The 144,179-nt window shown below is 40.3% G+C and overlaps 1 protein-coding gene across 9 annotated transcripts; it reads right to left on the bottom strand.

Moving 5' to 3' along the window:
• Positions 1–32,046: 32,046 nt before the first annotated feature.
• Positions 32,047–135,309, bottom strand: SVIL (supervillin). Of its 9 annotated transcripts, none has more exons than XM_027687015.1 (41): positions 135,246–135,309; positions 98,528–98,594; positions 93,315–93,406; positions 89,174–89,231; positions 88,904–89,055; positions 87,800–88,469; positions 83,358–83,441; positions 80,462–81,349; positions 79,965–80,129; positions 79,308–79,342; positions 78,185–78,246; positions 77,679–77,818; positions 76,830–76,925; positions 75,328–75,580; positions 73,812–73,835; positions 72,209–72,779; positions 70,518–70,737; positions 65,137–65,266; positions 60,999–61,076; positions 60,352–60,420; positions 54,589–54,739; positions 51,877–51,954; positions 51,708–51,794; positions 50,475–50,652; positions 50,069–50,241; positions 48,648–48,803; positions 47,757–47,893; positions 47,117–47,264; positions 46,855–47,000; positions 45,841–46,016; positions 45,596–45,740; positions 44,935–45,211; positions 43,131–43,282; positions 41,851–41,956; positions 40,905–41,112; positions 39,964–40,097; positions 39,131–39,286; positions 38,591–38,734; positions 34,421–34,542; positions 33,438–33,593; positions 32,047–33,319 (listed from the first exon to the last, which is right to left on the bottom strand). In XM_027687015.1, exons 1-41 carry the CDS (start codon positions 135,307–135,309, stop codon positions 33,233–33,235), a joined length of 7,035 nt encoding a protein of 2,344 aa, XP_027542816.1. In that variant the 3' UTR covers positions 32,047–33,232. The 9 variants fall into 9 exon arrangements, with proteins under 9 accessions (XP_027542816.1, XP_027542819.1, XP_027542817.1 ...); XM_027687018.1 differs by lacking the exon at positions 135,246–135,309 and adding an exon at positions 132,041–132,620; XM_027687016.1 differs by lacking the exon at positions 135,246–135,309 and adding an exon at positions 101,518–101,635 and having other exon boundaries at positions 72,293–72,779.
• Between the last annotated feature and the right edge of the window lie 8,870 nt (positions 135,310–144,179).

The raw sequence follows: 144,179 nt of genomic DNA, 5'->3' as shown, positions 1-144,179 counted from the left end.
CTAGTATGGGTTGGTAGTGATTGAGAATGGTTCCTATAAGTTTAATGTCTTTTTGTGGTTTATGCAATGCGAGCGGGTGGTCTCATGCTGCGTCCCAGGGGATGTGTGCCTGCAGCATGAAAACCCCCCAATAACTTGCCTCAATTGGTGCTAATTGGAAACCTCCCTGGTAATTTCAGCAGGGACCCTGCATGGGCATATACACCAAACAAGCTGCCACAGACCACGGCTGCAGCAAAGGCTGCTCATAGACACTCTGGCTTCCCAGCAAGGTTTGGAAGTTCTGAATTTTTAATTAAAGCAGCTTTGCCCATCTTTAGTACTGAGCACCTCCTCTAGCTTTAGTCCCTTCACTCTCTTCCCCACATTCCCCAAGTCCTCCCAAGGGTGTTCCCTAACGCCTCATTTTTCACCTCACAGGTCAGACCAGACCCACATGTGTGGGTCTCACTGGACAAAGTCTGGGGACAAGGTCTGGCCCTGTGAGATCAGGGTCTGCTCTCTTCAGCTAATGTAATTTAGGGTGGAGGTGACTTTTACCCTATAGTCATTGGCAAGTAATGTGGCTGGAGCAACCCATCCACCTCCCCATTGTGCCCCTTGCCCACTCCCCCAAACCAAACTTCACTTAAGTGTATACATGAAGTGAGAATTGCAAACAAGAATTTGCCATAAGGTAATAGGCACATAGTTTAGGAATGGTGTTCCCCAATTTAGTTCTCCCACTAAAAAGACTGAGAGCCACTCTCCTCCCCCCCTCCAATGGGAGGCACAAAAGGCAGAGATCATGGTTTGAGAAGTAGTTGGAAACAGCAATGAGATAAGAAAACAAACCATAACAGCAACAATAGAAATAACAAAAGTCTACAAAAGAGAGGGCGATTCACATGCAAAAATGCTCACTGGGGACTTGAACAATGGTGGACAATGCCACACATTTTAATGATGGAAGCCATGCCCTTCTTCTTAGAAGCCAGAGAGAGTCCCTTTCACCTGCCCCTGGCAATGATGTGAGGTGGTATTGAACAACATTAGGGTCCTGGCTGAAACTATAATGATAATAATATAATGGCCCATCTTCGCGAACGAAGATTTGGGGAAAGGTCTTTTACCTTTCAAGCCTGCGCAATGGATTTTTTAGGTGAGACACAGCCTGCGCTGAACTGAGCCCACCCTTTAATCCTAAGGTTCATCTGCCGGGGCCAAGCAAGCTTGGACAATGGCAGTGAGGTCCTCAGGACGTAGGTTTGTTTAGAGTGTCCTTCTCATAGATGGATGGCCTCAGAGGGCTAACGGGTTCCATCTGCCCGGGAGGGACTGGGAATTGAACCTGGGTTGCAGCGGTGAGAGTCCTGCATGCTAACCACTAGGCCACCAGGGGTCCCTTGGCTGAAACTAGGACATACAGTATGGCCCAGGAGCATGGAGGTCTGGCCCAATGACGTGGACTCAGAAGCACAAGGTTCAACACACTCCATAAGGTTCACCATGATGACTAAGACAACATTAGCACAACCCCAGGATGTCCAGGTTCCCTGTATGCCTTCAAATCTTGTACCAATGGTAAACATTTGTCACATGAACAAACACGCTCGTTTTCTGTGGCAAATCCTTAGCCCGGTCTAACAACTTACTCCCCTTCTGCTTCTGTGGTATTTTTCAGCTAGAAAACATTATCAGGAGCTGTCCATGTGTATTTCTTGGGTGAGAGATAAAGCAATCAGCACTCATGTTTTTTTCTTTCTTGGGTAAATAGTTCTTGTTAAACCAAACTAAGTAAGGTGATTTGCAGTATGGATTTTTCCCATCTAAGTTATTAGAATAAGTTCAGTCAGCACATTCAACCCTAGTCTCTAGTGGTACATAAATTTAATGCAACACTCAACTCTCCTTCAGTATTTTTGGTGTATACTTGAGTTTTTCTTGGCACAGAGAGAAGTGGCAGGTGGAGTGATCAGAGACCTTTTTCCATCGAAGTGAGATTAAGGTTTTTTTAGGTTCCTTTGTTCTGTAAAAGCCCTGGTCTAATTCACTACAAGCTATATAGGACTGAGAATGCCATTTCTTTATTAATTTATGTGTTCGGTTTAAAGCTGTACATTGATCTCAGTGGAGTTTCTCTATTTTTAGTATCCTGCTAAGAATTTTTAACCAAGGGGTTTTATGCACAAGAAGGGCAGATTTTGCTGGGATTTCCTTATTTTTTCATTACACTATCAAAGGCAAACAGTTCCCTCTTTCTTTGCCCTAATAACTTATCTCAGCAAGAGAAAGTGGGACACCCAGGATAGCTCGAGGCAATGGAAACCCACCAGCATCTGCTCAGGACAGCTGAACTAGGTATGTAAAAGTTAAAATCCCCAGAGCGTGTGAGCAAGTGTGCTTGGGAAGCAGAAATAGGAGAAGGAGAAAGAGGATTTGCAATGAGCTGTCTTCTCCAGGAATACACTAAATAGAGTTCACCTGGCAAAGAAAATCAGAGAACGCATGCAGCTTTCTTGGCAGGTGCAGAGGCGGCCTGTGACATGATTTAATGATATTTTAAAAGGCAAGCACTAGAAACAAATAGGAGTGCACTGGGATGAATTAGATGGATTAAGATTCAATGCGATAACCTAACAACCTCAGGAATAACTAATGACCTACCCTAACAGAAATGTCTGCTGGGTAGGGAACAAGGCAAAGCTCTTCACTTTAATGATTTTGCTGGCACTGAAGCCTCTCATTTGGGACATTCAGCAAGAACAGCTTATAAAAAGTGTTGGCTGAAGTCCTCAATTTGTGCAAATTGTTTTGGTGCCTTTGGCATTGGATATGTGACCCTCTGCCCTGCTGGAGCATCTGCCTCATTCTGGTAACAAGACAGAAATCAATGCAGGCCTAAATATTGATGTTTGCTGAGATACTCTTGTTTATAAAAATGCTTTCATAATACCAGGAACAGGACAGCTAGAATTTAACACCCAGAGGCGCTAGGGACTGCCACTCTCTGTGAGGAAGTGACAGCAAAAGTTAAAACATCTGAAATGGTGACTGGGGTACAGGCACTGGTCTGGCACCCAGCAAGACTCCCTTCCACAGTAAAAGTGATGCTTTGCTCCTGTGACATTTGAAATCAGAAATGAGTGACAGTGTATCCAAGAACTGTCCTTAAAATTAGTATTTTACCTCAACTTCCTTTCAGTATGATAAGTATTCAGTGCATCAGTTGAAAAGGAAAATTATGATCTTGGCTGAACAAACTAAAAAATCCTCTATCATATCAATTAAGAGATTGTGCAGTACATTGCAATTAATTTATTTAATCGAAGTCCCTATTTCTTAGCAATGCCAGGCTGATTTAGTGCCTTGAAGGACGCAGACACTGCAGAAATGAAGAGAATGTGCTGGTCGAAGGAATGGAATTCCCCTTTCTTCAATCGTTTGTGAGATGAGAACACTGGGACAAGTACCCATAAATCTCAGTTTGGCCACTTGTCAGCAAATGAGAGCTACAGAGAGTCCACCTGAAGGTAGCAGGCTGTTAACTATGTGGTGTGCTTGTCTCAGCTATGAGGGGTTGTGGGTGCTTTCTGTCAACAGACCTCTGGGGAAAACATGGAGATCTCCTGCACATTCACACTGCATGGTGCATATCACAATAGCATGATGACATGGTGTAAATCTAAGCTTTCTGTGGGATTAGAGCAGCACTCAGGCTCTAAGAAGCAGTAGACAGCATCACTCCCAAAGGACCACGCATATATTCCAAATTCAGGTGGGATGGGATGACATCAGTTCGTCTCTTTTCTTATGTCATATATATACTTTGTACCAGCATCAGCTCATACTCCCTTGCACAACTCTTTCCTTATTGCAAAAAATGTTACTGAGCAATAAAGAACTGCAGCACCAAGCCCTTGATGGTGAATCAGCACGACCATGTGCAGGCGTGGGTGTGTGGCCAGCCAACTGCAAACTGTTACTGTGTACAGCACACACATGGTACAGTTGAAAGTTCAGTTCACAATGGCTATGTGAAAATGCTTCCCTTGATCAACCTCAGCTCATGATTTCATCTGTGGCACCTCTGGGGCGATGCCCTGGGCGTGGAAGATGTCTCTGTCCTGCTGAGAGGCCCTGGGTGACATTGTGCTCAACAGCTGTTATCAGCTCCTTTAATGACTAACAGGTATGTTAGAAAGCATCCAAATTGTAATCAGACTGAAATAGAGTTGCAACGATATCTGATCTGGGAATTTAGTCCAAAGCTTTCCTTTTCCATGATGGTTTTCATTTCCTGTAATTTAGAGCTGGAAGCTTTTATGGAATATCACATGGTTTAAGTTTACACAGGAAATCAGCTGCAGTTGCGGGAAGATACTGACTTAGGGGTTTTAGGGTTTGTTTTTTGGTTTTTTTTTTAAGAAACAAAGATTGCTTCAGATAAAAACATTGCAGACTTCTACCTCTGCTGTTTGAAGCCTGCCTTCTGCAGAGTGATATATGATTATATAGGAACAAGAAGTTTATTCTGTTACATGATAATCACTTAATGTGAATGAAGCAATAAATGCCTTTTCTTTTTAAAGTGAAGAGATAAACCAAATGCAAGACAAGATGTGGAGGAGGGTGAGGGGAAGGGATGCTAGGCAGCTGCAGCAAGAAAAACCTCTGAAGCAGGAAGTATCAAATAGAATGTGCTTGAAAAGCCTGAGATGACCAAAAGAGATTAAGGTGGAAAGAGGTGGTTATGTTCCGTGAGTCACAGCCTGCCAGTTTGATCACTCTCTATGTGACTCCTGGGGAGGAGCTAACGGTCTGCACCACCCAGACCATGCCACCAAAACCTTGTCCATTTGCAGGGGTGAGAAGTTGGTTCTCCCAACGGTGCCAGACCCGTTTCTCTTTTGGGTTCAGGTGCAAATGCTGAATTTTCAGTCTTGGAAGGGGAAAAGCCCTTTTGAACTGCATTCCCATTGGTAGCACTTCTTCTTAATAAACTACTCCTCTGAAAGTGCCAGCAGAGCAGTGCAGTATGCTCTGGCTAGAAGACCAGGACAGGGTGGGCTGACATCCCTCAAGAGGCAGGCTGTGAAATGCCAGTTGGGAGATATCACAGAGCAAGAAAAGCAGCAGGAAGGGGGGTGGAAGCCAGCAAAGTGCAATAAAAATTCATCTCTTCCAGGCAGCCCTGTCCACTCCATGGGTCTCTTTGGTGCCAGAGCAGAGAGAGATGGTAAACTGTGAGAAGAAAGAGATGGACCGTGTAAGTCAATAGTGACTAATGAACCATGTTGGAAACACTGTCACAGGCAAAGGGCTGGATTTGCAGGATGGTGAGAGCAGAGGAGTGCTGGCTGCTTGCTTTTTACACACAGAGGTACATTATGATTTTAAATGAATCCAGAACAGCTGAGGCATTTGTGGACTAAAAGCCAACATAACCATGACCATCTTAATCATCCCCTTGTAAAACGAGCAGCCATATGCGTGAAATCAGCCCATACATTTTATGGAATATCTGTTGTATGCTGGACGAGTACTTGGACTGAGGTTTATTTTCTCAGGACTTCAACTCCTGAAATATATACCACATAACCTTTCTCCTCATAAAAGCAGAATTTAGAGAGGGGAGGGGGAATTCTCCCAAGCTTTGCACTGCGTGGCATTGCCTCACATGTTGCTGCACTTGACAAATCTAGTGTTATTGTGGACACTATAAACAAGTATTCCTTTACCATCCTGCATGAACAGCCCTTGTCATGACAGGGAAGAGCATTTAAACAAAGGTGACATGGCTTATAATATTTGTTAGCAAGACATCAAAACATTTACGTGCACAGTATTTCTTTGCTATACTTCTCAAAAGGCTGAGGTTAATCAAAAGGAGCCTGTTCCTTGTCTTAAGCAAAATCTTATCCCAAGATGTCTGCTCCTTAATCCACAGAAAGCAATATCGTATTTCCTTACTGGTTGCTTCTCAGCTAATTCAATCTCAGAGGCAATGTTATGCTGCATTAAGACTTCTCAGGGCAGGAAAGTTCCTCCTTGACCATACCTCTCCCAGGCTCTGGCTTTGCAAGGTTTTGTGCATGTGTTCAACCATCTGCTCCAGAGTAATTCCTCAGGTCTCAGCAGAACTGTTTATGTGCATAGTTTTGCATATACATGGATCTTTGCAGGACTATGGTCTGATTGTATTTTATGTTGCACCATATCCTGAATATATCACGTTGTCCCTGGCTTACATGTCACAAGTTCCTTCAGCTCCTGGAGCAAACTGTTGCAAGCAGGATGCTTCAGGATGGCCAGAGAGCATTATTCATGCTCATGATCTCATTTTGGACTTTTCCACTTGTTCCACTTGAATCTTGCTCTATTCTGGTTCTTCAGTATTTCTGAAGGCTTCTGGCTCATTTTGCTCTCTTTTCTCCTCTCTGAGATCCACATAAAAACAGCAGGGAAAATTCCATAGCCTGTCCCATATTGTCCCAGTTGCTACATTTATACTATCTGCCATCATCACGACAGCCCCAAAGGTCCGCACCAGATGGAGGTGAGGATGGTGCAGGGTGGGGTCATAGTGAGGTAGGGTCAGTCTCTTCTCCTAGGTAATGAGTGACAGGATGAGAAGAAATGGCCTCAAGTTGTCCCAGGGGAGGTTTAGATTACATATTAGGATTTTTTTTTCACGGGAAGTGTTGTAATGCATTGGAACAGACTGCCCAGGAAAGTGGTGGAGTCATTATCCATGACAGTGTTCAAAAAATGTGTGGATATGGAACTTCAGGACACGGTTCAATATTGAACATGGTTGGTGGCACCAGATTGATGGTTGGACTTGATGATCTCAAAGGTCTTTTCCAGCCTTAACAATTCTATGATCCAATGTGTCAAATGTGGTCAGAAGAGAGAAAGAAGGAAAATCAGTCTTTATGAACCATTTTCTTTATGGTTTTTGGCTTAAAACCCAGAAGACTCCCCAGTTCTCCAATTTTTCTAGTTGTCTTCTGGAGCACATAAAAATCTTTGCTTCCAGCTGTATGGGGCCATAGGCTATTTTCCCATGGCTGCGAAGGATGAATTAGGATAGGTTGGGGTTTTCTGGCCACTTCCCTGGCCTGCCTGCTGAGTGGTGTAAAAGCATGCACAGCCCAGAGCTGGGAGAAGCAGGATTCTCTCACTGTGTGAGGGAAGGTCAGACCGGCAAGCAGGGTCCTGAGAGAGGAATGAGGCAACAAAAGCAGCCTACACCATCCCATGAATTATGCTGGAAGGGAAAGGTTGCCAGAGGAGAGATCACAATGTCTGCATGGGATAAGAATATGGGATTCAGCATCAGTCATTTGGAGGAAAGGTTGTTTTCGTCAGGAAGATGTAAACAACTGTCTACATGGCAAAAGGTCTTGGGGAGCAAACTGATTTAGGAGAACAGGTACTGACTTTGGAATTTAGGAGAGGAATGATTTTGAACTCGTGGATAGTCAAGGGAGGCAGCCAGGAGGGTAATGGACCCCCCTGCCCCTTCCAGAGAAGGGGAGTCAGCAAAAAAATCCTGCTGAAATAAGGATTTACTTTTGGACAACAAGCAGAAAATTATTTAAACAAGAGAGAGGAGCTGATCCATAAAATATCACGTAACTTAACCACTGGGGGATTTTTGAGAAGATGCTGGGGCCTTCAGAGCATCCGTCCCAGAACTCACGTGCTGGATATGGGCTTGCAGCAGCAGTTGCCTGTGGCACTGGGTGTTCCTGCCTTGCAACAGCCCAGTGAAGAGCCAGGGGACAGAGTCTCCTGCCCAGGCATGAGCAGTGTATTCTGGGGAATAGGACATGGACCTGGGATGAAGATCAATATTGTTTTGCTGTTGATCTCAGTTTCAGTTTTTCTTCATCTAAGGGAGATCTCCTGGATGCTGCAAGTGAGATAGTCTTGTGGGGAAGTTTAATCACAACTTCTAAAAACATGAATTAGCCCTCGCCTTGCTCCTCCCTTCCCCTTCTCTTGGAATCAACCTGAAAGCTGGACCTGGGACTTCAGACAGGACCCCTGCGCTGCCTCTTTTTCCAGGTCCTGTCGAAGCGCCTTATCTTTAAATAATCTGCATGCAAACAGTTTCTGTTGGAACATGATGAATTTGTGAGATGTATTTACCATCCTGAACTAAATTTTAAACAAATTGACATTTTAATATGCATTTATTCCTGTTGCATTAAAAACCTCTGCTGGTATTACGCTAGAATGTGATATATAATGATGCTGTTTAGAGGCAACTCTGTCATTTGGTGTTGTTGACAGTAAAATAAATTAACATAATAAACATAATTTGTTCAAAAACAGCTAAGTAAAAACAGATGGTTAAAATATTTTGGCAGGACCTGTTAGCCCAGGTTTACGTATGTGTTTAGACATTAGTTCTGTTTGCAACATATGTTACATATTTTCTTGATCTCATTTAATATGCAAATACACACCCTCTTCCACAGTTGTATAAACAGGTCCTTTTTACAGCGTGAGTGATGGGAAGGGTGGAGGGAATGGGAGTCTCTTCTTGGTTTTCAGTGTCAGGACCAATTTTCAGCTACGTAAATGGGAGAGGAAAGTAGCCATAGTACTGTAAGAAACAAACAGGGCAGAAGGTGGAGCATAACAACATATTTGTGTGCTGACACAATGGATCTATTACTGGCCCCTGATACCTCCTTGTGTAAGGCACTGGTTCGTTGCTTGTGCTCCTGACCCTGCCCCAGTGTGCTGTCCCCACTGGGCTCTGCAGCCTCCCGCTTACCTAATTCTCACTGCACTAACCTGAGCCCCAGCAGGATTAATGCTCACATCTAGTCTCATCCTTCCCTTCCTCTTGTTTGTGAGGGCTAATATGAAAAAAAAGAAAAAAAAGTAAAAAAAGAAGAGGGAGAAAGTAAGCTACTCCTTTAAAGAGAACCTGACGTTGGAATGGGATTAAGTTCATTTTTTTAAACTATTTCTAAACTGATATAGGAATGTGAATACTATGAAATTCTTGTTAATTTTAGAGATTATATATCTGTTGGTCATTTTCAAGGTATAGAGACTTAGCAGTCCACTTAGTGGTGGACTTAGCAGTGCTGGATTAACAGTTGGACTCAGTGATCTTAGAGGTCTTTTCCAACCTAAATGATTCTATGATTCTATAGAAATGAAAGTAATCTTCATGCTGCAAGAGAAACTAAGGGCCTCATACCCGGGCATAACTTTAACAACCTGTATATTTTATATAAATTGTATTTACATGTGCATATGTACTTTATATGCACCTTTTAAACCACAGCTCCAGAAGAGAAGAACCATGGACACATGAGCAAAACATGGGCCATCGGTGCCTCTCAAAGCACAGCTGCTTCTGGAGCTTTGAGCCAGAAGGCAAAGGTGACCTTGAGTGCCCTTCTGAGAAAGCTCAAGACTGCACCAGCCACACAGGGTGAGTTTTGTTAACATGTGGACTAGGGAAAAAGATGGTAGGGTGGGGAGTGCCAGTGGTGTGAGCTCTTTCCTTGAAGTCAGTAATAAACTGTGCACACTAAGTGGCCTCAGGCTGTCCCTCTACCCAATTTTGTAACACTCTTTCTCACTCACTGTACATTTCCAGAGGGAGAATGGTTGTTTATATCCCCTTCTCCATTCATCCTCCCCAAAATCTTCTGCCCCCCCACTTGGAGTTCTTCCTCTACCCATCCCCTCCGAACTCCAGCAAATGACACTGCCTGTTTATCTCTCCCCACACTGGCAGCTCTCCCCTCCTGCCCCATGTCCCTACCTGCCACAGAACCTCACAGAACCCTGGAGGGCAACACTTGGAAAGGGACTGGGACACCTTTCTGCCTCTGGAGCAGAAGGGGACGAGGGAGAGTGGGAATAATGCCGTTACCTCACATATGATCCATGCTGTGCCTTAAAGCTGTGACTTACAGCGTCCACATCATGAGCGCCCAGGGCCTCATCCTGCAGGGAGGGCTCTAGATGTCCAAGAAGCATGGGGTTGCTCTCCAGGGAGGTATGCAGTCTGTAAGTGCAGAAATATGTGGCACAAGGGAGCATTTCCAGAAGCTCCTCAAAATGTCACTGTCCCTTCCTTGCCTGGCTCTACAACATATCTAATATAAAATATTATTTGTGAAACTTCCTTTTAATTGCTGTTTAATGGCTCCTAATATATTTCAAACAGGCATCTGCAAGTTCATTTTGACATTTATTAGAAGCCATTAGATACCAATTTAATGGTGATTTTATGACAAATGTCTGACGTAGTTAAAAATGTGATGGTTGATAAATTATAATATGATGTGCTTTTGAGCATCGGGGAACTGGACTGTTTCTAAATGTGCCTGGTTTTGATGTTGTAAATTAAATTTTATTTCTAATTGATTTATTTTTGTGGGCTCTGAATTGAAGGGAATCAGAAGTTGAAGAGGTAAAGGGGAAGGAGATTCTGATGAGAGAAAACGTGGTCAGTCAAACCAGTGCAAGTTCTGGTGACTTGATTTGGGTGAAGGAACATGGTGTTTGGAATAACTTGCCTTTTAGAGGAGTTGCTTGACCTTTTCTACCAGTGTTCTAGTAAGCACTTTCCCCAGCATTAGTCTGATTATTTGTTTATCACTTTTATTATTGTCTCACAGAGCATCATTCATTCTAGACCATCACCTCCTTGTGCCAAAGAAAGGACAAGTGTTTGTCTTGTCCAGGCAGTTTACAACACAGGCAGGCCCAGGTCTGAGGGAACAGGGATACAGAACTAGCATTGTAAACAACAAACACTGGTTTTCAGAAAGCTTTTCCTAGACATCATGACAGAAGAGATTTTATAGACAATTGGCAAATGTTTATAGGAGTCTTGTCACAAGGATGATAGTGTAAATGGGTGAGGAGAGAGCAGTGCAATCTAAAAATGGGTGATAGAGGCTGCCAAGAGATCCCTAAGCTACAGGGTTAAGGCAGATCATGGAAGTGGTTACCAAAGAAAATCTCCATCTCAAGTTGCATGGAAATCCCACATTAACATGTGCACAAAGCAGTGGAACAGAACCCTAAGTATATCTCAGGTTTCAAAGTGAGTACAAAACCTGCAGATGTGGGAAGAGGTGCTTTCTCACAGACGGCCTCTGGCTTTAAGGAGAAAAAATTGCTAAGACCACTGTGCATGCCCAGATGGAAAACAGGACTTCTTGGAGACAAAGGCATAAGTCAAAGGGCTCCGGTGTCAGGTAAGGTCACCTGGGCCTCCAGAGGCAATGAAGAATCTGGATGTGGTGGAGGAGAGGATGTCTTTGGAATTTGTGGTGTTTGGGATGAAAGAGCTGAAGCAGTCCTGGGCTCTGATGCATCTCTGGGCTCTTCTGTCCTCCCCCACCTCCAAATGTAGAGTCAGGTGCTGACAATTCCTGAACTGCCCTGCTGCTGGAGGGCTGAACCATCTTTTTCTGATGGCCTTATGCCTAAGGCACTCATCCCGTCCATTGTCTAGTGACTGTCCCCATTGTCAACTTCATTTGATCCTAATGGAGTAGCACAGGTGCAATGAAGACCTGCCTAGAAAAAGTACCTGGGAACTGATGGATTACATTTCATGGTCTGTATTTGGGAGGAATGAGGAATGCCCTGAAAAGGCACTCATTTCCTAAGTTTTGCCCACCACAGTCCAAGAGCTCGACAGTGTGGTAGGACTGCCAGGCATGCCTGAGCGATCAAAAATGCTGATGGTGTGACAGCATCTGGTTTGGCATCTGTGTTTGCAGCTACCTGGGGATGCTGGGTATGATCCTGCATAGCTTCACCTTGTTGATGGCCACAGCACATCTTCAGCAGTGCCTGTTTCTGTGCCTGCTAGATGAAGGCTGGCTTTTTACAATGTCACCATCACACCATGGTCTGTCTGACAGCTCTGCACAGAGCATGCCATGGCCTCCACTGGGATGTCAGGCATGGCTTCTTCATTTAATTCCTCATGTGTGGCTGAAGGCAGTGGTCACAACACTTTGCAAGGCAGGCAGGAAGAAGAGCAGGGTGTCACACACACTGTTCATGAATCAGTTGTGGCATGGACTGTATGCTGCCTGCTCCTCCACAGGCTCACTGCTGGCCAGAGGATACAGCCCTGCAGCCAGTTTGGGCAAGGGGCTCTGCAGGTCCTCCCCTGCACTATGGAGGCAGTCGCCCTCCAAGCCTGGGATGTGAGCCTTGCTCAGATACCTTACAGCACAGTGCAGTGTGCTTGCTTTTAGTGATTCTTAGACGGGCCTGGAATAAAAAAATAATGTCCTCAGTAAAACCATGCATTTTCCCAACTCTAATATTGACCCAAGTGGCTTTCTAAAGACCAAGATTTTTGCTAAACAAGATGCCCTTTTCTGTAAGTTGCAAGCATGAACTGAAAGAACTCCATGATGTATTTATACAGGTTCAAAAGCTCTGTTAATTTAATTCAAATCTTCCTGGGCGGTGTTTCCCTAACACACTGAATGGGTCTATTTTTTTATTTATTTTTCAAGTCTTTGAAGTTTTCTAATTGTTTCTGTGAGTAAATGTCATTTTACCATTGCATAGTTAAGGCCCAGGGTACTTGATACAGATCATGCCTCTATAAAGGCCTGAAAAAAGAATACTTTGCATTTCTACCACCATGCTGCCTGTGAGGGTCTTCAGGTTTGATGAAGCTGAGCTTTGCTCTTCTTGCCTAAGGGCTTACATCTGCCAGGACCATTTTATACACTACTAAGGTGGGACTTCACAGCATATTCATCATGACGCATATGAATGAAAAGCCGGACATGAGCCCAGAAAGTCAAACCTGGGTTGCATCAAAAGAAGCATGGCCAAAAGGTCAACGGAAGTGATTCCCCCCCTCTACTCTGCCCTTGTGTACTTGAAGGTACTGGAGTACCTGGAATACTGCAACCAGGTCAGGGGTCCCCAACAAAAGAAAGCCATGGACTATTTAAGCGGGTCCAGAGGAGGGCCATGAAGATGACCAGAGGGCTGGAGCACCTCTCCTATGAAGACAGGTTGAGAAAGCTGGGGCTGTTCAGACTGAAGAAGGGAAGGCTTTGGGGAGACCTTATATCAACTGCCAGTACCTAAAGAGGGCTTATGAAAAGGAGAGAGAAGGACTTTTTATATGGGCAGATAGTGCCAGGACAAGGGGCAATGGTTTTAAACTGAAAGAGGGGAGGTTTAGACTAGATGTTAGGAAGAAATTCTTTACTGGGAGGTTGGGGAAGCACTGGAACAGGTTGCCCAGAGAGGTTGTGTATGCCCCATCCCTGAAAGTGTTTCAAGTCCCATTGGATGGGGCCCTGAGCAACCTGATAATGGTGAGTGGCACCTCTGCCAGTGGCAGGGGGTTGGAGCTAGATGATATCTAAGATCCCTTCCAACCCAAACCACTCCATGATGCTATATACCCATGACACTGTGCACAAACTTCCTGTTTTGTGAGAGGTCTAAAAGCACATTTGGGAGCATTAATTCACAAGCACAGTGATCTGTCTTGCACTTGGACTGACATGAGGAGTTAGCTCAAGATAGTTGGCACATGTTAAACTTGCACTTTAAAACACCCTGCCAAAGTTCCCCCCTATCCGGTAGACAAGCCTTAAAGCGTTAAATGGTTCATTGCAGAACAGAGAGAAATTAGAAGCAGTCCCAGGCTGAGCTCAAACTCCCTGTTGCCAAGCCCTCATACCCTGCAGTTGGGTGAAGCCCAGCCCTGTGCTGCCAGCTTGCTGGTGTGCCTGTTGCTCTGCCAGACACAGAGCACCTCACGTTCCTCTGCAGGCTCCTGTGCCTCTTCTTTGCCTTGTATGGAGGTCCTCTGCACAATGGAACTTGTCTTGGTTGTGCTTCTCTGTCCTTTTTCTCCCTCTCTCCATCTGACTTTGCAGAGAGAGAGGTGCTGGCCAAAGCTGAACACACCATTCCAGGAGAGGAAATACCATTATACTGGCATCATGAGTAAGAGGGATTCTAGTGCTGTATTAAAATGAAGCATGAGCCTGGGTACATCTGGGTTCTGTTCTCAGTCATGCTCAAGATTTTCTCTGAAGTTTGCCCTACTTACTCAGAGGCTCTATGCTGCAGACTTTCTCTGTGAAAAAAGCTGTAATATTTTCTCTAAATCTTAAAATTATTGGGGTTGTGAAAGACTTGGATCCTTGAGCCCAGATGTAATTAAAAATGCAAGATAGGGTGGATTAATTATACCCCAGGACTCTGGTAACAGAAGCCAAATGTCTTGTTCCGTGGTTTTATAAGGAAGAAATATGTGTTTGGACCATGATGTGTCATCGGGCTCTGCTCCCCAGTGCTGATATATGGGGACTGAAGCTGGGAAAGCTGTGCTGGGGAGAGCAGGGACAGGAGCTCCCCCCAGACCTGAACTGGGGTTGCCAGTGCTGCTGCTGCTGTGATTTAGTTAAACAGGAGGGCCTGATTCAACAGGTTGCATCTGTAGTTGCTGAGTGAGCAGGGCACTTACACCAAACAGCCCTGTTTTGGTGCATGGGGCAGGTTTGTGTTTATTTTGTTATGTAGCCATGCACAGCCATCATGCTCTCTCCATGTATGTATGAGTGTGCATGACTGAAAAACACATGCCCTTCTTGCTCGTGGTGAAAGATGAACCTTGTGGTGAAAGATGAACCCAGCCAAAGATTCAGCGTGCTGGGGTTAACCTCCAACTCACTGGCAGCCGACGCAGCTCCAGCCCTCTTTCTTGTTTTGAGTAAAGGGAAAAAAACCCAACCCTGTTTGATTTGTTCCTGTAAGAGCAGCTGATCTGGGTTGGATTTCATCCAAGTCTTCATGTGATTATATGGCCAAATCCCCACAGTGTGTACACAAAGCTATTAAAAAAAGATGAGACACTTTAAAATACTGTAAAAAGGCCTGCTTAAATGGTAAGAAATACTGAACTTCTGCCACAGATTTTGGTATTTGAGCAAAATTTCAAATCCCATTACAAGATTTGTTACATTATTGAGCAATTAGAAGTATCCTTAGTTAAATAAAGGAAAAAACCAAACTGGTCTGATAGTGAGTTGTCAAGCAAAACTAAAAAAAATATGCCAATGTATGAACAGTGAAGCAGAGTTTCTGCAGGAGGGAAAAGCCCACAACCACATTGATGGCCGTGGTGCATTTCTCTCTTGTAGAAATATGACAATGTAGAGAAAAGAGAGGATAGGGGAGCTCACTTGTGGTGTGCATAAGAATTTGTTGAGCAGCAAAGCCCTTATTTTCTCTGGATAATTTTTTCCTAAGTGAGCAAATGCCTGCTATAGAAATGTCAAACATTTTCCAAGCAAGGTTCCAGGTAGAGAGTGTTGACTTGCATATCTGAGAAATCACTTAAACTTCAAACTTCATGAACAGATGTCAGTGTTTTGAAGCTCTTTGACATTATTAAAGATGCAGGTGGCACATTGGCACTACTGACTTAGCTCTGGGCAGCAATGGACATTGCCTGGGAGGCACAACATCTCATCACTCTTCCCAAAGCTCTGGTCATGCTCAATGAGGAAAGCCAGGCTAAGATGAACTATAAATTGCAAAATATGTATTTTTAGTAAAAATTATGTGTGAAGTCCAATTTAAAAAAAATTATAATAACATTGATGTTACTGGTGTGTATGCCATTTTTCAAGTGTAACAGGAAACACACCAGATCTTTCATGTCATCTTAGGCCAAACCTAGTAGACTGTGAAACTCTAGAAAAGAAAAGGATTTAAAAATTTCAGTTTTGTCTCCAATCTCCTGTTTACTTGCTGCTCTCAGATTTCCCCAGGTGCCTTCTCATTTCATCAGCTTCCAGCCACCAGGACCTTGACATCTAATATGTTTTTAGAGTGCATTCATTCCAAATGACCAGTCCTCAATGATCAAAACATGCCTGGTCAAGATTGCCTTGCCCAGTCTTGTCTGTATGCCTGGCCCAATCCTGCAATGTGCCCAGCATTCTCAGCTCCCCCCTCACTGGCACTCAGCTGCACGTGTCTCTTTGAATCACAGCATGGTTTGGGTTGAAAGGACCTCTGAAGATCAGCTACTCCCACTCTCCTGCCATGGGCAAGGACATCTTTCACTAAATCATGTTGCTCAAAGCCTCACGAACCTGACCTTGAACACTTCCAGGGATGGGGCATCTAGAACTTCTCTAAGCAGCCTGTTCCTGTTCTCATCACCCTCATCGTCAAAAGTTTCACCCTTATGTCCAGTCTATGTTTAAAACTGTTGCCCCTTGTTCAGTCACTACAGGCCTCTCTTCTCTGCTGGCAGCAGCTTTGCTTTTGGCTGCCCCTCCATAACACTGGGAAAGAGAGCATGGCAGAACGTAACGCCCAAAGAAGCATTAATTCCCTTCCCATGGGCCTCCAGAACACCTACCAACGAGGCTGGCCTCCTGCTCCCCTGAGCAATGATGCTCTGACCAGAGCAGGGCTCGGGGAGGAGCTCTTTGAAATTCCTACACCTGTGGTTTGGATGTCAGTGCTAGTCCATACATTTAAAACAACTCCTAGTGTCTCTAAAACCAGACTTGGTGGAGTGATGGGTTTGTTTAGCTTTTTTTTTTGTTGGCTTTCTTGTTTTTTTTTTTTAAAGTGTGAGCTCTTTACGTCCCAGGTACAAACGTTTGCAGGGCAGCAGAGGCTGCAGTGGGACCGTGCCTGTTTACAGCCAATGTCAGGTGAGATACCTGCTTGCCTCCTGCTGCCTCTGCAGGATACTGCTTGTGCAGGACACTGCCTGTGCAGGACACTGCCACTTGGCCCTCGAGTGAGGATGGCCCAAATGGGAGAAATACATGTGTATGTGCTTGGCCAGCTTTGCACCAGGTGACAGCTAAAGGGCTGGAACTGAGGCATTTTCCTTAAATTTTTTTGTGTCTGGTCCTCGGGCCAATGGAACTGGAAGGGATTGCTAGAGGAAGAATGCCAGGAGAAGGCTCTGGAAAGCACAGTCTGGTCCCATAGGTTTAATACGAACCTTCTCAAATCGTGTGAATTTGGCAGGTTGAGTTTCCAAGTTCATCTGGCTGAGACACCGAGGAATCAAAGAGAGAAATCTCCTTTTCACTTGGTTCCAGGTAAAGCAAGATAACTTGTTCTGGCAGCCTTTCAGTGTCCCAGAAATCTGCAATGATGTCTGCTGAAGTGTGTGCCCCTACCCTCCAGGGCAGAGTTCAGCATCTGCAATAAACTCGTATAGTCCAAACCATGCCCAGAACAAGAAGATGCTTTTCAAAAGAAGCAGTGAGTTCTCACTATTGCCTTCAGCAGTTGCAGTTCAGCCAGCTGATTTAATAAAGGATTTCAATGTATGTTCTGCTTCCAAAAAAACCAGATTTCTCTTTACTGTTCAAAAGGCAACAATCAACATATGAAGAAAAAAAAGTTTGCAAATATGATTGTTTCCTTCAAACTGTGTGTTATGCTGCTTTCCTGCTCAGCTGGCACTGTTTTGAAAAATATATGTGAGTATTTAACATGCTAATTAAATGCCTTGTGCCACACTGCCTCCTTTTAGCACTTCCTTGAGAATTCTCCAAGGAGTTGGTGCCCGTGTCTGCACCACTGCAGCACTGCTGCCCATGTGGACCCTGTCGCCACCAGGTCCCCTCGGCTTCCCTAACAAATATCTGGTGCAGCAGAAATGAGAACTGAAGCAGAAACTTTAACACTTTGCTTTTCTTTGGGGAAAACACAGTATAAAAACAATGCCTTGGTGGTATCCTTGAAAAGTAGTTAATGTATGGGATACTTAAAAATGCTGAACAGCTCTTTCACATGTGATTAAATATTATGATGATTTATGACATGAGAAACCTTTAGATTATATTTAATGAGCTTCCATTATATTGGTTTATTAGAGGAGAGACAGTCCTCATTAAAATAATTTCCAGAATTAAACTAGAAACATTTTTGGACATATTTGGGGATATAAAAGTCTCATCCATGGGCAAGGCATGTATTTGCCAAATGTGAAAGTACAAGGATCCTTTTAAATGTGAGGACAGTGACAGACAATAATAGTACAGTTTTCCAAACTGTAATTTTAGCTCTGATCAAAGCTTTTTTTCAGGTTGCACATTATTTCTATGAGCAGTCTTGTTTTTCCCATTAAAAAATATATTAGGGTTTGGAAAAAAGTATGTGAAGAACAACTGAGTTTGTAGTAGTTGCTAACTCAAGTCTGCAATCTGAAAACAAGGGAAAGAAGAGTTTTGTCCCATAGAAGCTGAATGACAGCTTTGTGCTTGGCTTTCAGATCACTTTGGGCTTCTCTTAGAATGATTTATTTTCCACTTTACTGTGTGTTTATTAAATGGTTTGGGTGATGCATTATAAAACCTGGAAACACAGCAGCAAAATCCGTTTTCCTCATGCTCTGCCGATCTCCAGTGACATGAAAGCCTTGGCACAGCCTGTCAGCGGAGCACGGGTGAGTGTCAGACACACGTTTCTTTCCCAAGTCTCACAACAAGGCAAAACTTGTTGAAATGTTTGCGTGCTTGTGTTGGACCGGACAGCGTGACAACTCTGCTTAATGACGAGAGGAATTTAGCAGAATTTAAAGCTACTCTGATCACTAGTCTCATCATAAAGAAGTTTGGGGGCTTTTTCTACTTCCCAGCTCCCACTGACTACATTGTCCATTGATGTCAATAGGAATGAGCATCCTGGGTGTGCAGTGCTGAGTCTGACATTTTAATGAGACACAGTACAGAGTACGAGCAGCACTGAATACGTCAGCCTCTTTAGATTACACAGATTTAGGGGAGTGAGAGAGGAAGAGAGAGACAGAGTGGGAAAAAAAGAGCCCTTTTCTGCCTAGCTTTACACTGACTGAAATAGTGAGAGCAATTGGCAGGTGATAGGATTGCATCCGAGACCAGATTTTTTCCTTTAAAATGCCTGTACAAGCCAGAGCCTGCAAAGAGTCAGAATAAACATGAGGTAAAAAATTGTGCCTTACTTTTACTGTGAAGAGAAATTAGCAGTGGAACAGGAGTGCCCCTTCCCTGGTTTGATTGTTGCTGCAATCCCAGGAATTAATTATAGCTTGGCCACTGGATACCTGGTCAACAAACGCTCCCATGACAACAATATGTTGTATGGAAAATTTATTTCTAGATTTATTTGACTGTCTCAAAATGTCTTTTCCTAACAAAAGTACTTTTAATGCAAATCACAGAGTGTCTGACCATTGGCTTTATTTGGAAAGTAAATAAATACTGTGGAAGTTTGTACAATATCTGTTAGACAGATGCGTTGCAGTACAGCTCAGGGCATGTGAAATTGAGCACCTGAGTTGTCTTTGTGGCCACAGGACCACACATGATACCCAAAGGGTAACCTAGGACATCCAAGACAGGTGTTGAAAGGCGGAATACGTGACTTCACATTCTGTATCAATTCAAATGGGAGGTGAAGGGATGCTCCCTTGTGCTCCTCTCGTAAGTGCCTTCACTGTTTCTAAGATTAATAAGTTTTCCCTGAAATGTTTTTCTTTCTTTTTATTTTTACTCTTTCTGTTCACTGTGCTGTCTAGAGGGGCCTGCAGTGCCGAAACATCCTACATCTGACAGCAGAGTCCAAGGTGGGCTGAGAGCCATGTAGACTGGACCTGTCAATAGAGTGATATCAGTATCTCCTGCTTCTATAAAATGGCCTGGCTATACTGGGAAAAGCCTCATTATCAGGATCTCTTTTCCTCCAAGGATGGGAAGGGGTCTAACCAGACCTTTCTTTCTGCAGGAACAAGACTGCAAACTCAATTTTTATGCCACTGACCACAGTATGGAAATTTGTTTTGGAAATGTGCAAAGCCTATTCACCTAATTTCCCAGAGGGTAATCAACTGCCATGGGATAGGAGAAACATTTTGTCACTTATTCTCGGACTTAGCTTGAAATTAATTTCCAGGAAGAAGGCAGTGTGAGATGAAGTCACCTCACCACTGCCGGCATGCTGCCAGTGACACAGGTGATAGCTGGCTGCAGCCAACTATCCGTTTTCATGTCCTCTGGACCATCCTCAACAAAACCTACACAGAGCAGAACATCGCACCTCCTTCATTGCACAAGCAGGGAAAGTTCCAGGCTATGATAAGCAACGTTCTTCACCGCTGTGGAAAAAGAGTCTTGTTGTCTAATTTTGTTCTCAGTTTGATTCTGGTGGGGGTTTTAAGCAAGGCGATAAGTGTGGTAGTTTAGTCTAGGCTTTCCTTGGTGACTAGTTTGTAACCAAGGAAGGGCCCATATTTCCCAGTATTCCCTACAATTCTTACGTAAGCCAGGGGTATAAGAAGAAAGGAGGAGAGGCCTTCTCTCTCTTTCCTTCCAGGTGGCTCCAGAGGTGCGGGTTCCCTGCTGTCGGTTCTGCTGTGTTGGGGAGTGAGGCCTGGTAAGGCCTTGTTGACCTTGGGAGGTGGAGGTTGCCGACAGTCATTCCAGGATGATTTCTGTTGTCCCAAGGAGAGTGGTAATATATTTCTTTGCTAATTCTTTAGTTGCTAGATCTTGGGTTATTGATCGTGTATATTGGATTTTGGTTTTGTTCCTTTCCCCTTCCCCCTTCCTTTTCCCTTCTCCTTTCAAAATTGTATATAGTATTTAATCTGTAATATACATAAATACATTTATTTTCATATAAGTTTGGCTAGTTGGATCTTTCGTGGTTAATTTTTTGTCTTAGCACTGTGCTGGAGGTTTTTTGGTGTTGGGTCAGGGACTTTGTGGGGAGCCAAGTAAAACTTAGACAATAAGTTTTTCTTTTCCATGGAACAGCAAGCCTCACAGCAAAAGACCTGCCTTATCTACTTCTCCTTTGCTGGACTGCTTCAATAGCACATGGCCTTGTTTTCTTCTCTTACCTGGAGCAGTTTTAACAATTGGACTTCCACCCCTAGTTTGGGAAACTCTACCACCTTCTGTTACTTTGTACCTGTGTCCTCGCATAAAACATATTTTTACTGCCCATGAATTTATCCTGTTACATCTAATCTTATCCCACATGAGCAACCCTTGGGGTTTATAGCCTTCAAATACTTACAGAGGGTCATCATATCCTCCTCCTTTAGTCATCATTTGGAAAAGTTGTTTATGCTGAATTCTTTCAGGCTTTCCTCATCCAGCTGTTCCCTCCCACCTCTCATCTGTGGTGCTGCTCTCTGAAAGCCTCCAGCCTGTCTGCATCACCCCTGGCCTGGGGTGCACAGGAATGATCGCAACAGCCCTGCTGCAGCCCCAGCACACCCCACTCTGCGATGTGGTACCTCAGTGGACAGCCCCAAATCACATGGGCTTGTCCTGGCCCACCATGCAGCAGTGGCTGCTAACTGATGTGCCTGCTTTCCAGGTTTCTCTGTCCTATTAACCAGTAGTTTCTCAATTTCCCCCAAATGTATTAACTTCGGTTTTCCCAAGCACAGTCTAATTTTGTTGTTTCCTGCTCATATTTTCAACCTCTCAGCTTCCCCCATATTATTGCTACATCCTCCCTCATTTGCTTTTGACTGCTTGGGCCAAATTGCAGAGAAAGCAGATATGAACCAGGATGTGTACCCAGGCTTTCTGTCAGCCATTTTGCAAAGAAATCACTCGGGCCACAGGATTCCACCTCTCACAAGTAGTAGTGACAAACTGTGAATTAGCAAATGGCTTTCGTTTTTCCAGCCTACCTGATTATATGGGCAGGATCAGTTGCAGTCTCCAGCTGACCCACATAGTCACAGGACCATCTCCTAAAGTGACTTGCAAAGTTCCCTTGGGTTCTCAGGGGAGATAATCAGGTATTATGTCCAAGCAGTTATTTGAGGTTAGACACAAAAATGGACGTGTTCTGATTTTCAGATGCCAAATGCTTATAGTTTCCATCAGGGATTTTGGCCACTGTGCTACCCTTAAGAATGGAGCTCTGGGCATGATCTGATCCAGAGTGGAAAGGTTCATCACCTTTGAATTTCACCTTTGAAATTGCTTTTGGGTAGCTGAATGAATTTTAGCAATGTGGGAATTGTTTGCATGTGTGTGCGTGTGTATTTTAGTTTTGGAGGCAGAGAATAGGTAGAGGAATATTATTACTCCCTGAGAGCACAGGGACTGAAGGAGTGATGACAAGGGTCAATGGAAGTCTGTGGCCTAACTTGGGAGTGGGGTGGCCTGTGCTTTAGGCAGCAAAGTGTTGCATATTTTCCCTCTTCAGAAATAGCCTGAATCATCACACACCTACATAAGCTGCTTTCCAGGATGTGACTTGCTTTCCTGAATCCAGCCAATTAATCAAACCAGGCTTTATTTCTGTTTCAGTGCTTTATGTTAAGTTACTCGTGGTTCATGAACACTTTCAGCAGCTGTTCATGGCCTTTCATCATTGCACCTTTCAATTCCTCAGGGCTTTTTCCTGCTCAATGACTGAGGCATCACGTCTGCTGATGTGAGTGTTCCTAACTTCACTCACCCAGCTTTTTGAAAAAAGGCTCTTTAGCAGGAAACGGCTTAGGTTTCACTAGACTGCACACAATTCTGCAAACTGTATTTACTAAGTCAGACTCAACCCATGCAGCATTCGTGGTACCCAGCTGCCTGATACCCGGGCAAGCAGGGCCAGCTCCATGGAGAGGCCGATGTTATGTGACCTCTATAATCTCAATACCCAGCACTGAAGTGCCTGGTAGATGACACAGTAGTCATCTGCCCAACTTCCCCCTCTGCTCTCCCCTGCCCCTGCAGACTGACATCAGATGATCAGGAAGATGATCTGGAAGGTAAGGACTCTGTAGCCCCTCAGGCCAGATACCAACCCCAAGTCTCTCCATAGTTCCAATTACAGTGTTATGGGGCAAATACAAGCTCGTGCTGCCTTTGCCAGCCTAATCACAGCCAGGTGTCATGTGTCTTGTGCAGAGACCCCTCTGCCTTGGGGTCCCTCAGGGAGGGGAGGAGGACCCTGTGCTCCTGCACAGCTCTTGGCAGGAATCTGAGGAGTCCTGATGCAATGGCAAGGGTTCAGGGCAGACATGCTGTGTAGAGCCCTGGGTTACAGGGAAAACATAAATGTTTCTAGATTCCAACGGTGAGATTCCTCTCTCCTCACTGGATAGTGCAGCCATACACCCTGGGCTACTTTACAGTCAGTGGGGTGAGGGAAAAACCTTTTGGATACAATCCACTTGATATGCCTGCCTCCTTTTGAATGAGGTGACTTTCATCATGGAATCCAGCAGCTGAAACAAGTAGAGCTCTGCTGACTATAGATCTGAGTGGTTGTGATTGCTTCCCCAAACCTCACCTTAGCCCCTATGTGGAGTCATGAAGTAGATTCAGGTGCAAGATGCTCTGCAGTCTGATGGCTGAGTATGGATAAAAGGAAGAGTGGGCAGGCAGGGCACTGCAGTGGTCACAGCGACAAAGCCATTTATAGCTGCTTCCATGCCCTCCCTTATTTTGTCTATTCCTGGCCATCTCCTCTTGAGATGGAGGCAGGAGCAAAGGCTGAGGATCTACAAGGGCTTCAGTTTTAGTAAGTGCTACAGAAAGTGAGAAAGGGAGACTTTGAATGACGTAGCTCCTGGCTTTCAAATTGCCTATGCTTACCCAGCACCAGAATCAGGGAAAACAGCCCAGAGGCATCCCAGTTGGTGGGCTGGGAACCAGTGCAGGTACCCTGATGTCAGTGCAATGCTGTGCCCAAGCTAACAAATCCAGAGCTTATTAGCTCAGGTGCAGTGGCTGAGTGAACTGCCAGGTGAACACATCAGTACTGCTGTCAGACCCACTGCTACGTCTGTGGGACACCAGACTGCACCTCGTGTTGTTACCAACTCCCTGTGCATGGGCAGCCCTGGTTTGGGGTGTACAGGGCTCATAACCAGTACTTCGCTTCAGGGAAAATGTGCTAGACCCACCTCCCTCTCCTTTCTATATATAAAGTAATAAACCCCATGAAAAAGTCATAGCAAGCGAGAGAAGAAAATCCAAGCTGGTTTTGGTCATCCATTTGGATCTGTGCTTTGGAAGTGAGCAAACCGCCCGCAACACTCCATCACCCTCATTCTGTTAGTTCCCATGCCCTGGAAAAATGTCCTTCAGTTCTCACTTGATGTTAGAGACTGTCTGTCTCCTCCTGGGCATTCAAATGTGTCTTACAGGTTGAAATTGTGTGGTACCAAAATGCTTTCAAGAGACATGATGTATGAAGGTGACAACACATATTGTCACTGTGTAAAGGGGCAAGAAGACTGCTGTTGGTTAGTCCTTTCAGCCCGTCCAAACAGTGTTCCCGTTGCAAGATAAAAAACACTTTAGTATTCAGCACATAAAGTGATTTAAAAAATTAGTTGTGGGGGAGGGTTGAGGGGGTGGAAGAGGTGGTTTCTCAGCAAACTGCCGCACTGTGACCTGGCTGAATATTTCAGCAGCAGAATAAAGTCCCTCTCCAGCTCTTCTGCCCCCAAGCACACAAATAAGGGTGTATGCATTCAGCCCAAGCACTTCTTTAAACCCAAGCTCCAAACACGAGCAGGTGCTTCTCCTCTCTTTTCATCATCTGAGCATGGCTGATGTCTCCTGCCAATTTCAAAGGCAAGTGAACACAATGGTAGTGGGGGTGAAGCAGCTGGGGGGGCGGCAGGGAGGGGGCACGAAGAGGGCCCTGCTTGGCAAGGTGAGCAGTGCCCGCCGAGTTGGCGAGTGGCCCTGCCAGCTCTTTGTGTGGCTCTGGGAAGAAAGGGGGGAAGGAAGAGGCGACAGCAAGCAAGCGAATTCAAAGTGAAGCGGCTGGCGCCAGCGAGCCGCGGCTGATTCGTGCCAGCTGCGAGCCACTTCTCTAGTCAATGTGCCAATTACTTTGGTGGAGCAGGGAAGAAAGAGCCACTAGACGTGTGTGTGCTGATGGGGCTGGAGGAGGGCGGTGTAGATATACCTTACCCATACCCGCTGACACGCAGCCATCACAAATTCCTGCTCCGTGCACAACTGCAGCCAAGCTGGCCCAAACTACTGGGTCCTAAGGGAGAGGGAAAAGGTGGCCCCACACTTATTCTAGAGCAGGGAATGTGAAAAACCCCTGTGTCTGCCAGGAAGTCATTCCCAGAGCTGCCACGTGAAACAGGACCTCAGCACTCAGGCTTGCTTAGACAGGCTACCAGATACTCAGCTGTCAGTGAAAATGTTCAGCCCCAAAACTGCCCCTGCTGAAGTGCCAGCATCAGCAGGGAGTCAGTCCTCTCCTTCTCCTCTGTGCCCTGGGCCATGGTCCCCAAGGGACCACTTCAGTTCTCATGGCCAAAGTAGTTTTTCCCTTTCCATGTGCTTCTGGGTGGAGGACTGTGGTTCATTTCAATCACAGCTCCTGCTCCTGGGCTGGGATCACTGCTGCCTGCACAGGGAGAGATTTGGGTCAGGACAGGCCTGAAACCCCGGTGGGATGTCGGGGGGAAAATGCGGCTGCTAAAGGCAGCCTCGCCAAAAAGTGAGGGGGCTTGTGCAGAGGGGCAATGGCCCTTCATGGTGGAGCGCCAGGGGCACAGGGCGGCCAGTGGCGGGCTGTGGGACTCCTCTGTAACCCCGCCGGACTGGGGTGAGCCAGGCACGGAGCCCAGTGCCCGCAGCCATGAGCTGGGATGGGAGGAGGATCCTTTGTAAAGGCAGTGGCAGCGCCGGTAACACCTTCTGGGCGCTCTCTTACCGCCTTGTGAGGAGAGGCACAACAAGCTCATCCCAGCCCGTGGGGTGAACGGAGCCGGCTTTCCCCGGGCAGGCGGAGCGAGGCCTGCCCAGCCCCGCCTCGGGCCGCGCTCCGCGGGCGGCGGCGCGGCGGCCCCTGCCGGCCGCGGGGCGCCATGGCGCGTGCCCACAGTGCGGCCGCGGGAGGGAAGGGGGAATGGAGCGGGCGCCGAGGTGGGGCTGAGGAGCTGCCGAGAGGTCCCGGAGGCTCCCCCAGCCGGCGGGCATAGGCAGCCTGGCCCGAGGCGCCGGGCAGCGGCAGCGAACTCGGCACAGACATGAGGACTTGGAGGCGCTGCGAGGGTCCGGCTGGGCAGCCGCGCTCCCCGCCCCCCACCCGGCCCGCGGGTGCGTTCTCCTGTAGCCGTGTCTTTTCCCAATTTAATCCCGCTGTGCCGGCGTTCTTCCAGTGGTTTTTCCTCGTCTCTTCCCTCTCAAGAAGGCTCAGTCACCACCCCATCTACCCAGGACCGTTTTCTTACTAGCACACATTCTCAGCCAGCCTCTCCTGGGCTCTGCCTGCCTTCCCATGCGCGGCTCAGTCCCCTTCTTTGGAAAATGCTGCTTTAAGGGTTTTCTAACTCGATGAGTTTGTCTAAAATAGGGGACGTTTGGTATAGGGTTAGAGTTAGATCCCTCAGGTGACAGAACGAGGAGGCTGCACACGTGTGTGCTTCCAGAAGCTCCACTTCCACACTCGGTTGTGTTTGATAAGGACCATCTCATTCTAGAGGTAAAACTAAAACCTCTAAGCAAATATATGTCTACCAGGCTCTCACAGACCGCTGCCTGTTCTGGTTCATCAGAAATGAGGCAGATGTGGTAAGATCCTCAAAATACAAAAACACATACTCTTCTAGCACTTGGTTTTATGGTGTATGAACATCAACAAGTGAGGTGTGTTGGGGCAGGTGGTATCTTATTTGTCCAACCAATATGGGCTTCTCCTAAATCTCACCTTATGGAGTCTCTACACATATTTTAGGTACAAACTGTGGATCTTCTACTGTGGTGTCTGTCCAAACTGGTACCAAGACCAGTGGTGATTCCAGAGGATCTTGTTTTCACAGGTCATTCCTGAGGGGCTCCAACTTGTCCATCTGTTGCTCAGACCCAGGGTTCTCAAAATTAATTCGTGTTGATGCTCTCTGTAATTTTGGTCAGTCCTTCTATGCTTCATGTTACTTCCAGCCCTCAGTTACTGCAGAGTCTGTCTTGCAAGTCTGCTCATCCAGCAGTCATGTGGTGGCAGAATGCATGGCTGTATCTAAAACAAAAAGCATTGCAAAAATTAAGTCTGTTTTGCTGGAAATTTTGATACTAAGTAAGCCAGAGGCTTCTGGATAAAGTCAAAACCTCAGACTGTTTCTGGTAGTTTTCTTTTTGTGAAATGTTCAACCTTTCTTAGTATTTATTCCACTGGTGTGGTGTGGTATTGTGCAGCACGGTTCTGCTTCTGGTTTGCAGCCAAATTCTGAAAATCTTTTTTGAAATAGAAAATCATATTTCCCAGGTCACTAATAAACCACTTGGAAAGAACGGGAGGTGGGGTGGAGAATGTGGTGTGTAAGGGAATACACCCTCTACAACGGTGCAGCAAGGCACCATCAATCATATTCTTCAAATACAAAAGTTAGAATTGTTTAAAAAAACACCCACATATTTAAGTTGTAAGACTTCAGTGAAATGAGGGTAGCAGTCAGAGTTGGAAAAAAAACATTAGATCTAGCAGAGATTTTACTCAGAAACTACTTACATAAATGACTGAAGTTCAAAAACAACTTTAGAAGTGAAATGATAAAATATTGCCTGGACCACTGTAGATAAACCAAGCCAAATCAATTACTTTTCTGTCTATAAGTCATGAGCACTTTATAAAGTATCGAGTGAACTAACAGAGGCACTAATAATAAAGTGTTACCACTTCAACAACATTATTATATACAGCATCCAATTTTGGGAGCTAGGAAGCAGGTGCCTTTCTTCGCAGCCAGTCACCATGACCAAGAGTAGCGATCATATTGAGGCTATGATATGTTTACTGGCTGCATAAAGAAAATTAAAAGCCACACATGCAAACAGTTACGAGTTTATACAGCACATTTCTGAATTAAAGGAATTAAATGTCAGTGTTCTGTTACCAAGCACAAGTGGCTCAGCAATTTCCACTGAAAAATGAATGTAGGGGTTAGCACAGCCTGGAACACACAGAGGGGAATAGAGGAGTGTAAAATTGAAGCTAAACAGGTATCAGCTAGTAGAATAGCAAATGGTGACACTAAAGGTTGTTTTCTCCTGCCTCCCCTTGCTCTTTCAGCAGTGCATGTAAGCTAGGATTTTCCTGTGGTTCAGTAACTTGGTGAGTAATTCTACGGACAGATCCCTTCAGAGGAGTCAGCAGAAGTTTGGGGTGGTTTAGGTAACATTTTTAGCAGTCCCTCAAGGCCCCTTTCAGCTGGTTGGATTGGTAGAGACAAACATGTAGAAACACACGACTGCAAGGGTTTGCCAGCACAGGGCCTGGACTGTGTGTGTGCAGACAGGTGTAGCAGAGCCAGGGATCCCAGGTTCACCATCAGTAGCTTTTACCATGAATCTCCACAACTGACTTTATATTGAATAGATAACGGAAAGCTTTCTTCACATACTCCAGTTCCTTACTGCAATGAGACAGCAGAAAATGAAGCTGTTTCTTTTACATAAATATATCTTTTAGCAACAGAATGTAAGAAATTTGCCCAGAGTCTGGTCTTGCTGTGAGAATATATTCTGTGCTAGTTCAAGGGGCTACACTGAGCAGGAGTGATTTACAAAGCTTTATAAAAGTGGCACTCTATTGCCAAGAGAACAACTGTCAGTGGATCAGGACTGTATGTGGACCTTGTCATGGGGCTGCCCCTATAACTATGGCTGCAGAAATAGAATAGACCCATCTTTGTCCCTTGGGTTGTACATCCTTGTGGAGAGCACAAGATTTGACGTGGAAATGCAAAGATGCAGTCCCTGCTGCAGATCTCATGGCCTGCTGTCTTGGCTTCCGGGCACATTGCACCAATTCCCTAAAGAATAAAGGGCAGGGAGCATTCAAAGGCAAAGTAGCCCAGCTTCAGGAAAGATGATGGTGTGCACAGCATATGGCACTCCCTCTTTTTCATCATTCCTCTGAACTATGCTACACTTCAGGAGAAGCACAATCGCAAATGATGATTTACTAAGCTTCATCTCCAGAGCATGCAGTGTTACAGGGTGGTTGGGGTTGCTTCTTCAGTGGCTCTCCAGTTTTTGGAATAGTTTCCACATGACTGGCTCCCAGCCTACACTGCTCTTGGTAACCTCAGAGCACAGAGAAACATGGAAGAGGCCTGTTCTCCCCATGAGAGAGGGCTGCCAGCTGCATGGCTGGTGAAATACTCCCATATGGCTGTGTATTCCCCACATCTACCGCTGAGTCTCACAAACCGGAAAATCCCACATAAAATATTCTTGATACAGACCAGATCTTGGGGCTGCCAAACAGAGAGTTTAAGACCACCTGTGAGTCACAGAGCAAGTGACTGCCTTGCAGCCAGCATCTTTGTTAAACAGAGATGCTGTTTTTGAAGAGGAGAAGTTATCACACCCTTTGGACAGGTACCATGTTCGTGAGCAGCCCATTCTCTCACAGGTAGGGCTGCAGCTGACCAGCATGGTCCTTGGGATTGCCCTCCTGCCTGCTGGCAGGAAGAGCTGCTGCTTCATCCTTTTCATCCAGGGATTGGTCATACTTACCACTCGGGTATTTGGACCATGTCTCTGTCTGTAGGGAGGTTTTGCATTTGTTCACCTCCAAATTCAGAAGTCAGAGCCCAGAAAAATACTGCAAGCAAGACACCAGTACAGCACACATGCTAAGGCTTAACATGAAGGGAAAAATATCATTATTTTAGATGGCTTTTTTTTGTATTATTATTATAGGACCAGGATAGTTGTTTAAACAGAGGAAAGCTAACACTGTGACAGCACTACCTCAGAGTCACAAGTTTCAACAAAACTTACCCACAGAGCCAGTGTGAGTGAGGAAACTGCACTGACTCTTTAGGCTGTTCTTTGGGCTGTTTTAGCTACTCTCTCACCTGAACAGCAGCAGGTATTACTGTTAGCTGTGAGTTACTCACAATTAGCTATTCTTCCAGGTGCTCCTCTTACTCTATGATCAAATTGCATGAAAACAACACAGAATCAGCTTTAATCCTACAGGGCATATAAATATGAAAGCAGAGGAGGGAGAACAAACCTGGCCTTTCAAACACTGCACCCCAAACTCCTTCATCACCACTGGAGATCAATTTACAAATCCAATCTCAGGAGGAAGGTTAAAAGTGTTCTTTCAGTGGCAGCACGTTATGCTTGTATGATTAACCCCATGATTCTCCCTGTGAGAAGCAAAGGGGACCCAGAGCCAGTACTGCCTGGCTGAGCATGATCCTCACCCGGTGCCCAAAAGAAAATTCCCTGCAGCATCAGCTGTTGGCTGCCAGCATCATACTGGGAGAGCGCATCAGGTCAACTGGGGCCTCAGTGGAAAGCAGGCACTTTGGAGTATCTCATTACTTGAGCTATTTCTCCTCATCTACTACTTGATCCAAAATAGAAACAAAGACTGGGAGTTAGTAGCAGAGACTGGTCAAATTGTTCTTGCTGCCACTGCAGTCAAGCAGGGTTAATGCTCTACGCCAGTGGGCCGTGAAACACTTGGACTCACTGCACCAACCCGCCACTGCCCTATCGATGAAAGCACCAAGCCTGACAGAGTTCAAGAAGCGTTTGGACAATGCTGTCAGGCACATGGTGTGACTCTTGGGGATAGTCCTGTGCAGGGCCAGGAGTTGGACTCCATGATCCTTGTGGGTCCCTTCCAACTCGGCATATTCTGTGATTCTAATTTCCAACCATAAATGGCATCCCCATAAATGGCATCCCCAAAGGTAGCAGGAAATTAGTTCTGTCTGAGTCCTTACACTGACTTGCTTTCTGTTGCCAGCTTCACATTTCAGAAAAGCATTTTGATAAGTAACAAGTATATTATGGATAATAAAATATTTTCTGCAAAACTTTAAAGCTTCCCTGGGCAAAGTTATGAGCAAAGCACCTGAGTAGAAAGTTGGGTTTTGTGTAGTGGTTCCTGGAACTGGGACATTAGATACCAAATTGTGTAAAATTTACAGGAACTGACAACAGTGAATTGTTTCACTGCCTGTGGGTCCCATGCTGGCTCATCTTGCCTTTTAGCTGAGATTCTAAAGGCTTTAAAGGTGGGTGAATGTTGCCCTTCAGCAGCACTTGAAGGACTGATAGTGTTTTCAAAACACAAAAGCAAATGATACTACCCTGCCAGAGGGAAAAACAAGGTCAATCATGCTATGCAAATCAGCTGTTGTCTGTTGAATAGAAAAATCAAAACAGAGAAACCTTCTACCCCCATGGAACAGACTGAACATGAATAATCAAAACCTAATTCCTGCTTGATTTTATCACCAGAGAAGGTGAAAGAGGAAAATATATGGGTGCAAAAATACTTAGATGAATACAGCAGTGACTTTGGAAACCTCTCAGTGCTTGGAAAATAAACTTGTCACTATAAAGACCTGCATTTTCAAACTAATAGTGTATCCCATGCAGAAGGCAGGTAAGGACCTCTGAGGAACTGGCATCTAAACAGCTTTTTGCTGGAGGCTGTATAAGAAGCATCCTGGCTCTGAATACTGTTGCTGTGATTTTCTTGGGTTATTTCATTTCAGTTCTTGACAGAAACCATGTACATGAAAGGAAATACTCCAGTGCTGAAAATTCACCTGTAATATCTCAGGTCAGGTGAATTATACTTGTGTATTTCTAAGTTTTTAATTAATTTACTTATAAGGCTTGCTTACAACTTATTAACCCATCTGTCAAAGCAAGATTAACTGAGGAGCAATACTTCCTGCAGATCTTGAGGAAATCCAGACCTCACACATTCAAAGATCTTACTTCAATTCCCTGGGCCTAGGAGAATGATAAGAGCAGCAACAGCACCTCTGCAGGCCAGGAGCAGCTCTGAACATCTGTGGGGCAGAAGGAAACTTATGCTGGCAAGAATGAAAATGTGAAACCCAGTAATCTACCAGAGGGGAACCACACAACTTGTTATAGAAATTTCAAATGCCTAAAAAACCATTTCAAACAATAGCAAATATTTACCTGATGATTCTGTTCAGTGTCGTAATTAGCTGAATGAAAATGATTTTGACTTCAGTGCTTATTGAAAGAATGGACACAATGCTCGTTTTCAGCTCAAGTTTTACTCCCAATTGCACAAAGGTTGAAAAGATTTTTTCAAAATTTGAAAAACCAGCATAATAATTTTGGTTTCATTTATAAAACAGGGAAACGCAAAAGATACAGTTGTGTCACTGTTCCAACATTCAGCATTAAAATGTTGCCCAATCTAATTTTATCTCATACCTTGATTATTTTCTACATTATCTGCTTCTCAAATTATAACTCTGTACAATATCTGCAGACATCTAAAGTTAAAATATTTTGAGAAAATACCATGTTATGGAAGGTTCCAATGACTTAGCACAGATAACAGTACAAGATAATGACAAGTCAGAGCATCACTAGGAGTTTATTCAGAAGCTTTTACTTTCAGTTCTTATATCACAAAAGACATGTTTAATGTTTACAACAAGTATTAGAAACTGAGATGTTTTTATTTCTACTATTATAAAAGTAACATGGGAGACTGTTCTAAGCCATCTTCAAAATGCAGACCAATCTTTTTTTTGTATATAAACTGTACACAAAAAACAAGGCACTATACATTTTTGGATAATAAAGTATAAAGGTTGATTCGCATAGTTTCTCAAGAAATCCATGCTATAAATACAAACGCTTTGTTCGGTTTAGCACCTGAAGCAGCACTGAGAACAATTCTTAAACTATTGCAAAGAGAAACTTTTCAGAATGCGTAGGAGATACATATTGGTGGTATAGCTAATTCAGTACAAGCAACTGCCATCCAGCTACTTTTCTGTAGTTTTGACATGAAAGTCTCGAAAGTGAATATATATTGCATTGTTAAATACATGTTCTATGTGTTTATATAAATATAAATTCTTTGTAATCCACAAACTAACAAAATAACACTTTACAAAGAGAACTTCTTTAAAAACAAAAATGGCAAGTATTTTATATAGCCAAAGGACACCTGCAGCAGTAGTTCAAGAAACTACTGTTTAAGTGCATAGGAGAGCGGAGCTTAAACACGTTGCCTTTAAAAGTCAAAATTGAATTCCATTTTCAAAGAGTTCTCTTGGCCTTTTATAATATTACACACCTCCAGATAGGTAGTCACTAATAACTTCAGATTATTTCTATTTGTTCTGTAAATATAGGGTACAATTCTTCTAAAGGACATAGAAAGTGAGAACGGACATCCCTTTAGTGCTCACTTCCATAAACACAGCTTAGAAAAGTCCTTTGGCCTTCTTCAGGTTAACCTGCTTCCAAGATGGCAGTGCATTGTACTCCTCTCTTGTCATCTCTAATGCAACCTGCATTTAAAACAAGAGGATTAGCAAAAACACTTTTAAGTAGCATAACCGGCAAATGGCTTTACTGCACCATTAGACACAAATGCAGAGAGTAACAATGCACCTATTCTCTTCTTACCTCAAAGTCCTCATCTGAAAGATAAATTTCAAGCTTCAGTGGATCAACTCCCTCAGGCAGAGGCCTAGCTAAAAGATCTGCTAATGGATACACGGTTTTACACAGCTTGGCCAGCACATCCTCTACAAGTATTATCTGATTAGAAACGTCCGCATCCTGGAAGAGAAAAGGAAAACAGAGAATAGGATCACAATGCTGAAACCACCAACCACACTCATGGAATTCTGCAGATAGCATGGGATAACCTGCTCTGCCTGGGCCATGGAGCACAGAGCTGTACATCCAGGTGTGCACAGAGGCCAAAAGCCCTGCCCTACAGCAATTTCACAGCTAAAAACACATCTGCACTTAGCAGAAGGATGTCCTGTACTCAGTTTGATGCTGAAATCTGCGTTTAGCCATAAAGCCAGTGTTTTGGACTAAAGATGGCTGCAGAAGACTTACAAAACAGAAAATGTCATTTGCCTTGAGATGCCTCTTGACTGGAAGCTTTTAAAGCAGCCACATGTAATTTGGCTGTGACTCTCTGTCCCAGGTGAGGAAGTCAGTACTGGAGCCCTTGGAGCCAGCTGCTCCTTTGCAGGGTGTTTTGCTCCCCTGCACTTTAAATCTGGTGGACAGACCAGAACTGCACGTTGTTGCATGATTGAAACAGCTGTTCTGCTAAACTCTAGCACATCTCTTTCTAAGAGATGATTCAGGTAACACTTTCTTCCTGTTTTTAACAAAAAGAGAATATGAGAAGTCACATGAGAAAGCACCAAGGAATGCCTCTGATATTCACGCTCCCAGTCAGACTTTAGCTATGTTGTTGGTTTTCTTCCTGTGCAGACTCCTGAACTGTGCTTTCTGAGTTCATTCTCTGGATCTTGGGGCTTGACAGCACAAACAAGCTGTCATAAACAGCACAAACAAAATGTTACTGACAACACAAGACACAATTACTAGCAATAGGAAACAGCCAGTGCAATGAAAAGATTTACCATTTCTGTGATCTCCGCGATGTCTTCCCTGTGTTCCCAACTTGGAAACATATTAGTGAATGTCAGAGGCTCTAGGCCAGCATGAATTAGATAGGATTTTGGGGGCTTCTTTACATTTTTTCCTAAAAACAGTCAAAATCAAAAAAAAAGAAAAAAAAAGATAAATGAGAAATTACAAATGGTACCATATTTTGCAACGCAACCCACTATCCAAAGTTACCTTCTTAGAATGTTTAATTCTTTCCTGAAAAGTTGAAGTAATTTAAGGCAGTAAGAATAAATTTCAACAGGGCTTTTTTTCTTGAAAATTAGCATGGGACCTTCTAACATGTTCTTCAGTATTCTTAGACCTGCATTTTACTGTATCTGACCACAAAGATCAAAATATGTACGCTGAAAATCTCCAAAAGCTACTCCTAACCCAGTGCCTTTCTTGTCTTACAAAAACAGAGTTTGAATAGAGTAAGCAGAGTGTAATGGTCTGAAATCAGCCAAATTCAGGTAAATGAAACCTTCTGGCATGCTCAGCAGAAGTGTCCTGCCAGCAGCCGACAAAGTTTAAGCTTGGAGGCTTAAGTGAGAATGTTTAAACTGTTCTTGGGATACTGAAGTGTAACACAATAATTTTGTTATTATGAATTCAAAGGAATTGGATCTGAAAGTTAACAGAGGTACTGCAATAGCTGGATAGTATTTCCTGATGATTTTCCAAGACAGTCCTTCTTCTTTAAAACATGTATTTGTGCACACAGTAGCAGGACATGGACATAACCCTGCCCAGGAGTGATGTATCTGATTAAGTGGTTAAAGTCATTATGCCACGTCCTAGTGAACAAAGGGAATGATTTAATTTCCAAGGGATTCAAAAGCCTTGATAAACTCCAAGTATTATTGAAAAGAGGTAGACAGGCAGCCAGGGACTGAGAGAAACTATAATTCAAAAAATATATTGTACTTTCATCTTACTTGGATTCAAACAACTCAGTCTAAACAAATCTTTTTTCCAGATGGGCAATGGAAAAGCTGAAGATGGTGCAAAGCTCACAATCAGGTGAAAGTAACAGAGCAACATGACATGACCTTGCTTCCGAGAGCTGTAGCTTCTGTAAGAACTGCTTATTAAAAAATTCTCTTATTCCCTACATGCAGTCTCAGAGCATCTTTAATGCCCTAAGACTTCCTCCATTGCAGAAGGCCCTGACTTTTACTGTAGTCCCTACCCGCACTTGATGCCTGTGGGCTGTTGGGCAGGAGGGTCTAAAAGAACACAGCCCCTCCCCATTGCTAAGGAGCACCCCAGGGAACTCATGCAACACCTTTGCTGAATGCAAACAGAGGGTCTGGCTGGACGTGGGAGTTCCATTAGGTTTGCAAAATCTGAATGCTACAGGTTTGGCCTTACCTCAGATGTTGAGAGCAAACTGATTAGAGAGAGTATGTTCATATGAAACTGCATATTAGAGGTAAAAGCTCTGTGGAACAGTCTAACAAATGTATTAGAATGTGAATTAGAATTTAGACAGAGGATTTATCATTTGAGTACTTGATTTTAAGCCTTCTCTTTCACATATTTTCACTGTGGTTTATTTGTTCATTCTACCATGAACTATTAAAAAAATACTTAAAAATCTGTGCATTTAAAAAACATGTGAATCTGTTCTAGTTGTGCTGCTCTCAGTAATTCAGCCAAGAATAAAAAGAGAGAGGTGTTTGCAATGTTCCAGTATGGGTAAGATAAATTTATATATAAGTGGAGAAATATTTTCATTCCATGAATTCTGTCCTCAGCATAAGAATCACTGAAGGGCAAACCAGATTCTTCCCTCTCCTGGCAATCTGGAGCTTGACTCTCCAGACTGCTGATTTAGCAAATAAAACTACAGAAAAATTTTCAAGATATTTTGACGAGTTAAAGGAGATTTATGCACAAGGGAAACTGCTACATATATTCAAGGGATATCCAGAGCTGCTAATCAGTCTCTTTCATGCCATCATGTAGTCAAACACTGCAAGCCAGGAAAAGAAAAAGGGGAGGGGCAGGAAAAGGGGGACACAGATGAGGAAAGAAATGGAGAGGAAAAATAAGAGAAAAGCATTTTAATGCTTCTGATTACTCAACTACATTCTGGTAGTCAAAATAATTACAGCAGCCTTAATAACTCCTGAAATTAAATTTCTACACCTTGATAAGTAAGACCACATAAGAGATAGACAGCCCTGACAGCTTGATGCAGTGAAATTTTGAAGTGGTTGACAAAATTCCAGATCATGAAAGCAACAGACCACCAGGACAGCATAGTTTGAATGGAAAAAAACTGCTACAGAAGTGTGCATCATGAGTAGAACTGGTCTTTTAACAGCAACAAACTTGTTCTGTATCTATCCAACCACACAGCTTGAAACTCTTGAGAAATACCCATGGCAAATAAATTAAAAACCACAACTGCTGCAAAGTGAGCACCCAGCAAAATAACTTGTCCTATGATACATGAGTTAAACTTCAGACCCCTGAGGAATCACTGAAGAACTTCCCACTGTGCATAAAACTCGAATGCAGCAAATTCAATCTAGTGCAGAAGGCATTAATCCCTTTTCCCATCATCAAACTCAACGTTAAAGAAATCTGGAAAAGCATCCAAACCTCAGCATGTGCATCTGATTCAATCTCTGGCTGGGACCAGAAAACATGACTTTCATTACCAGAAGATTATAGCACTGCATCAGGAACACTGAGACTGGGATCTTACCTTCATTTCTCCCTAGCCTGCTGAGCAGCTCTGGGCACTTCACTGCATGGTTCTCTGTTCCTCTGTGCTGACCTTCACTGCTGCTGTGAAGCACACTGTATGACATGGCTTCAAAGAAATGAATCTCTGACTTGCAAAAACTGGGGGTGGTGGTGAACAAGTAACTGGCCTCTTCTTCAGGAATTCTGCAGTTAAAGCCAAGACTCTTCCAATAACTGCCCTGTCTTTAGCCCCCATTTCTAAACAAATGCTGCTGTTTTGCAGGGCAGTGCCAGAGACACCTGATGAACCACACTGAGCCATAATGCAGCCCAGTAAAGGTCACATTTCAATGTCTGCAGTACACCTGCCAGGTGTTACCGACACCACTCAGTGACACAAGACAACTGAAACATTTGACCTAAACATTGCAATGCAAAGACTGGCTTATCGGCGTAAGGATGGAACCAGGATATCACTCTCCCTCTTCAAATATACAAATGTCCATGGGAGACAACGCATTACCATCCACTGTGTCACAAGTTATGAAGTTTATTTGCTACAGAAGAAATTAGTGGCATCATGAGGTCTCAAGGTCTATAAGCAATCACGATTTCCTTGCAAGAGGACACAGTTAGCACCAATTAAGCCCCAGCGACTTGTTCGCAGTGGGAAACTGCTCTGAATTAACAGAACACGGCTGTTACTTATGCCCTCTCTCCTGCATGGTAACTTCACACCTTTCTTTATTCATCCTCTGTCAGAAGATGCAAGGCCTGTTCCCAGCCTCACATAATAGTAGATGAAGTGAGAAGGCAGCATTATGGTGTCTCAGAGAACCTCTACTAGTGCAGAAAATAATCTCTAGTCACTGTACTCTTACATGATCATCAACTGCAGCTTGAATCACTGCACACTGAGTGGCAACAACTATCTTGCAGAAATGAGGACAGAGCTGAGGCTCTGTCCTCCAGAATTTCCAATAGCCACCAGTTTCCATGTGAGACTTGTTCTTGATTTTTAAAGTCTTTCCAACTCCCCCACTAAATCAACACCCAGGTACATCAGCCAACAGTATCTTCATTCAGTCTTTTTGATACACAGAAGCTTATGAAATCTAAGAGGAGCTATACAGAAAGCATTCAGGTTTACGAGGCTGTGTTCTCAGTATTCACTTTTAGAGATCTGATGTCTAAGCTATTCTCCTCCACTAGAGGCACAGAAAAAAAATAAAGCCTTTCCTCTGAGAATTGAGTCAGCAAAGTATCTTGGCAATTTGGGAACAATGCCATTGCTAGGCAAATTCTTTGCTAAGAAAGAGTGGAGAATGTATCTTCAAATAAGCTGATGTTTATTGATAAAATAGGAGCACCTTTCAGCCCAAGACAGCAAGGCATGGAAAGGTACAACACTCTCAAAGCAGTCAGGCACAGCAATCTGTTACCTTTGCAGTACTGGAGCACTGTCTCCATGGCGCATTTCCTGTCCGTAGCCCACCTGATTCGAGCTGATCCAGTGATTTTGTTTTCCACAGGCCACCAGCCTTGCCACAGGTACACTTCATGGTGATTGTCAACAAGGAACAGTGCTAGCAGTCAGAAAATAACAAACCCATCATCAGCCACTTATTAGTTCTTATAGTCCCCTAAACAACCCCAGTCTCACATGCTTGTCAGAATGACAACAGGATCATTTCACGGCTTACCAATCCCTTTTGTTAATCATCCAGCTAAACCTCAGATGGACTCTGATTATCTGACATAAATAATGTATTTCTATAGCAAGCTTTTAGGACACATATACATTCGATTAGTTCTCAGCATCTTTGTAAGGGAAAAGTTAGTTATTTCTTAATGCTGTATAAGCATCACGTGCACACATTTTCCTGCAATAAATCAAGTTAAAAGTGCTTACAGCTACTGAAGCACTGTCTGCTGCAGGATACAGTTATCTGTTTTCCTGTTAAGTATTTTAAAGCATATACCTGGTTGTGGGGCAGTGTAAAGATCCTCTTGCAAGAATGGCATGGAATTGATGACAGCAGGATCTCTTGAAGGGTAAACATACTCAGTGGCTGCGAATTCTCCTGATGAACTACTGAGGCTGAACAGTCGGGGGGTGAAATTAAACTTTCCAGGATCTTTAAAGAACAAAATTTAAGAAGATTTGCAACAGAAAATGTCAGAGATGATTGTGAAAAATAAAAACATAATTTACAGTCACTTTTAAAGTGACTGTAAATTCTTTGGTTTTTGAAAAATCAGGAAAGACAACCAGATGTCTTGGGGGACTGACTAGCAACAGCCGTGAAGAAGTTGAGCTAAACAGCTAGCTGCCATCAGTTTGAATCTGACCCTGGCTAGTTACTATCAGCCATTTCATAACTGGCTGTTTTGCAGCTTAATTGAAGCAAGCCCATCTCAGAGTTAGCTGACAAATTTTCCACTTGGTAAATCAATTCCCCTGCTACCTTTGTTGGCAGTTTCAAAGCAAAGGCTGGATGGGAATGTGTGCAGAAGTGCCTCCTAAATCCCTTCAGAAGAGAAGCAAAATGTATTGGTAACGGTGTTAGCTCTTGCTCTGTGCTGCCTTGAATACAGACGGCAGCAGAAGGGGGGGAGAACAAAATGAAACACTTGGTTTTCCAGCACTTTCATTCTAGAAAAGTATGGCTTAACTCAGTAGATTTTTGGAAGCATCTCTCTGAAGGATCATCTCAACTATCAAGAAGTTCTTCAAAAACTTTACATTAAATCTTACAATACCATAGACCAGTAAAGTAAAATGTGAGTGCCAAATCCAGGAAGGCAGATCTACCTTGCAACATGCAATCATACGCCTTTCGATCTCTCCTTCCTAACGCATCCCAGAATCCCAAGGGCTCTGACCCTTCATCACATTCATGAATTGTCACCTTGCTGCTGCTGTGCAGCCCTGCCTCCAGTGGGCATCTACAAAACACAAAGAGAGAGAGAGAGTGTGAATTCAGTGTTCCTGCCCCAAACACAGCTAACACAAGCCTGTTGGCCACTTGGATTATTAGAACCCAAAAGTACCCTCTAGGCTTGTTGTACACTTCATGTCAACACAAGCACTTTGAAAAATTATCAAAAAACAAGATAGGGAATTTCAACAACCATTCTCATACCATTTCTGATCCCATTCCCAGAGTGGAGGAGATGCTCATGTGAGCTCTCAATTAGGGATTTTCACTGCCTGCTTTTGTAACTGCCGATGTCCTCCTTGCATTCTTCCCCAAAATAATTTCCTCATCCTTATTCACAAGACTAGATTCTAATCCTCTTATCAACTGTAATTTAATTTGGTATTCAGATATTGAGCCCCCCAAATAGAAGGTGTCTGGGTTTTTTTGCAACTGTAATTAGTACAGTAGGAAGAATGTGGATGCCCCATTCCTGAAAGTGTTCAAGGTGCTTTGAGCAACCTAGTCTAATGGAAGGTGTCTCTCCTGGCAAGGGAGTTGGAACTAGGTGATCTTGAAGGTCCCTTCCAATTCAAACCATTCTATGAGTCTATTAATAAAAGCATTCGACCTTCAGTGAAAGTGATTACAGAACATGTATTTTCTACCCTCTACCAAACCAGCTACCCATCACTCGTCCTCCTCACCAAGCATGCCCATATTGCATTTGTACTCAGAAAACAGATTTATTTATTTCAAATTTTCTTTGAGTCAGACTATTTTAAGTAAATTGTAGCCTATATAACCATCTCCAAAATATAGGTCAGACACTCACTGTTCTTTTATTTTATTGGCTGCTGTTCTTCCTACATCCTTGGTGTGAGATTGAGCTTTGCAGCCATGCCACAGGTAGATAAGAGCTTTACTTATATTGAGGACAATCATGGATGTCCGGGAGCGCAGGCTGCTGCAGTGACATGCTACTTCAAGTAAGTTTCCTTCATTGGGAACTTCTCCTCGCACGCAATAAAGCCTCCAGTCACCTGGAGCAGACAGGAACAGTGCAGCAGTATTACACAGTCACATGGCATTGAAAATTCAAAACCTCTCGTCTGGAACAGCTGTTCTCACACTGGATGAATTTCACCTACTGCATTACCTATATGGTCACAGAACAAACTAGCTAAGCACCAAGTTTGGCTAACACTACTTGAGAAACCCCAGTACAGAAAAAGATGCCTTCTGAAACATTGCTACAACAGTACAAGTAATAAGAGCTGAAGAGCTCCTTAGGCACAGAAGGTCACATTCAGGTGCAAACTGGAACATCTCCAAGCTACACTTGCATTGAAATTCTCCTACCTCAACTATAGCATTCAAGGAATATGTTACAAAAAGGAGTGATTGGGTAACGAAAGCTTAGAGCTTTCCTTGGAGCAGAACAACTGTTCATAAAAACACCTTTTTTTTTTCCCCAGACTATGTAAAAAAGAATACATTTTAAAGCAAACAGGTACTTAGCTTAATTAGAAACCAACTAGAACAATTTATATGTGCACCAATACAATCAAGCCAGCATGGTCTAGGGTGACAAAATCCTTTCTCTGCTCAAAGACGAAACAGACTACCTTGAAACAAAGCATTGCAAAGCTGCCTTAGGAGTTTCATGGCATTAATTTCCTCTTTCTACAGGGTACAGTAGTTGAAACTGAATTCAAAGCCCTCCACAATATCTAAAAAAGGGATTTTGGGGCAGAAGCTCTTAACTAACAATAACTTACTTTGTGCATTTTCTTCTTCCTCTTCCCTTCTTCCAGCATGCACAATCATCCCTCCTTGGAAGCACTGCAGGAAGCATGGGGGTTCTTTCCCTTGAAGCACTTGTACCTGGAAATTGAAAGCACCACTCTTCATTAAAAAAAATGAAGCAAGTATACAGACTTAGAAAAACTAGACTCTGTGGATTATTCTAAATTATATAGTTATGGCCACCCATGAAGATGGCTTTCCTTTTGCTTTAAAACTGCTGACTGTTGTTTAAATTACCATATATCAGCATGCAATGGGTTTCATATGTGACCTGCATATTAAAAGAAACCTCCAGCTAGAATCCAACAATCATGAGTTTCAGAGGATAAGGAATACCAAATAAACTTTAATTTAGATTGGTTTAAACTCCAACCATTATTTGAACTCTTTACAGAACTGGTCCACCTTCACTGATGTTCTTTGAAACCATTATGGAGATAACTGAGGAACTGAAATGGGTTCAAAATTTGCTGTAAAACTGGTTCCTGTGACAATGTGCATGTTAACTGCTCACTAAACCTTGTATTTTGAGTATGAAACTGACATGGCAAATTGCTCAATCAGCTGTGTTGCAGAGACTCTCTCTTGAACAAGGGCATTTACATTTCTATTCTACAAACTCCTGTCTTGCTGGTCATGTCTACACTGCTGTTAAAAAAAAGTAATTACAGCATGATCAAGGTACAGGAACTAACTTTAAACCTCCCACCTTAGATGCTGGTAACAGTGAAGCCACAGAAAAGCCCAAGTCTGCCTATAGACAAAGAAAGTTAGTCTGTCCTCTCAGCTTCAAAGTAGCTGCACCTGCATTTGTTAGAATCTATGAAAAACAAGGCCATTTATGTCTAATTACAGAGTAAACAAATTAAAAATTTCAAATTTATTTTTTTTTCTTGGCCTGCAGAAAGTGCTTCTCCTCAGCAGTAGGAAGACAGTTCTGTTATCCGAACATGTACTTGAATTGAAGGCATGAATATGTGCTTCACATATTCCTGAAAGGAGAGAAGACCTCCTTCAGCCTTTCTCAGAAGTATAATCTTTAGAAGTGAGATTTGGGAACGACAATCCATAAAGGAGCTTACATGTCTCTGGCAGTTGGAGTAACGCCAAAAGTAATTCTGAGGTCTGACTATTTGTAATGGCAAGAACACCTTTACGTAAAGGGAGGATGCCAAAAAAGACAATTCCTGTTTACCATTAGTGGCTACCTGGGAAGGCAAATCTTACCAGGTCTGCCACCTAGGAAGCTCACCTGTGCTCCTCTCTCTTCATCGAGTTCCACTGTCATCAGTGCCGATGTTCCTTTTTCACTCACTGTGGAGTGCCTTCCTTGCCAAAAGAAATACACACATTTCTCTTTTCCAACAGCCCTTACTTGTTGCTCTCCTTTTTGTCTGCTTCCAACTGTGAAACAGAAAGCACATGCTGAAGAAAGTACGCTGGCTATAGGTTTAAACAGCCCATGGTTTAATCTCATCTGCCAGCTCAGCACTATCCCATCCAGAACAGGGAAGATAAAATGTCCAGTTGGAGGAACATTAAGCCTCCAAGCCAGCGTGTCCCCATGCAGAGTTGGCATTGTCTCCTCAGGTGGATGTGAGCCCCCCAGGCAGAGACGCCTCTGTTGGCAGGAGAAAGAGATGTAGAAATATTGGTACTATCTGGAGGAAAATAACCGACAGCACTTGAGCCAATTTGCATGTGAAATGGTATGTCCAGTTATGTTACCAGAAGAGTGCATTATGGCTCATTTTCCACATTACACACTGTTCCTTGGCAGCAGGGAAACAGCAATTTTATTTTTTTTTAAAGGATCGGTATTTAGTTATTATGATAAGCAAATAATGTTTACAGCAAATGAAGTTCAACAATACAACCAATTTTGGAATATTTCACTCTTTCCAGTGAATAGGGAATAAATGGATATAACTAAATCAAAGATTTAAGAAAACCTAAGAGTTTTAAAACAGATTCTTAAAAAAAATATTAAAACTTCTGCCTTGATTCCAGCAGTGCTGAGCAGCATCCAACTGAAACACTTAGGAGAAAGCATCCTGTTTTTTTCAAGTTGAGAATATTCAAACCACTACTCACTTCTAAAATTTACGGTTTTCACTCCTATCCGTACATTCAGCTCATAAAAGTACTGCCTCCTACATAAAAATTTATTCTGTTTTGGAGTGATGGAATATGTTTTCATCCATTTGGATTAGAAGTCTGTTTACAGTTCAGTATTAGTGAACTTCTCCCAAGACTTACAAGCTTTCATGTTTTTCTTGGATTTGCCAGTATCTGAACTCAACAATCTTGACTAAGACCTACCTACGTTTTTTGGCCAAAAGCCTGAAGCTGTGTAACTGTTACACTGCTTTCAACTGATTTTAGTATACTTCTATTTCCAACAATTATTTTTAGACTATTTAATTTACCACAAAAGCCACCCATACTTAGTTTAGTGCCAGAAGGGCGAGTTCCAACGGGCTTCCTGAGCTGACTGACTCTCAGCCTTTACCTGCTGCACTCAGGCTCTTTGTTAGAACACTGTTGAGCCTGAAACCCACAGCAAAAGGTTTCCAGCAACAGCAAAAGGGACAGCAAGGGCAATGGGTTGGCAAGGGCTTTTCCTGTCATTGTTACCCATCTCAATTATCCAGCAAAGGCGTTCCTTGTTACTAAGCCTACCTCTCTTGCAAGACATGCAGATCACTGTCATTAGTCCAGCTGCCTTGTTATTTTGGTGTTAAGCTGTGGACACAATTCTGGCTTAATGAGCTGTCCTGTGAATGTGTACACCACCCACATTGGGCAAAAGCAGAGATGGACAGCATTACATGTGATGTATGAAAAATAACTACTTTTTTTCTATTGCTTTCTTTTAAACAAAATAAAATAAGAAGCTCTACTTCTTATGGCCTAGGAAGGCTAAATTATCAGCCCCAACCTTTAAAACAGCCTCTTATCCAAAGAAGTCTAGGTCTGGATTTCACCACTAAGAGCAGCAGTTTTAGTTGCACTTCTCCATGTTTCAGCAGGATGAAATGGAATTGTTCACTAACCTGTAGTGCTCACTATGTACTTCCACTTCACCACGTATGTATCTCCCTCATGGAATTGCCCTATGCTTTGCTTAGGCAGTCTACTATAGTCGAATTCCAGAATGTGCCAGACATCCACAGATGCAGTGATAATTTCAAACTGCCTCCCATCTTCTCCTTCTACAAGTCCATAGCCCCGGCCAATATTCATTCCATCCAAGACGGTGCCTACAGTTGTTTGAGGCACAGCTACCATTAGCATGACATCATATGGTTTAGAGTCAGATCTGGATTCTTCCTGTCAAAAAGCACAGAGGAGAGATTTCTTTGAACATAGCTTTTTTCCTTCTTACCCCACCGTTCCAGTCAAACAGTTTGACTTCTGAATATTTCAGTATTTTAGTATCTTGTCATCTTTTGATGCCTTGTCAAAGCCACCTTGGCAGCATTCATTGAGCTGCCTGGCTCATATAGAATTAATTAATTATATATATAAAATTATATAAATAATAATAATATAAAGCAACTCTGGGGGTTCACTGTAGGAGGTGATGTTCTGATCCCTAGGTCAAAGCTCACAAGACAATAAATGTGCTCTGGATTCCTTGAGAACAAGCTTCCCAGGCTTCTATCCCAGCTAAGTCGCCTACTTTGAAATACCTAGCATGTTTATTATATGCACCTTCTGGTGAAGGGATTCACTAGAATTCTTCTCATTGAGTTTCTTCAGTTCTGTCCAGTCAAGAAATTTTTCTTTGAACAGTATGGTTTCGTTATGTTCTGTGAGTCTGCCAAACACAGCCCAGTCTGGGCGTCCTTGTCCCTTTCTGTAAAAGGCAACAAAAGACATAGAATCAAATTAAGCACTGTGAAAAAAGGACAAGAAAACTAGGTATCTGCAATGAGAATAAATGTAAGTTACAATACCTGGGTATGAGGGGATTGCATTCTCCTGGATCCAGAGGATTTATGTCACAATTGGAGTAGTCAAAGGTGCCATTCCATAAGTGTTTTGCGAGCTGGAATGCCACTTTTCTCTGTGCTAAAGTAACTTCCTTTCCATGCCATACATATACTTCACTGCCAAAATCAAACACCAGCACCTAAAAACCAAACCAAACATAAAACACCAACAACCTACTATTAGGTTAGGTGATATCCTGATCCTCCAGTTTTCTTGTGCTGAACAGAAACTCCTCCAAATATGTGAGTTTCTGCAGGACACTATCAAGTAGCACTGCAATGCAAGTATGGACAGGGCAGTGGTCTGTACTGTGATGTCTAATTGTTGAGGATGACTGGAAGAGAGCATGGGGAACGCTGTGAGGTGTATCTTTAGGTGGCAGCTATGTCACCAGCAGATTAGAGAGCTCTTATTGCTAAAAACCTGATTCCGTTGCATGATTGAATGCTGTCCAGTTACAGCAGCTTTCCCTGACATTTTGACCTATGCCTTGTCCTGCAGCCAGGGAAGGCTGACAGAACACAACATGGGTAACTGGCTCAGCAAACAGGCAGTGACTCAATATTTTCAAGAAAATACATTGTGTCTTTAGTTTAGAAATCTGCTCTGATTCTGACTTAGATGGGTGAAATGGTTGTTTGAAAGGGAAAAGTCTGCTAAGGATAGAAATAAAAACAGGGTTTTATTTTGTTTTGTTTTTCTGAAGTGCTACCTGTTTTGCACTTCATGATTCTGGAGTGAGCCACTGTTGACAAAAATGTTTACACCTCCTAAAATGGTATTTCACTTTAAAGATAACATGATCAAATTTCTTGAAACCTGTAGCACACTCTAGACAGCAAAGTGTTCAGAAGCCTTTCAGAAGTATGGAGGACCCAATTTTCAGTGATCCTCTCCATGAGCATTTGCAGTTACTGAAAGTCATTATTAGTTGCATGTTCCTGCACTTACCACAGGAGCAGTAAGTGGCACGATACCTCTTTTGGTTGTAGCAGGGTGCATTTTGGCACCTTTCCCCAGTAGTCATCCTCAGGAATGAGCTTATCTTCTACAAGGCGGTAAATGCAATTTGTTTCTATTATTGCAGCTTCATACATTTCATCTTCTTCAGGACTTCCAGCAGCTTAAGGAAAAGATTGTCAAAAGTGATAAAAGAATTAACATCTTTTACTAAAGAGAACTGACTCGACTATTTTACTGTGATAGAACATCAGATATTGTGACTATAAGAATGCTTACACTGGTATTTTGTCTGTCCACCAAGGAGTTTCCAGAAGTCTTTGGCTGCATGGGTATGGGTATTTATTCCTTCTTCTATAGTTTGTATATAAGAAGCTCTACAGCCAAGTTCCCTCTTTGTCTGAATTAAAGTTGCAAGTTCTGAAGCCTAAGAGATTAACAGTTATCTGAAGAGGATTGCTTAAGTCTTTGGAATTCTTGTGCAGTACAAATGGGATATAATAGAGCAAATAACAGAAGAAATGGTTATTATTTGTTGCACTAAATAAACAGACACCGGAAAAAAAGTTACAGAAATGCATTCATTTTTCCATTTACCTTAAAGCAAGACCTGATCTCAATGAACATGGGAATAAAAAGGACATCCTGCAATTCAGACTATTTTTGTTTGAGTCCAAATCTGTATCCTGAGGATATCCTCTTTTCTCTTGCAGCTTCACAACCTACATGCTCCTACATCAGCTTTCATTCAGTGCATGAGCTAAAACATATTTTCAGGAATCCTGCATATCTACCTGTCATGGACTATCAGTTACATGCCACTTTTTGAGAGAACTGCCACCAAGGATCAATTTCATCAAAGAGACATATACTGCAACAGTTCTAAAAATAAATAATAAAACCCTAAAATAGTACTGACCTTTGCTTTTTCTATGACATTTGCAAACTCTCCTACCCATAAGAAACATAAATGTGGAGTTAACAACAGGAAACAGTCTCCGCTGTTCAGTGATGAGGCTCTAGGTTCAACTAATCTTGTTTGAACATGTCTTCTTCCTAAAGAGAAAATAAAGTTAATTTTATTCCTTCAACTACTACTATCAAGTGCCAAGATCTAATTTGTTTTCAATGAAATACCAACAACCCCAGCACATTTAGCAAAATATATGGAAACAGACTGTTAAAGAAGAATTAAAAGACTACTACTGTGAAAAAAGAGTTTACTCATAGAAAACAAAATAACTTATCTCCTATCAACTAATATTTCTATTATTTCCTGTTCTTTGTTTAACAACTCTGTGTCCTTCTGGAAAGAAATGAATTAAGTAAATGGCAGACAGCAGCAAAATTCCAGAACCCTTTACATTTGCTTAAGTGAAGCTATGACAGAGTATCTGTAGGCAGTAAAAGGTGTTAGGAATTTTACTTTGCCAAAATAGTAGCTATTATTTCTGCAGAATCAGATACATTACTACGCACTGTAAGGGGAAGTGGAGCAAGAACACTGTCATGTCACTTCTGAGTTATACTGAGCACTGGAAGAATGGGACAGTTAAAAAATTTCCATAGGAGATGGCTAGAATTTCTGAAATACTGTGTTTTCTCCTTGGAAGACATACACCAGTGGCACAACACAAACTTATTTGTAAGGTTTAACTTTAGTCACGCAGTTGTCACTTATTCTTTTAAGTTTTGGACAGAAATCTTGAGCTGAAGATCTAGAGCAAGCTAAGCATCCAACTGTGGTAGCAACTCCCACATGTTACATTCAGTCTATTATTTATGGAAAGTAAAAGCAGTTCCAGCATACCTTTAACTTGCAGGAGCATTAGCTTCTTGTATGGCACAGCACTGTTGTTAGAGTTTTGCTCTGTTAGATTAACACTCCGCAGGCTAATGTTGCTGAAGTTCTCTTTGCTTGCCAGGCCAGCAAGTGCTACTTCTGAGAAATTTGAGTTTGTAGACACTTGTACATAAAAAGAAGTTGGAGGAAAGACACACACACACAAAAAGGACAAAATTATATTAAAAAATTGGGTGTTGCATTAAGAAAATAATTTCTGCCCATTATTTCCAGCTTTTCTTCTTATCAATAGCAACAGCAAAACCAGGTTGAACTCAGATTAACCACTAGCCCAAAAAGTTTATGGGTTTGGGGTTACCTAAGTTTCTAGATATCATCCAAGAGTAAACTGTTGGCATTGGAATTATGTTATTTGGCAGAAACACCAACTCTTCTAGGAGACGTCTTACCCAATGTTTTGTGATGTACTGTGTAGATCTTCAATGAAGGCATTTTATTTAATAATATAAGACAGCAGAGATTCAAGGCTAATTAACTGATATTCCCTTAAAATTTGGCTCAGATGGTGTGATGCAATAGCCATTTGCATTTCAAAGTCTTAGTCATGTTTTACTGTAAACGTAAAGCCCAAATTCTTGGCTATTTCTGCTTGTTGCTCAACCAAAGACAAAGCACTTCATGAATTTATAATGCAGGGAAATGCTTCTCATGAAATGGCAGGAAAGTATTACACATATAATTAGCGTTTTCATCAATACAGTCAATGTTTAAAGATGATCTTTCGTTATTCAAATGTAATAGGAAAACTTGTACCCCAAATGGTAAGAGTGGCTTGACAAACCTTTCAATAAATTTTACAATAATGTCTTTTGCTGTCTGTCTGGTTGTCAGGAGAAAGCAATGTCACAAGTAAAACACAAAGCCCTGCCACAAAGCACTGATCCTATATGGAAATTAATCTTTAGGAGTCAAGAAGGCTAATTCTAGTTTCTGAAAGAAAATTAGGACCCAAAATTGAGGCCAGTGTACATGAACAAAAGTTCATCTATTCTTGTCAGCTCTTGCCCCAGCATAATGTAACATTGGATCTGCTTTTCTTGATCTCCTGTCCTCACCCTGCAGGCACTGTGGCACACTCTCTCTCTTTCTCTCTCTCTCTCTCTGCACAAGGTGACTGTGCTAAAAATAAATAATTAAACATACACACAGGAGGGGGTTGTAGGTAGCTTTCCCTGAGGAAGTCACACACCCCCTTCTCTGCAGACCTCCTAGACAGTCTACATTCAACCTTATACTTCAATCAGTTTATTGCCACTCAGAGAGTACGTTCCATTCCTTCATTTCTGGCTTTAGTGTTGGGATATTTTGGTTCACTTTTAATTAAAATAGCAAGATGGTGTCTTGTACAAATCACCCTTCTAGCTTACTTTTTTCTACTTTCATTCTCTTTGACTCCATGAAGGCAACATTCAGTCTTTGTTCAGTGTATTCATGAAGAATATCTTGTCTTGCTGCCAGCATTTTCAGCGGGTTTCTTGAGGACTGGACTCTGCGTGTAGGCCTAACTGCACGTTTGTGCTCTGCTACAGAAGATATCAACCTGAAAAACAAGCAGTGTTTATAACCATCAGGTAATTTTTCTAGGGGGAATCATTAATGACAAGAAATAAGGATCAGTTCCTCAATTCAGGCAGGACCGTGATTTCAGAAATATGCAGAAGAAATGGCCATGCCCAGTACTAAGATACCTACCTACATGATGACTTAGAGCTGAACATTGAGCACTGGCCCTATGTCTGCATTCAAAACTATGGGGAAAAAAAAAGTTCTTACTTTGGTGCATAAGGATCAAAGATGGCATCAAAGTCCTCATCAAGGTCCAAAGGCACTGAGGAAGAGGGGAAATCCACATGGCGATAGAATTTGGAAAATGTTTCATCATCATCCAGCTTCATCACTTCTTTCACAGATCTTCCCGTAACTGTCAGCACTGTCTCTTGCATCCCAGCAACTGCAGGAAAGAAACACCTTACCCAGTAATAATCATACTAGAGTTTCTAACTCTAGGAAAGGTAAACATACCTTGTTTGGTAGTTGTTGGAGTGGGGATTTTTTTGGGGGGGATGGTGGTGTTTTGGTTTTTGTTGGGGTTTTTTTGTGGTTTTTTTTTTAACTCATGGTAGAAAAGCGTTGGTAAAGAATGTTAAAACAGTGTAACTACTACTCATATGCAATAATCATCATACAAAATGCTTAGGAAATATGGCTAAATGAAAAATTTGGGTACTATCAAAAATGAGTTGTTTTGGTAGGATGATATAAGCATTTTAACGTCTTCTATATTCCATCTTGTGTCCAACCATATAATTCCTTCCTTTGAAAAGATCTACTAGAACTACAAGTGGAAAAGTCACTACTCCAGACTAGTGAGTATGGCAGAGTCATTATTCTACACTAGTGCCTCCTCTGCTGAAATGTGAATGCATTTGTTTATGATATCTGACACATTACGAATTACAAAAGCTTTTTTGTCTTACAAATGGAGAACAGACATACGAAATAGAAACACTGGAGAACTCTAGACAGCTTCATAAATAGCAAACAAGCTGTACAAGGAAGCTGAAGAACTGCTATAGAGAGTTTTCAAAAAAGCAGGAAGGTGAATGAATTGTGCTTGGAGCAGCTTAGTGTCCTATCTTGATTTTAATAACACTAAACTACATTTAAAGCTGTTTCACTATATGGCAATATGGTTCAGACTGGCTGTGTGGCTTTAAGAAATTTTGCTCTCAAGAAGGATGTGTACATCACATGTTGAGAAATAAGAAAGTTATTTTAGCATTTGTGATTTACTCTATCATACATCTGTAATACAATAGAGAAAGGCTTTTCTTCTTAAAATTTAGTAAAGACTGAATCACAAAAATAAAGCAAGTGATCAGTAAGTGTAGTCTGAAAAAAGAAATATTCAGTTTCTGTTACCAGATATTTTAACTAAGAGGTACTTTAATCCATTTACTGAAGTCAGAGAGTGGATACACTGCCACCTTTGGTAACTCTACCAACCTTTGTTATTCAGCCTTCCCAAGAATGACTCCAACTTGTCAAGCTTCATATCTGATTCCAATTGCATATCAGGCCTGGCTTCAATTTCTAAGCAAACCAGAAAGTAAAACCTGTTAATTGACAGAAAGTAAAAGAGCCTGGACTTATCTCAGCCATTTTTATTTCTTACCTTCCAAGGGCTTTGTAGACTTCTGCCGGTTACTGTAAGGGGATGCTACTGATGTTAGAGCACTTGGAGAAGCCAGGCCTGCGTAGGAACAGAGAACATAAGAAATGCAGTTGCGACTTCAGCCCGTGTTCCCAGCAGTGATGACAGGGAAGCTATTTAGGGAAAGTAGATGAGCCTGGACACTTCCTATAGTCTGGAATATTTCCCCAGCCTCCCTAATCACTGTATTAGAGATGGTAGAGTGCACTGCCCTACCTGCTCCTTTAATCAACAGCAGCCTCAGAAACCACCCCATTCACAAGAACAAAGCTTCAACTTCAAGTGTCTGTAAGCAAGCTAACACAAAATAAAAGCTTTCTCTTGAATAGAGTAATTTTACACCTTTTCAAGACAGTAGCAGTTCACTTGGTCTACATTTTGGACTCCAGCTCTACCACAAGCCACGTTTTAAAAACATGCAAGTGTTCTGAACAAAAAGATGTGGTTAGCAAGGATACTACCAAGATCTTGTTTGGCACCATCACCTCCACCGTGCCCTCACTGCATCCCTATTAATTTAAATTTAAATGCATCCCTATTAATACACGTGGCAGGATGCAGTTTTAAGAACACATGGAAATGGAAGCAGAAATCGAAGTCAGAGTTCCCACCATATTAATCACTACTCCTTCCTTTTGTTGCACTCTCCTCCACCCTTTTCAGTAACTATCATAAAGCAATTCATTCTGGACCCAGCAGATAAAATAAGACTATTTTTGTTTAGTTCTTTTCATGTGAATCTACGTTGCTTTAGTAATAGAAACGGCACTCTATAGGATTCATGGATTTTATTAGGTAGAAAAGCATACCGAAGGAAAGAATTGCATCCATTAAGTCTTGTTGCTTAGACTTTCAGTAAATGGGGGAACAGACATTTACACCTTTCTCTAATATCTGTTTTCCACTTAGCTATAGCTTACTAATTACTGAGCCATGTAAGTTTAAGCCTTTAGTTATTTTGATCAGATTAAACCAATGTTATGCTGGGACAACATATACTAACCATGTTTCCACTATCTTTACTGCAAGTCCTACTTGTCAAACACCAAGACAGACTTAGAATATAACCGGGTAGCTTTTCCACAAGCAATTTTTCTCCCTTCTACCTAAAATTTTCAAAGTTCCAGCAGGTTTTAAGTCAATGGGTAAAGCCTCCGTCAAGACATACTCGAGAGGACACATCTCTTAAGCAGCTCTACCAGGACTTAATCCACAACACCACATGGAGAACTGCTTAGTAAAGGATGACCTTCCAATTAGGACTGAAAAATTTTCAACCATAAGAAGCAATTAAAATACAGCATCTGTGCACATGCATATAACAGATATGTAACTTTGCATTTCTTTCTCATAGTCTCTCAAATTAAAAACTCATCATGATAATTTATTCTTTCAGGCTCTAAAAACAATACACTTGTAACTAAAATCCCACTTGGGGTACTTTTTTTAATGCCACTGTCATTGCATTACTTTGCTTCCTCAAAGGAATGATCATAGCACCTAAAGAGACCCTTGCAAGGTAATTTTTTCCCCATTAAGAAGAACAATGTTATCACGTTCTATTCCTTTCCAAAGACCAATATATTTGGAAAAAAAAAGAAAGAAAAAGAAAAACTCTCAAAAAGCAAGTCTGTGGACAACTGAATAGTTTTTCTTGGTGACCCTCCAAAGTAGGTTACTCTTTACACACTGACCACTGGAGTTTCTAGCAGCAAAACAATGTAAGCAGCAGCTAAAAGATTTTACTAATAGATGTAATTCCTAATACTGTGTATTTGTTTATCTGCCAACAGAATGTGGCATGGATTGCAAATAGTTAATCCTGTTGCAATATTGCCTTCGCTCTACAACGATTTTTTTTTTGATGGTTGTCATTTAACTCAAAGTTCGTTGTCGTTGTGTTTAATAACCAAGCTCTTGTAACAAAACAAAATCTAGTATTCATTAAGCACAAAAGGTCAGTTTAAGTGCCTTCTTCCCAAACCTATCATCTTCCCAAGAGCACTGTGAGAACAGCTACATTTCTACCATGTTCAGCCTTCAGAGACTCCTGCCCAATTCAGAAGAATGATTAAGTCTTGAAAAAGTGACTGAATTCAACAGATTCAAAAAAAAGTCAACACTGCTCCCTTGCCATTTCTACTTCCTGGTTCTATGCAGAACCTTCAGTGATTTCTTCAGCCAAACATAGCACTTCAAGTTGTTGTACAAGACAGCATCCATAAAAATAACACTCGTTTGCTAAATATTCCCAGTGTTCCTAAGAGTGGGGGAAGTGCCAGCAATAGCAACAACTAGATTTCACAATTGTTCTCTAGGCAGTGCAGCTGGGTTTTCAAAGGAAGGATAAATAAGAAAGAATAATCCAACTATGCCCTCTGGGTTGTATTAGAAGGAGAAACAAAACATATATCCCTGTTCAAGTGATAGACTTCCACCAGTCAGAGCCCCGTAACAACTGGATGGCAGTGCAACAGTGCAGAACAAAATAGATCAATATGAGGGCCACGAGAAACTAACGTGAACAGCCTCGTGACATGATATTCAGCTGAAGACAAACAGTCCTCCTCTTGCTAAACACAGATACTGTTTCTGCATAGCTTTAGCTTGACTTTATTTTGACTAGACAGATAAGAGGTGTCTTATTTATACTGGGATCATTTCATCACTGACCTTTTTTTACCATTCGGCCAGCTACAGTGAACTGTGTGGAGTCATTGGCTGCTCCTTTACCCTTGGACTTCCAGGCTTCTTCTCGAGCTGTAATCAGGTGTTTCCTTTCCTCAATCGTCATTTGACTCTCCTGGTTATCTGCCATTCTTTGCTTTTTGGGGGAAAGAGAGAAACAGGTTTTTTAAAAAAAGGTAAATGACCAGGATACAGCTAAAGACTGGCTGAACATTTCAACTGCCAGATGCAGAGGGAAGGAGAAGGAGAAAAAGCTACTGAAGTGAAGTCACGGACACAGCTTAGTGACCCTCAGACGCTTCACTATCTTGCTGCCCCATCACAATGTGACTATGAGGTTTTGGTCTGTGCTCTTTGACCTTTTCTTGAAACTACCAGCCAGGGCAAATGGTCCCCCTCTAGGCAAAACAAACCATTTACTCTGCAAAGGATATAATTTTTCAGACCTCGTTCTTTTGAAGCATGACTCGCTACACAAGTGAGATCACTAAACTGACGCTGAGCAGATGTTTTCGAGTGTGCAAATCTGCAGGTGGCACAGGGAATAGCAATGAAATGGCGTAACTTCAGTGCGTGATTCCTGAATCAGTCTCTTACAGTAACTCAATTCTCCAGGCAGGATTAGCAGTTTTATCTCTCCAGAGGCTGCTCACTTTAGTTCCTATGTCAGCTTGCTCTACTAAATATTTTTCCAATGACTGTGATCATCTCCACCACCCTCTCTTTTTTATTTTTTTTCAGGTGACCCTCAGCTTTCCTTGCTTGCTTTAGAGGTTATCAGCTGACAGCTTGAGCGATCAGAAGCAGAAGGTGAATTATCTTAGTGCCCTCCTAACTCAAACGATTGATGATGGTACATTAAATAGGAAAGAAACTGAACTTACACACTCTGCTGTAGCTAGGTCAGGCCAAAGAAATATTACTGTAATGCACTTATCTTAAAAAAGTAGCAACGTTTCAGGGATTATACTGCATAGAAATCAAATGTAAAAGTATTTTTAGTGCAAGGGACTATCAACTCTAGAATTACTTTCAAGTTGCATGTTACTAGTCCTTTTTCTTCACAACTTTGCTGCTGGAATTGAAAAAAAATTAAAATCTCAAGCTTTAAAACACCTCTAACTCATGGAACCACAGAAGGAAAATGCAAAAGTATGCAAAAGCTTTTGAACATAAACATTCTTCTTCTTTCAAGATTTTTATTTTCTTAAAAATCTTTTTTTATTTTCTTAAAAATCAGACTAAATAAATAAGTCACATTATATGAAAGCTATTGTGACTGCAGGGGACACACTAAAATAGATTTCATAGCTTTCAGCATTTACCAGGATCAGTAGCCATCAGCCAGAAGAGTGAAGACAAGCCAGGAAATGGCTTGTACAAGGACTAGGACCGTGGGAGCCTCCACTCTTTCCCTCTAGTTCCATATATCTCTGCAGCCTCCTGCAGTAAAACTTCCTTGCAATTTATCAGGAAAGAGCACTGGGCAGCCAGACAATATGACTGCAAGCCATGATAATCAAGATTAAAAACTGTGATTTTTCCCTAGAACTCGGAAATGTTCAACAGAAATGACAACATGCAAGTCTCTTCAGTGTCATTTCCTCATCTGTCAAAGCCTCAGAATGCTTTAAAGAAAAACACCGAAGTATCTCTCTTCATTTCCCCGAGTCTACGCCCATTCCAGTGTCAGCGCAGCCACCTCTGGGATGAACAGTTGGTAGAAGAAAACACAGCAACATACTAAAGGAGACCTGGGCAGGAAATTAATAAATACCTAATGAAACCCCAAGGGAAATTTCATACACAAAACTAATACTTTTAACTTAATAAGGGTGCTGACTTCCATTATAATATGAAGGGAAGTGAGGGAGAGGGAGAAAGAAGTAGAATCATATGGATTTGGTTTTGTTTTGGTTTTGTTTTTTGTTTGGTTTGGGTTTTTTTAAACTTACAAGGGGCTTAATTTTGGATTTTGTCTTCAGTGAATACCTGAATCCTCAGAGTCTACAGAGCTACTGAAAATTCTGGAGAAGCAGACCTGGAAAGTGAGTGTATTAATCACTACACACTTGAATTGCAAGAAAGACTGTGAGTAATTCTGGATCTGTGTCAAAGGACAAAAGAGAGCAGCTGTCTGACAGCAAAAATAAACATTTTTTTTTTCAATGGAAGATTTCAAGCTGTTCCATTGGGCAAAACATCTTTGGAGTTCTTAAAAAATAAAATATCAGATTGTATGTGTATGTTACACAATTCAGAGAAATTCCATATTAGATCTCTTCCTAATGCACGAAGACTCCCACCTTAATCTACAAATAAATAAACGAACTAAAAAATTATAAAGTGAATAGATACCAAGCAATCCCCAATTGATTAAATAAAAAAATGATTTTTCTATAGCTGGAAAGCTAACATGAGCCAATGCAACTGTCAAAAGAAATTTCAGAAAAAATACACCTGGTAGTTGGGAACAGTTTAGAAAGCCTCCACAATTACCATATGCAGCATTTGTGAAGGAATGAAAAGGTCAAAGGACATTCCAGTTGGGAGAAAGTATGTCAAGAAAGTTAAAACTCAAGAAGTTTTTAATTACAAATTTTATTTTCAAGTGAAAAAAAAAGTAAGACATGAAAGGAGAATCTCAAATTTGCAAACGTAAAAAAGTAAAAACAAGAATTAATATGTAAAGAATGAATAAAAATAATAAATAAAAGCTTAGAAATAAAACAGCTTCAATGTGGTTTTTTTTCATTGAAAAGGTAGTTACTTTCAATGAAATATTCTAATTCATCATGTAAAATACATACATGTGTTCATTGATGTCTTAGGTGAAATAATTGGAATACAAACACAAGCAGTGAATTTTTAAAAAAGCCTTTGAAAATGGGAAAATGTACAGGACTGATAAAAGCTCAGATGGAAAAAATATTTAGAAGAAGTAAAACTAAAGCATGTAGGTACAGGTCACACAAGCAGTGTGTAGCTCCAGAGACCCACGGAAAGACTGCTGCAAAAGACAATCAATGAAGAATCAAATCACAGGCACGTAATTAATGCCATTCCACATGGCATTATGGAAAAAAGGTTTAATCAAAATGGTAAGTTTGATGAGCTCAAGTGTGATTAAATATATTAACACAGTTATCTCTGATTTCTTTAATACATTTGACTTAATCACAGATGACATTCTGAGGCGGGTTTTTTTGAGCAATATAAAAATACCAGAGCAGCTTACAGGCTGCAAACTAGATAACTGACTGAAAAATTATTTCTAAACAGAAAGTACCCATGCAGTGATCTGATTCATCCCAACTTTGATTAAAATGTTTTCATGAACATGGGAAAAAAAAGATGCAGTTCTGCTGGGAAGACCCTCATGAGGACACCAACATACACAAAGTGATGAAGATAAAGAAGAGATAATCATATAGATGGGTAAAAAAAAGGGTATCTGAAAAATCTGGTAAATCAGGATTTTAAGAGAAATGTTATTTGAAAAGGGAAACAAGAAACCCCAGAAAATTATGAAGACAGAAAAAGAGAGAGAAAAAGTCCCATGGAACAGTTGTTTTGAATAGATAATCTGTACTGCAATAGCTCATCCATTTCCAGCCTCCATGCGTCTACCCAGGATTGTGACAATTTTGAAGGGTTTCAGGAAAGGGCTGAAATATTTTTTCAAGATTTAAAAAAAAAATTACTTCAGATTAAATCAGACGAGTATATATTTTCACTGAAGAGGGGGTTAAAAGTTACATTTTACACAGCAAGAATAATTACATATGAAAAATCACTTAATATTGCAGGGAGTTTTCTGTATGCTGACAGTTAAGAATAAAGACTGCGTATTTTTCTAAAAGTTCCTGTTTTAAGTCTGAGAAGGATTTATAGACTCAATGCAAGAAAAGTTAGAAACTGGGATTACTTTTCTCCCACTGCTTGGCTAGGTTGGATGATAATAGTGGTCTTTTCTAGCACTGCAACACGTTTCTTGAGGGCATGCACAGGCACTGCACTGCTTCTGCAACGTCAGTTCATTCTAAGGAAGGGGTCACATCTAGGCAATGCTCCATTTTGTACCCTACAATCTTCTAGTCCAAGCATGTTCCTTTTAGGTCACAAGAACACAACTGAGCAAGTGGTTTGTTAGCATGCTGGTGTGCTGTTTAGGGGTTTGGTTTTGGTTTTTAATACAAGAAATAAGATAATTCATGGTTTTCTGTGTAGAAGATCAAGACTGCTCCTAGCCAGGGGAGTCCAAACCAAGAAAGAATACAAAAAAATATATTTTTCAAAAGAGGGTTCCATTTTAAACCAATCTTTTAAATCATATAAAAGAAGAATCCAAAAAGCATCTATTTCCTTTTTAATACAAGTAACTTCTCCAGTTTAAGCTCCTAAGACAAAAAAAACGCACCAGAAGAATCCAATAGTTGTACAAGTATGGTAAAGTCTCTGCATTGTTTTCCTCCACAACTTCATATGGGTCTTGTTATAAGAGAAACATGGGGAGAAAACTCCAATGCAAACACATGCTTTTCTGTTCAAAAGTGTGTTCAAAACAGAACACACTCAACTGATATTTGATGCAAATAACAAAATGATTAATTGTGCCAGGAAAAAAACCAAACAATCAAACAAATCTGCATGTACGTTCACACTGTGCTAGAAGAAAGCAGCTTGGTAAAGGGGCAGGATGTATCTCACCACAGTCAATGGAAAGATGAACACTTTTTGGCTGTTTTCCTTTTAAGACAGATGGAATGAACAGCCCATTGAAGGACCTCCCCTCATTACTGGAGGGACATTAAGTTAGACTATATGTTTATCTTCTAGATACATAGAGCTGGTGAACTCTGTCACAACAAAATTAACAGGTGATCTGAAGTAAACAATAATAAGTTATATTAAATCCAGAGCTTATGGAGAAGAGGTAATACTAACACATTTTAGTTACTAGTCCAAAATTAAATATTTAATTTTAAAAAATTGTAGTAAAAGATCATACTCAAAAACAGCTATGAAAGTGAATGTGGAAATGGTAAATATCAGTCATCTCAATGTTTATAGTATATCCAGTAGCCCCTTCTGTACTCACCATCCTCTATTCCAGCAGTGAGTATTTGCTCCTTGAATTCACTGCCATTATACACATACTGGTCAGAATGCTCCCCACATGTGACACAGACTGTGTATGCGTGGGAATGAAGAACCCAATGGATTCCTAGTAGTACTACAACCACAGATGTGAGCTGGGAGGCAAGGGACAAGGAGGGGTCATATGGCAGAATTAGATTTGCATAGATCTATTGAGAACTTCCACTGAACTCTCCTTGTTTTCTTGAGTTTTTCTTCAGCTTTGCCCACTCCCGCCTTCACATTTTTTACCTCTGATCATGTGAATCAGGTACTGTTTGCTCAGATCAAGATCTACTATTCTACTTCTACTCAAAGACAAATTTGTTACGCAGAAAGTTTATATTTCTCATTATCTATTAATTCTTCATAAGTAAGTTCTTCAAATTGTCTATGATGGAATTGCAGAGGTATGGACATGATTTTGAGGAAGACTTCACATGAAGCTTCTCTAACATTTACTGGAACAGCAGCAGAACTCTATTCCCAAGCAAATACAAAGTTTACTGCCACAAGTTGCTTTGGGAATATGTATCTTCAACCTGAATGTAATTTTCTGTCTTACTCCTCCCTCCAATAATTAAATATGAAGTTTATAGAGCATTTCACCTTCCATCTCCAAGGATGACGTTCATCAGAAATCAGAGAGCTTGATTCTTTCAAACTAGTACTACAGACCTTAAAGGAAGAAAGAGAGAGAAGCAGGAAGATGGGACAGTCAGAGAATAGAAGCAGGATGTGCCAAGGCAAAAATCCTTTACACAGGGACTAGGGAAAAACACTATAGGAAAGTCACCTCTGAACAAAAGTAGCTTTTTTTTTTTACAGTCAATAAATTATATGATGTTATGTCTTACACTGTATATGCACATTACTTACATGGAAGTCAGAGTACACAGCATTTTATTCTAAAATAAATGCTGTGCAGTTACATGCTACTCCTTTTATATACCCTTTTTAACAACTTGCAAGTTTTCAGTATCATAACAAATGTAATAATGTTTCCTTCTTTTACTTTCTCAAATATTGTCTAACATAGATATAGAATTTTTAGAAAAGCAACCATTAGAGAAACAGTAGAATGTATATTGAAGAAGAGCACACAACATAGTGGCACAACACTACGTTTCTTTAAAGCTGCATTTACTAAGCTGGTTAATCAGTTAAGAGGATTATTAACTTCCTATGTAAGAAAACACTTAAAATGTGCTTACTTGAAATTGTTGAGCATTTCAATTGTGCAGACTTTTGCTCACCTGATTAATAGGTAGAAAAGGATGAAATTTATGGAGAGCGGGTATAACAGGAGAGTAAGTAGAAGCATATACAGGTTCCTATGACAAGGACAGAAGCAAAGCAAAGGAATTAGAAAAGAACTGGAGAAATCTCCAGAAATGGAGATGGGGAAGAAATAACTCCTCTTTTCCTAATTTCTTACTTAATCTTTTAATCTTCTAGAAATGTTTTCCCTATTGGAAAGCCAGAGATAAAAAGTGTTGTCATAATACAACAGCACATTTACCAAAACCATTCCATGCAGGAATTATCCAAGTTAGTAAACAATATTACTACAACTCAACACAGAACAAAACAGTACAGCTGGAAGATACACTTTTCATATGCTGATAATTTTTATATGTTTCTGTTTTCATGCATCATTAAATGGATGAACCATGTCGACAACAATGTGAATAATTCTGCTGGAAGTTTAATCAGACCCTACTAAATAAGCAGTCATCTATTTTCCGGATGAAAGGAAAGAATGCTTACTAAAACTGAGAGACCCGAATGCCATCTGGAGGGAATTGCTAAGCCCACAGTTCTACTCAGTGAAGGTGAGTTCACCATTCTAAACAAAGCCTACAAATAACCCCTGTCCCAGAGCTGGGCTTACCCAAAGCTGATTAGACATGGCTTTATCATCTATAATTCTTCTTCCTTTCTATAGGTTAAAGCAAGTGTGGAACATGGCAAAGAATATTGGCAAACACAGATCATTAGAGTGGCTCAAAATGAAGTCTAATAATTAGTTTCAGCTTTGATGAGAATGGGATACAAGCACATGGTGGATGCCATATTTGAAATGGATAAAACTGCTACCACAGCAAGAGACTAATATTTTGCCTAAAAGTGACTTTTTAAGGGTTCATCCCCTTTAAGGTTTTTACACACTTCACCTCTGAATAATTTTGAAATGACTGCTCAGCCCTAGCCTTTAGCATCAGTGCTGAGCTGCAATTTAAACTTGATGTAAGAATTAAGTGTTTCAAATGTCAGTCACTTTAATGCAATTGCAACCCATCTGGTAACCACATTAATCAGGGACTCTCTTAAAAATGGCTGACTATAAAATAAGAAAATTTCATTCCCATAAATCTTGCTATTTTGATACCGGGGAAGATTTTAAAGTTAGTAAATTTTTCTACTCATGAAAAAAGCCCAACAAACTGGAAATCTTCCATCCATCCTAAACTGATGAACACAAACATACTAAATCCAAAATATTTTTCCCAAATAAAAGGGATTTTTTTTTCCATTAAGACATTCATCAGTGTACAGTTGTTCCCCTGATGTTAGAGCTATTCTTTGAATTGTCCAAGTATGTTTTACCATATATATAAATAACTTAAGAAGTCTCATAGCTTCCAAAAAACTTTCCTCCTGTGTGCAGCAATCATCAAAACAGATGCTGGACCTCCAAGTAAATCTCCACATCCCCCCCTCATTTGTATTGCCTTTAGTTAATTCCTTAGTCCCTTCTTTTTTTCCCCATTTGAGGTTGCTCTGTCAGCTTTTCCATGAATTTTATGGTTTTTTTCTACAGTTTAGTCTACGCATAAATTACTATAACACATTTGGAGAAATATCTCACCATGCAGACAACTGTGCAGAAGTCTTTTGACTAGAAGTGATGAAACAGCACTATTTAATATAACTATTTTATAAAGAGTATGAATCTTTCCACTTTTGTTGTTTATATGAAATCTAAATGTACTTTAATAACTTCTAATTTATACAGCCATACTTCAGTAATCAAATCTCCAGAGCAGGTTAGATAACTTTTTAAGGGAGAGACACACACAAAAGAAAACCCCAAAAGGTGTCTGACTACATTAACAGAAGCGCCATACTGTAATTAAAAATGTCAGGCATTACTTTGAACCACCAGGGCATGACAGAAGTTTACGCACCCTTGCTGTTGATGCACAGCTGCCATGTGTGGAAATTGTATAACTAGCTCAAAATGCAGTAATCAATACAATTTCTGCATTTTTTTTGCAATCCAGCAACAGAAACCACCAAGATTCTCAAGTACACCACAGTCTCAAAGTTCTACAAACAGAATTCAGTGGCACACTGCTTCACGGTTCTCAAAGGATAACAGCCATCACATTGACTAATTACCAAAACGAGTATTTCTAGATTTAAGGGCAGCTGACATGGTGTCTTGTAAGCAGTGTGGTCAGCTTATTAAAGGTTTACATTATTTCTCATATATCACATAATGAATCAGCATCACAAATATCAATACAGCTCAGGGAGTTGTGTATCTTACATACCCAAGTTTTCAACCATTGGCAGACATGCAAATACTTTGATTTTGGCTCTAAACAGCCAAGAGCTAATATGACCTATCAGAGTGGGTGACCCCCACTCACAGAAACTCCCACTGCTAGCACCGTCACTTCAAAGCTTGTATCCTTCAAGCACTTCATGCTTGCTTACTCCTTTAAAAGCCTAACATGCTATGCTGAGTGAAGTTGCTGCACATGGAAACACAGCAGGGAGGATATGGGTGCTGAGGAGTGAGAAGAGAGAACAAAGGATTTGTCTCCGACTAAAACTTGGCAGCTGTTAAAAGCTCTTTCTCAACCCCATTGTCTCTAGCTGGAGTACATTTGTTATCTGATTTCAACAGTTGTCATTTTAGAGACCAGCCTGTTAAAAATGTGACCAAAATTTTGCTTCCTTTGCTGACACTATTTTTACTTTAAGATATGTTTCAAACTAGTAACTGGATTTTTGAACAAGTCTGCAAGGCAAAACCAAACCAAACCCCACAAACCAAACTACAAAAATTAGCTTTCTTGTTTTCTGTCCAGTTAATGCAACAATTGATGCGTCATATGTTCAGGCACAGATTTACCTTCAATAATGACAGATCATGACCTTACTTGTAATATAGTGATAGAACAGGAGACTTTTTGTTACTGTTTGTATATACTATTTAATAGAAGCGGGACTTTCACAAATAATTGGATCCAAAGATTACTGTCACCATTAGTAAAATTTGTAACACAAATTTTATTTTCATTTGTCCTCTGGGAAATACTCCTTCAAATAGTAAAGGCGTTGGAAACAGCCTATTTTATCTGACACTATCATTTTCAAAATACTAGACTCAGAAGGGAAACAAGTCCACATTGGCCCCATATTTTGAGGCAGCAGTCAGTCTATTTTGAAGCAAATCTCTCAGCCATCCTCAGTTTCTGTGCTTTGGTTCACACTGCAGAATGCACAGACTTTTAGATGAAACCAAGCCCTGAAGTGCCCTCCCAGATTCCCATGTAACACCAACGCTGGTAAAGGCAGTCAGGCCACAGGACCAGACTAAATTTAGTCTGAAGTTTTGTTTCAGGCTAATCAAAAGAAGCAAATATGGCATGGATAGCAGGTCCTCAGCAGTAATCATTCTGATTTACAGACCCAATCCTGCTGGGCAACATAACTTACTCATGTATAGACATAACCAGAGTGTGCTAACAATGTGGACCTCCCTTTCCTCTCTACACCTTTCTATCCATCTCTCTCTCTATTGATTAACACTGATAAGACAGAAAATCCCTGTCCTGACAGTTTTGGCTATCCAAAACCTGAAAAGATCATGAAAGATAACCAAAAGCAAGATAACCAAAAGTACCTGCATTTCCTCAGTGGTTCTAGGATCCAAAATTACTGGTCAAAACCCCAGTGTTGGCATAGAGATGACACAGCTTTAGGAATGTGAAATTTTTACAAGCTCACCCATACCTAAGAAAACACCTGAACTGAGTCTTAAGGCAATTTCATTGTGGGAGGGGTGTGGGTGGAGGGTAAGGGAAAGGGCTTAAATCATTATACCTGTACATGTTCCAGAAGCCTTACAGACCCATTTACTGGTTCATAAGCTCCTGATGTGAAGACATTGTAACCAATATTATATGTCCCAAGACAGTGAAGGTATTCTCATTTAACGATCTCTCATGTTGGGAGAATTGTTTTTTAAACAAGCCTGGCAATACGAGGAATAACAGGAGCTAGTAGCTAATATTAGGCATGCCTGTCTAGTTGGATGCATCTTCAAAAAGGAAAAGCATTTCAAGCAAGATGTTTTTTCCAAACGAGGACAGTTACCTTCTTCAACAGCTGCTCAACTTCTTGCATCTGCGTACTACGATCAGCAACAGGGACTTTTGCATACTCCTGCTTTTTGCTGAGCCTGCTCTTCCAATCTTCTTCACCACTCTTCTTCAGCAATGCCAACCTAGAAGGAAAACCATGCCAACAGGTAGCTTTAAACACCGTACTTCCCATTATCCTCAAAAGATAACCTTACTGTTGCACTAATGCTGCATTCAAGATAATTTAAAATTAGGTTTTCTAACATTAACTATAGTTATTTACATTTCATACACATATACAAGGCTCACAAACGAACACGAAGCCTTTACTGTACATGTTGAATGGGAATCATCTGTCAAAACACAGACATCTAGATTTGACACAGGCACCTCAGTTAATTTGTATAATCAGCGAAAATTGCCAATACAGTCAAGGGAGACCAAGGTACAATGCAGATCGTCCTAAAGTAGACATATAAATAGGTTAGATCAGTAACTGCCTTTTTTTCCCCTCCCTTCTGTCAATAAGGCACAGAAACGGACTAGCTTGGCTATGGATACTTATCCTGCGGATGACCAAAGTTACGAATACGTATCCTACCTTTAGTCTTCTTTTTACTCATAAAAAAATTTTTTAAAAATTATTTTCTTCAAAACGCAAGAAGAAAGAGGTCTGTTCAGCAGGCACACACCAATTAGGTCTTATCAGGCACATCAAAGGAAAACTCTACAGTTACTGCTTTCACTACAACTCCAGGGACTGCGGTTACTATCAGACTCCCCTGGATCACTTAGTATCTCCTTGCTTAGTTCAGGTGTTGCTGTGACACAGATCAGCAGTACCAATGCTCTAATAACTTGGTGCTAACTACACTACAGCTGTGAAATCTATTAGCAAGATTCAACTCATTTAAAGGATGTCTCATATTTATAACGTGGATTACCATTAATCTCAGTAAGTAGGATCTTTTCCAAGTGCTGTTTCCTAATCTTGAGCAAATTTCTGAACACAGCTCAAAAAGACACTGACTGGCTCTGGTGGGGACAACATGTAGATTTATTTTGCTAGAATTAGAACCTATTTGTCCATACAAGCCTTGAGGTGATTAGTAAGGTAGGGTAAGACAGTCAGGAATACGAGGTCTACTCAGGCATGGTCGTCAGCTTACCTCCCTCAGAAATTAACATTTGTATGAATTTTCTACCTTCTAGAAATCATTCTGAGTGTCCATAAAACATGTATCTGCAGCACTTGTGCAAACAGTTGCATCGGTCACCTAAATAATTTTTATTTTAGTTGAATTAAGTCTTACTATATACCTTTTTAAAATCTCATTAATAAGTATTTCAGTAAGTATTATACAAAACCCTTAACGCTATTAATATTTGAACAGGTTCAGTAGTTAAACCTATTCTGACCACAAGATATGGAAATTCTTTTTTAGAGATGTGATTACTGTTACCTTCACAGTAAGTCTTGTCTTGAAACTCTGAGGAAAAGGAAAGAACTGAATAGATTTAGCCAGAAACCAAGTTTCAGGCAGCTGCTTCCTGCAAAAATCCAGGGGGTGCAACTATGCTACTGACCTATTGAGGATGATCAATTGGGCCTAAGGCGGTCATTTGAGAAAAACTAAGAATGCAGAGAACAGTAATCCACAGAATACAATGGCAGTAAGAATGTTAGTATTCAAGAAAGCAGTTATTTCCTCTCTTCCTGCCCAGGCAGGCAGTGCTGGCAAGGCTTCACATTGCCTGGTTGCTTCATACCTCACAGCACGGGATGAGTAGGGGTGAGAAGGACTCACAATAAGGAGTTGAGGTCATGGCCATTGTTTCCAGAACGGATACAAGAATTCACTGCCCAGAACTAATCTTCTGGAGTGCATCCATGCATGTGTGAAACTGTGGAGGAGACCGAGATGGGACTGAATTGCCACCATGCAATGAATTATCTTCAGTAGCTATGTTCTCTCATGCCAGTTTTGCTTAGAAATGATCTGCGATAATTGAAACTGGAAGGTATATTGGTCAGCTTTGGCCTAAGATGGGTTTGTTTTTAAAAATGTCTATAGCAGGCAGAGAAAAAAAAGTCTTTTTTTTTTTTAAGCTAGCTTTACTGCAGGGTATTTGCCCTAGACATTTGACCCAAATAGCCTGGTTGATCAGGGAGAGAAAAATCTATAATTCTAAGAATACTTTTGTCTCTGGAGACTTTGTTTTCTTCTCTGACATAAGGATGGATTCATATCAGCCCTCCATTCTTCACTGGTATGTGCAATAAAACAACTCACCCCTACAAGTGAGAACACACATTTGTTTGTTTTGAGCAATGAAATCACCACTTAAAGAAACATGTATGCTCTGTATGCCAATGAAAACTTTACTGCTGTGCAAAACCCAAAGCCACGCACTTCTTTCGAACAATGGAAGTGGCAATAAAGTCAGACTGCCCCGACTCAGCAACAATTGGGTGGAGGGTGCCCTTTTGTACAAATAAAGATGCAAGAACTACTGAATTGGTTCATACGAGCAAGTCCACCAGTTCAGTAGCTTAACTCAAAGTAGACAGAAGTTGATTCTTTGGAAAGTCTTCAGAAATAAGGCAATTATTAGGTATGATGCTTAGATTTGTTTAAGATCTGCTTCTTACTAGTTTCATTGCATACCTCTAGTTTTCCACTTTCAATAAATAATGAATAATCATTTATTCATTATTTTAACTGCTTAGTTATACTGCTTTTGCCTCCAAAAGTTCCTTTTCCATTCTGAAAAAAAAAAGTTTTCTCTTGAAGAAAAATCTTTTGTATGTCTGCCCATCTTTGACAGCTTGCTCTGTGTCCTTCTTTCACCTGCTATTGAGATAGAATATGTGACATCAAGATCGAATGATCATCTTCCCAGAGATGTCAGGATGGCTTCAAAGCAAAAGCTTCCAGAGCTGAAGGCAAAGCATTGGATTAATACTGAAGGGAAACAGAAACAAGATTTGAACAATGGGTTTGCATTGCAAATCTTTCTTCTGTGACAATATTTTAGTATCTTAGCTGCTAGTGTTACCCTTGAGATAGAGCAAACTGGACATAGGCTTGTCTTTCACATGCACTCTGTTGGCTGCACTTGACTAACACTTCTCAGATAAATCATAAATCCTGGAGGGCAATGTGAGATACATAACTACAAAAAGGAAGTTGACTGTTAAAAGAGCGCATAAATTCAATATAGCGAGGACCAAACTGCATAAGAAAGTACTGCTCTGGCGTCCATACATCAAAAAAGGTTGAAAATTAAGTTAAGATTCCTCCTCAGAAGGTGTGAATGATGGTAAGAGGGCCATCAGAAATTAGTTATCTGTAAATTTTTTAAATGGTGATTATGGCATGCAGTTGACTTCTAAAGCAGAGCTGATAGGACGGGTCTTCTAGCAACTTTGGTCTCCATAAATGCACAAAGACAGGAGAAGAGAGGTATCTTTCTTCCTTGAAAAATCATGATTTTCATTCTTCCATTTAATATATGTAATTCTGAAAATGCCAGGCATGCACTCACTCTACAAGGATAATATTAGTTCAGTGAAGCAAGTCTTTGAGAAAATCACTTTCATCCAGACCAGCATTCATGCATCCTGCCCAAACACCATTACATGTGTGGAAAAGTTGTTCTTCCAAAAGGTGAAAGAATGTCTGACACAGCCAGAAAAATCCACTGGATGGGGAAGATGAAGTTAGTAAATGTAAAAGGGGGGGGGGAAAGTTCATCCTTAGCAAAAATGTTCTTTGATGTTTATGAATACTTGGCATCACCTACAGCCAAGAAAAAGAAAATGACTGGTTGTAGTTTTTAAATTCTAGGGCAAGAAGTAGACTACTGTGGTATTTTGGAAGTCTAAAACATTTTGATACCATCTCAGTCATTTATAGACATTGTGGAATCACGATATACAAATTCCTGACAAGACAGCAGGTATTTTCTTCTGTCAGCTCTGGGACTGACTAGACAGTCTTGTAGTCCTAACAACAGCAATTCCTCGTTGTGAGTGTGACTGACAGTTGATCAAGAGATCAACTCAGCTGAGGCATTAAAGCTAGGACTAAAGCAGCTACTAATACTTGGATCTTCCCTCCAACCACTTTTTCCGCACCAGGATCAGGGGAGGCAGATCATTTACAACCTATAAACCAGAAGTTATGGATCTGGAACCTTGTCTGCCCAGACAATTGACATGTTTACATCAGGAGTATGGGAAGAAGGGTGAAAGTTGCTTTAAACAAAACAACAACAGTAAACTGAAAAAGGTAAGTACATCCTTCAGAAGGGCACTAAGACTGCACAGCTGCTGCAGCTGCCCCTGCACCACCTTTGTGTAAGGGGGAAAACAGGGAGTGGGGATGCTTTTTAAATGTGGATGACTCACATACCTCCTGGAAATACATGAACTTAAGAAGTGTACTTAGGAATCATGTGTAAAATTTAAAAAAAAAGTTGAGTTCCTAATATCATACCCACCTCACCAAGTGAGGGAATACTTTTACAGACTGGAAGTTTAATCAAGCAGCTATTTTTATTTATTGGTTCTGCTTTCACTGCAGAAAAACTGAAGTAAAAATAGGCCTATCTGTAAACCTGAAGCAAACAGTCATAATTTTACTCACTCGACTGCTACAAATTTGGGATTGAATTTATATTCTCAAAGTTTTAACCAAATCAGAAAAACTTTTTGAAGTACTACAGCAGCTATTTAAGCTCCAGCCCTGAACTCCTACTGTCTGCACAAGCACAGGATGCTTAACATTTTTTTTCAAATCAGAACGATCTTGGGTTGGAAAAAGTATTTCTAATATTCCTACAAACCTGTCTAAATTACTATCCTTTTAAAATCCCTACAGTAAGTTCTTGGAAGTCAAAATGGCAACCACGTATTTCTGAAGAAGAGGGAGCAATACCAGAGAGTCTGTGCCTGACTCCCTGTACTCAGCTTAGTTAAGAGACCCACATAGACCAAAAAGAAATGGTTATTTAAAAAAACAGAATCACATTATAAGTGTTGTAACTGAAAGCAGAACCTGGGGAAGTAGATTAAGTATATGAGTATAAATGTAACTAGAACATGTATTTTTTACAACTTTAATTTTCTGAAATAGTTATTGATTACTCAGGTAGCTTTTTCAAAATCAGGTTTTTATGTTCTCTTAAATGGTAATTCTCATTCACTATTATCTGCTTTATAAGGATGTCAGGCAGACTAGCTGCATGTTTCTGCTGTTAGTAATAATAAAGCCTGATAATCACTACTTAGGTTTTTCAGAAACAGTTTTAAAGCTTCTTTTTATACCATCATCAGTCTAATAACTGTATTTACAGGGATCATTAAAAAAAAAAGTGAAATTTAAGTACCTTTCCTTAATTGACATCGTTTTGCTGGAATTATCAAGGACATCCTCAGTTGTTTGTGCTTTGCTCTCTCCAATGGAAAACATCTCACAGGAATTCTTATAAAATTTGCCTTCCAATTGCTCAGAGAGCTCCTGCAGTCTACAGGATGCCGCAGCTGCAGTTTGTGAAACCGTCCTCATTGCTGATGTGCTGGTGAGTTCAGAAGCAGGCTCAGCGTGGTCTGCCCATTCAAAAGAGAAGTGCTGCATTAGACTTAGCTCTATACTCAAAGACATTTCACATTACTAACACTGAAGCAGCAGATCTTTTTTTAAACGTTCATATCACATACTCTATTAACAGGGAAAAAATTCTGGCTGAGCTAAAGTAAAAAGATTAATTGTGAAGTATTATTTGCTGCAGAGACTGGCTGTTTCTGACTGATGTTCACATGAAGCCACAGAATATCATGTTCAACACACAGTTCTGAACTTCATATGGATGAGGCACAAACTGCTGCTCCCATCAGCACATCAGCAGGAAAACAAATGGAGAAATAAAAGTGAGGGAACAAAGAGCAAGGGAAGAGAAGCAGACAAAATTTAAACAAGAAATTAACTTACTGGTAAAGCAGTTTAATGTATAATAAGTAGCCTACTAGGAGGACATTTAATAAATAGAGGCATTATTTTCTAGGAGGGTGTTTGGGGCTTTTTTGGCTTTGTTTCTTCAAGTAGCAATTAAACCACAGGAAAAACCATCTTGATGAAAGATAAATGCACCATTACAGTTATCCTTAAAGAAATATAAGCAATATTCATTTTTCTTCTTGAAATTTTATAAGCACAACATCCCTCTGATACATGACTATTCCTGTTTTATCCCAGTCTCCATCTCCCCTGCAGTCATCAAAAGCTAATTGGATATAATGGATACTGCTTTTGAGGAATACAGGCAGAACTCTCCATGCCTGTGTGAAGTCCATTAAATTCAAAATAAATTAACTTCACAAGACAAAGACAAAAATGCCTTCAGTGCTACAGGGTACTGTGGTCCTGTCACCCATCATAATAAACCACAAACATAATACAACATCTTTCTAAATTCAACAGAATAGAAGACTTTATGCAATGATCAAATCCACTGATTATTTCCAAAATCCTTTATTTGAAGATGGGCAAGTTTACTTTTTAAGTTTAAATTATGCTGTGCACATAGAAATGCAATTGCTCTGAGAATTTCTTGGTTTGTATTTGTCACTGCACTAAAAAGAAAATAATATTAATTTTGCAAAATTAATTCTCTGAAAATTATCTGCTACTAGCTATGTATGCACATATGCAGTTAATTCACAACTATACATGCACAATAAGGCAAAAATTAAGGGCAAGTACTTGATCCAGAGCAGCAAGTTTAGTTTGTTCAGCATTTTGGAGTGCAGGGGCAAGGGCAAAAGAAAGGATAAATCTTAGCTTCAGCATATAATACTGCTTCTTTCAAAGTAAGAAAATCTGAATAAAATTGAGCCATCTTTAAAGACTGAAGAATTGAAAGAATAAAAAAATAAAAAACTGTATTTGCAAAACTTAAAACTTCACAGGTATTTCTCTGCTTTTAAGCAGCGTTAAAAAAAGAAAACATAACCAGCATTGATAAAGCTTGAAACACCATTTGCTGAATGAGACTACACCAACAGCAAGTATATACTGCACCTCTTTGCCAAGTCTTGCTTTTCATAACACTTTCAAAATCCATCTTTTCTTCAAAGGACTGGCCTTCTTTGACTTCCCATTTACCTTGCATGCCAGTATCAATTTCCTTCTGTTCAAGAGGCTGAAAAAGTCCTTGTGAACTAAACAGTTCCAAGCTGCCCTTCCTCAGGAAGCTGTATGTTGTCTCTTTATGGCGGTCTCCTGTTTTTTCAGGAACAGGATGTGTGGTTTCTTCCTCAAAGGAGCTGTATTTTGTAATTTCATTAGCTTCATGTGCTAGAAACCTCTTCCTCTCTTCTTCATGTTTCTTTGATGCTCTTCTGCTTTCTAGTGCTTCCACCGAGGGCTGCCACTGTTCCGACTTCTGTGTGCGTTTTCCTGATGAGTCCAAGTTTTCTGCTGAAGAGTGGAACCTCAAATCAGCTCTAGCAGCAGCACTCACGCTCCCATCACTAGCTGGCTTCATGTGCAAGTCTCCAGCAAACAATGGAGCAAGGGCAGATGCCATCGTTGAAACTGATGTTGCAACCGCAGTTGACAGGGGAGTGATTTTTCCACTTTCATTTTGTACCTATGAGGAAAAAAAAACAACCAAAGAACACAAATAGGACTTAAAAGCTTTGAAATTATCAATTCCAAAAAACAGTCTAATCATGTCAGTTCTTCAGAGGTATTATTCCATATAAATATAGTACTCTATCAATATAGACTAGAAACAGATAAGGAAAACAGCAACGCCCCTATAATTTGGCTGCGGATGGATAATTCCCCCCAAGTCAAAAATGACTGCATGTGAACAGCAACATCTTTAGTAATAAGGGGTGTATGTGTAGCATGCAACATAACGTTGTGTCAGCGCTCCGTGGAAAGGCTCACACTGTCACAGGGCTGGGGGGAAAAATTAGTTCAGGTTCCAGACGCTGGATGACATGCCATGTGCCCAGGCTAATCAACTCTGCATCTCAGCAGGACTAATTAGCTTTGGCACAGCTCTGCTCTTACACAGTTCTGCAGCTTCCAGCTCTAGAGCCTGCTCAGTGCCAGACAGAGACTGCCCCGTGCTGTCCCACACAGGGCAGACATTCCTGATGCTTCAGCCACATAAATCACCCTCATGCAGGACTTTTTCAAGTATAAATGTTGGCTATCATGAGCAAAGTACTTGAACCTAAGAGGTATATTAAAAATACCTCCAAATTTGCTTTGCCAGTCTCTACAGCGGAAAAATAATCTTTTCTACTCTTTAGCACAATAATTTTATAAAGTTTTCCTAGACACAGTTAAGATGGATTTTTTTTCCTGAAATGCAGAGCTTAGCTTTATCTTCTTCAAAGGATACAAAAACTACGAGAGTGACAAACATGTCTCATACACATCAGGAGATTTTTTTTATTGTTTTCTTAAACTGCAGAGCTAGTGAACAGCATGCAAAAGTTATAGACAAGATCACACCAGCAGGAGGAAATCAGCTCAGAACATAAAATGTGCATGCAGATTCCACAAAGTGTGGACAACACAATCATTAATTAAGCAAACTGGAAAGCAGAGCAAAGACAACTATGTTAGGTCAGAGAGTCCAAAGAAAGATTAAGAAAATAGTTACCAGTTTATTTTTTTTCCATTGCATCTATCAGAATTAGAAATTTAGAGGAGATCAGAAAAGTGACTTCAGCTTTAATTACAAAATATCTACATTTTCAATTATGCATTTTGGGAAAGTAACCTCTAGTAACCTATTTTGATAGCTCTCTTTTGTTTTTTCCTAGAAAAACCATACCTGCATCTCAAAACATCCCAACACTCCAAATGAACAGTTCACTATAGGAAGTCTTTTTGAAAATACACTCTCATTGAACTTGTTCCAGAGTCAACTCTGGTTTCTTTTGCTAGGTTCAGAAAGAGATGACAAAACATGCTTCCTCTGAGTTTCCTTGCTTGCAGAGCAAGTTTTTTTCTTTAAAAGTCTGACAAAGTGATGTGACCGTCACTTCTTTCCCATCTGCTTCAGCCCATTTCTGTTGATCACCTTCCTGGGCCACAAACAAGTTAGTGACACACTCATTAAAGAGGCCAGGCTGTGACAGTGATTGGCACATGGAAAGTGGATGGAAAAAGGACTATATATGGTCTGGAAATCTTGCTAAAATAAATCCGTCAAACACTTATTACTACTTTAAATGTGAGCAAAATAGGTGTAAAGTACAATTATGTATCTGTACAGCTTTGCACCAATCAGTTTAGAGGAATACTCCCTTCTCACTATTCTATTATTATAATCATGCATGAAGCATATAGAAAGAACTTGGATTGATCCAAATCCCTAGAAATACGACATGCATAGGAGTTGTGCTCCACTGTTAAAGTGATTTCTTTTGAAGCTGTAATGCTAAGGGACTGATGTTTCTGCTATTGTGATCAGCTCTGAAAGACCACTGCTGGGCCACCTTATGCTCAGGCTTCACTAAAAAGGCATTCCTTTGCAGTTCCAATTATATGAAGGATTCCAGAACAGGAAGCCCAATTCCATTGAACACATTAAATTATTTCTTTTTGACCATGACTTTCTGAATTTCAAAAGTATTCAGCTTTTAGAGAAAAAAACTAGGATAAAAATCAGTGCCCCCTCCCAGAGGAAAACAACAGAATATGTCCTGACTAATAACAGAAATATATAGTGCTTTCAGGAATGGGCCTGAAAGTTGCACATGATAAAGCTCCAAAATTCCCTGAAAATACACGATGATGTGTGTCACAGTTTTTACCCCTTTGATCACGAATTTACTTTTAGAAGACATGTAATATCTACCAGAAAAGACACACACTGTGAAAGGTACAGCATGCGCTGAACAGAAAGATGATTTACACTTGAATTACTTTAAAAAAGAAGGAAACCACTCCAACAAAGTTAAATACTTTGGGGATGTTGTTCCTCAATGTCAGAAGTCTGCTTCCGGACAAGCTCTTTCCTCAGTGTGTAGCTCAAAGCAAAGGAAAGGCCAACTGTAATAGCACCTTACACTGAAGCTGTTTTCTCAAAAAAAACAAAACAAAACAAGAACAACCAAACAAACCCAAAACAAAACCAAAAACAAACGCAAAAGAGCTAAGATGGCACTTACCTGCTCAACTTCTCCAAGAGTGACTGGCTGAGTCTGGTAACGAGCATTCATTCTCCTGTGCCTCATATCTCCTCGATTCCTTGTGGAGATGGCCCTGGATACTGGTTGAGACAGTTTATTAAACAAAGCCATCTTTTCTGCCAAACTTAAGGTGGAAGAATCTGGTTCATCAGACTGATCTTGCCCCATTGCCTCTTTGGCTGCTTTTATCTCCTCTTTAGCTAAAATTTTTTGGTGTGCTGATGCCTGCAGGCTGAAGAAACAGAACTGGAAATTAGTTTTGAAGAAGCCGATATGCAATTTTAAAATCTCAACCTGATAGAAGCAGAAGAACTGCATGTGAAGCACAATAGCCAATGTAATATAGCAGCCTAAGTGGATATGCAGTGGTTCAACATTGGCATGATGAATTCTAATTCAACAGCTGGAGATTTAAAAAAAAGTTAAATTTTCATTCACAAATTCATTTGATTAGGACACAATGTTTTTTTTTAAAAGGGGAACTTCAAGACTGAAGAGAGATTTTTCAGACAATCTCTTTATACAGAATACGGAGCTATGGAGAGACATTTAAGATGCCTGCTGTAGAACAAACACAGGTCCTACAGTGCAATTTATGTAAAGTTCAATTGTATTGAAAGTAACTTGTGGACCATATATGATCAAAACATTTAAAAGACAGACTTAAACTCCAAGTTAGTGCTGCTTTTAGGCTAGCATAAATTGCAATGCCTCTTATAATTTGAAGTGGAACAGAATTCAGACTGTCTTTTGTTTCGAGTTTTCTGGGGTAACTCAACAACAAAAAATAGTTTTGAAACATAGTTTGACTTTGTAGATTGTTTGACCAATGCTGAAGGCAGACAAGTTCATTCATAAAAGCTGTAATTGCATTTGTCTCTACAATAATGTATTTTATTTACCTTTACAATAAAATATTTTACTGTTCATCTTCTGTCACATTTATGGAATTAGCAGTATTCTCTAATTTTTTTTTCCTGTCATGGTCTCTGCTAAAATTCTCTCATTCAGAACAGGCAACAGTATTCTGCAACTTTACCTATAGGTGGTGCAATTTCTTATATTTCCTTTAATTTTGCAAGCTAAAAAAAATATATGTAGAGACAGACAAAGGACGTACTCCTTGTGAAATCAAGCACTCAGCTTTATTATTTTCATCTGAGGATGACATTACCATATAAAAAAAATTACAAGAGCAAAGAGAGTTCTGCTGGGCTTGCTCACATGCAAATTAATTTCTTTCACAAAGATGAATATGCTTCTAGAGCAGGTAAGTGTGGTTAGAAGGGTCCTGAAAACAGATGCTTGACCAAAAAAAAGCTGCGTTGCTTTATCATGCAAACATAAATGACCAATGTTTTAAATATTCTTGAAATGAGTATTGACTTGACACATTGAAAAGGCATTCAAGACTTTAAAGATGCATCTGCTATTGAAGAATCTTGTGCTCCATGTAACATGCATGTTTACCCCCCCAGTACCTGGTAGGTTGTACAGTGCTCTTAACTACAGTGGGACTAGGTACTCTTGTCACTACTGTGTGGGTATTCACAGAACGTGAAGCAGGGGTAGTTTCACTTTAAAGAATTGCCAAGGAGGGAAAATTCACAGGGAGAGAGAAGAAAAAAGCATTAAGAAAAGCAATACATAAAGTGTTAACTACAGAAAAGACCAAAACAAAACAAAACAGAAAAAAACCAAACAGCAGTGAGTTTTAATTAACTGAATTATCTGCTGCGACATTTTCAAAATAGTTTCAAATACTTTGAAAGAACCAAAAACCTAGAAGAGCAAACGTGCTGTCTCTTGAGCTTAATAATTACCCATAATGTAAGCTACCTTTTCGTAGACCATTAGGTGAACATCTATTCACCTTTGTTTAATTTTCCCCAAAAATGATTTTCCCTTATTCAGGAAAACGTCATGATATACGACAGGAGTGGAAGAAATGCATTTCCAAAAAGTACATTTGAGATTTCAGAATGTAAAAGGTTTTCCCCAATACACATATTCCATAAGAAATTGAGCAGATTTCCCTCAGTGCAAAGTATCTTTTTCATTTGAGTTATGAAACAATGCTATGATTAATCTCGTTTACCTAATCCACAGGTTCCTAAACTTTCTGCCAAATTACAGTTCATATAAGTTATGCTTTATTAGTCCCTCTACATTTAAAAAGGAATTTCAATATAGTTTCCACTGTGGTTGTCAAGGCCCTTAACAATAAATGTTTTCCTTGCTACAAAGTTATAAGCACCACAGACATAGAACTTATTCCCAGATTTGTAAGCAGGAGCCAGAGTCAGAGCCAACACATGCACAAGACTTACGTAGCTGCAATGACCACCTCCTCGCTGGTAATTGGTTGTGTGTGAGATCTATCCTGCAAACGTCGCAGTCTTCTCTCTACCGCTGAACTTCTTGTAGGTGGTTTAGGAATATTTTTCATTTCAAATGATTTTTCCATTTCCTAAGAGGACATATGTTACATTTAAGCCACGGACGAAAAGTTCTAAAACAGTACTTTCTTTTCAGCTTTCTTGCATGCAGAGTAGTAAAGTTCCCAAGTGCCCATCTCTGAATTAAAAGCAGGATGCAATTGCACAGTATGCACCATGGAATTAAGACTAACTACACACCTCTCTCTAAATGACAAGAAGGCTTTAGAGCAACAGGTCTACTGTGTAGGCAGGGAATAAAGTAAGAAAAAAAAAAGTTATGTAGCTTGGGCGTGGTTAACTGCATTATACTTCATTTTAATGCACTTTGGGTTCCTTCAGCATCTTGTATATGAGATGTTTAATTCAGTCTTTTATTTAGAAAATGCAATACTTACTCTAAAAAGCAGCCTCTTTGCAGCCACGCTTAGTTTGGCTCGGTCATCCAATTTTTCTTCATCTACACAAAGGAAAAAAAAAAAGATGTTGAACATAGTGAATCAAGCTCATATTAAATACATTATTTTTTTAATAAATGATTATGAACCAGCAAATAAGCTGTTCCTCCCATTTAACAAAAGACTTATCATGAACTTAGTTGTGTAAAGTTTACCTGTTTTTACATGTACTGCATTAGAGGAAAATTCTTGAAATGATTTGCAAAAGACTTGTCTTCAGGACAGTTCATGTCCCTTCAAGTTAACCAAACAAACTTTTATGAATAATCAAACTTATTATAACACATGGACTAAGAAAATAATTATATTTAAAGACTGTCTTAAGGGTCAGTGAACAGTATTGAACATCTATTTTATACTAACTGACCATTCTGATCACCACCTCGTGTCCCCATTTCTCAGAGGCTCAACTGGTATCCTTAGGAGCTGAAATCAGCATCCTGCAGGATCCAAGAGCCAGCATCTCAAAGCTGCAGAGAATATCAGCTTTCAAATAGCATAAGGCATTAAATCTAAATTTAGCTACTCATGAGATTACCTACCTAATTTATGCCAGACTTGCCAAGGGTGACAAGAGGGAAAGAGAAGCAAGATGGCAGACCGAATTCTATAATTTACTAACCTGCATTTGGCAACTTCCTTAGCCAGAAAACAAGTTAGCAACATTAGTTTCTCTTTATACTAAAGGCTTTTTTTAGTTATTAATCCTAGACCACTGATTAAAATTGACTGATGATTAATTTTTTTTCCCCAACAACTAGGTTATTTATTGTCTAAATTAGAAAAAAAACCCAAGCCCAACTATGTTGAAAAGTGTCAAGCCATTCCTCCCCTGACTCCCATATGAAATTTGGTATCCACAGACAGACTTGTGGCCCTAAATGAAGGGCCACTTTGAAATCAAGTCTGTAGTAGACATGGCCCAAAGAAAATTGGTACTTCAAACACATTAAAGATAGTTATTTTCAAGTGTATTTTGTTTGCATTATCAAACAGTTCTTCAGGAAAAACAAAAAATACATTTGCTCCCATTTCTTCCTCAGAAAACAGTACAGTAACCTACCTTCAGCAGTTGGTATTTCTGCACTGAAAATTGACCTAGTGAAAAATTATCAAACAGAAAAAAAGTTAGCTTGAAACAAGACATAAAAAATGAAATTCAAATTCAGTCTGAAGCAGCAGGACCTCAAAAGTCTTAAGAACGGAAGAATTTATCTATTTTTCAAGTTTCAACAGTGTCCACTTGGGAACATCCTTTAATAAAGATTAAGGCAAGCAACTGCAAGCAAACCTAAATACAGTAAAGGAAAATGATTTCTAGTTCATTTTGCAGAAGATAAAAGTCTAAGATTTGCTGCCAGCTCTTTTAACATAAAATAGGTTGCTTTGGTAGTTTACAAAAAGAGTGAATGATAAAGCAGAATAGATGGAAACTCTTTATATAAAACCAAAAGCATTTATTAGACAGAACCAGACAGCTGGAGTACTTTATGATGATTCACTGCTCACCATTTTACGTGGAAGGAATTTGCAACAAATTGGTTTTGTCAGGGGTGTTTTGGGTTTCATTTTATAAGAAGCTATAACAAATATTGGGTTGTTTTTAAAGAGAAACAATAACCTTGCAAAATGTTTATGCTAATAAATGAACAAATCTTTTCACAAGCTTGTTCATGTCTACCTGCACTAGAATGCTACACAGAGCTACATACGTGCCTACCTATCTGTCTCCTTTCGTTCTGCTGATGTTATAGGTTGAGTTTTAAACCTCTCAGAAGTCTTTCTATTTTCACCAGGAGTAAAATAGCGCCTCGCCTTTCGTGGCCCACGGTCACCATTGGCAGACACAGTACTACCTGCCGTTGACATCTCAGACCGAGATTCACTTTCAGATCGCATGATAGAGAGCGCATAGGAAAGAAAACAGGAGAGAGAAGTAAAGCATAGATGTAAGCATCTCAACAATTCACTGGAGACCACTCTGCATGCTCCTCCGGTAACATGCACAGACGCACACATTCCAGCTACCCCACATCACAACTTGCACTAGCAAGCAGAAGCACAAAAGCGGGATTCAAACCGTCTCAGCCTCCAATACACATTGGTGAGAGCTAAGCTGTGTGCTTTAAGTGCTGAACACAACTGCTGTTGAGTGTGTGTAATTTTTGCCAAGGACGTGCAAGTTTCACACGAAAATATGACTGAAATGTCACCTACAGTTCCGTTTTCTTGTTGGCATTAGCGCTCTCCAGAAAGACATTACGGAGCTGGGCAACAGAGACTTTTGTGTCAACCATGCCAATCTCACCATTTGGTGGATTTGCTTCCATGCTGTCCTTATTTTTAAAAGCTTCTAGCTTAGGAGTCACAGTATAGTCAGACATTGAGCGAGTCAGGACCTTGTGCTTTGTTGTTGACACTTTCCAAACAGGAGCCTTTGCCTTGGCAGGCTGCAATACAGATCCACTCTGTATGTACATAACAGCTTCGCTCCTTTCTACGTTCTCAGGGGGCTTAAACTGCTGCTCGGGGGCCTGCCTCTTATTGCACTCCAACTCTCTCTGAACTTCTGAGTTAACTTTCGGCTTGCTTGCAAAGGAGGAACTCCCCACAGGGGTATCTAATTCTCCTCCTCCAAAGAGGCCCTCATGGTTCTTCCCTTGCTTGCGAATCTCAGATGGCAAAATTGGTCTTCTGCCTTTGGAAGCCTGATCACCCTCCAAGGAATCTTCTTCATCAGGTTTTGTTCCATAACTGGGGGCTTCTTTCTTTTCACCCTCTGATGCAGTGGCTGCTGACGATTTTGTTACGAGGCTAACACTGTCTGGCGGGAGGAGGCTGCCAGCAGGGATGTTTTCTGATTCTTCTGCTGCCATCAGCTGAGCTGTGTGAGCAATGCCAGCAGGCTGAATATAGCCATGTATTGGTTGGTGGATGGAACTGACGGGCTGATTTATGACCCTATCAAAGGCAGACGTTTCTGTCTGAAGAGGCATGTAGTGGGCTGGAACTGGATGGGATTTTCTCTGAGATACTGTGTCTGTGACAAGTTCAGGGCTTCCACGAGCACTTTCCTCTTTCACCAATTTCTCTCTAACTTTTACTCTTTAAGAAAGAAAAAGAATTAAAGCTGTGAACAGCAATACCCAATCTGGAAAGGAACACAGACACCTACTGAGGGTATAGACAGCAACACTGTATTAAAATAAAAAACAATCAACACATAAAAGAAAGCAATCTTATGATGCAACCCCTTCCTCCCCACAAATCTTAGCAGTAACATTGCTCAAAAACACTCGAGGGATTCACAGGCCCTTGAACATGCATGACTCCTGAGAAGGTAACTGTGCAAGCTCTGAAAACATACAACATGTTCCCATGACATCACAACTGTGTCTGTCAAATAGCACATACCCATAGTCTCAAACAAACAAGATGATCAAAACTGCATTTTATATTATCAAAGTGTTGGGTTCAGCCTGAAATTGCAAATTCTGCTCGCAATCATGTATGAAGTCAGATTTTTGAAGACATCTAAACACTGGGCAGCTGTGTCATATCAAGATGTTGCTGCACTGGAAAAAGAGATGAAAAATATCTTATCTCCATCCAGTCTTTCAGATGGTTTGCCAGAGACTGGTTTACTTGTGCTTTTGTGTATCATATAAGACATCCAAAACGTTACATGTAGTGTAACCTATTTCAGTAAGTGAGAAAAAATGTTGAAAGGGCAAGCCTTAAAAGTGAAACTATGGCATGGCTGTTGCTCTTCAGAGAGCTTGCAGGGAAGAAAGGGATTTAGAAACCAAAACAGGCTTTCTATTTTAAAAGGTTTCATTACATTCTAACATGCAAAACCTTACAGGAATGTTCCCAAAAGTTACCTTCAGTGTGTTTTCTAGAAACACCTCTGGACTTGTGTAATATCCATGCAAAACAGAGTCATATTTCACCTTTAGAAACTGACTGCAACAGCACAAGGGAAGGCAAGCACGTGCAGCCAGAGGCAGCCTTTGCTCTGTGACTGTCACTGCAGGGCAGCTCTCCAGCAGTTTTACAGCCTCGCCAAGAGCTCAGACAGCTTACAGGGCGGCGTTCGCAGATAACACACACACAGTATTAAAAATGAAAGCCCTGTACTTCCTCCCCTCCCAAACAGGTATAAAAAATTATTTTAATTCTGAGGAAGGAGAGAAACTCAAATAAAATGGGATATTAGCTCTCTATTTGAAAGTAAGTAATCCAGTTAAAAGTATGTGCAATTCCAGGCTTGCTACCAACAGACTTTTTGGAGTTTGTGTTATTTAAAAAAAAAAGTTAGGGAAAAAAGAGGCAAATTATCTAAGAGGATAATTCAGGATATCCAAAGTTATCTTAAACACCAATCTTTGTAATATTTTGGTGCTTCTTACCTCTGAGGCTTGATGCACTTATCAAGGAAACTCCTCAAAGTTACTTAAGCACAGGAAGAGTGTAAGTCTGAAAAAGTATTTTTTAACTACATGTACCAAGCATTCTCCAGAACATCCATGCTGGTATTAGTACTGGGTTATAAGAATTACTTTAATCAGAAACATGAAAAAGAGTCTTCCTACAATGTTTTTCGTGGTGGGATCACTATATGTGCTACCAAACTGGAAGAAAGCAGCTGCCTGTAGCTTCGATCAAGATCTTGCTTTACTTTTCCAATTATTGTTCTTTTTTTTTTTTTTTTTTTACTTCTCTTGTACCATCTCTTTTGGAATTCAAGGAATTAATTGTAGGGAATGCTAAGATGGATTGGTGTATGTTATACAAATCTGCTGTTTGCAGAGTACAAAGTGGGATCAAATAAGAAGTTATAAAATTTAGTGGAAGCCAGAATGATAGTAGCTGTGGAAGAAGCTTGGGGCATTTGTACTTCTTCATCAAAATACCAATTGGTCATAAGTTAGAATAAAAGCAGATGCTTCAAAAAAGTTTCAACAGCTCTTTATCCACAAGAAATAACACTTTCTAACTTGCTGCTGTTAAAGGAAAATTAAAGGCAAGTGTTAAATGAATACAGAGTAAAGGGAAAGAAAGGGGAGGTTTGTAGTCTGATTGTTAGCCACACAGCTATGTTTTATGATACCTGGAGGGCCAGCTGATAAGTGAAGGTGTGTCCCCTTCCGAATCTTTCTGAAGAAACCATTCAGGTTTTGCTTTCCCTGCACTACTACAGAAAATAGAACTTCAGGTAACTATTGAGAACTCAACACATATTCCCATTATTTCTCCTGATACTCCCTCCCACGGCTTTTTATTGCTATTTACTCAATTGCAGAGGACTGCTCAAGAAAACAAAAGCAATGCACACTAATCAAATTCAAAGGCGGTAAACTATCGTAACTATCGTATTAATTCCACAAAGATCTAGAAAGTGTTCTAAATGGTAAAGATTCTGCAAAGGTAACTTTACCAAGTGTACATTGTCCAAAACTTCAGAAGGGAAAGAAGCTACACCTTATTTTTGCCCTTTGCCATTGCAGGTCAGTTTGTGCAAAGACATCTGAAAAAGTTGTTAAAACCATTAATTTAATTTGTGGTTAAAGTGGTAAAGACTGCTGCATCCAAAACATAGTAGTAAAAGGAATTCAATGAAGCTAAAAATTCAGATGGCTACATCATACATCCTAAGAAATTCTCAGGAGCATCTGGAACTCCTCTCTCCTCTTGTAATCCTGTATCACAAAAGCTTCAGTTAGCACAAGTAAAACATGCTGCCTCACTAGGTGACTTGGGAAAGGAAAAGCTTAAGAAACAAAGTGACCCCTAATTTAATCCTGACTTTATTCAGTTTCCATTCTGGCATTGAAAGCATAAAAAGAAACAAGAACACTACAAACCTCAAAAAGCTCTGCAGGAAAGGGTGCTCATGGACTTCCTATATACAGTTTCTCAAATCCTTTCCTAATGCCCACTTCACCTAAAATTCCTCAGCAACAGTAGATCACATCAAATACTTTTAACCTTGCAAACACAGGCTGTCCTGCCACATTAATGTTTACAAACTCACTCCCCTAGGGTGACAAGAGTCCAGGATGCTTTCCATTACCTAGAGGTACATCTGAAAGAACTTTTCGCATTGCAGTAGAGCCATTTGGGATTAAAATCCCAAATTAAGCTCCAGGTCATCTATTTCAATTTTTGTTAGTTGGTCTTTAAAGAAAAATAACTGAAAAAGGTCAAATCAACAACTGTTCTTAAGATAACAGTGTATTTGCTGCAAATAAGTTTAAATTTGAGAACTCACCTACAGTTGTCACTGTATCCAAATCAATCTTAGAACAAAGACAAACACCAAGTGTTGAAACATCTTTTGTTTTTCCAAATGTTTTTGAATCCCTAATGGAACTGACCAAATAGAAGATAAAACTCTTTCACAGAAGCTGCCCCAGCACCTGTAATTGCTCTGAAGCAAGGGAACTTCCTCCTCCTCTCTTAATGTGTACTTTGGCACATTTTTATAGTGGGCATGGCCCAAGTAGCAATTATTTGTACTTGATCATTCATCCTTTGAAGAGTGCAGTCAGAAGAACACAAGCCACATTTTGAATTTAGAGTTAATCAGCCATTTCAGCAGCCAAATGCAGGCAATGTCAAATGATACCTTCTCAGCACTTTGTTGTCTTCTCAGTGATGGGTAACAGGATTAATTATTAAATCTTCTTAGGACTGAAGGCACAAAGCCTTCAGATGTATTCCAAAGCAAGCTGTATTTGTTTTCTAATTTGAACTCAGGAAATTTAAATTTAACAAAAAAAATAAATTGCAGCCTATATAATACGGAACTGACTTCAGAAGAGCAGGCACCTGAAAAACTGGAGTTAGCCCTTATTTCTCTTGTGCAAATAGCCTTATAGAACAGCACCTTCAGTAACTTCAAATGGACTGCATGGAAACAGATGACGACTTCCTTACCACGCAGAAACAGGGACAAGAGTTTCTGAGAGGTTATTGTTACATCTCTGAGTAACACACCAGTGAGTACACACTGGCACTGGAAGTGTCGGGGGTATTAAAGAACAAACTCTTGGCAACTCAATCTTTAAAATACCACCTATTACCTATATGTGTGTCCAAACAAGGGACCAAATCCTAGGTTAAAGCTCCTGGCCGCTGTTAAGTGCTACACCATATCTTGATGTGTGCAGATGATTTCCTTCAAAAGATAAAAATGACAGCAATTATGGGAAACTTTTTTTATGCAAATACTGACCAAAGCCTCATCTCAGAAAGAATCTGAAATTAGAGATAATGGAGTCAGTAATTTTTACTAAGTTATTACTTATTCACAGAATCACAGAATAGTCTGGGTTGGACAGGACCTTTAAAGGTCATTTAGTCCACATTACTCAGAGTCTCATCAAACATTACCCTGAATGTTTTCAGGGATAGGGTGTCTACCTCCTCTCTGGACAATCTGTGTCAGTGTTTTATCATCCTTCTTGTAAAAAATTTCTTCCTTAAATCTAGTCTCAATATACCCTTTTTTTAGTTTAAAACCATTTCCCCCTGTCCTATTGCAATAGGCCCTGTTAAAAAGTCTGTCCCCATCTTTCTTATAAGACCCTGTTAAGCACTGAAAGGCTGCAATAAGGTCTCCCAGGAGCTTGCTCTTGTCCAAGCTGAACAAACCCAACTCTCTCAAGCCTTTCCTCATAGTAGGGATGCTCCATCTCTCTGATGATTTTTGTGGTCCTCCTCTGGACTCACTCCAACAGGTCCATGTCTTTCTTGTGCTGAGGACACCAGAGCTGGATGCAGTACTCCACTCTCATGAGAGTGGAGTAGGAGGGCAGAATCACCTCCCTCGACCTGCTGGCCACACCTTTTTTGCAGCCCAGGCAGGGTTGGCTTTCTGGGCTGCAAGTGAACATTGCCAGTTCTTGTCCAGCTTTTCATCCACCAGTTCTGCAAAGCTTTTCATGTCAGGGCTGCTCTCAATCCCTTCATCCCACAGACTGTATTTGGAACTGGGGCTTGTCCAGCTCAGGTGCAGGACCTTGCACTTGGCTTTATTGAACCCCTTATGAGGTTCCCATGGGCCCACTTGTTGAGCTTGTCCATATCCCTCTGGATGATATCCCATCCTTCAGGAATGTTAACTGCACCACTGAGCTCAGTGTGGGAAGAGACGTTGCCATTGTAGACTGAGGCAAAAAAGTAGTTGAGTATCTCAGCCTTCTGCTCATCCATTGTTACCAGTCTGCCAGTCTTGCTTTCTTTGACCTTCCTTTTCTGGCTAACATACCTGTAGAAGTCCTTATTTTTATTCTTTGCATCCTTGCCAAGTTCAGCTTCAGTTTCGCCTTGGCCTTCCAAAGCCCAACCCTACACAATGGGGCAGTGTCCCTGTACTCTTCCCATAATACTGTCCCTGCTTCAACTGCCTGTGCATTTGCTTCCTGCCCTTTAAAATCATTCATGCTGGTCTCTTGCCTTCTTTTCCTGATTTCTCACACCTGGGGATTGAGTCCCTTGTGCTCTATGGAAAGCATAAATGGTTTAGTTTATACCAGTTATTTCAGTTTCTTAGAAACAGCCAACACTGCTCAGCATGACGATGTGTTTATAATTAAGTTCTCATTGCAATTTACATCATTTCTAATTGCAACATTTTAACTTAAGTTTTTATGGTTTTTATTTTCTATCCATCCACCTACCTAGAAATTAAAGAATCACACTTAGAGAAAATCATACTTTCAAAAAGTTCTTATTCACGCATTGTTTTCAGTCACCATAAGAATTTGACAGTGTTTTTGCAATACACTGTGAAATTATAATGTGAAATTAATGAAAAATAATTTTTTTCCTTCTGGAAATATCTGGTTACCCTATTAGTGTAGTAAACTTGTCAAATATGAAGCAATTCAGCATGGTATTTTAACTTTCCCCTCTGACCCTTCATGCACATGTATGTTTGACATTATCTGAAAGAATGACTATCACAGTTCAAAAAAGGTTTTCACACTTTCTCATCGTGAAAACAAATCAACTATTATTTCAACTGACCTAAGACACTGTTCAGCTTTTAACTCTGATAACTGTTTATTTTGGCAGGACCTATCATGAAGATATTAAAATCTTCACCGAGAAACATCTTACCTTTACTTGGAAGCCCCCACTCAAACAATCACAGGATATAGACAAAAAAAAGTTAAAAGGTTTTTTATAATAGGTTATTAAAAAAAAACAAAAGCAGATTTAGAACCACATAACTCCTTCAATTTCTAATTTGTGTAAATATCTTAAACATCAGTTATTCCACTGCTTCTCCCAGAGGGCCTAATTTTAGCAAAAATTCTATAAAGGAAAAGTGAAACCAAGGACATAACTAATCAGAGAAATATATATCCACTTCCTTGTATCAGAAGCACACTATGAGTCAATACAGCCAACCAATCCAAAGCCACTAAATACATTCTTCAAGGGTAATACATACATTCTCATGAGTACTGTAGACCTTGCTGCAAAAGGTGATTAAGATAAAGGAATTCACTGTAAAACAAACAAAATAAAAATAATACTTACCTTTGTCTGCTGTTACTGTGCAAGGGCTGGTCATTCTGCAAGTGGATGGGTGAGGCTGCCCGCTTTGGTGAAGAAAGGGACTCTCTGGGGGTTTGCTTTGGTGATATTGGCACTTCGTTATAGGAGGAAGATTCTCGTCCAGAAAGTGAAAGGGAGACAGAACTATCCAAGTTTGCTGAAGGGTCAGAAGCCTGTCTAATGGCACTGTCATCATCTGCTTTTCTAGCACTCTTTTCATTTGAGAGGTCGTCTTTGTCTTCACGGCTGGAGTACTCTTTGGAATCAGAAATCACACTCTTAGACCCCTTTGTCTCAGTCCTGGACAAATAAAGGGTGGCATAGTCCTTGTTTTCATCATCTTGCCTTTCACTTTTCACTCCCTTTCTTTCCCCGCTGTCGGGATCTTTCCTTGCCCGCGTATATCTGGATGAGTAGTCAGAATCCAAATCAGAATCAAGAGATAATCCATACTTTTCTGCCAGCTGGCGTCGCCTCTCTGCCTTGTACCTAGCTATTCTCTCTGCTTTTGACTCTAGTTCCTGGACATCCATGTTTCCTGTACTATACAAGGGCTCTGTATTACCTCCTGTGATTTCTGATCGGTATCTGGATGATCTGGGTTGTTTTTCTACAGAAGAATCTGAAGTTTCCTCCTCTTCATTTGATCTGCCTGTCAAAAGTACAACATATATGAACAAGTCCATCCCAAAACTCCAAGTACCCCACCCATCACTCAAATCAAGTGAACTAAAAGCTTCCCGTTTTCTTACAAATCAAAATGACTGCACAGACACATTATATTTTTGCACTTTTGTCTCCAAAAGCACATACAAATGATTAAGAAATGTGTATTAGTAATACTTCTTTAAGAAGTAACTCTTTAATAATTAATAGTTCTTATATCACATTGTTGTTTTAAAACAATAAGGATAATCAACTTTTTTCAAATAAGGCAACTGGAGACTTACAAGGCAAGTTAAAAAAAAACCACCCTGACACAGCTCTTCTGTAGAACTCTTTTCCATGGACTGGACTGCACAACTGATAGGGTAGTAAACATGAAGTAATTCAGCAATGCAAGACTGACTGCAACATGCTGCTTACCTAAGTGGGGACTGTATGGATCAGTTGCACGCATATATCTTGGTGTATCTTCCTCTAGTAAACGGTGTGTGACTGAACCTGGGCAGTTTTGTAGAAGCATAGGTTGTGTATCATTTTCAATTCCCTCTAAGCGTCTAGCTATTCTCTCTTTTCTGAAAAATATGTGAAAAATGTGAAAACAGGCATCTTGAAAATTTGAAGGGACAGTTTCTAAGAGGAGGTTACAAAACAAGTTGCGTGTTTTGTTTTACAGGCCAAAGACTTTTTTACCTTTTCATTTCCAAAAAATCTCGGTTGTTTGGTTCAAACAGTTTTCTTAATTCTGAAACTGAGACAACAAAAGATTATGTAGTTTATAAGCTACTAGTTTTCAGGAACTTGCTAAAATGCTTTAGAATAAGAAGGAACAGTCAAATAAAGTTCAGAGTTTTGAAATAGCTTTCATCAGGAAATGAGCATTTTCCTCTTGTTTTCCTAGTTTATTAAGCTTGTGTTCTCAAAAGTGCATTAAACACACAGGTGTGATCACCACCTCCAGGTTCTTCCAAGCTGAACTCGAATCTGCTATGCCATCCTAGCAGTTTTCAAGACGTAGCATATACTGAACAAGTTGTATTTTCGTTAGCTGAGATCAAGCTCACATGCCATAGTAGCCTGTTTCAAAATCGGGTAGTATGGAATTACTGCTTTCCCGGTCTACACAAAGGTCAGAGACTGACTATGTTTAAAGAGAAACACTGTCCCCTATTTCTTACTTTCCTCCACTCCCCTATATATTGAGCAAATCCCAAGAATCCCGGTGACTCATTGCTAGAGTGAAAATTACAGTGTCATGATATTCCTGCATGGATAATTACTTTCTACTTTGCTAACTTTCCCTTGTAGTTTAAATTGGACATACTTTTCTTCACTTCCCCTGAACTTTTTGCCGCTGTTATGTGCTACTAGACAGCTGCCACAGTTCAAACAGTAGTGAACCAAGAGGAGGCATGATAGATGAAGTAATCCCTATATACAGACATGTATGTGCACATGGAAACCCCACTGGAGCAGTAAGTGCTATGTAAACAAGTGTTGTGTGACTTCTTACCACCAGGAAGAGAAACCATCCAGGTTGTCAAAGGATGCAGTGGACAGGGATGAGTGTGTGTGTGCCTAACACACACATGCACACACCCCTATCCCCTGGAATCACTGCCTTGGAAAACATGTAGTTCTAAAAGCTCTTTGCACCTATTCTGATGCAATGCACCTCCGGGGTTCTAACCACGTTGACCCAGGGATAAAAAGTCAAAGCAAGCTAAAATCTACAGCCTGCTAAATTGGTCAGAGATTGCCATCAGAAATGCCTGATGAGTCAGGACTGTCTAGCAAACACTGCTCTACTGCAGAAGTAAATCCATCACCTCTTCTTTGCTACCAGAGTTCATTGCTCTAGATACAAGATAAACATTATTGAAACACCACCCTTTTAAAGGTCAGATGCACCTTCCCTTCTCTCCCTTCCCTGTATTGCAAGAACATACACGCACAGCTAGGTCAGGGCTTCAGCTCAGCTGACACATCCAGGAAGTTTGCTGTAGTTAATACCAGTGCTCATACCTCATAGATACAACTGAGACTGGATGTCGTATCAGCCTTACGTGCTGAAAAGCCACTAGGACTACAGATAAAATGTCTTGGATCAGCAAGAATGAACATATTCTGATTGTGACTCAGAGATGCAAATGAATGAGATATGAACACGGTGTCTGAGGCTACAGATGAGTGCCTGCTGAGAATGTGCAATGAACAGAGAAAAGAAATGAACATGACCACTCTCAAAAACAACTCCTTAAGTCTGTATTTTTACAGAAAGCAAGCTTTAGCTAGCCAACCTAATTTCTGAAGCCAGGTTAGCTCAGACTGTGATCACACCATGCAAAAATCTAACATGTACACATTTGATGCAGAGTAGCTCAGGATGCAGTTACTTAACGGTGCTAACAGGGTACCCTGAGCTAACCGAGGGGACACCTCTTCCATGCCTCAGTTCAGCATCTGCAGCAAAGCAGATTGAAGTCCATGCCTATGCTACTGACCAGGTTGACAGTGCAAGATAGCCACTGAAAGTCAGTAAATTCCAAGCATACATCTCTGGACATGGATAGAAACTGGACTTGGGTAATGCAAAATTTGCGTTCTGAACCAACACCAAAGCAAAGATGAGCCCTTACATTGTGTTTTCACAGACTTTTCTCTCAATGCACGGGCAGTTTCCACTGTTGCTCTGCCTACTCAAGCTGTGCTAGCAGCAGAACCGTAATGAACAGACAACCTAACCCTACGAAACCAGCCTTCATTTCAGATTCACACCAAAGGAAATGATTTCTCATAAATACTTCACTCTAACCTCCCCAAATCTACTTCTGTTTAAGTATGCTCCTCTAGCTATTGGAGTTTTTCTGTTCCATCTGTTGGCTATACACACATAAAAAGGTCAAAACAAAACCCATAATTATTCTGTCACTTCAGACATAGGCCTCCAAAGCTCACAGTTATTAAAACGACATTCCATCCAAATCGTAATAATTTTTCTTCCCTAGTCGCCAATTTATCCAGTCACTAAAACCATCATCAGAGAACAGATCTTTTACACAACTTTAGTAAAGTCCTAAAGCATAGCTTCATATAGTAGCAAAAGTCTTCTTCCCTTTCTCCCCACCCCCAGAAAAGGAAACACGACCATAAGTTGTCTACATACAAGAAATGTGGAACATCCAAAGAACTCCCAGAAGCATTAGCTCAACACCCTCTTGGCTTCATGTTAGCTGAAGTTCCAGAGATTCTACTACCACTGTGCAGTCCTAAAAAGAGCACTGGTCCCATGAAGAATCTCTCCAACACCTTCCCAAACAACATAGGACAAAAATAGCATGGGAGTACTCTATGCTGCCTTACACTTTTTCCACACTTGGGATTACACACAGTAATTTCAGTTTAGTTGGCCAACATCTGCAGAGTTTTTCTGTAAAAGCAGTTCCAGCACTATTCTTCTTCTCATGAGGTGAGGAAAAAGAAGCAAACACCCCCCCAAAAAAAAAATTTAATGCAGGAATTTTTCTACTCTAGTGATTTCTTTTTGATGAATAAAATATTTTACTTCAAAACATGAAAGCCAGTTGGAGACATTTCACTCCCAAGGATACTGGTTGACCCTGGTAAACTTAGGTGACCAGGTTTCTCCTTTTTAATTTGCAATTTGAATAGGTTGGTACCAATTTCCATCTGTTCATGGGATGTTTTTTCCATGTGACCATCAGAAACTACACCACAGCAGTGTTAGAACAGTACAACACTTCTACCTAAAAAGTAGCACAAAGATCTGATTCAGCACACAGGAAAAGATTAAGAAGCTTAAAATAATTAATTTCACAGTAAAAGCTCCTTATCTAGATTAATTCATGGCAACACAATTTGTAAGCACCAGTGGTCACTTAAGGGCAAGAGGAAGAACAGCCATAGTTCAGAAACAGCCCCAAACTTGAGGCTTTATTTTATTTTTATTGAGCTGGACGCTATGGTAGGATACCCTACCCTCCAAGGTAGACTATCAAGAGGCATCTTAACTCTGGTAAGTGTAGATCTTCTAAACAAAATTTACCTTAGAACACCAGTAATCAGGAAAAGCAGTATTGTTCCATGTCTTGTCCCAGAATAAAAACTAACAAATACATTTGGAGTGCGCCTCATAAAAATGTTTTTAGAAGTCCTTAAATTAAGGTGAAATATTTCTTATAGAATTCAGAAATCTTTCAAAAACATTCGCTACAGAATATAAACTCAAGCATACTGTGATTTTCTCTAAATAATTCAAGAGAATTAACTCTCGCTTCTACCTCAACTGTGTCAAATGATAAATATGGAACTGTTGTTTTCTTCAGAAGTTATTCAGACTAAGACAGAAGTTTAAGAACAAAGAAACCCCAAAGCCTGTACTTACTGCAGCTCCTTTGGCACGTAAGACAAAAACTCGGTGTAGTCAGTTGGTCATGCAAGCACAGTCATTCTACCAACCAAGGGGACTGGAAAGAGCTATGACTACAAGTCAAGTTAATATTTTGATTTCAGGATTAATCTAACTGTGCAAAGAAGCCTCTCTGAAGTTTTGAATTTCAACTACTTCTTAACCTATTGAAAACTAGGTAAACAAAGCTGAACTTTATGAAGCAGGGATATAGCAAGGCCTTATAAAAGAGCACTCTTATTCATCCCTTGCTTCATCCCTTATGCATACTTCACATGAAAAAGAAAATTCATTTACAAAACATCTGTGCCTAAGTAATTTTAACTGTGCCTTGTACTTGCATAAACTAAACTTCACATGCTGTTAAATTACCACTTGTGTTAGTAATGTGTCTCCTTTACTTACCTTTCGGAAGTACTGCTAAGAGATTAGCATCAATATCCTTTGTGCTGTTTGCAAGTTCTTCTTTATCTTCAAATGAGAACTCCTTCTGAAAACTGAAAGCAACATCTGTTTTACAGAACTGTGGATATTTCTGCTACAAATGAAGTAAAGCCAAGATGTAATCAATTTACTGCAAGATAGAGTAACACAGATATGCAAGAAAATATTTTCCATAGGAATGAGCTAAGAAATAACCCAAAGAAAATCAGAAAGCCAAACCTAACATAATTTGAAACTTGTTTGGAACTGACTGTGACACATTTTTGCATTAAATTACTGACTGGAGACTGCCTTCAAAATGCTATACTAAGCAATTACATTTGAAATAATCTGTATCGAATGGTTCTCCATAAATATTAAAACATATGTCATCAAATGCAGTACGTACACTCCACCTAGCAGCCTTCTGCGTGACTGCCCTATTGTTGTTACTGCACTGTTCTCTGGATTTTACACGGTTTATAATACATTAATATGAGCATCAGTCAGGTAATTTAATTTTATATTATGTATTTTCAAAACAAGAAAAATGTTCACTTAGGTGAAACAAAATATTTCTCTAAATATGTTCATTAAATATACACATTTTAACTGTAAAATGTAGGTGTCATAATGGTCTAAAGTAGATACTAACTGTCTATAGAGATTTTTTGGGAGGAAGTGTTCCTCCTTGTAAGCAAGAATTTTTTCCCCGATTATTAAAAATAGAGAGCAAACTGCTGTATTCTAGCATTATGACTTCTAAACTATTTCAACTAGGTATAAGAAAACTTTTACTGGTCTTAAAACGTTTAGTAAATTGGGTAGACAGGTCTAACAGATAAAAATCCTCACAGTGGTCCTAGGCTCTTCATTTTGCCATGGTAGTGATGTGCCATATGATTTACCGTAATTCTGATAAGAAAAACTATGCAGTCTTACTGTTAGAAAATCTTTCCTAGGACAGATTTTAAATGGCACTTTTCCCCCAAGGTTATTTGGTTAGAAAAGAAAAAAATAGTAAAAAAAGAATTCTGTACTCACTATTCCAAAAGAACATTTCTCATTGGATAGAGTTTTAACATATAATGACTAGCAACATTTTTCATGAACTCCTGTAAGTATTTGCGTGTTTATTGATTATAAATAATATTCCTTTGTAGGACATTGAGGAGAGAATAAGACCCTTGAAATGATAATGAAGAAACTGGGCTGTGTCACAACAGGCACCCTGCCACCTGCTGCAAATTGTGTCCAACAACTGCACTTATAGAAATTATTCCAGGTACTGCCAAGAAAAGCAATATTAGTCACTACAGAAAATTGCAAATAGAAGATGAAGAGCTGCAATAAGCTGTCCATTAGAGAAAACTGTATCCTTACCAGGCAAAAACACTGTAATTGAACTAAACAAAACCCAAAATACAATAAAAAAATAGCACAAAGCAGCCACAAGAAAATGGGTGCATGTGTCATCTGACACTGGGCAGAGACTCAGTTAACAGCATGTTTGTATATGCCTAACCCCACACTGCCAGTGATTCTCACTAGTTTCACAATATGTTATTTTCTTACAGACATAGATTCTGGAGAACCCTGGGTGGAGAGATTCCCAGTTCCCACTTGAAAGCAGTTTCTACTCCTTTTGGCTGAGCATGAGTTTGAAAAATGAAAATAATATTGACCTAAGGCTATAAACCACCCCCAAATTTATTCTGTCAAATCAATTTGATTACTTAAGACAAAAGGGTTGAGGGACCCAGCTCATGACTTTTGAATATCTGTGCTTTATTTAGCAGCATCTCCACTTGCTTCCATAATGCTTGTGACAGTGCAGCACCTTAAGTTTCCATAAACATGGGACTCTGTACAGAAAAGCCTTCACTCATACAGCAAAAGCCTTGTTTAAATTAATTATGCACTAACACTGACCACTATGTCTCATTCCTACACGAATTTCCAAGGGTAAAATCATACAGAATCAAGACTGGCACTAGCCCGCTGGTTCTAAAAAGAACAGGATTATTGGATTGCTTGTGGATTCCTCAACAATCCTTAAGTACTATAAACTAGTTAGGTTCACTCCAGGGAGTTCCAGGGACTCTGAAGCCAGAGATAATCAAAACTCAGTCTAAATGTCTTTCACTGGGTTTCCATCCATTCATTCTTGTGCCAGTGTTGTCGTTTACCTTCCTTATTTTTCTTAACAGAAGTTATCCATATGTTCTTAGCTTCCTCAAAACAGGTTCTCAGTTTCATTGATTATCTGTAAAAACGTTCTCCACTTATTCTAGTTTTAAGTCATCTTTTTCTGCATATCATGACCAGAATTGGATAGTCTTGATTCCAGACCTGGGTCTTAGCAGTATCTTACAAAAATAGGAATTTTAGTAGAGAAAGCATTATTATACGACTAGTTAGTTGAACGCTGGGATCTACAACACATTTGCCTTTTTATATCTACACTATATTGGCTGCTCAATCCTGCGTCAAAAACTAATATGCCAAGGCTTTGCTTTCATCAGTTGCAAGTGACAGAAAAATTTATCAGCCCCCAATGCACAACTGTGCACTTAGTGTTATTACATTACATCCTTTTTCTATTACTCCTCAAGGTCATCCAGTTCTTCCTGTATCTGAGCTCCCTCCTCCTTTGTACAGAGGGTGGCTTGCAACCTTTGCTCACTGGCAGATTTCACTAAAATTCTTTAAATAACCACAAACTTCCTAAGTTTAACCCTCACTGGGCTACACGGCATCACAGGTTATTTGCTTTGTGAAAGTCCCTTCATAGTTTTCCCTACGCCCTCATTTTCCATTTCCCTCTGGACAGACTGTCAACATCTATTTACTTGTTTATTTTTTAAAGGATTAACAATTTTCATATACTATTTAATCCACAATTGAGGAGTTTTATCTCTTCAGAGGCTTTTTTTCCTCTCTCTAGCTAAGCTGCAGGTGGCATTGCTTGGTTTAAGTATTTGCACATGAAAAAACCAAAATGTTTTAATCCAATACATAATAACATTGCTTTCACATGCACAGAGGATTCAGAGACAGAGCACTGCTCTGAAGATGACAGTCAAGCCAAACAATTGGGTATTTATAGACACATATATCAAATTAGTTCTAAAAATGAAAGTAGGCATATTTAGGACATGTCACAGTATTCAATAAGAACATTCATTAGGAATCCAAATTGAGTTGGAACGATGTTAAAGCAATTCCAAATAGTAAAAAAAAAAATAAAAAAATTACAGGACACTACTCATAACTGTTTTTTAAAAAATAAACTGATAAGTAATTCTGCACCAAGACTTTCCTCAAAGGGATATATCCATATGTCCCTCTGCTTTATTAGTTGCTCTGCTGAAGAAGGAGTTGCATCAATTCAGTTGCTTAAGTAGAGTCAGATAGTCAGACTTGAATTGCCAGATATATTGTACCTTCAAACTCATCCACAACTCTCTTCTAGAAATATCACAACTACATCTAGTCATGTTATAAATTTAGGTGCAGATTCTGAACAGATATGTTCAGTACCATGAATTTCCACACTTACCAGCTAGGCTCTGCACATTCATTATTACAATAATTAAAGCATACAAGAGGTTCTCTAAATGAAAAAAAAGAAATTAGAAGTTTGCAAGAATTCTTTCCTAAAGTCCCTGTTAAATCTGGATACTGAAAGAGGAACTTCTCGTCCTTTCCTTGCCTGAAACATAGCCTGTGACCATAGTTCATGAAATGCAATCAACAGCAAGAGGTCCCACCAGTTTGTTTCACACAGAATTTGTGTGTGGTTTGGCCTCAGGTTCCCAACAAACTCATTATACTCTCCAGTGTTCAGGAATTCAGATGATTCCTGTTAAAACACAGGCAACAATATTTCACAATCTCAATCGTTTTTCTTAAAAAACAATGTATAATGTAGCATTAGTAGAGTACTTGACAGTCTCAGTAGTTATACTGATCTGCAAACTTCCAAAGTAAGTGTGGATTGTATTCTATACATCAGGGATTCCAGGCTGCAAACTTCATCTGCTGCTGCTGCAGCAGCATACAGTTTCTAAATAGCTGCCCCACTAACCTAGTTACATGCCCAAAAGCAACCAGAAGTTTGATCCAAATGCCACTTGGTAACACTGACCTGCCATCCCATTTAAAGCTACAGGATATACTGAGATTTTATGATTGAAATACAAAATCCACTTGTACACCTGCCAGCTAGGTTCTTGGTGTTCACTCCTCTTTCCCTACCTCCAGGAGAATTTTCTTCCCTGGACCCCTAAGTAAAAGGTCCATTCTACAGTCATATCCTCCTCTGCTACTGTCATTCCTACTTTCCCCTATCTGCTTTCATAACACAGTGTGTCTTGTACACCTATTCTCTCCATCTCTCTACAGCACATAAGAAACAACATGACAGGGAATCAGGTGTGCTCCAGGTGGTGTGCCTTGACTGAAAAGAAGTTTGCAAAGTGAGCCTGTGTGCTGGTGGATTTCTGTGCAGCCAAGCCAACAACACGGCTGGTTGCTGGGGCAAGAGTCAGTTCCCAACTCCCTGATCTCTTCTCTGTGCCATTATGAATGGGTCCAGCAAGCACAAATGTGGACACCAAAACCAGTTGGAGCAAGGATGGGAAGAGAGAGGGAACACGATTTGCCATCTTAGCTGTATCCCCTTATTCAGCCTCGTGGAATCACGTCCTAAGAATGCAGGCTCAAGGCAGCACAGCCCTGCAAGGAAGCAGCAACACCACCTGTCCATTCATCTCTGCAGTGTCCCACCTCGTCTCTCTCCCCTAGATTGCTGACAAAGCTCCCTGCAAGGATGTATAATTAATTAATCCACTTCAGCCACTTTCTTTTACACACAGGTAAGTATTCCAAGCTGGTTCACTGGTCTGTATCGTGTCCATGCCACACAAGGGAAAATGTGCACTGCAGTGGCAGGAGGCCCAGTGCAGAGTGGGAATTTTCCCTGAGCAATTCCAGCTATAGATTTTAACATTACTTAGGAGACAGTTGGTCTTTTCAATACTCGTTCAGAGCATCTGCTCTGTGCCAGAGCTTGGTCCTGTGAGAGGACCAATAATCATTTTTCCTGACAAAAGAATAAATGTAGATTCAAGCAATGACTGTAAGTTATTGCAACCAGTGATCTTCACTGGGCAAGACGAGCTCCACCTTACCTTAACGCTCTCTTCCTCAGGAGCAATCGTGAAGGTTTAAATCTGACTGAGTTTCCCTTGGCAAAATCTGCAAAATAGAAAAAAACCACAACATTGTGAACATGCTGTAATAAATGGGGAACTTTTGGTAAACTAGGTTGTAGCCTCCAAACATAGCCTTTCCACTGCAAAAGACTGTGCAGAGGCCTTTTCTCTAGTCAAACAGCACAATCTGGCATGTCCAAGATGGTGATAAACCCAAGCCTTGCAAAAATGAGTACAGACAGTAGACATCCTAAAAACATCAACGTTTTATGGAACTGCCATGTTCTACTCTTAGTATCTATGGTGTAGTACTGCAGTCTGGGATGATCATTTTAACTTCTTGACTCAGTTTCCCAGCTTATAAAATGGACAGTAGACATGTTTATGATGCACTCTGCAAATGAGAAATGCTGCAAGCAGAAAGAGCCTTTTTGGCTGCAGCCTAGCATATAAAAACTGCATATTCACTGCAGAAGTCAGAGATGTCCAGCTGAGGATCTGTTGCAACAGTATTACACCATCCATGACAGACAGAAATTGCTGTCTCCTGTTTGGAAGCTCCCATGTTTTTTCTGAAAAGCCTTAGAAGTAAAGCCTTAGCTTTACTTTCACAGAGGAACATGTGTTTACACTGAGAGCAAAACTGTCAGATGCAGCCTCATTTTCAAAAAGTACGTATTACAAAGCCTCTAGGTTCCCAAACCTCTGTGAACCATAACAAGCAATGGGCAATCTCCCCACTCTCTCCCAGATACAGCTTTTTCCTTTCTGCAATCAAGTGCATCACCAGAGGGTCTAAATGATAACCAGTGGCAAGGGGTCCAGTGCTCCAAGTACCATCTCCATCCATTCAACAACAAGGATGCTATTAAGAGAACTTAGAGAACTGCTGGCCAGGAAGCAGGGGAGCACCTGGTCAGTGACTGCTGTTGAGAAGTACATAAAGCTACTAATAACTTACTCTCAATGGAAAATTGCCTTCTGTCCTCATCTGTACTAAATCTACTACCTCAAGACCTTAAATTAATAAACAGTTGGTCACTGATACAGCAATCATTTTCTTTTTCAAAGACAGACCTGAATATTACACAATCTGGGCTTTAGAACAATTCAGAAGCAGATACATCCCTTGCACTCTGCCTCACAGCTGAGATTTAACTATTTCGAAGAAGATCTAACTGGCAACAAAAATTTTTTGCTTACGCAGAATATTTTCAAGTCAGGGTAGAATGTCCCTTATTTTTCCAGAAAGGATATAATGCAACTTATAGCTGACAATATGGGTCTTAATTTAGAGAATGTATATTTTGTCAAAATATTTTCAAAACTTTTCATCCTCTTTCACTTCTTTCTGCCATCTCTACAGGTATAAAAATTAAATAAAGGTAAAAAAAAGTAACAAAGAATTTCAACAGCTTGATGAAGCTTAAACTGTGCAAAAAGGCATTTTTTAGGCATCTGCTACAAGTCACTGCGGATTTCAAACAGCTCTGCTAATAGCATTCTTCAACTTTAATAGGCAACTTTTTCCTGTTTTTCTTAACATTCATTTTCTCTTTCCATTAAATGGAGAATAAAGCACATAGATTACACAGAAACATCTTGCTAAACCAAAACAGAATATTATAAGAAAAACAGTGTGAATGGTATATAAATCATTATATTTTACACTACAACATTAAAAAAATACTCCATGACATAAGCATCCTCTAAAAAAGGCCAGATTTACATGACTTTGAGAAGACTATGCACTAACTTTCAAAGCCCAGCTCAGTATCAGCTTAGCTAATCAGAACCAGGCATATCTTAAATTTATAGCTGTTCTACAGGATACAACCCATCCTAGAATTTTTGGCACTGAAACAGCTGTCCACCATGAAAACCACAAGCAGACCACAGAGAAATTCTGCCTACCCTAGCCAAAACGGGGGAGGGAATATGAGAAAGGAAGAAAGTAGCCTGCATTGCTTCCCTGGGAGCAGGGAGGGAGAAGGGCTGCTAAGACGGGGCACATAAGCCGGTTTGGCTCTTGCTACCCATTAAACACATTCAGTAACATCATACACACCACATTTATGCTGCCTCAAAAACATCTTAAAACTTTGCTGTATTTCACAGGAGTGAGTTCCAATTTTCCCCCACACCCCAAACACAGAAAAACCTAGCAGGCAATTATATTCTGTTACACAGTTTTGATATTTTATGTATTTCCTCCTGTTCAAATTAAACACCATGTGGGGGGGATTAAAGTCCAATAAAACTTACTTACCACAATAGAGAAGTCTTAAATACAAACACAGCAGGAAAAGTAAAACAACTGTGCATCAAAAGACAATAAATATGCTCAACAAAGAAACATCAGTTTAGTAGAGTCTTATTCAATGGTTAATTTAAAGATAAAAACCCACCCTCACAGCACCTGATACACAGAAGGAAAATATTTGCAACAGCATTTTGTTCTTTCTTTTGCTGAAGAATTCTAAACATGTTCATAATCACAATAAAGAAATTTTAAGTATTTGCATTTAAAATTAAGAGTATATTCACTGAAGTGTAAATCAAACTTGCTCACAAGTTTAACCATTTGTTCAGTCTAGTTCCCCTCCCTCTTAGGTACAAGCTACCGGATAAAACCACTATCCATAATTTAACACGTAAGAAATTTCAAATGCTGAATTTAAAAAGAAAAAGTAGATGCAACCTTCCAGTGTTACTTAGTATATTTAAAGGCCCTAAGTCGGTGGCATGCTAAGCTAATTAAAAGATCCATCTAATCGGATTTTTCAAAAGTGCCCTTTAGGAAATAATGAAATAGCCTATTTGACTAACTGCATACTGATTGCTAAAGTACCTAATGCAGCTGCAGAAGATCCAGTCAAACAATATTTACACATGCGTACATATATACAAGAGATTAAACACACACAAATGAACTGCATTTTCTTCTATCTACTTGGAACTCTTACCTTGCTCCTCAGAGTATTTAACATTTCCCAAATAGCTGGAGATCCAAGGATTTCTGAACATGGTTGCAGAAACAAAGGATTCGGCAAAGAGAAACTACAATAGCAGCTAATTCTCCACCAGCCACAGCCCTAGGCCTGTCTTAGCAATATCGTGTAGAGATTTTTCATAGCAGAGGACTGGAGCTGTCAGGCTATCGCGTCCCAGGGAGTACAGTAAATGCATAGCAATAGGCTGCAAGCCGGAGCAGCTCAAGCCAGTAATCAGATTACAAACAGAAATTAGGCACATGAATGCTAAAACAGATTGGGCAATGGTGATTGGGAGATTTATAATATTACCACTTCAAAGATCCAGCCAAATCACACACTATATTCCTGCAAAATGAATGCAGAACCCCTAAATCCTCATATTATGAAAACAAGCAAACAAAAAAACCCCAACAACAACAAAAGCAAAAAAAACCTCCAAGAAGAAGAATAATTCCTTCATATCTCTAATCAGGATAAACTGCAGTGCTAGCTTAAGAAAAACAGCATCCAGGCTGCCAAAAAATGGACTCTGTTAATCATATCATTATGCTTAAATGTTTTGCCTAACTATTAGTTGGAACATTTAAAACAGACAAGATTTATGGATAACATATGAGCAAAATTACTGGTGGGGGTGGGGATTAAAGAACAGACACCACAGCTCCAAATATTTTAATTCGAGACAGAAGGTGCAAAATTGCACAAAAGTACTGTCTAGCTACTTTTTTTTATTATTATTAAACAGATTTGACGGATTTTGGATTGAAGAGTTGAAACCCTTTATAGTTAATTTTGAAAGTCTGGAAATAATCATTTGAAATGGTGCAATAAGCCTGGCTCAGTCGCCCACACTGAACTACCTGATGGTCTAACATACACAAAGAAGCATTAAATATGTGACTGAAACAGGTCCATGCACTTAACCCCACACAAACAAATAGGGAAACCCATTAGCTTCCCTCCAATAGACTTCTCCCCTTCAAAAATGTTTCAACTAGTATTAGTATTACAGGCCAAGAGAGTGGGGGTGGTTCAGCCTGGAGAAGAGAAGGCTCCAGGGAGACCTTATAGCACCTTCCAGTACCTAAAGAAGGTTACAAGAGAGCTGGAAAGGGACTTTTTACAAGGACCTGTAGCAATAGGGCAAGGGGTAATGGCTTTAAGGCAAATGAGGGTAGCTTTCGATTAGATATCAGGAAGGAATTCTTTAAGCATAGTGAGGCATTGGAACAGGTTGCCCAGAGAAGTTGTAGATGCCCCATCCTTGGAAGTGTTGAAGGCCAGTCTGGATGGGGCTTTGACAAACCTGGTCTAGTGGAAGGTGTCCCAGCTCATGGCAGGGGGGTTGGAACTAAACGATCTTTAAGGTCCCTTCCATCCCAAACAATTCTATAATTCCATGAGAAAACTCACCACAAGACTGGGGTTGTCAGGACCATGAAAACACAGCCTAGTAACAAAATACTAAAGTTCTTGACTTTGTTCACCTGTTTTTATGATATCTGGTACAACAGAACCCTGATCTATGCTGGGAACCTCTATGTGAAGAAAATATATAAGCAATGATGCTGTGAAAGAGACTGCTTAACCACAAGTGAAAAATATAATCTATCAAAAAACTATTAATGGTTGTTGGCTTGCCATGAAGTTGTATTTATCCTGTTTAGGTCATCAAAACACTCTTTTTCATGCTAACAAGTTCTTACAATAGATAGAAGAATATGTACTCCATCTTGTCTAACACCCCTGCTATTTGTATTCATTTATTTATTTTTAAACATGAATAATGTTGACTCACCCTAACCAAAGGAACTTTTATTAGCTGATCTTTCAACAGTCAAGAGCTCTCTGGAATGAGAGTCATCCAACACAAGGAACATGACCTCAAAGCCTCTGACTCACCAGGTAACATCCTCTGTTCAGAAATATTTGGTGGTACACACCACGTTTTTTTCTTTGCCTGTAACCTCTCTTTGCTACCTCTCATGTTTAATTCTAGCCACTTCACAGCACTACCAATAGAACACAAATGGACACTGCTGTTCTCTCTTGACTAGCTGTGAAGGCCTCCATGTACTAGAGCCCAATATATAAAAAAAGCAGTAACAAAAAACATAATCTGTTGACATAAGTTCCAAATTTGCCATTAACCTGAAAATCTGCTTTATGGCCTAAGCGTAAGTGCAGCTGTGCTTAAAACACAAAACCAAGACAGTGTAGAACTAAGAAAGAAGCTGCTGGTAACAGCTAATGGGGAGATTCAGGACCAGTATCTGTGTTGGTATATCAATAAGAGATGCTCTATGCTGAAAAATCCCTTCTTTCTCAACCCTGCTTGTGTGAAGACTGTTTACTTGGTCTTGTAAATAGACGTATTATTACCTGGAGCACTTTTAAGCACCTGTAACTCATCTGATACACAGTAAGGGAAGTTTCTCTTATATAAGGTGCAGGGAAATAACATTCATTTGATAAATTTCATGTCTGCAGTCTTAAGCAAGGTGGAAGGAGAAGTTAGACTTGACAGCTGAGCTGATGGAACAGGTCATGGCTGCCAAGACAGACAGTCCTACCTGTCGTTCCCTCTGCAGGACTTCTGCTAGGTCCTGTTCCCCTACCGACCCAGTCTGATGACTAAACTGGTAGTACATATCCCCTTTTATTTTTGCTGGGCATGCTTTTCAGGATGTGCCAGAACAAAGAAAAAGGCACAAGATCTTATGACCAGGAAAGGGATCAACCCTCCTGGCTAACGAAGCAGGTAAGCTCAGCTCAAATGTCATCCCCATGTCTGACAATGTCCCATACAACAGAGGACGGATATGTTTGTATTTGTGGAGGGAGGAGTCAGGCTCCCACATTCCTTTGCTATACATCATCTCCAACATTTTATCCTCAGCATCCTCCTGGTGAATGAGGTGCAGAAGGTAAAGCACATAGAGCTGAAGAAAGATGGAAAACCTCTGGAGTGCCTTTCAGAATGTGTAATTTTTAAAGAGGTTTTTGCTTGTGCTGTTTAAATTCTACTCACAGAACACAGTAAGAAGCCAGTCTTTCCAACAGCCCTGGCTACCACCTGGGAAGAATATTTGTGATAGGCTTTGGTGCAAGTAGGACTCCTTTTCCTACTATATACAGCTGACAGGTCAAAAATACAGAGGGTGTAGAACCAAATAATTATTACAGAGGAAAGTAAAATATCCAATAAAAACAACATCTGTAACAAGGTCTTCACAAAAATACCTACCCATACTCTAAAGTTTGGCTTCAAGATCTCTTCATGTTAGGTTGGAAGGTGAAGCAATCAGCCATTGCTCTGTGCACAGTATCTATGAATTAACGTTAATGTCACTGCTGTTAATATTGAAACTGTGCAGAATCTGTGATCCCAGAGTTTGCTCAGTGTCAATTCAAGATGAGGGGTATGTGCCAACACTGCTTCCAATATTAAAACTCTAAAAGCTGTGAGATACTGGAGCCTTAGTGTATTACACTTCACAGTGTATACTTAGTGTATTGCACTTCACAGATCATTGGGAATATTTAACCATGGGAACTGACCACTTCCCTCCCTCCTTTCCATCAATAAGGGATCACCTATTGCAATAGCAGTCTCTGTGCTGTCCCTTAACAGCTTTGGCAGTGGAGAAAAACAGTAAGGTGTAAAAAGAGTAAGTCGGCAGAGTCAAGCAATGGTATAAAGAAAAGAAGTTTTGGATTTAGCATTGTGCTGCTTGTTTAAAAACAGAAGATTTAAGAGTAAATCTTTCTCAGAGGCAAAGAAATTCATCACCAAACACTTGATGAGGAAAGGAGGAAGAGTGGTTTGTCCTTCAAAAAGATCCAGTCTCCAGGAACTAGAAGTGTGTTCAGCCAAGCTATGTTATCAAGGCTGTGTTACAAATCGGTAGTAATGTTCTTGTCCCCCTCTGCCATCATTAATTCTTGAGCATTAGCAGCCTCCAACATAAGCAAACAAAGAGAGAACAACAGTTCAGTCGTCAGAAAGGGGGGGCAGCCCAGCGGGAAGCTAAGTTTGCAGTCATCTGGGCAAAGAGCTCGAGGTTAAGCATGTATACATTTCAAATCTGAGGCTGCTCATGAAAGACCAGCTGGCAGTTAAATGTTGTTCTGAAGCTTCCCACAGGAAGAGAAGGAAAATATCTTCCTTTTGTCTGGCAAAACTAATAGCTCTAATCAAAGCTGGACTTTAAACGGCTTGCAAAACAGTTCCCAACTTACAGGGCTGCCAGTCCCAAAGCACTGAGGAGTCATGAATCAGGTCCCAACAAGATCAAGCCTTTTTCCTTCCTGAATTTTGATCACTTATGAATTTATATTTAGAAGTGCTTCTCTGTGATAAGGAGAAGTAGATACTTTGTTGTGACTTGCAGTTATCATAAAAGCAAAAATCAAAAAAGCCCATGACAGCTGTTTGAAGAAAACCTAAAAATAAAATTTTAAAGAAATCAACAATGCAGAGGAAAGAAAACCCATAGTGACTGCAAAGAAACTTTCAGCAAATATGCTAGTTAGGTAAGCAGGAATCTGAGCAGCACAAAAAACTGAGATAAGTTGTATAAACAAGATGATGAAATCACATTTTCATCCACACTTCATGGGTAGAGACTTAAAGGAGTTCATGAATTTTATTCCACTGCTCTTCTTCTGGAGAAGAGAAGCACCCTTGGAATAGCTGTGCCAAGATCTGAGATGCTATAGATGATTGAAGGGATGAAGGTCAGAAGATTGGGCTAAACCAGATCACTCTTTTCCATCCCTCCATCTGACCTCCCCTCCCAGGCTGTGGGCTGCTCACCTACCCCACACTGCCCTGTCAGTTTTTGGCATGCAGGCATGTCTTTCTGAAGGAAAGTGGCAAGGCACTCCCTTTCCTTATTTCCCCTTTTTCCCACTCTCTAGAAATTTCTGCCAAGATGTTAAAGAAATAAGTCAGCAAAAAGCTAAAATACTGGTCAAAAATCTACCAGAAGATTACTTCAATACTGCAATCACTCAACAGAAAGTTACCATCTTGAGTGACATCCAAACAGCCTAGCTTGCAAACACAGTATCTATTCTGGTTTTGTCTTCTCCATCCAAACCTCATGTATGTAGGCAAGTGATAATTTCTCATTTCTTAAATGGAGGTCATTTCTATGAACTTTAAAACTAGGATAGTTTCCTGGCATGGTATCATCACTCTAGTGGAAAGCAAATGTAATCCTTTTCAATAATGATCCTGGCAAGAAGATTTATTTCTGGTCAGTGAGTATGTTTTGGACAAGTCTTCAGATAAACTTCAGCACTGCATTGTCTGTGTGGTGCACTTTAAAACAGATCATATGCAAAGAGATCAAAAAAGCTGATTAGTAAGATTTATAAAGGGGACTGAGTTTTTCAGAACAAGATGACAGATGTGTTAAAAGAATATTGATGGTCTTTTTGTACTGGCTATTTAGTCATGTGCTGAGGGAAAAGGGAGAACAACAGATATTTTTGCACACGCACTAAAAAATTCCCTTCCAATCCCTAGTTTACTCTTTTAGATTTGAAGAAATATCACTTGAGTCATTAATTTTAGCAGTAGATTGCTCCTAAAAGGAAATTTTGGTACCTCTCAATCTTGCAACACATTTTCAGAATAAGGAACATGAGTCTAATGTTCCCTGACATGCCTACATTTCGTATCACTGTTTGTAAAACTGTATGGCAAGACTGTAGCACAAAAGATGTCCAAGGTTTTCCTCTTCAGGAGTAGGATCAGTCTAGAGTAGTTCCTTCAAGGAAGTTCAAAGGCCACATACCCTTTTCACACGTGGTAATCAGATATACCAGCGAGGCACATTATCCAAATTCAGTCAGACCTATTTGTCTCTGGGCCTGAAACAGTAAGAGGTGATGTCAGGCATGAACACGGCCAGGGTTAGACATGGACTGAGCAAATGGCTGGAAATGAGGATAAGGCAGGAACTCATCTCCCAGCAATACGTACAATTTGAATGATTAAACAGCTCAAGGACTTTGAGGAGATATGGATTTTTACCTAACAAAACAATATTTGAGAGTGTTTCACACCATGGCTCATTGTAAAGCAGCTGCAGCTCAGATTGTAAAGGCACAGGGTTAGCCACAGCTCCATGGACATCCTCTGAAGACACACCATCAGCAGCAGCTTCTTTTTTACTATTGCAGTGAACAAGAGCTTTGCTGCTGGGACGACCAATGGCCTTAACTGTTGTTGGGATACTGGCTGTAAAACGCCTGTCCTGCAAACAAACAGCTGGGGTTTTCAGGATGGGTTTCCCCATCTTCTGACAGTTCTGGTGTCTACAACCAGCACAAGGCTGTCTCATTGCTTGGAGCAGCAAGTGGCCCCATGCAGTTAAGTGACACAAAAAGCCCAGCCACACTACTGAGTTTTCTCCTGTGTGCTCTTGTACACCTCTGCACTGCGATCTCCGCATGCACGTAAAAGCCCAAAAAGGGAGCCGAGACAGGCACACACACCCCAAGGAAGAATTTATAACAACGTTCCTTGGCTCTTTGTGATAGTAGTCATCTAAGGAAAACATCAATTTTGTTTACCACTGTGATGAGACATTTCACAGGCCACATCATATCCCTGCATACTTACCTTGAAATATAACTTTTCAAGCCTCAGGCAGACAACAACCTTGCAGACAATGAATCTATGAGCCCAGCTGCCATCCTCTCTATAGCATGTTTCAATGCTTTCTCAGAAAATTAAATATTTAGTAAAAGAAATAAAGAAAAAAATGTATGCTCTATTCAAAAGCTGATGGTAAAGGTAGGACAGCTCAGCTACAAGTACTGTCACTGAAAATAGTGTCACTATGAAAAGGCATGTGTACCAGACCTTAATTTACATCCAGCATGGCTAAGCAAAAATTAATGAGGAAAGGAAATCTGGTTAACACAGTGATGCTGCAGTTCTGGAGCCTATTCTCTAGAGAGCAGGTTTAAATTCATAGCAGCCATGGCATTTTTCTCTTTATTGCCCTCATTCACTCCCAAAGCCCCTGCAAAAATCACAAACATGCCCAGTGCTCAGGGGGGCACCAGTCACTAACAGAAAATTAATCACAAGTCAGATCTGAGGAGCCTTCCCAGAGTTGCCCAGGAAAGCTTGGACAGCATCTGCTTGTGATGCACTTGTCTAAATCTACAGAGATTTTACTAAAGGAAAAACATAAATACTGGTTGTTTTTTTTAAGGCTTCTTCCACGTGAAAGTGGAAGGGTATGTATGAGGTGGGTATGAAGTAACCTAGACTAGTGCTAGTCTTCACACAGGCTGTGGGTGCCAATATTCCCCTTCTTCTGGGAGCAAGACCATTGCTTTAGCCAGTAAAAATCAGTCTTTCAATAAAGGGCATAAACTGCATAAGAGAAACAAGTCCTGAAGTAAAAAAAAAAAAAAAAAAATAATTCCGCTCAGTTCAGGTGTGCCTCTGAAAGCAGGCAGCACAAGGAATGAACACACACTTCCCACCAAAGGCCACCATAAAGTGTTTCAGTATATGGACTGACGGTGTGAACTGGTGTCCTAAGGTTATAACCAAGCACACGAAAAATACGTCAGGAAGAGAACTACAAGTTACTAACATTTACACAAAAAGCATTTTACTTTTTAAAGCCACCTCTTAATAGCACAATTCTTGATATTTGCCAGGCAGAGTTTCAGTCTCTCTGACAGCTGGGCTCAGGCAGCAGCAGCTCGCTGTCAGCGCCGCAGTACTGGGTCGTGTCTCCCGGGGTCTGGGCTGGATCCGTTCTGGGCTGTGCGCTCTCTGCCGCCATCCAGCATGTTCTGTCCCCAGACACGGGCTCTGCAGCTTGCCTAATAAGGCCACGCGCGAGTTGACTGGCTGGCTTATAGGTCACCCAGTGTTTACCTTGCAAGCCGGCAGCGCAGCAGCAGCCGGAGCCTACCAGCCCTCCTCAGCTCCGGGCCACGGCTCTGCCATCCCTGCGCTCGCACAGCCACGGGACGCGCGGCAGAGCAGCGCTGGTCCGCGGCTCTCATCGCTCCTGTGCCAGAGGTTACGCTCAGCCAACACTCACAGCTGAGGAAGACACTTCAGTTTTACCACAAGCAGCACGAAACTGCAGGGAGTTCAGGTACAGTTTCCACCACAGCACACCGTAGGGCCACTAGACTGAAAAAATAATCAGGTTTCTCACTGCATGAGTTGCTTGAAAGTAGGGCAGCAGCATGGGTATAAAAACAGCCGCCTTCACAGCTCCAAGGCAGCAGACAGGTACTTGTCAAACACCAGAACCAAGAGAACTAGATGAAAGCAAGGTACAGATACTCATTTGAGCACTGCTATTTAATTATTTATTAGTCTTGATCAGTTATGGTGAGATTCACTGCAATTCAGACAGATGGCTTCAAAAGTAATGATTTACTCTCCTCAGAAATAGCTATCTGGCAAAAAGAAAAACGAACAAAAAACCTCCTTCTGCTGCATCTCTTGTGATTCAGTCTATTTTCCGCTTCACATCTCTCCTAAGGCAACTTCAAGATGCTAGATTTGGATACCATCCTATCCTCTTTCCCAGCACAGAGTCTGCCAGGAAACCCATGAGACTGCTCTGTGGTTAGAGCTGTCAGAGGAGAGCAGTACAGGCCACCTCCTGCCACAGTGCTGCTGCAAGACCCGTCCAAGGGGCCACTCAGAGTGGCTTTTCCCTTCAGGTCAGTACAGACAGTGAACGTCCATCATTCCTTCGACACCACCCAGTAAGGTTTAAATACCTACCTAATACTACCAGATATAATGATGTATTTACTACATGATTCTCACAGCTAGAAAACTCTCTTGAGCTCAGGGAGCAAAACCAAACTATGATTATCACCCTCCTGAAATAACTAAACTACTACAGTTATGTCCTGTTCCTGCAACGAACCTGGGGTTCACACCATTATAATTAAAAGAGAGAGAATATACGGTAAATTCACTCTTAAAATAGTTCACGTTAAAAAATGCAGCTGGGAATCACACTGGCAGTTTGTAAGCTTAACAGTTATCATTTTGGGCTGAAGCTTTGCCCAGATGCAAACACAGATCTCGGCTCAGAATTGCTGACTTTCTGCTCAAAGTCTATTCTCACCCAATATAATACAAAGAAATGGGGCACACACATTCAAAAAAGGGCCAGTCAGACATAATTACACACAGGTAAGTCCTACATAAGCTAACTCACTTTTGTCCAATTTGCTTAGATCAGCAGCACAGTATGCTCTTATGAACATCAATAATGAACATTGTAGGAAACAAAACAACACACTAGGAATGAGACAGACTGGTGCATGTGCATTAGACCTGTTAAGAGTTTTAGGAAGAAGTCAAGATAGCCCTGAACTATGGAAGTCAGTCACATTTCACAGACATCCAGGCTGGGCTGAGAGAAAACCTATCGGACTTGCACTACTTGCTAGAGGAAATGGGTTCACCCATTCATTTCAAGTCTCCCAGAGTACCCATGGACAAAGTACCATGGGAACACTTTCTCCTCTTGGCTAAAAAGGAGAATCTCAATAAACTCAGGCACATCCATAGAAAAACACTGTGACACCCTCACAGGTGACTGCTGATTTGACACTGGTTAATTTAGGACCGTATGGGTAACTGCACACTAGCAAATGCTTTCAAATGCTTTTATGCTTTCACAGTTTTAATTTTAAATAGGAGCTAATGTTACAGCTGACTTTTCTCCATTCTAACACTGTCATTTTCCATCTTTGCTCACAGACATTAAGAATCCTAAGACAGTCTTCAGGAAGGAATTTTGGGAACAGTTTAGAACACTCCTGTGCTGAAGATGGGGGGAGGGGGAAAGAAGTAGAATTAACATTTTTTTTAAATCTGTATTCTGAATATCTTAAATGCAAAAGGATGCCTAAGTGGTAGGGAAATCACCCTCACAAAGAGGCATGGCTTTTTCATTGTTCGGGACAAAGCACAGTTACTAGCAGGGCTATAAATTCTTCAAGAACAGGGTAGAAAAGTAATTTCATCAAAATCTATGCATATCAAAGGTGATGCTGAAAGAACAGAATCATGGCTCACATTGAACCTCTGCTTTAAATCAAGGCTGAAGAATGTTTTCCATACTCAGTCCCCCACACAGGCCACCTCCTCCAGTGACCTTACAAGAATCAACTGCCACCCCAGCCCTAGGTCACAGGAGAGGAAACACATCCACCACATAATCACCAGTTATGTGCTGCAGGCACACATTCACTGAGAAGACAGATGGGGTCTCAGTGAGGTAATGGGGAGGTGTTCTTCTCCTGATCCACAGATGGTCAGCTCAAGCTCAAAGGCAAAATATCATAACTTTGTTGAAATGAAATGTAGTGAACCAACTGGCTAGAAATGAGAGAACAAGGGCAGTTGCTTCGGGAGCTGAGTGATTTGTTACAGTCCAGCTTCCCCGAGCCACTTCATCAACATACAGAGAACAGCCCCCAAGGCTGGTGCAATACTGATGCCCGTGTTATGGCTGGAAAGAAGTGCTCAGCCACACTGCAGCTTTTACTGACACACGGGAGGAGCTCAGCAGCACTTGTCCCAAAGTTCATGCATCTTCCCAAGACCAGAACTGCCATTCCCAGCTCTATTCCTCTTACTCTCCCAGCTCTCATCCTTGCCAATCCCCCTCTTCTGATTTTATTTCTGATGCCTTTTGTGTACTTCCACTTCCTCCTTTACCCCATCCTATGGGTAATTGCACTGTGTTTGCGTTCTTCAGTGTTTCCAAAGGTACCTCCACTTCTCCCCTGGCTCTTCTCCAACTCCCACTGCAGATTCTCCCATTAGAGACCCAGTCTCCACACTGGCTCTCTTTGCCCACTCCACCCCATCCCCTCCACAAACCTGGCCACCTTCTTCAGCAGGGTTTTGTTTTCCTTCTCTAAGAGATTTTGGTAAAGGTCTGTCCAACCTAGCAGACTTGATACTTACTCTCCCCTTTACTAGGAGAGAACCACTCATGGGAAACTAAGAAGGTGTGTTTGTGAGAGCTGAACCAACTGGAGCACACAAAGCTTAACTTCAGCAGCACACTATGGAGCAGACCAACAACCACAAGGTCATAGTGTAAAAGCATGCTGATAGTCCTGGACATTTTTTTCTTGCAGGTAAATTCCCTTCATCAGTCAACTTGTTTGTCCCATGAATAGCATCAAAGGAATGCTGTGCTGTCTGAAGAGAGGCACTAAGCATGTGTAATGGAAAGAGACATCCCTTAAAAGAGAGAAAAGACAGGCAGCTTGAACAAATCAGAGTTGGAAAGAACAGACTCCCTATATGTCTTTATGGTCATTGTTATTACAGTAATACACCAACAACCAGTTACAGAAAAGGTGCTGGACTAGGTCCTTGCAAGGCAAGGAAAAAATACCTTGCCTTGCAAGGTATTTGTCTAAGAGCAAGACAAAAACACTGCTGAGAAACAGTGCATGATCTTCAAAATCACAGACATGCACAGTACAATGCTTCTTAGCCAGCAGAGCACAGCTGGACACAGCCCTGTGCCAGGTGATGCTACAGAATGCTCAGTCCTTAGGGCCCTGTCACGTGTGAAGACAGCTTGGTGTTTAGCTGATATTCAGCAAGCTCTGGTGAGGCAGCAGCATGTTCAGCTGCCACAGGGAGCACAGAGCTCAGGAGAGGCTGCAAAACCCAGGAGGGAAACGGGAACTGCAGCAAGACTTTTCTTTGCCATCCACACTGCATTGACTCCAAATCCAGGAGCTTGTAGATCTCAGGAGAAAGAAGATATTGCAAGTCTTGGGGAGTTTGGGGGTACATGGACCATAAGAAGCTTCATTTTTAAAATGCCCCATCATCCTCACAGGCACCGTAAAGGCTGGAACCACAGTTTGTGATCCAAGCAAGTGAACAATACACAACAGGTGCACATGAGCTTCAGCACCTTAACAGAGCATGTGCTGCACAGATATACAAGAAATTCATGCTCCTAGTTTATTGCCAGTACCAGTGTTCTGCTCATAGAGTCTACAGAAAGGTATTCTTATGGTACGAAAATAGTCCTTCTTCCTGCAGCAGGGAGCCATTTGGGAACTTCATTTCAGCACATCAGCATTACTGGCATATTTACTATAAAGTTTTATATCAAAACTCCACACGAAGTTGTTGAAGTCCAAGCAAGATGTGTGTTTGCCTCTCTGCCTTTCTATACTTGGCCTGATTTTTAAGTGCTAATGGAAAAATTGAATAAAATATAGCAGTAGAAGAGTTAAGTAATCCAGCAGCTTCTCTAAATACATGATTTAACAATTTGTATTGCAGTTCAGCATACACATAGCTTGCTTTGACTTAAAAAATCAAGTTCATAAATAGTCGAGTAAACAAACAAACAAAAAAAATCAAAACCAAAACCAAGCTCAGTGAAGGCTACATTTCAAGACATTTGAACTATTTTGTAAGTATACTGTTTGCCAGTGGTTGTAAGTCAAACTACAGCAGTATTTCAAACTGCCATGGAAAGTATGCCTGCATTAAAACTCAGCACAAGAAACTTAAACATCCTGACAGCATGTGGCCATGCATGAGATCACTGCGAAAAGCTGCAACATTTTCTTGAGCTCTTTGTTTTCATTTCCTGGGAAGTTTGAAACTTCAATAAGTAATCAGCAGCTTATACCCAAAGTCTAGATGTAAAGTCAGCACCGACTGGAGTAAGGCCAGGAGTTGCATTAGCTCACAATATGGAGTAAAAGAACGGAATCCTATCCAAGGAGATCTGGAGCACTAGAATGCTATTTAATGAATGCTGAATTGGAGGCTTGTTCCTAGTGAAGACACTATATAATGATTTCACTTGGAAAGCATAATTTAATTTTTATAGTCAAATTCTCACTTTCTTCACTCAAAAGTATGTGCGCATATGTGTGAAAGTAAACTATTAAACAATTTGGCATATGTAAGTTCTCAAGTAGTTTCTTTTTTTTGGCCAAGCATTACCATTATTTCTTGCCAGTGTTTATGAAGAACAGTGTGAGAGCATCCAGCTTCTAATATTTCAAGGGTCTGTGGGTGTGTAAAACACACCTGCATAGAAATTGGATTTCACAGGAAAAAAGTTTGGTTGGTTGGTTGGGTTTTTTTAGCTTTTTTAATCTATTGATTATAAGCAAAGTCTATATCAGAATAAACACACAACTCACCTATCCTATCTTTTTGTCTTGTAATTGCGAAGCAAAGAAAAGTGAAAGTCGGGCAGCTTGGTAAGTAACCCTGAAAAATTACTTCCAAACACAGAAAGGCAGGGAAGAGAAAGGAGTAGACGGAGATGAATCAGCGCCAGGAATTCCAGAAATCTACATTTAGTGTAGAGCACTGTGTTGTTTTATTTCAAAAGTCAAGCAATTTTTTCTCTGTATAAGTCATAAATTGTTAGTTGTAGTGCTTTTTTTTCTAATGGATGAACACCAAGGGTGTTCCACAGCCACTACTTTGTGGAAAATATCTTAACAGGAAGATCCAATAACAAACATTGTTAAACACTGCAATAAATCTATCCCTCACTACAGAAGAATAAAAGTAACATTTTACTTTTATTTCCTTATGTAAAGGGCTTAACTGCTTCTGTTCATACTCTTTTTTCCTCTTTAATATCTTATATTTTGAGAAAAATCAATAATAATCAGTTTTTAAGTTTGGAGAATGCAGCAGGCCTCTTGCAGCCTTTCAGTTACCCCTACTAAGAGATAGGAGTTGAAAAAGAAGAACTCAGAACAGATTTGGGGTCCAGTTTTGTCAGAATAATATACAGTTAATCCATTTCCATCTACTGAATTTGCTACAAATAAGTTTTTTCCCCTTCCTATTTTTAATCTCATCAAGTGTTATGCCATTTAATTCTCTCTCTTTCCAAGCACTGGTAGTATAAATGAATCAGTTGGAGTCCTATAAATACTCTTATTTCAACTTTTTAGAACATGCTGGCTACCTCTGCCATAAATAAAAGCTACTTACACAACAGGCAGCCAATATACAAAGCCCATATCTGTTAGAACTGAGACATCTCACTCCATTAAGCTCCAGTGAGAATAAAGTTTTTCTGTAACTTGTTCCACACCAAATGTCAGCCTAATGCTTCTAGTTTTTGGTCAAATACTAAACCAATATATTACTTTTATCTTCTAATATTACCTTCCCTTTGAGCTTGCTACACAGAGGCCATACTCAATACAGCCAATGCCTCAAGACCAGTCTTAGGGTGACCTGGTGTCCAGCTCAGGTTTTCGGGAAATGTCTTGGAGGGCATTCACAACTAATTACAGGTAAATTCTCAAAGAATTTGAGAGCAAAACACAAAAACCTTAGCTCCAATACTACCCATGCGACTGAAGACTTATGTGACTCGAGTACCACATGAAAGGGATATTTTAACATTAATCTTTGGAAGTTTCCGTAAAACTACCTTGAAGGAAGCCAAGACACAGATATGCCATATCCTACAACATCAAGGATCGTAGAAGATGCTGCAGTCTCTCAATCCATCCCACTTGCTATGTAATTCCTCCCAATACATGATAACGTTTTTCAAATTATTGGTTCAGCAGGTTGGAGGAAGCTGACTTCTGGCAGAGAAAGACAAATGCTAGCACAGCTACACCCCTTCCTGGCAAGTAATTTATCTGAATTAGATTAAGCTTTTCTGACCTCCTCCACCTACCCAGAGCTTGGGTTAAATGCAAGAGTTACCTATCCAGCCTTGTGGTACTAACAGGACACAGCTGAGTAAACAACTCTGCCCTCTTAACACAGAGCAGTGGGACTCGGAAAAATGAACAGGCTGGTTCCCGGGACTCCTGACACCGCTCCAACAGCATCAATCGTTTTGAGCATTATAATTGATACTGAAAGTCAGTTTTCCATGATACCATAACTTTAAAAGCAACTGCTAATATACAAAGGGGTTAATTTAGAGGGCATTTGTACAGACAGCCCATCAAACATAACTAAGAAGCCAGATGAGCAAGTTAGAAGATAATGACTTCTACTTTAACATGTTTAATCTGACATTGCTTTAACTATCATATTAATCAATTTGGGAAATAATGAAAAACTTTTTCTAAAGAGCATCAAACAGTTCTCCTCTGCTCTCCACAGTGTACAGTCCAATATACGTTGTCAGTGAGTGCCATCAAATCCACATTGATAGCCCAATTTAATTCAAAGCTTAGAAACAGCACATTGCCAACTCTGTTAGCAGCACAAGTAAAGCATCTATCATTCTACAAAGCCTTGAAACTTTTTTTTAAATATTTCAACTCTGAATTTGGCTTCTGCTTGAGGAAAAGAATAGATTAAAAATGTATTAGAAAAAAAATAGATAAAAAAAGCATTCAGGGCTTCTTGTTAGAATAGATTTGATCATATTTTAGAAGTAAATACTGTGTGTTTTTAAAAACAAATAAACAATAAAGGGTTGTGGGTTTTTTTGTTGTTGTTGTTTTTTTCTTTCTGCCATTACCTTTTGAAATATTAGTTGAGTGCTAGGTAACTTCTTAAGTTAGTGTAGGCTAAGGATGGCAAATAATTGACAAAGAATGCCTGAAACTACATTTGCCTGATAAAGTTCCTTTTGTTAAACCCAACAATTTGTCCATAAATGACTGATCTGGCAATCTTGATTCTCAAAACTCCTACAAAAATAAAACCTCCAAAGAGAAGACACAGAACTAAAATTTCCCAGTTCCCCTATAGATACTGAGAACAGCCATGAGCTCATCAGGTACTGGTTTTATAGCCTTCCCCTGTTTAAATGGTTGTAAACTCCTTATTTCTTTCTCCAGTATAACAATTATCTTCTCACCCTCCCCCCTCCACTGAAGGAATATCATACCAGCAAGCTTCTTTTTGGCAGTTCAATGCATGTCTGATTGAACAGAGTGTTTTTTCATAACTTCTGTTTAACCTTGAAATCTGCTGCTTCTATTTCAGACCTGATGAAGTGCTGGTGTGCCTGAAAGCTTGGCTCATTTTTTCCCCCTATACCAGCTGGTCTAATAAATTACGGCTTCCTAACAACCTCATGTTAGCTATGTCCTTAGATCATACACAGCTAACCACCATTATGCCACGTCAAACTTGTATTAAACCATGATAAAGAGTACTTCTGGCTTAAGAAATAATAAAAAAACAAGGTCACCCAAACTACTACCTTGCATTAAAGGTAGCCATTCACCTTCCCCACTCATCACACAGATGAGGGTTTATATGCAAGTAAAGGATCACTTATTAAGTATCTTCTAGGAACATGAGCATTTTCTGTTTAAACTGCTCTAAAGGTAAAATGAAATATATCAATTGGATGTTTCATTAAGTCTGAGGTGACTCCAGGCCTGATGGTTAGGTTCCTAAACTGTCTGCTAGAGAGTATGAGTGTAAAACAAGCAGTTTGCGTGATTTAATTTTTAAAGCAACTTTTTCACTTAATTTGAGAAAGGGAAGGGGTGGGAAAGGAACGGTTTGTTGCAGATAAATCACCTCTTTTCAATCCATGGGTAAAAGTTCCTTTCTTTAAGGTCCGGCAGTTGGAGGCTTAACTCCCCTTTCAGACATGCCTTTATTTGGAAACAATGAGGGAGCAGGCAGGGGCAGGGCAGGGCTTTTTCATAAATGTTGCGTGGCCACATGCAAACTAACAACAACTTGGCAAAATGAGTGGCAGCTCTGCACAATCCATACAGCCATATGCTCCTCGGACCAAAAAAAAAAAAAGAACAAGTTTGGAGTTTACTGTTTGAAAAAGCAAACAAACAATAAAACCCTTTGTAATTGCTTATTAATCATTAAAGGAAAGAGGAGAAGACGAGAGCTCCATAGAAATCCTGCAAGGCTTGAAGCTCACACAACTACACTCTTTAGGACACTTACTGCCTGTATCACAGTGCTATCTTCAGGACTGCAGCGTATCTGCTCTTGAGAGCAAGGAGAGACTCCTGATAAGAGGGCATAGTCACATTCAAAGGCACAGGCAGCACTGGCTATGAATGGGAGGGGGACAGGGAGCTCACTGAAGTGCTGACAAATGACTCGATATAGAACTTCAAACTGGGCACCATCAATGTACCAAAACACAGGAACAGGAGGCAGCTCACAGGCCGTTCACTGCAACACCTGCAAGATGGCTCCTTGTGATCACATCCCCCTTCTTCCCACAGACAGGGAGAAGCGACTATTTTTACACAGCCGCTGACCACTTTGACAAAAATAAATGGAACTAAAACTTGAGGCCAGTCATCTTCCTGATATTCCTGATATCTCCTGGGAGTCTCAGGAACATCAGCAGCAGAGGAGACCAAGTGAGAAGAGGAGACTTCAAGAATTTGAAGTAATAACCTGACCTCAAGCAAAAGATCAGGATCTATTTGCATTTTCTTTCTCCACCCCGCTTTCTCTCATAACAAGAAACACTCCCAGCTAGAAAAGCTGATGTACCTTCAGCAATTTTTCCTTTTTTCTTTTGGAAAAAGAGACTCCATCAAGTTCCATTCAGGTTTTTTCCCCCTATCTTCCTCCTCACTGGTATTGTCAAGGTCAAATATAGGAACCTTCAAAAAGGCATTAAAGCAAAACAGAAAGAAGAGGTATCTATTTAAAGGTACTTTCATCATCCTCAGAAAAAACCTTTTTGTTCCACAAGTTAAAGTTCACATTCTACACAATCTTTAGCTTGCAGTATCCCCTATGCTTCTGGAGCATTGGCTCAGTCCTATTGAACTGAGGAAAAAAATGTCCACTTCATTGCAGATGCCTAGCACTGGTGCTGGGTGGATCATCACTAAGCCAGTCTCTCATTTCCAACCTTTCTAGAACATAGTGTTCACAGAGACACCTGGCTTCAACGACAGAAACCATTTGCATCCATCCTCTGATGGATGGTTGATTTGAGAAAGAAAAGGAAATACCTACTAAAAAAATCAATTTGCTAAGGAAAAGCCTGGGCTTCCAACAAACAAGGTTTTTCTTCCCAGTGGACAGATTTGTGATGAAGGTTTGGCAGTTCTTCCTCTGCAGCAAGTAACTTTGCTGTCTCCTGCACAAATGCAACCAACGCAACTTTGGCTGCCTGCAAGTAACATTCAAAAGCCTCTCATCCAGAACAGTCTTAAACTTTGTTTTCCTTCATAAAATATATCTTGCAGATGTATATTTTTTTTTTCTGCCTGATCTTATGTAGAGAGGCCACACTGTTAAAGTATGGTAAGCAGGAAGAAGGTGGGTAGGAGAGTTTCTGTGGCACACGTCCCTCTTGTAGTAAAAGGGCTCAAGACTGAGCAGTAAGTGTGGAATTCTTACTTAATCATGCAAACTGCAGGACTAGGCAAGTCATAAATATGCTTTCCTCTCAGAGGACTCTAAAGGCCTCTGTCAAAGGGACAGCCTATGTTTTACCCCCAAAAGCAGACACTGCCTCTTTAGTCACCCTACAACAAGGGCTGCTGAAAGCTGAGGTTAATAAGTGATTTTCCTTCTCTCAAAATTGCAGCACATCTCACTTGACCAGTAGCGATTTCCTGTTGCACTCTCCGAACTGATGAGAGCTCTTGGAAGTATTATTCCAGATAAAGTATATTTCAAAATTTAAGACTTTGCATTTTCATGGTCACATAGCATCTCTGTTAGACTTCCTGACTGCTGAAGAGTTGCCTATTAAGAAGAAAGATTTCCATTTCAAGGCAAGTTGGAATGATTTTCTAAATCTTCCCAAACTTTCAGAATCCTATTTAGCATGTTTTGACATTCGCGGTTGTTTTCAGGCTTTTTGCTGGGATTCAAGAACTGCTTCATCTATGTTTATAGTATTTGTGTTCCTTGCTCTGGCATAATAAAGGGAGTGAGCAGCTGTTCCTGTTCCATGACCAAAACAAATAACTAGTTTGGTTTAGATTTTAACTTCATATCACATCTTAAAAAAATGACAAATATTATTTTGTTCCTCTTCCTGCTATGGATTGTGCCATTAAAAGGGTCCTGTCGTACAGATTTTGATTCAAGAAATGTGTTCTTCCTTTTAACCCTTTGTAATTAAGAAAGGAAATATTATTGGAGGTGGAACAGAAACATTAATTTCACTAAGATCCTATAATTTGGAACTTTAACTACCCTGAGTCCAGGGTAGCTATAATCCTGTTTAGCAGTTTTGCTCATTGCACCACTACAAGGACATGTATGACAGGTTGGCTTTGGCATTTCTCTCAAAGTTTTAGTCAATACTGTGGAAAAAATGGAATAGCAGAAATAAGAATATGCTGACCATCAACAAAAGTTAGAAATTTTCAATTTGTTTCTTCCAAGTGGGATTAGAACTGTGACCTCAGTAGCTCTCTCCAAACCCTCATCAGTTCTGAACACATTATAAAATACCACTATCCTACAAAACTGAAATCAGACATTTTTCATAACTCTTTTGAGAGGAAAAGAGACTGTTAAAACAAAGCAACAATCCTTAAAACTGATTGCTACCTTGAGTAAGTAAAGTTACAGAAGTATTAGTATTCCCTGTAATAAGTCTAGTGAACACTGCAGATAGCATTTAACAACTGGCAATTTTTGAGAGAGTCACCACATGCTTCCCAGCCAAGCAGGGCACTTTACGACAAGTAAGACAGAAACTGTAACCAATTCAGTGACAAAAATAAGCTCAAAAGAAATGACTGGCAACTCAACTACAAGAAGGTGATTTATTTCCACAGTAGCTGGATGTAAATACTTCCTCTTCTCTATACTGGTGGACTTTCAGTTCAGGGAACATATTAAGAGATTCAGAACCTACATCCAACACTGTGGCTCTCTCTGATTGTTCTGTTGTGTAAAAACTATTGTGAGAGTATGTTCAGCCTAGTTAGCCAAGAATTTTACCATCTCTATAATTAACTCTGGAATCTAACATCATCATCCCCTCAAGGTTTCTTAAAAATTTTAATAGCCTGGTTTATGAATATTCATTTGCCAGCATTATACTTCCAGGGATTTATGAAAACCCAATGGCATGTCAGTGCCCAAATAGGTTCCATTATTTCTGCTGCTTCCTTAGCATATTTATTACAAGTCAGGAAGTGAACCAAGCCTGCAGTTGATCCAACCATCTAGGTAATTTCATAGAGATTACCCAACACAGCAGACATCTGAGTGCTAAGGATGTCTATTAATCCCTCTGCTGGATGTGATGCTTCTTCACAGGCCTCATTGGTTCTAGGCCACAAAACTTGTTTCTCCCTTATCTCCTCCTGTTTCTCTCCTCCTACATGCCACTGCAATTACAAGCCAAGCACGCGACAACCAGCCCTTCAAAGACTGCTCCTATGCGAGAGAAGAGTTGCCCAAACCACAAAGAGTTTATTAGATGAGTACAGACAATTATTCCTCCCAGTCAGCTTGCTCTAGCAAGTGCTACAAGTCAGCTCGAACTGCCACACTGCAACACCTAAATAAAGTTTGTGACATGTTATTCCATTACCAAGAGGCATAAACGGTTCTTCGGTACTAAAAGGTATAATTTCTTTGACAGTTTATTTTTTTCTGAACTGTGACAATGCTGCAGTTTTAGACCACTGTTTTGGGCATTATTTATGTCACAGACACGTGACCCAACCTTTTCCAGATATAAAGCATCTCCAGTTCTCAAAAGAGAGCTCAGTAAAGTCCATAGTGCAGGTAGATCAAAAGCTCTTACGAACTTGAATCAGGCAACAAATATTTAGAGCACGGTTTGTAAGGAATGTTAAATTTAAGGCTACATTAAATGTATTAAGACAGAAGTGTATTATGCCACAAGTTTCCTCCTAATATTCATGCAAACTGGAAAGCAAAACTAGAAAGCCAAATAGTATGTGTCATTTCTCCTATCTATTCCTTAGCTATGTTTCTCCTTTGTCAGCAGAGAGGCAGCTCAACAAAGCTCAGAAATACTTTTGTCATTTCCTAACAAAATGAATTTAAATAGAACTTTCTGAAGTTATTGTCAAACCTTACCTTAGAATAATTGATGCAATTATGTGATTTTCCCCTCAGCACCACTGCTTCAGAACAAACAAGATAAGAGTTATCTGTCATAAATGAGCATTCCAAGGTTCTGGTTTCTGTTTCTGCTCCAAATATTTACCAAGCAATGAAAAGCTTGATATTTGGAAAAGTAATTACCAACAGTACCATTAGGCACACATAATATTTAAAAAGGTGTCTCCAAAGAGAACCTGTACACTACTCAGCAGGAATAAAGGAGGAGAGAAATGCAAACAAAGAATAACTTAAGTAATAAAAAGGGTATAATCCTTGCAGGGAAAGGGAAAAGAAATTAGAGACCAGCAACTCAGACAGTGAAGAAGAAAGGTCAGAAGTCCTGAAGGTTGTAATCATGATCCTGTTTTAAAAAAGGAAAGGCTAAAATTGTGACTGATACAATGGCCCATTGGCCAGTCCATCAAGTCTGAAGTACCATAAATAAAATGGCTTTATACAACATCATCACTTGCAATTTTTCACTTGATGCTTCCTCTAGCTCTCAGGTCACAGCTTTGGCCAGAGACTGGTGTTTGGGAAGACTATTGTAAATTCTTACCAAAACCTGGGGAAAAGCCTTGCACTACAGGCAGTCCTGGACACTGGTCAGGGTACAGCAAGCACACATCACTGTGGTGGAATTACATTATTTCTGCCTTGTTTTTGTGGAGAAACCAGCCTATTTGGCCTTGTTTTTTCCTTTCTCAGCCCTCTTTGGGGAGGAATTATTTATGCTAGGTCTTCAGAACACAAAGACCTATTGTAAAAGTCACAAGATGCCTGTTTGCCCTAACTGGGAGAGATTCTTTGTGGTGGAGGGGGAGGGGGACCTTTCACTTTTACAGGATCTCCTTTAGAAGCTGAATGGTTATTTTAATTATTACAATTCTTTTAAAAAACAACAGGTTAAAATAATTTATTTCAAGAACCCCTGAGCCAAAAGCTTGATTTCTGCTTTGCTAAGTGCTCCAAAAGGGGGTGAAAAAAATCTGAACTAAGTCTGCCCTGCAAAACTCTACTACCACCATCACCTGCCCTTATTTATTTATTTTTAGTGGCTTGTAAGTTAACTCTCTGGCCTGCAACAAAACCAGGTTTGGGTAGCTGTCAACCCTTAAAGCTAAACAGCTACAACACTTGGCAGGTGGTCGAAGGAAGGACTTTTAGCTACAAAGAAAAACATGATAGGCTGGATAAAGCTGAATGCCCAATTTTTTTTGGCACCTGATACTATTGTAGGATATACAGCCATGTTGGCCAGCTTCAGGGTCCTGAATTATGTAAATATTTCCAAACGTTTTGAGCGTGTCTGCTTTGCTAGACCACCCACAGGGAGTACAGCTTGATGGTCATGGGAACAGTACCACCAACTGCATTGTTTTTTACTGTACTCTACTGAATACACTTAACCCCCAGTGAACTGACAAAATTACTCCTCTGTATCAGGAAGATTCACACACGTCTGCCCAGCAGGAGCTGCAGTAAAGCATCCCTTTACAGGCAGAAGGGCACATCTCAGCTCCACTGGCTTTCACGATTAGGTTTCAGCCCACCAGTCTAGGAATATGCAAGGGCCACACTTAAGTTTTGCTCCCCTGCCAACAGTGAAAGTGTTTAACACAAAAATTCGTGTTTGTGGAAGCAACATAGACACCAAAAAATTATATGCTAATTCAACTAATTGTTACATGTCACAAGAAAGAAGCAATTCAGAAATGTTAATCAGTCTGAAGCTCATTTCAACTCAAACCATTCATTAGACTCTGAAGTTGAGCAGCAGGTTGTGCTTCATAGACAGAGTAAAAAATATAAATAAGGAGTAAAATACCCCAAGGTACCGAATGAGGCATTGTAAGGGTATAGGTCATGTAAGTGAAGTCATATTGAGAACTAGACATTTACACCTCCTAGGGTGTAATCCCATGATGCAATACTCAGATTAAATCTTAGACTATTATCCCAGCATATCAACCCTGTCTGTTCCCAGCAGAGAGGTGACTGAAGATCCTGTTTAAACTAGCTCATTTATCCAATCAAGACAGTAGAAACAAAAGCATGGGAGAGCTCCTCTTCTTTAAGTGCTTCCCTTCAAAATACCTCTACCTTTTTGTCTCAAAGCCTGGTCCCTAAACCTCGATCCCTCTTAACTCTTGCCTTCTCTCCTCTCTGTCTCTCCAAAGTCTTGCATAGAGAACAAGAGGCCTACTGTGGAAGGCTACTTGCAATACCAGGAAGAACAAGCCAGGGCAACTAAGCCTAATAGTTCGTGATTTATCTGAATTGTTGGCTGAGAAGAATGTGTGTGAAGTCAATTTTTTCCTGACAATTAACTTCTGTGGAGTTGTGCTGTCATGACATATCATTGTCTGCATTCAGTCTCACATCATCACAGGCATTGGAAGTCACTCATAAAAGTTTACTCCATTACTAGCCCTAGGTTTAAATCAGAAATATTTAGTGTTTCAGCAGAAATGTGCTACTTTTGTGCTGCCTTCAATCAAGCTGTAAAGTTCCTGTGATATCAAACATAAGTCTTTCATAGTTGCCCATCAAAATTATGCCCTAGTTTCACTTACACCTATTTTTACTGAAGTCCAAACAACCCAGCACAGGCAGTCTATTAGCTTTTGTAATTCAAGACAAACACTTACTTATATCTCAAATGAAAGGTGCAGAACTAACTAATTTCAAGTAGAAGACTGCTCAGATTTAAGTCCCTGTGGCACTCTTTCAGAAGCATGACACAGAGGCAAGTAAACTACTGGGAAATTTTAACCCTGGGTTAGAAGACACAGCAATAGACTTGGTCCAAAAATCAATGTAGTGTCTTAAAATAAAAGAGTAATTCTCCTTTGCATAAGAATATTAGCACAACACTTGCATAACACATTGTCCTACCTGCCTTACCACGGTTTGCTTAAGCCTCTAAATCAAGCAAACTGAGGCTATCACGAACACAGTATGATAGACCTCATGTCACAAACATTTAAATGTTGACATCCCACCTGAAGTGGTGAAAGCAAAGCACTGAGGTACCTCATAGAACTCACAGGGCTCCCAGTTTTTGTCTCTTCTCCTGCCATCTAACCAGAGCCAACACAGTGTTCCCTACTCACCTATCCTTCATTCTCACTCCCACACTCCCAGGTCTTTTCAAAACCTGACTCTCCCACCACCACTAAATCAGCACCCACACTGGCATAGCCATGTCAGCAGGTCTGGGAAACCCTCAGGGCTCAAGAGGAAGTGGAAAAAAGTTCTTACAGAGCAGTTCCCTGATTTGTGTGACCATGTAGCCAACTGACACTACTGGAGAGAGTGGTTCTGGAGCAAACTGAGAATGGAGAGGGGAGTGGGAAGGATTCCTAAACTGGTATTTTAAAGCAAGCTTGCAACTTCCACTATTCCTACCTGCCAATCCAAATCATTAACTGCCTAAAGCAGTCAGAAGAACAAGCTTGGTAGCCCTGGCCTTGATTATTTGCAGGAACAGGATACAGTAGGTGTGCTGCAATGTCTAACATAGGTGGATAGCAACCATCATTCCTGACAATAGTAGGAAAGAATGGGACTGACCTCACCAAATGGCATCCAATTGCTTACGTATTTCCAAAAGAAATGAGGAGACCTCATTTTGAAACTTACCCACTCCAAGACAACCCTAAGCACCAATCTACAAGCAAGTGAATAGCAAGGTTGCTCTTGACCTCCCTTGCTTAAAGTAGGGTAGCAATGAAGAACACAAAGTCTTATCAATGATTTCATGGTTTTTTCTGCAATTAGTAATTGCTATAAATCCTAGTTAATATGTCTGGAATGCATTACTTGCTCAGAGAATAAAATATTGGACAGAAGTGTGTTGATACTATGTTTTCTCCTTTGACTTAACCCTTATGAATCATTGTAGTCTGAAAACACGCATAGTCCAAATAGCCAGAAACACAATTAACACCAGAAAATCTAAGCCTCTATGGCTCACTCCGAGTAAGTGCCAGGATAGGTAACTTTTCCTGTGCCCACCTAAACATAGCTCTTACACATAAAGGGTTGTGACTTCACCTAATGACTGATCAGCAAAGGCTTCCAGCCTCTAGTCAGAAGAAAAATGCCAACCATTTGCATATACAGGAGCTTTTTTAACTTCAAAACTCTTTCGGTTACCAGAGTTCCTCTGATCTCAACACTTATCTGTCACACTGTGCTATAAGTAAGCACGAGATCATCAAATCTGTCCTTTTGAGCTCTGATGTACTTCAAGACAAACAAGTCTTTGCTACTTTTTCAAAGCACTTAACCCAGCCAGGTTTTCTACAGCTTAAACATGCCATTCCCACATCTGCAACATTTCCATCTGGACAGGTCACTCTTCAAATACACATGGCAATCAGGAGCCTGATGAAGACCTGGCACAGATTCCTACATGCCAATCCTCCTGGCACCAGCACTGTTGGCCTGCCTGGCTCTTCACTGCATGACTCACAGCTGCTGAAAGTGGCAATATGTTTGTGTAAGTCTATTTGGCCTTTACAGACACATGTACACAATCATATCTACCTGCCTGATCCATACTCCTCCAAAATCCTCGGGAGATGTCAAGGGTAGATTTGAATGTCACTTCATAAAATTAATGACCTTACCTTTGTCAGCATAAGCAGTTAGTTCAGTTAGTCTTTCTTGCTCTGAATAAGCCAAAAGACCCCTATCCCTTCTAGAAATTTCAACAAGGAAAAAAAAATCAAACTTGTCCACACACCAAATACAAAGAATTTTTGCAAACAGAAGATATTTCTTCCAGAGGTGTTCTAATTCACTATGTTTCAGGTACAAAACAACTGTAGCCACTTGAAACACAATTCTAGAGGATTCTGATAAGCAGAACTGACCACAAAAAACCTTCTAATGGTTTTGTTCATTCTCAGGACGGTTGACTGATAGTGCAATGTCTTTTATTTTTTGCAGAGCTACCGTAATAATTTCCAACAATTCCACATATAAACTGACACTGCATTTTGACAATATCAAAACTGCATCTGCCACAGCTCCTTTTGTAACACACCTTTACATATCTCTGTGCTGATAAACAGAATATTTTAGAATTTGGTATTGCATCTGTAATGCAGCCTTTAAAGACCAGAGTTAATCTTACTGGTATAAAATAAAGTTTCTTATTCTGAACCACAACCTCTAAATGCAAAGTTTCCTTACTTGCAAAGCCACACCCTTACTATCTGATCAGAATGAAGAGGCGAGGGTTGAGCTATGTTTTCGAAGTCAACTTGTACAATTCACACAGGTTTTGCTGAGTTCAACTCAGGGAGTTAGCATATGTTTTTTTGTTTGAAATAGGTTAGTAAAAACTAACTTTAGAGTTTTTAAGGCATGCAATAAGCTTTATTTGCCTCAGCTTCAAGTTCCTTAGAGTTACCAACACTGAAGCCTTCAGTCTGTTTTTCAAACGAGTTATATGCTCTGGATGTTTGACTACAATAAGAAATATGTAATTCAAGGTTAGCTTTACTCACTGCAAAAAACAGCTTCTTGTCTTCGCTATGAAAGGGAATAAAAAGTGAAATCTAGTGCTGCTGGAGTAACAACTGTGTCAGTTGTTCAGCTCCAGTTGCCTGTGTTAAAAAAATCTGGCAAGTTTTTTTTATTGCAACTGAAGACAGGCAGGTGTTACGATGACTGACACTGAAGCCAAGTGAACCCAGGTCTTAACTCCCAGACCTAACTTGTGGCTACATGGTTAGCCTGACCAACCCTAGTCACCGCTGGAATGCCAACAGCTGCCTGAAATGCTGCTTTCAGTAGGATCTCACCTTGCTTTCAGGGCCAGGTGGTTCTTAATGGAAAATACATTGAAATACTGTCCGTTTTTCATGGTAATATAAACAGTTGGGGCAATTGTTTTCTAAGAGTTAAAGAGTTATTGTAGCTGTCTCAGCCTTAACTGGGCTTCTTGTCATAAAGGGCAAGATTGAAAAAGTCACATGAAAAGCACATATGACTTGCATATTCTCTAGAACACTTGGTGCAACTGTTCTGAAACATTAATCCACGCTCCTTCATCCTTCCGCAGCGAGCTAATAGGAGACAGTGCTACCTTTGTTTTATTTTGGGGAATAGACAGTATTTTTGTCTAAATCTAAGGCTGATATAACAAAGCAAGAATGAAATCCTGTGGGTCTTTGCTGACTGCCAAGAGTTTTACAGGTATAAGCCACGAGGAGCACATTTGGCAGTCATTAACTCCACAGAAGTATTATTAACTTCTTACAGTACTTTGGCAGTAACACCTAAATGCAGTTCTTTTGTAACAGACCACTAGTAACAGCATGGCATCTTTTAGTGTCAGACGGCTGAGTTCTGTTGGGAAATTGCACACTTCCTCTGTAATGGTATGATGGAGCCTCAAGTTGCTGTAGAAATGTAGCTAGCCTTAGTTATTACAACACATGATGGTTGATGTCCAAGTTTCTCGTGATGTTTTTTTGTATACCTGAAGAGAGACGTGTCTGGAAATCCAAACTATTTTAATCTGGGTCTTTGAAAGATTTATTTTTTTTTAAACTCTGAAAACTAGCATCATTAGAGCAAAGAGAGACCATTCCATCAATTAAATCCAAATAAATCAGCAAAGATTTATTGTGCATAGTTGTTGTACCCTCTCTAATGAAAGACTCCCTTCAACACACCACCACGTGAATAAGTGACATCAGAAGCATTTTTATCACCAGTTACCCAATGCATTCTTATCTGCTTAAGGCAGACTCCAAGTAGGACATGTTTTGCTTATTAAAAATCACGACCTTCCAGTGTGTCTCTTAACCCTAAAGTGTCTAATTGGGAAAGTAGCAAAACCAGGGAACTAATAAGGTGAGACCATTGTGCACACTAATTCCTTTGCAAGATCACTATTCCCCTCCATTATGCCAAACGGAGGCTTTTCCATGGAGAAACAGAAGCCTTTGCATCCAGCAAGAAAACACACTGTGAATCACAATGCATCTGCTAAGGAAATAATCTCAGCCACCCTGTTACCGCAAATATTCCGCAGCGTTTGCCTCCTGAAAAATGCAGCGAAATTGCCATGCACAACAGCCAACACATTGGGGAACAAACATGAACTCAAACAATGACAATTTAAACTAAATAAGCTTGCGCAATTTCTCCCCTGTTCATCATATTAAAGGTTTCACAGACAAGAGCTGATCTTCTGAACATGTTCTAAGCAAGTAAAATGACAACGTTGCATTAAAAAAAAAACCAAAACCACAAACCACAAATTCTACACACTCTTAATATCCTTTTGCATAAACAAACGTAGTAAGACTATATAAAGCTTTCAAACCACTTCATCAACATAAACCTACACAAAAGAGAAACCTCAGCTCATAATATGTTAGGATGTATAAGACACATATACTTTCCACACAGAAAACCGGCAAAAGACTCCTCTGACCTGTCTGGAAATGTCTTGGCCACAATGGCTCAACTCTACCCTCTTCGAGTCTACCTTGACTCACTGTGAAGAAGAAATCTGCACTATCATTTTACTGTTCCTCAACTAGATAGTTTTGGGGAGCTCTGTGTACAGTTATAACATCTCTTCTCTGTATAAAAATGGCACAGTTCAAAGACAGATTAATACTGCTTGCATGTCCCCACTACCTTTATCCCATATAAACTATCAAAGAATTTAGCAAAGAAATGTCAAGTACAAGGCTATAGTCCTGCAGAATAACGCCCAGAGAAATCTGAAATTCTCCTTCCTACTGGAAATTTTTGCCAAAAATGTAATTCAGCAATTCAATCAAGACAAAACAGCATGGGATGAGGTAGAATTAACACTTAAATTGAGTTGGGGAAGAAAATTTACCTATTCCATTACATTTAAGCCTTTGCTGCATGAAGAGGAGCAGATATTGTTACTTTTCATCAATCAAAATATTTCCTGCATTATACTGTTAGTGCACTTGAGTCTGAAATTCAGAGCTCTACCAGTGTATTCCTGCTCTTCTGCACACTCTGGGGTATCTAACTTCCATATCTGATGGCTCTGTGGTTTTAAGGCTTTTAAGGCATTGACACCTTCTAACAGGTTAACAGGAACAAAACAGGCATGTTAAAATGGTGGAGCAATTTATAGCAACTTGCTTTTTAAAATGTAATTAGCAAAGGAAAACAAAATCAGATCACATAAAAAATGATGCTTCTTAAAAATACGAATTTTACTGGAAATGATGTAAAAATATTTTAAAGTGAGGTATCAAACTGACTTTAATCCAACACAAAAATTAAGATGCTGTCTGAAGGAGTATATTGATCAGGCACTTTCTTCCATATCCTCACTGCTTCTGCAGGTAGACTGATTCTATCTCCTATAAAATACACAGATAGAGGTGAGTATTTAAATGTATATCTAACAAAGTGTGTGTGAGAAAAATTCAATATATATATTTTATTGGTTATTCCAATGAAATATTCCCATCCCTAAACTGATACAGTTGTTTTTAAACAGTAACGCTCCAGATACGTTCTGTCTTCTGGTATTCCCTGGGCTAAAACAAAGGCTTATAGAATTCAGAATAAAAATTCTGGATACATTTGATGGAGAAATATAGATTTGTAATCCAAAGAAAATGGAAGATGGCCTTAAATTGCTAGTTCCTGAAAGGGAAATTGAGATTTTTTTTTTTGCAAGGACACCATTCTTGTTTCTGGAGATTAAAATATAGCACCTGGGATATCCTTGAAGCAAGGAAACTTTCTTCCCATCCCCCTGTCCCTTATGCTCCCCCCCTTTAACAGGCTGGAATAAACCCACTTGCATTTCAACCTGACAACGCTGTGAATATTCTCAAACAACTGGCTCGAGTACCTGCCTGCAAGGATACTGGTGCAGGAGAGGAAGGTAAAATAGTGCCAGTAACTTCCACCTGTGGTGTTCTGATAATGTTTAAAAACAAGAGAATGAAAAGTTGGAGGAAGCTTTCTTCAGAACACTCCAAGTCGCAAAATACAACAGAGTTATCCAATGCAACAGTATTCACAAGTGTTTATAGAACTTCTTAAACACAAGAGAAAAATACTACTACTACTGAAACCTTTTGTTGCTATATAAGTGCTCTTATAGCCGTTAGTAGTACTGTGGCTAAGGTTCACATATTAAAACTGAAAAAGAATAGACACATCACACAAACCAACCAGTGACAGGACTTTCCATTCATAGCAGAATGAACTCATCGTCTAAGCAAAACTCGAAAATAAAAACACAAAATGCCTTAAGGAAGGCTGAAGGACTGGCATGCACAGGCTGGAATAAACCCACTTGCATTTCAACCTGACAATGCTGTGAATATTCTCAAACAAGTGACTCGAGCGACTGCATGCAAGCTCTCTGCACAAGGTGCTACTTACTTCAGAGTCCTGTAAAAAATCCACTTGTCTGCCTTTACACAGAGGACAGAAAGATGTAGCAAAAGGAATCAAAGTCTTCTCAAAATAGTCTGAAGCTCTCTTTAGCCAAGTATTTAATAATTCTTGTTTTAAAGAAGTTACTCACTTTAGCTAAGATTCCTTTCCAAAGGACCTAACACTCACCTGCTTAGAAAACAGAAAAGTGACTTCACAAAAGTTACCAAATATCAACGTGCATGGCTGGCAAGTACATGTGCAGTCAAGATGATTCAGATAAGTCAGATAAATTTAGAACAGCGCTTTCCTAAAAGCATGTGTTCACCAAATGCAGTAAATATGCAGGAGCTATATCCAAGTGCTGATTCCAAACATCAGAGCAAAAAATTTATTAGTGAAAATCTCCTTTTAAGAGTTCGCTGCCATCTGAAGTCCTCAACAGTGTTATTCCTTGATCTGCCTTTAGTATTTCCATCCATCACTGGATTTATCCACATAAAAAGCTATAGGCTCTCCAACCTCAGAGGACTAAGCCAAATGCAGTGTGGCAACTTCACAGAGGACCAACCTTTTATGGTTGGAACAGTAGAGCTTTGATACAGCTAATCTACCATAAATAGCTCTTGAAACTCAGAAGGATCAAATCAGCTGTTGCAACAGTCCCAGCCTGTAGCTGCTTCAAATCCAATTATACTGTCAACTCTGTCTTGCAGCCCTCCTTTTTACTCCCCCCATCCAAAACATTTTTAGTCCTCCTCCTGACAGAAATTAGAAGGTGCTAAGACAAATGCAGCAGAATTAAATGCATTAAATACAAATTTGAAACAAATGCACAACTATTCTTACAATTATCTTAAGGAAAAGAAGTTTTATTCTGTTAAAAAACAGTTTAAGTGTTTTATGCCCATATAAAAGAAGTTATCAGCCCTGACTTGTAATGCAAACATACAATTTGAAATAAGCAAACAGTTCCAAGAACAGCGAGGACAGCTTTAAAAGGTGGGTGAAACTAAGCAGATAAACTTCATCGGCCACCATCCATGTCCCAGATTGAGGCATAAGGCATTGCTTGCATATTTTTTTCTGTAACCTAAATACACTTGTGAAGCACTAGAATTCCCTGTTATAAATCCTTGAATTACAATGTTTCCTTTCAGGTAGTTAGAATCATTTTCCCACAAAGAAGCTGAGAACTATAATTTAAGAATTCTTACAGAATTAAGATCTTCCAAAATATATGTTTACTAACCATACAAGTTGTTATAACTGAAAATTACCACTAGGACTACAAGCGCACAGTAGTTCCGGAGAAACCAGTGCAGTGACATGGTTCTGGGGAAAAAAATCAGGCTTGGATCCGATGAAACATAGGTGAGCAGCATTATCTTTATGGTTCACCTCACAGTGCAAAGAAACAGCACACAATGCAAGTATGTAATTATAGGCAAATAAAAGGTATTTTTTCAACCATATATGATTAACATCCTCCCAGTTCTCCAAAACAAAGAGTTCAATTACTCCAGGGCAGTACAGGAACTCTGGTACTTCAAAGGGAAAGAAAGGTCTTGTGGGCAAAACCTGTTATCTCTATCTCCCACAAGCATGTAAATTCTGAACAGCGCCAGGGCATCCTTCTAAAATACATGGCATGACATCTACAATCTAGGCATCAATCCCTCTTATTCAAGCAAGGGTAGAAGAGGATCACCAATTCCTGGTATTCAAACTGCTTTAAGGGCCTGAAATTTGGCTCCTCTAGAAGCTACTCTAATGGAAAGGCCAAAAAATCACTTAAACTTAATAAAAAAATCATCTGCCACTTAATGGAAAATTGTCAGCCATGCACCATCTTACTCCTCTTAGAGCTTGTGTTAAATTTCATCATCTCAGTTAAAGGCCTGGGTTTTAACTGATTTGCAAAGCCTGTAACATATCTTGAATACAAAAAGAGTCACTGTTTTCAATCTTGGCTATGCAGATGATAACAAAGCAACTTTAATTAGGTGTGGGTGGGTTAAATGAAGTGGTTTGCTATCTCCTCTAAATTGTGCATGAAGAACCCAGCTGGGTCACCTTCTGGAAGTCTCGGTAAAGTTAAAGAGCCATAAGAAGGCAGAGAGAGTTTTTCCCTTTAGGGCCCAGCATATGCCCAACTGAATCAATTCACATACACAGGGGACAGTGAGCTTTTCATTAGCATGGAGTAAACCCAGCATGTGACAAGTAGATAAAACAGACAGGCAAGATCTACCCGACTAAGTTTATCACTTTGAACAGAGCTTGCAGAACATGTCACATTATGCTTCTGCACTGTGGTGAAAAAAAAGTAGCCGAACCAACTGCTGACAAAAGTTCAACAGACCTCTTAAAAATGCAGCAGGCATGCTTGCAGCTGGTAAAGGGAAGGAGCAGCCGAGAGCATGCTGCCAGAGCACAACCACTGGTGCTTTATGTCCTATCCATAACCATTTAAAATCCAAGGTCTTTTATTACTGTGGAATTTGAAGGATGCAAGTTATGACATGGAAACACACCCCCTCTCAAGAAGCAGGACTGGGATTGCTTGTTTCTTTTATAGAAACCACTCTACATTCATTCTCCCTATCACACAGGGAACTATGTTAAAGATTTCACTTTCGTATCTAATTTAAAAAACCCTAAATCCTGGGTGTGCTTTTTCACGTACACTTCCTTGGCTATAAGCACATAAAGCAGAGCTGCCTACCACAGAAATGTGGTAGTTTTTCCCTCTTCCTCCCCAGTACAAAATTTCTGTAAACACGGAGTAGAGGAAGCCACAGCCAATACATTAGTTCACCACTAACTCTTTTCAACAAGCCTAAGATCTAGCATGTACCTTCCAGACACTATCACATCTATTATCAAAGAGAGTGAGACATCATGTACTTCTCAAGCCACAGGTTCTGTCCCAATGAAGACAGAAGTACAAATTAACAGACACACTTTTGATACCAAAGTCTTGCTTTGCAAGAGAGGATATATGCTTCAATGAGTAACAGTCAAGAAATAACACCAGTGTAACACACAGTGAAGTGCACAAAGCATGTGAAGTCTGGATTAAGCATTCTTTTATTTAACAATTCAGCCTCCCAGTTTACAGATATCTTCTTTTCAGCTAGGGAGAGAAGGGGAAGGAGAGACTTCCCAGAAAAAAACCCACAGACAAATTTAATAAAAAGCGACTTACCAACATCCATTGTTAGAATCATGACCCCACTTCTGTGTCCCAGGAAGCAGGAAGCCTTACCCATCCAGTGTATGCGAATGACTCAGAAGGACAGCATGGCTTTGTTTCAGCTTATATCTTCTGGCTCATTCACCCCTCCTCCCTTTCGTGGGATAAAAGTGTTGCCTGTGCCTGGCTATCCCTATTGGCTCAGCTAGGGAAACACTCATTTAGCACATACAAGTTTCTGAGAGCCTAAAATGACCCACAGAAGATTTTTTATTTATCTTAAAAAAAACCCCAACACCAAAACCAACAACACTTTAAAAGAAAACCCAAAACCAACACAAACACTTCCTGTCTTTCTGGGAGAAGATATCATTCATTCTTTCACTACCAGACACATATTAAAATGACATTATTGCCACAGGGGCAAACAATTCCCTGCACTCTGAATCAATGAGAAGGTAGCAAGTCAGGGAGGACTCCACAGTATTCAGTAATCCTCAGTTCAGCTGCATTGTCTGTCCATGGGAATAAAGCCACATGTTCTATGTCAAAGCCTATGTCCCCCAAACCAGCTTATCTTCAATGCAAACTGTATATAACCCAAAAACTGAGGAACTCCCAGTTTGCCAGAGAGGATTTGCTCTTCCATTTTATTTTAAATAGGCAGAACAGTAGAAGATTCCTGCATTACTGAAGATGCACACACAGACTCTACAGGTTTAACTTGCAGTGAGGAAAAAAAAGTAATTTTTTTCTTAAGCTGTAGGATTCTCTAAATGTAACAACTGGTATAATCTATGCTTGGGCTGAAGAATTTAGAAAGCTGTTACAATCTATTTATGAACCACCTCTCTAATGAGATAATAGTGTTTAAAAAAGTCATCACAAGGTAAGAGAAAAATCTACCTGATCCAGAGATATCACAACCCTTTGTTAACTTTGATCAAACCACAGAACAACCTAAAAAGTGCATTTGGAAGTAGAGAAGCTGGAGGGGGAGAGGAATTTGTTTCTTTCTGTACCGCAAAATCCTTTAAAACTTGTAGTCAGACCCTGAAAGGAGAGCTGCTGTATCTTGGCATCGTGAACTGTCAACAGACTGGATATCTGTACTTATGGAGTCAGCAAACACAGTGAATGAAACACTGGTGTTGTCTTCGACAAGAATTACCTTTTCTAAATAAAGCCTGGACATATTAGGCTACTGTCTCACCATGTTAGTCACCACTAGATAACCTAAGATTCATAACTCTGCGATACAACCACAAGTGTATTTTGGAAGTGTTGCTTGTGGTTGTTGAAATAAACAGTACTCCCTCTCCTCCCTCCCTCTGTTTTTAGAAAAGGTATCAGTTGCAAGTCATGAACACCAAGGTTTGTAGAAGCCACTAATGAGGTTAGAATCCACAATTCAAAGAAATGAGGAAAAGCATTACAACTGAATCATTGCTTCTCAGATTTTTTGACCCTCTCTTGCTTTGCATGGCTTTACAATAACACTCTTGAGTCATTACAGTTTTGGGGGAAACATATTCCTGAGGTTGAAAATTTCTGACATTTTCAGTAGAGCACTGCAATAAAAGCTTTGGGAAGAGGCATAAGTAATTCAAATCCTAGAAACAAAATCGAAAGCTTTCACTGAATGGAAATTAGGAAGAAATTACCCAGGTGGACAAGCTGCTCCTCAAAAGCCTTATTACAGAAAGAAGTACACAGTCAGACCTGCATGGGTCAAAATCAAAGTTTTGAGGATGCCTTAAAGTAATGCAGTCCTAAAGTCTGAGAGGAATTGTATGGAGAAAATAGCATAAGATCAGTCCTTAGCAACAAGGTAGAAGGTGGAGAGCTGACAGACTTTTAAACAGAACTGGAGACCTGGACCCTCTGCACAAAACACCAGGCTATTCCAACACTAACACTTCCACTCTCAGGTAAACTGAGCACAAGTAACACTGCCAGAGAATAACAGGCACAACAGGAACCATACCAAACACACACACTTTCACAAAAGCATATTGTGTAAGAGCAAACCACTTTCAACAGGATGACATTCCCTGTAAGCTTGACTTTTACAAGAAGTCGAGTACTACTGTTCTGGACCAGTAAAGTGCAAAAGTTCAAGTAAACTGTTCTCAAAACAGAAAAAAAAAAAAAGAAAAAAAAAGCCCCACCTGCTGGGTCAGCAAGAGATTGTCAGGTACTGCATGGCATTATTTTTTAAAATGGTGCAAGCATTAATAATTCAGCTTACGAAGTATTAAAAAAAAATAGCTGAACTGAAACCACAGTAGGGGGGAACAATCTTATTGAAAAAATAAATAGGAAGTAAATCCTTTTGCCTTTAGCCTGAGAAGGGAGAGGATGAAGTTTCCAGGGGGGTTAGCAAGAACATTAACCTGAACGAGACTGCTGCACTGACAGGGGATTTATAAAAACTGGGCATCCCCAGTGTTCCATTTCTATCCTAGATGGCATAAATTAAACAGTTCACTGTTTTTGCAAACTACACTAGCCAGCTAGAGTTGGCTGAAATTTATGCAATTAAAAATACACCAGTATTAGAAGGAACACTTCATGTTTCTTCATATATAAGCAGGGCTGCTTAAGTGTCCAGCAAGATAGCACATGAACTTGCACATGAAGCCTTAACTTTGCTGTCTTTGTGGAAGTTACACAGTACAGGTAGTACACGATAAATGATAAACTGTTAGCAAAGCCAACACTGTAAATTAAAAAAACAAAACACCTGGTCATAAACTGTGTCTACTGGAATGACATGAGAAGAGAGTATAAGTGACACATCTGACTGCACCCTGCACATTTTCCAGCCTCCAAAGTCAACTGTCCAGTCTTATTCAGATGCAACTCCAGCAACGAAGTAGAAAGCTGGGTCATGACCACCAATTTTCTTCCATCATTTTACAGTCTGATAATCTGAAGTCCATGTAATTGCTCAATGAACATACATTATAAGCCAGTTACAGATACAGTAAATACTGCACAGTATTGCAAGATGCTGTGGAAAAACTTGAATATGTTAATCCAAAGACTATATATCCAAAGAACACGTGACTTAGTTAGTACACCTCATCCAGCTACATCACTTTAAGTGTGTAAATTGTGTACGGTTAACAAACTCTAGTTGTATAAACTGTCTGCTAAAATAAACCTCATTTTAGCTGTTGATTCTTTTTTAAATACAGCCAGAATATTCATTCACATGGTCCAATAGCATTATCTTCTGAAGATTACAACCATTTTATGATGGTATATACAAAGAAACAAGTTCAGCAAGAAATTCTCTGGAGGCTTGACTTACTTGAGTCTTTGTTGAAAGAAGTAAAGTACATATTACCCTTAAAAAATTAAATTCCCATGACTGTTCACATACCTGCATTAGTATTGCAAGAACAGGCTACTTCTGCTCACCTTCATTGAATTATTCACTGCATAGAAACCATGCAGCCAGTAAATGTGATGTGAATGTGCTTGCTCTAACATTTTTGGAGGAGACTTTATACAAATGTTTTAATTCTGAATTGTCAAGATTCAATTCCCTTTTTGCCATGATCAAAGATATCAAGGTTATGTTTTGCTTTTCTACTGCAAGCCCTTCCAACTTTTCAAAGCTCTCTAGCGAATGTAAGAGCAAGCACTGTCCCAGTCCCCCACTTTTCTTCTAATGTGTTAAAACCAGCAAAAGAAGCTTTCATTCAAACGTCCACTCTTTACACCACGTTCTCGCAGCTTTCAGGACCTGTGACAAGTTGCAAGGAACACTGTTCTCACGTAATTCTGGAGCAAAAACTGAAAAGGTGTCTACCATACTTCTGTGAAAAAACATAGGCTACACGTAGCAAGAGAACTAACAGGATGACAGCTCTTGCTGGGCAGTATGATCAGAATCAGACATTAATTTTCTTTTAGAAAAGTTAAAAGATCACCTATATACTATCATGCTGATACAAACCGGCGAGACCTTTCTGATCACGTCCAAGAAATCACATCTCTCCAATAACAAAAATTACACAATTCTCCAAGAGCAAGATTAATCACACAAGTTATGGGAGCTCTGCCTTTGTGGAACAGACAGAACTTGCTACACAGACACATACACAAAAAGGTACATTTTGATCTTGGTTTGTGTTCACACAGGGAAATGCTCTCCCTTATCCAAGAACTGAGAAAAACTGAATCAAATCTAAACTGCAAATATATAATCAATCTTGAAGAGTGGGCAACATGAAAGAGAGTACAGATCTGTAACTAATTAAAATGTCACATTTGAAGAAATTGTACATAGTCTAGAATGGCTGAAGCTATTTTGTTATACAACAGATGGAAGAATGAATGATAGAAAGGCTGGAACAGGGGGTCCATCTCAGCTACTTGCTGCCTTTCAATGAATACTGAGACGAAGTTTCAGGAACTCGTATTGTCACTTTCTTACTGCATAACATTTCTTCCTAAAGCTACACGAGCATCTCCTAGGTATTTAAATACCAATCAGCTTTTCTGAAGGTCCTAAAGTCTACTCTGGGATCCTAACTATTATATCACTGCATTTTATTAAAGCTAAATACACACTAGGAGGCACACACAGATTCTTCTTTAAATGTTTGATACAAACAACTCCAGGAAAAAAAAAGGAAAAAGAAGAAAAACAACAACCTTTAGTTCTTGGTTTATATTTGCATCTATTTTTCAGCAAAGGCTTACCTTAAATCCCAGCCATCCAGGCCTGACCCTGTAGGTACATCTGCATCACCACGTCCAAGTGGCTCACAATCCCAAGGGAATCTTCCTACAAGAAATAAACACAATAAAGTATGGGTAAGAGCCACAAATGCACATCCCAGGATATGACAACTACGGAACTACCAGGCACAAAGGGGATGAACTGATTGACTGCCAGGAATGAAGCAGTTTAGATGATATTGCTACCTTGCCCACTCACATGGATAAGATCATCACCACAAGCAACAGAACTCTTCAAAGCCCAGCTATTGATGCACTGTAGCCATACTCACAGAGAAAGAGAAGGCTTGCGGTTTCCTAGGAACTATGAGGCACTTGATCCCTCACGGCTACCGGAGTCTGACCTTTTAACATAAGACATTCTTGAACTACCAATTTCTTTGGAAATTCTGAACTTTCCCTTAACCACCTCACAGGAAGTAGTCTGTATTACATCTTTCAATAAGGTCAAGCAGCACTGAAGAAAATAACAAAACCAGCAGCATCTACTAAAATACCCTCAAATTCTTTAATTTTAAGCATTAGTGGATGCAACTGAAAGAGTCAATTCTCTTCCTAGAACCATAGCAATCAGGAGACAGACCTGAGACCTCTCCTAGTGGAGTTGACCTATAAAGCAAGTCCAGTTCTGCAGACAACACCTGCCACATGGCTTGATTTCCGATCCCACACCTTGAACCACAACTGGTTTTATTTTCTTTTTGGCAAATACAAAACATCTCTGGCTATGCCTGTAACATTAATTGCAGGGTGACTTAGCCCACATGGATACTCATGTTGATGAAGTATCAAGTTAGGTTGTTTCAAACTAGCTGAATTATCCTAGCACCACAATGTCCTTAGAGATGCCAATCCCCTGGACTCATAAAAACTTACAGTAATCAACTGCTCCAGGTTTGTTACTCTATTCTGTTCCACATACAGTTGTTTCTTTCCAAAGAGCAGTGAGGAGTTCTCCAATGCAGACCTGAACTACCTGAAGCAGCCTGTGCTGTTGCACAGATTGTTGTCTCCCTTCTGTTATAGCTGGTAACTAAAATAACATTTTTACTCCTGGTCAGCTCAGGCTCAGCTCACCTGCATATATGTCTAGGTGCCAAATACACTGCTTTCACTTTCATAACTGCTTTATTCAACTTCTTATTTTAATCTATTAGGAGGTACAAAATGAAGTCATGATATCCTATGCGACTGGAGCAACAAGTGTTAAGAGCAGTCAGGTCACTGCTCTGCTTCCACTGCAGCTGCTGAACATGTCAGACACTAATAACAGCATCTAGAGAAGAGGTCAAAACAAAAATAATTCATTGAAAAGACAGATAAGACAGGAATTTTGCCTGAATTGGAAAAAATTCTTATTTTAGAAGACAAGCAAACCCACAAACATAGACAACCTTAGAGTGCACAAGAACAGGTAAGGCAGCAGTTCAGTCTTCTCCCTGCTGTTACACAGCTGTTCACACATTTGAACTAAGACAGTTTTTAAGATCTACCCATATTTATCTTCGTATTTCAGGCAGGAAATGGAAAGTTCCAAGAATATGGCAAATGACATGCTATTGTTTTCGCATTCCTAATTTCCATTCACCTCAAATGAGCATTCCTGCACTTTGGAAGAGGAAATGAGTGGGCACTCACTTCAGTCTGGTAGGAAAGGTGAAGAAAAAAAGATGGTCAAGGGTTAGTCGGAAGAAAGATAAACTAGTTTTTCCACCATCACCTAATGCTCAGTTTCCAAATTCCTTCTTGCTACTTGACTTGTAGGGTTGCCTGATTACTTTTGCTGTTCCTACCTTCTTCCTCTTTATGTATCAATATTAAAAAACCCCAAAAAACAAAAACCAAAACAACAACAAAAAAAACCCCAAAAACAAACACAAAACCCCCAAACAAAAACAAAAGCAAACAAAAACACAAACAAAAACCCAACAACTACAAAAAACCAAAACCAAACAAAAACAAAACAAAACAAAAAAAACCCCACAAAAATGGAAAAGGAAGGATTTGAAATCCAGCTATAGTTTAGGTCAGCTACTTCACAGATTTCCTGGAAGACACTGTGTTGTGGGAAGAGGGGACATTTATACTGCACAACACACATTAAACCTGGTGCACACTGCCACTGTCCCACCAGTATATTTCATTAATTTTTTTTTTTGCCAAATGTTACATTTGTGTATTGGAACAAGAGAGAGAAGAGCATGGTGCTGCAGTTTTGAAGCTCATCAAAGTCTGTCCTTTTAAAAGAACCTTAAAATCTGGTGTGAGTTGAACTATCTTGACAGAGTTGGTCTGTTGGGGTTTTTTTAGATATGTTTGCCTATGTCACTATATTCCACACATCCTTGTTAGTGTCAGGAGTCTTACCAGAAGTTTTGGCAAGAAACTTCATGATGAGACAAACATAAGACCTGAGAAATACAGAGCACCTACCAGGAAACATTTGAGATTGAAATCAAAATGTGAGAGCTGGCAATTGAATTCTAACCTTTTCAAGACTGATCTTGGCTGCAACTTTTTGCCCTCTCTCTGCAGATCATCTGGGAAGGGCCTGGCAAGCCACTTGAACCGCATATCTGATAATCCCTGCATTTTGAGAGTTTAGAACAAAAGCAGGAAAAGACACTCCAAATATTAATTTTTGCCTTTTTGATGGACTCTGCTTTATTACACAACAGATAGATCCTGGAATTAGTCAGTAGATCATGAAGGAAAGACAGACATCAAAATATCATTTGGATACTTGATATTATGAGCTAGAAAGAGGAACTAGATGGGTAATCATCTCTGCTTAGCCACAAAGATCTATAATTTTTGATTCAGGAGAATAATCAAACTTACATTTCTTCTATAAAAATATTCTTCTGGATGCAGAAAACATAAATATTTGGACTGATTTAACATCTGACAGCTGAACCAAGAAAAATGGTCACTATGTACACAGACATAGAGCTGCTATGCAAGAATCTGCAGGGGTCCATCAGGTTATTCACTAGGCTGGTTACAGGACACCTACAACAGCTTCTCTTCTTTAAGATAAGCCTCCTAGTTCTGGAGCTCTCACATGCACAACAGACTTTGAAGAGTTTCACTGAAACAAATTAAGGTGCACCCTCCAATCAGAAAAGGATAGGAAAAGAAAATAAATTTTTAGGATGTTTTATTTGTTGCTTAATGACTTACATCAGTTCTGCAAAGCTATTGCCTTCGCAGGCTCTCGCCCAACCCAATGAAGCCTGACACCACTTAGAGATGTTTTGATAAAGCCCCATTCTGCAAAGCCTTGGTACCTAGTAATTTTTTACAGAAAAAAAGAAAAAGCAGCTTGGAAAAACAACAGTGCAACAACTTTCCTGTGAAGCCAAGAATCCTCACAGAAAGTTCAATTAAACCAGAGTCTAACACCTCCTTCATACTATCTCAACTGAGGTGTTATCCTTCTTAATGCTCCAGAGGCATGTAACAAAACATACTGGGCAGGAGCCAAGTGCAAAGGAGATTTTCAGGCTGCTGGTTTTCCTTTTACTGTGTTCCCTCCCTCTTTCACCCCATCAAAAAGAAAGATGACACAAACTTTCATTGGTCCACATCTCTTGAACACTCAGAATATCACTTAAGAACAGGAAAATTCAGCTCTATGACTGCACTTATCATCTATATTGGTGTAAGCCTGTAAACTCTTAACATCCCATGTTCTTTCATGTTTTTGAGGCATTTCAGAAGAACCCTACACAAGACTAACAGGATACAGGCACTTTTGTTTGTAGTCAGTTCTCACAGAAATCATTCAGCAGCTCAAATCCACCCTATTGCTTTTTTCCCACTATCTTACTTAAATTGCCATTTGTGATGTAATCTGCTCCAGTCAGCAGGACTCTCTTTCAGTGCACTTCTCTCCCATTTCACCTCAGATAATACTTGTTGTAGTTTGACCATCTGCTCTAGTCCCCCTGCTCAATGATGTTTTCAGAAACAATCTGCTTTTGCACATTCCAGATATTTAAGGAAGTTATGTTTCTGTAGAACTGAAGACGACCTGCTGAGGAAAGAATCTCTACAAGTCTCACGAGAGAATCATGCCTGACTACGTTTCCCTCAGCACTCAAAAGTGAGGCCATTCACCTGGAGGTTACCAGCTCAGTGCTCAGGAAGCTGACAACTGATACCTACTACTCTAAAAATAATAGG

Source organism: Neopelma chrysocephalum, unplaced genomic scaffold (assembly GCF_003984885.1).
Source record: "Neopelma chrysocephalum unplaced genomic scaffold, ASM398488v2 Primary Assembly neopelma1_72, whole genome shotgun sequence".
NCBI lineage: Eukaryota > Metazoa > Chordata > Aves > Passeriformes > Pipridae > Neopelma > Neopelma chrysocephalum.
Note: the sequence above shows the minus strand (reverse complement) of the source record. Positions and strands in the feature narration are given on the sequence as shown.

What these genes read in the sequence shown, in the direction of transcription:
- SVIL (XM_027687015.1), bottom strand. Translation starts at nt 135,309, where the DNA reads ATGGGTAAGGCTTCCTGCTTCCTGGGACACAGAAGTGGGGTCATGATT. An exon ending in CACAGTAACAGCAGACAAAG is followed by an intron (nt 83,442 to 87,799) that starts GTAAGTATTATT and finishes TATTTTCTGTAG; the next exon opens with TAGTGCAGGGAAAGCAAAAC. An exon ending in AGAAATACCAACTGCTGAAG is followed by an intron (nt 78,247 to 79,307) that starts GTAGGTTACTGT and finishes TCCTTTGTGTAG; the next exon opens with ATGAAGAAAAATTGGATGAC.